The sequence below is a fragment of the Mytilus edulis genome, chromosome 10 (genome assembly GCF_963676685.1).
Source record: "Mytilus edulis chromosome 10, xbMytEdul2.2, whole genome shotgun sequence".
Lineage (NCBI taxonomy): Eukaryota > Metazoa > Mollusca > Bivalvia > Mytilida > Mytilidae > Mytilus > Mytilus edulis.
In genome coordinates this window covers 21,342,676-21,486,854 of record NC_092353.1, presented here as the reverse complement: position 1 = coordinate 21,486,854, position 144,179 = coordinate 21,342,676, and the positions used below count along the sequence as shown (strand labels likewise).

Below are 144,179 nucleotides of genomic sequence, written 5' to 3'. Positions count from 1 at the left end.
TTGGTTCATACAATACCGATAAAGAAAAACAACAAAATGGGGCAAATCCCACAAATAACTAAATATAACCCCAACTACGTTGAGGGTGCCCCAATAAAATGTGAAATATACAATCAGGGTATTTTTCAATTGGTTTTTATAGTTCGTTCTAATGTTGTACTGTTATACCACTGTCACAGGTTAGGGGAGTGTTAGGATCCCGCGAACATGTTTTAGCTCCGCCACATTCTGTATGTTTGGGTCTGTCCCAAGTCAGGAGTCTGTAATTCAGCGGTTTTTGGGTTTTTTTTTTGTGGTACATATTAGTTTTTCGTTCATTTTTTGTACGTTGATTAGGCTGTTAATTTTTTTTCGTTTAAATTGTTGTACATTTGTCATTTCTCGGCTTTATAGCTGACTATGCGTAAGGCCGTACTGTGACCTATAGCTTTTAACTTCTGTGTCATTAAGTCTCTTGTGAAGAGTTGTCGTATTGGCAATCATACTATATCTTCTGTTTCATATATACGAATATACTGGAAACCAAGGCCAAGACAGGACAGCTATAAAATATGATTTTTAAACTATTTTTATTTAATAATTTAAAACCTTTCATGTATTTGTTTTTAAAAACAAATATTGTTTATATTGTATGCATGTGGGAATTTCATCGCTTGAAATGCTAAGACACATTGTGATATTGAGTAATGGATTTGATGAGGGGTTATCCGGATTTTATTGTGTTTTGGGGTAGTTGTCACGTATTTGTTTTACGGTGATTTCTTCGTGTATACAAAACATGACACAGTATATTTCAGTTGCACCGATTGTAAGCTTGATTTTTCTCCCTTTGCTTGCTCTTACTTGGCCTAGTTACAGAATGTCATGCTATAGAGAAGATAACCTGTTTATTCCGAAAGGAAAGATAAAATAAAATAACAAAATAAAGAATATATAAATAAATTCATGTCACTGAGTTTGCCGGTATCTATCTATAGTATTCTTCTATGGCTTTGATTGAATCATAATAATAATGATAATTGATTATACTGATAAGGTTATACTGCAATCGGCCTATATTTGGTATCAATCGAATGCAATTTACTTTTTCAAAAAGTGTAAATAAATAAGGAAACAATATCCAAAAAACATAAGCTAAAATTCCGAATTTTTTTTTTGATAAATAAACACTGGCTACTGTATTTCTTCTTATAGATATATACATCTAGGATTTGTTTTTATATGTATTACTGCACGATTAAGCGCACCAATACAGTATATTACTTTTAATTCGTTATCTTTACAACTAACACCTAGGCAACATAATGGTTATTTTGTAAAATAACACCGATAAGAACTTTAAGAATCAATTAATCATTTTTTGTCAGTTCATAAGCCCGTTGTTAAAACAGCTGAACAATAATGGCGGTTCTGCGAAATAAACAGAAGAAATCAAGGATCCGCAAAATCGACCTGTATTTTTTAAATTACAGTTCAAACATTTAACAAAGAATGCCTTTGTTGATAAGTGATAAGTGACACATTATATAAATAAATCCATTCTATTAGTTCTAGACATATGACTACATATATCTTTTACTTCCATTTAATGTACAATAAGTGCAGTTCTGCGAAATATACAAAATAAATAAATCACGCGCAAATACGACTTGGTTTTTTAAAATTATAAAACAAACATTAAATGATACTTTGTAGTGATATATTATATAATTAAATCGATTTTTATAGAACTAGGCAGATGAAGGTTAGGTTTGTGTACGTAAATGGTGGTATTTTTCCTTTCTTTTCAGAATACTACTTATACGCCTGTAAAATAGAGAAACCTTATCTAATGTATCATAGCTTAATTGATCATATGCACATAACCAAATTGATTCATCATAATGCCATGTGCTTTTGAACATACATTAAAAACACATCAAAATAGAGTTGTCTGACAAAAATGCTTTTTAAATTCATATAAAATCACAGATTAGAATGTTACTTATTAATTTGATTTTATATCAAAAGAGATATAAATTATACGATAATTTGACATACAAGAACAAACAACAAAAAACAGAAAATATATCTAGGGTCAGCCTACACACAGGTAGTCAAAATACTTTAAAATATCAAGGAATATTTCATTGTACTGATTTTTTGCATGATTTAATAATAAGAAGCATTGCAAAATTAAGTTCCACCAAAAGATTGCATCAGCTTTTTTCAAATTACCGAATTAGAAGCAAGTAATACGTTTGTATTACTACTTGACAAAACACTTTACTGATGTTGTCCCCCCAAAAAAATAGAGAGGCAAGTAGATAATATGGAAAATTATCATGGTGAAGTTATGCGATAGATTTTGTCAGTGAAGAATCCAAAAATATTGTAATGTTTCAAATTCGTCATGTTCTAGATATCAACTTAAGGTAGCACAATACAAAGATGTTTCATACCCAATCAGACATCTTTAAACTGATTTAATTCCACTCATCTTTCTTTAAATTGTATAAATGAGGTACCAACATGATGAAAAATGAGACATGGTTTTGGAGGTCAAGCTGTGTTGTACCAGAATCTATAAAATATTTTGGGATGCTATGAAGAACAAAGACGCTAAATTTATTCCAGTGTGGACATCACAATTTAGCAACTAATTACATAATCATTAATTATGTAATAATTATGTCATAATGAAATTATCCCAATTTGAAAGATTAATCTTTCTGGTACCTCATTTATAAAATATAAAGAAGGATTAAATGAATTACATCAGTTTAAAGTTGTCTGATTGGGAGTGAAAAAATCTGTGTATTGTGCTACCTTAAACGTTTACATTCTCTTATGTTGCTTAATATTTATTTATGCTATTAATAAAAACAAAATCACAATAAACTAGTATCTCAATAGTTTGTTATACAATTGAAAAGTGTTTCCTGTTAAAGTGATGTTTTCGTAATGTACTTTGTACGATCTTTCGTTTGATATTCTGAAACTGTTCGCTTTTTACACTTAATGACCTCATCCGCCTCCATTTTCAGGATCGGATGTATGATATATGTAGCATAGACTGGATGAGCTTTCAGACGCAATAAATTATTAAACGTGTTGTTTTCCATTTTTTTCATTTGATATGCGAAAACGTCATGTTCTAGAAAGTTTGATTTTTGCACTTCTACTAATTTTTGGAGGTCAGGAATTTAATATTTCAAATGTATACATCATGGCCTTTCATTTGATATACAACAACCTTATCTTAAGAAAAGTTATTTTTTGCACTCAATGACCCCACCCAACCAATTTTTCGGGGACGTCAATTTAAAATTTCAAATGTACGCTTGATGTTCTTTCATTTGATATGCGATAACCTTACCATCTCAGAAATTTGATTGTTTGCTCTAAATGACCCCATCCTTCCCCCATGGATGAAAAAGGGGTTTACAATTTTCATTTTTAAGTAGAGTTTATTAAGACCTACAATTTGATATATCAGATGACCCCATTTGACAAATTGCCAAAAATGATGCCATATCAACTACATAAATAGAAGTTATGAAACTTACAAAGTCACTCCAAAACATGAAAATTTCAAATTGTTTTTTTTTTGGTGTTTTTTTCCATGGAATGTTTTGGGTATTTGGACAAACATATACCTATGTTAACCTCTTCAATTTCTAAAACATTTTTACTGGTAAGCTGTTGTTGATTCCGAAATACATGCCTCCGCTCGCAAAATTCCAAACTGCATTATCTCTAAAACGACAATGGATATCTCAAATCTGTTAATTGATAAATGATCTACAGTTGAAGGAAAACATTAGAGAAAAAAAAATTGGGACAATTCCAAAATTCATCAAGGTCACAATGAATCATCAAATATATGATCCAATACTAAAATTAAGAACCGGAAATCGTAGAGTCATGGACTACAAATTCAACTCAGGACCACTTGACCTTTCAGATATCACAAGGTTAAGGTCATAGTATCAATGTTAAATTTCACCATGAACTGACATTGTCCTCAAATTGAAGGTCTTGAATTACTGATCATCTTTGCAGCTTATAGTAGGTTGATATGTGTTATCTTATAAAAGATATACACACAATACTATACTTTTAAGAATCATACCGTTGTAACTTTTGAACAGACGGTCGGACATTTTTGGCTTGTGTATAAAATGTAGAGCTCGTCGAGATAAACATTTTATACACTGTATGAATGCAGCAAAGTCTTATCGTTTTCCTGATATTTAAGTTTGAAATTGCAGCGTAATTTTATTTTGCACTCGGTGACCTTTGACCTTGGATGCATATTAATGGTCTCATAAATTACATATTACTGGTGAAGGTTCCAAGTCTCTATGATTTTTATCATTTTTAGAGGGCAATACCTCCTTATAAGGGTTAGTAACAAATTAATTGTTTATGTTTATAAACATTGCCATCTATTCTTGTACATGCTGTCATTTTCAATTAAATTCTATCTCTAATACTTTTTGAGAAAAATGCAAATAAAAGAAAATTCAGGGGATATAACTCTTAAAGCGGATGAGTAAATCCTATGCAGCCTCAGATGGTAATACATCATGATGAGATCTACCTTTTGTTCAAATAAGGTCATGATATCTTTACAAACAACAAGGGGGGCATGTTGAACAAAATCAATAAAAGGGAGATACCTTCTAAAGGGGACAAAGAAATCCTACAAAATTTCATCTGGTAAAACTTTATGATAAGGTCTATCGATGGTTAAAGTTTTGTATTGATAACTCCAATAGAAGCAATAGGAGGGCGTGCCAAAAAATGCTGGAGGGAAAAAAAAAACAAAAAAAAAGCAATAAAAACCATTAGAAAACCTATAAAATCTTTCCTCGCGTAGAAGAAAGACCTTAATTACAAAATGAATCAATCAAAGAGCCCTTTTGGCAAATTATACTTTATTCATGAACCGCCATTGGATATCAATATTCATGAAACTATTTGATTGTCATTTTGTTAATCTTAAATTGTTTTATAACAGACGTTGTTATTGTAGAAGCTATACATGCATTTATTAGTATACCCATGCTTTTTAAGCAGGTAGTATATACTATAGTGATGAGTCCGTCCGTTTTTCGGTGCGTTCAGTCTTTGTTTTTTCTTTACTAGGGGTAACAATGTGTATCTGAAACTCTCTGAGTCCCTTGTCCTAAATTATTCATTGAATCCTTCTTACAATTTTAAGCATATCATGCAATTACTCAACACGTATTTTTTTATAATTTTTTTCGGGTTTCTCTTACCAAAGCATTGACTCTGCCATTTCTTCATCTGTGGGTATTTATTTTGTATTCGCAAATATCACTAAACTGTTAAAAATAACTTATTGAAACTCTTTATCTTAACCCCGTAACGCTAATGTGCACCTTTCATTTTTCTAATCCAAATGGTTGTTTGAATTTCCCATCGCAAATCATAAAATTTGATACAATTCAATGATCTTCGTTCAATCGTAATGTTAAGACACATTATTTTATTGAGTAGTGTATTTGAAATGGGGGTGGGGGGGGGGGGATTAATTCGATTTTTTAGTATATTTAGTAGTTGTCACGAATTTGTTTTACTATGATTTTCCCGTGTATAGAAACATAACACAGTACATTTTGATTTCACCGCGTAAAAGCTTGATTTTTTTCCTTTTGCTGCTTTTACTTGGCCGAGTACCAGAATGGCATGCTACAGAGAAGGTAACCTGTCGAAAAACTGTGAAAAAAGTATATTACATCGGGTTTACAGTTTTTTATCGTGACATAACAAAGCTTAGTGCGTGTTTTGAATTTGATGTTAATGACTAGGTTATTTTATTCCGAAAGGAAAGACAAAAGAAAATAAAAAGTAAAGAATATATAAATGAACAGCAAATTATTCATGTCAATGAGTTCAGCGGTATCTGTCTACTTTTATGGTTTTGAGTGAATCATAATAATAATGATTATTATTATACTAATAAAATTAAATTGCAATCAACCTATATTTGGTATTAAACGGCTGCAATTTACTTTTAAAAAAAGTGTAAGTAAATAATGACACATTATCCAAAAAATAAACGCTGGCTTCTGCATTTCTTTTTATAGATATATTTTGTTTTTATTCATTACTGCACGATGAAGCGCACCAATAACGCTTGAAATTAAGTAAATAAAGATGACTGGCGCCACCTAGATTTTACATCCAAAATGATAGGTAGAAGTAAATTTATTTCTGCTGCCTTGGTAATTAGAAATCAAAATTGAAATAGTGATAAATGAGTGTCGGCAATTGGTGTAGAAATAGCGAGAAATGTAGAGAAAACTCTCCGTGACAAGCAACATTTACTCTCCCAAATTAAGCAAGGGTGTTCTTTATTCATACTATTTCGAAAATTCTGGAACCGTTGAGTACCCTTAAAAAATGTCATTTTTCTTTCAAAAAAAGCTGCGGCACCAGATTTGTTTTACAATTTCAATAACACTAAAAGGTGTGGATAATTCTGAAATCGGAATTTTTTCAATGGATCTTTTGATAGTGAAAACACTTCCTTCTAACCTAAAGAACATTACTTTTAATTACGTTATCTCGACAGCTAACACCTAGATAACATAATGATTATTTTGTCAAAGACCACCCATAAAAACTTTAAAAATAAAATTGTTTTTGTCAGTTAATAAGTACTTTGTTAAAAATAGCTGAACAATAAGGGCGGTTCTGTGAAACATACAGAAGAAATCAAGGATCCGGAAATGACACCTGTCTTTTTTTTAATTACAGTTTAAACATTTACCAAATAATGCCTTTGTTAATAAGTGATATATTATATGATTAAATCAATTCTATTAGTTTTTGACAGATGACTATTTATATCGTTTACTTTCATTTATTTAACAATGAGTGCAGTTCTGCGAAATATACATTTGAAATCAAGAATCCGCATATGCGACCTTGTTTTTTTAAATTACAATACAAACATTCATGAAATAATACTTTTCAGTGATAGATTATATAATTAAATCGGTTTTTATAGTACTAGGCAGATGAGGGTTAGAGGTTTGTGTATGTAATTAGTGGTATTTGCCTATTCTTCTAATTCGCCTGTAAAATAGAGAAACCGTATTTAATGTACCGTAGCTTTATTGATCATAAAAAGTCAAAATACTTTTAAATATCAAGGAATATGTCAATGTACTGATTTTTTGAAGGATTGAAAGATTTTAATCATTTCGAAATAAAGAAATTTCACCAAAAGATTTCATCAGTTTTTTTTTAAATTACCGAATTAGAAGCAAACAATACGTTTGTATCACTACTTGACAGACACACTACATTGTTATTGTCCAAAATAGTAGAGTAGCAAGTAGATAAAATGGAAAATTATCATAGTGAAGTTATGCGATAGATTTTGTCAGTGGAGAATCCCAAAATATTGTTATGTTTTAAATTTGTCATGTTCTAAATATCAACATAAACGTTTACATTCTTCTCCAATATTGCTTAATATTTATTTAATCTACCAGTAAAACACAATTACAACAAATTAACTCCCTTACTAAATGTACCAATCAAAAAACCCTTATTGGTGTATTCGACCTGATTCGTAAACCGCCATTAAATTTTGATACATACATGATTTCTAATAAATACAACCCTTCAAAAACTGTTTGATTCTAATTTTGTTAATCTTAAATTGTCTAATAACATACGGTGTTTGTTAATGAAGAAGCCACACATGCATTTATAATTATACCCCTGCTTTTTCAAGCAGGTATTCAATACTATAGTGATGATCCGTCCGTTTTTCCAAGCGTTCGTTCTTTGTTTCTGCTTTAATTGGGGCACCAATGAGTATCTGAAACTCTCTGAGCTCCTTGTTCTAATTCATTGAATCCTTCTCACTATCTTAAGCATATAATGCAACTACTCAACTCGTATTGTTTTTTGTTTTTGTTTTATAATTGTTGATGATTTCTCTCACCAAAGCATTGACTCTGCTATTTCATTATCTGTGGGTATTTATTCTGTATTCGCAAATAACTCTAAACTATTAATATAACTTATTGAAACCCTTTATCTTTGTTTTACTATGACTTTCTCGTGTATAAAGAAAATAACATAGTACATTTCAATTTCACCGATTGTAAGGTTGATTTTTCTCCATTTTTTGCTTGCTCTCAAATGGCTTGTACCAGAATGTCATGCTACAGAGAAGGTAACCTGTCGAAAAACTGTGAAAACAGTATATCACATCGGGTCTACAGTTTCTTATCGCGACAAAACAAAGCTTAGTGCGTGTTTTGAATTTTATGTTAATAACTAGGTTATTTTATTCCGAAAAGAAAGAGAAAAGAAAACAAAAGATAAAGACATTTAGAAAACATATATAAACAGCAAATTATTTAAGTCACTGAGTTCGATGATATCTGTGTATTTCTATGGCTTTGATTGAGTCATAATAGAGGTCGTTCATTTAAAAACGTATCAACCGTATCGTATACGTTGACGTATCAGCATCTGCAGATTTATCAAAAAATATTATGTGATTTCGAGCTTAAGAACACTTAAAAGCTTTACGTTCGAAACAATCAAACTTTCACTTTCAAAATTTGCAATAGTGGTGTTTTGTAAAAATAATAATAAGGGGGGTTATCAACTACTTTTGTATGCCCTTAAAAGGGAGTCAATGTAGGGCAGGTACACGAATATCGTACACATTCCTTTAATAATCTAGTTAAAAAATATTTCAAGATCTCACATGAATAAACACACACAGAAAATCAAATGTACTACTTATATATACATGTAAGGAACTTTGAATATTGTTCATTTGCGATGTTATCATAAGAGGTAATCAAAACACGAGTTGTCTTCAGATGTCATATAAATACATGTACTTTAAATAAAACAGTACTGAGTACCCTCTATTTGTCCAACAACAATTTTGGTTCTATGTGAGCACAAGTTAGCACACAAATAAACGATTTTACCGTATTCATTCCTATTATGCCTGTCAGCTGTTCCAACTATCCGGAATATCTTTAAAAGTCGGATTACATGTTCCTAAAAAACTCGATATTTCCTAATTGTTATGTTCATTTTTGCATTAGAAATTAATCAGTTGCTCATTTGCATTATTGGAAGTACATAAAATTAAAGCTCGAGATCACATACTGTTTTTTGATAAATCTGCAGTTGCGGATACGCAACGTAAACGATACGGTCGATACGTCTTAAAATGACCGACCTCTAGTAATAATTATAATTAATCATACTAATAACGTTATATTGCAATTAGCCTATAATTGGTATTAAATAAACTCATCATAGATACCAGGACTAAATTTTGTATACACGCAAGACGCGCGTTTCGTCTACAAAAGACTCATCAATGACGCTCGAATCCAAAAAAGTTAAAAAGGCCAAATAAAGTACGAAGTTGAAGAGCATTAAGGACCAAAATTCCTAAAAGTTATGCCAAATACAGCTAAGGTAATCTATGCCTGAGGTTGAAAAGCCTTAGTTTTTCAAAAATTCAAGATTTTAAACGGCTGCAATTTACTTTTATAAAAAGTGTAGTAATTGATGACACAATAACCCAAAAAACTAAATAACATTTCCGAAAACAATAATAAACAAACGCTGCCTTCTGTACATATATACACCAAGGAACTTTTGTATTGTTTTATGACTGGACGATGAAGCGCACCAAACCAGTATATTACTTTTAATTGCGTTGTCTTTACAACTAACACCTAGGCAACATAATGATTATTTTGTCAAATAACACCGATGAGAACTTTAAAAATAAAATAATATTGTTTTTGTCAGTTTATAAGTACTTTGTTAGAAATAGCTGAACAATAAGGGCGGTTCTGCGAAACATACAGAAGAAATCAAGGATCCGCAAATGACACCTGTCTTTTTTAAATTACAGTTTAAACATTTACCAAAAATGCCTTTGTTAATAAGTGGTACATTATATGATAAAATTGATTCTATTAGTTCTAGACAGATGACTATCTATGTCGTTTACTTCCATTTATTTAACGATGAGTGCAGTTCTGCGAAATATACATTTGAAATCAAGAACCCGCATATGCGACCTTGTTTTGTTTTAATTACAATACAAACATTCATGAAATAATACTTTTTAGTGATAGATTATATAATTAAATCGGTTTCTATAGTACTAGGCAGATGAAGGTTAGAGGTTTGTGTATGTAATTAGTGGTATTTTCCTATTCTTCTAATTCGCCTGTAAAATAGAGAAACCGTATCTAATGTGCCGTAGCTTAATTGATCATAGGTCAAAATACTTTGAAATATCAAGGAATATGTCATTGTACTGATTTTTTGAAGGATTGCAAGATTTTAATCATTTCGGAATAAAGTAATTTCACCAAAAGATTTCATCAGTTTTTTTTAAATTACCGAATTAGAAGCAAATAATACGTTTGTATCACTACTTGACAGACACACTACATTGTTATTGTCCAAAAACAGTAGAGCAGCAAGTAGATAATATGGAAAATTATCATAGTGAAGTTATGCAATAGATTTTGTCAGTGGAGAATCCCAAAATATTGTTATGTTTTAAATTTGTCATGTTCTACATATCAACATAAACGTTTACATTCTTCTCCAATATTGCTTAACATTTATTTAATCTACCAGTAAAACACAATCCCAACAAATTAACTCCCTTACTAAATGTACCAATCAAAAAACCCTTGTTGGTCTATTCGACCTGATTCGTAAACCGCCATTAAATTTCAATACATACATGATTTCAAATAAATACAACCTTTCAAAAACTGGTTGATTCTAATTTTGTTAATTTTAAATTGTCTAATAACCTACGGTGTTTGTTAATGAAGAAGCCATACATGCATTTATAATTATACCCCTGCTTTTTCAAGCAGGTATTCAATACTATAGTGATGATCCGTCCGTTTTGCCGTGCGTTCAATCTTTGTTTCTGCTTTAATTGGGGCACCAATGAGTATCTGAAATTCTCTGAGCTCCTTGTCCTAATTCATTGAATCCTTCTCACTATCTTAAGCATATAATGCAATTATTCAAATCGTATTGTTTTTGGTTTTTGTTTTATAATTGTTGATGATTTCTCTCACCAAAGCATTGACTCTGCTATTTCTTTATCTGTGGGTATTTATTTTGTATTCGCAAATAACTCTTATTATTAATATAACTTATTGAAACCCTTTATCTTTGTTTTACTATGACTTTCTCGTGTATAAAGAAAATAACACAGTACATTTCAATTTCACCGATTGTAAGGTTGATTTTTCTCCATTTTTTGCTTGCTCTCAAATGGCTTGTACCAGAATGTCATGCTACAGAGAAGGTAACCTGTTGAAAAACTGTGAAAACAGAATATCACATCGGGTCTACAGTTTCTTATCCCGACAAAACAAAGCTTAGTGCGTGTTTTGAATTTTATGTTAATTACTAGGTTATTTTATTCCGAAAAGAAAGAGAAAAGAAAACAAAAAATAAAGACATTTAGAAAATATAATTAAACAGCAAATTATTCAATTGATTGAGTCATAATAGAGGTCGGTCATTTAAAAACGTATCAACCGTATCGTATACGTTGACATACCCGCATCTGCAGATTTATAAACAAAATAGTATGTGATCTCGAGCTTAAGAACACTTTTCGTTCGAAACAATCAAACATTCACTTTCAAAATTTGCAATAGTGGTGTTTTGTAAAAATAATAATAAGGGGGGTTATCAACTACTTTTGTATGCCCTTAAAAGGGAGTCAATGTAGGGCAGGTACACGAATATCGTACACATTCCTTTAATAATCTAGTTAAAAAATATTTCAAGATCTCACATGAATAAACACACACAGAAAATCAAATGTACTACTTATATATACATGTAAGGAACTTTGAATATTGTTCATTTGCGATGTTATCATAAGAGGTAATAAAAACACGAGTCGTCTTCAGATGTCATATAAATACATGTACTTTAAATAAAACAGTACTGAGTACTCCTCTATTTGTCAAACAACAATGTTGGTTCTATGTGAGCACAAGTTAGCACACAAATAAACGATTTTACCGTATTCACTTCTATTATGCCTGTCAGCTGTTCCAACTATCCGGAATATCTTTAAAAGTCGGATTACATGTTCCTCAAAAAACTCGATATTTCTTAATTGTTATATTCATTTTTGCATTAGAAATTAATCAGTTGCTCATTTGCTTTATTGAAAGTACATACAATTAAAGCTCGAGATCACATACTGTTTTTTGATAAATCTGCAGATGCGGATACACAACGTAAACGATACGGTCGATACGTCTTAAAATGACCGACCTCTAGTTATAATGATAATTAATCATACTTATAACGTTATATTGCAATTAGCCTATAATTGGTATTAAACGGCTGCAATTTACTTTTATAATAAGTGTAGTAAATAATGACATAATAACCAAAAAAACTAAATAACATTTTCGAAAACAATGATAAATAAACGCTGCCTTCTGTATATATATACATCAAGGAACTTTTGTATTGTTTTATGTCAGGACGATAAAGCGCACCAATACAGTATATTGCTTTTAATTTCGTTGTCTTTACAACTAACACCTAGGCAACATAATGGTTATTTTGTCAAATAACACCGATAAGAACTTTAAAAATAGAATTATCATTTTGTGTCAGTTCATAAGTACTTTGTTAGAAATAGCTAAACAATAATGGCGGTTCTGCGAAACATTCAAAAGAAATCAAGGATCCGCAAAACCACCTGTATTTCTTAAATTACAGTTAAAACATTTACCAAATAATGCCTTTGTTGATAATTGATACATTATATGATTAAATCCATTCTATTAGTTCTAGACAGATCTTTTACTTCCATTTATTTAACAATAAGGGCAGTTCTGCGAAATATACATAAGAAATCAAGAACCCGCATATGCGACCTGTTTTTTTAAATTACAATACAAACATTCATGAAATAGTACTTTTCAGTTATATAATCATATCATTATATAATCAAATCGGTTTTTATAGTACTAGGCGAATGAAGGTGAGAAGGTTGTGTACGTAAATGGTGGTATTTTCGCTTTCTTTTCAGAATATTACTAAAACGCCTGTAAAATAAAGAAACCTTATCTAATGTATCATAGCTTAATTGATCTTATGCACATAACCAAATTGATTTATTACAACGGCATGGGCTTTTGAACATACATTAAAAACACATAAAAATGGGGATGTCTGACAAACCTGCTTTTTAAATTCACATGATATCATAGATTATAATGTTACTTATTCATTGGATTTGTATATCGAAAGATATATGAATAATACGATAATTTGACATACAGAACAACAACAAAAAACAGAAATATATCTAGGGTCAGCCTACAGACAGGTAGTCAAAATACTCTGAAATATCAAGGAATATTTCATTGTACTGATTTTTTTCTTGATTTAATGATTTTAATCATTGCGAAATTAAGAGATTCCACCAAAATATTTCATCAGCTTCTTTCAAATAACCGAATTAGAAGCAAGTAATACGTTTGTATCAAAAACACTACACTGATAGTGTCCCATTTAAATAGAGCATATCGAAAATTATCATGATTTAGTTATGCGATAAATATTATAAGTGAAGAATCCCAAAATATTGTTAGATTTCACATTCGTCATGTTCTCGATATCAACTAAAACGATAACATTCTCCAATGTTGCTTAATATTTATTTAAGCTATCAGTAAATTCACAATAACAACAAATTAACTAACTTACAAAATGTACCAAACAAAAAGCCCTTTTTGGCAAATTAGACTTTATTCGTGAACCTCAATTGAATATCAATACATACATGTAATGAATTCGAATAAATACAACCCTTCAAAAACTGTTTGATTGTCATTTTGTTAATCTTGAATTGTCTGATAACATACGTTATTGGTTATTGTAGAAGCCATACATGTATTTATTATTATACCCCTGCTTTTTCAAGTGTAGTGATGAGTCCGTCCGTTTTTCCATGCGTTCAGTCTATGTTACTTTCGGTACCAATGTGTATCTGAAACCCTCTGAGCTCCTTGTCCTAATTCATTGAAACCTTTTCACAATTTAAGACACATTTTTATATTGAGTAATGGATTTGAAATGGGAGGGGGGTAACTAGAATTTTATTGTATTTTTAGAAGTTGTCACGTATTTGTTTTACGATTATTTTCTCGTGTATATAAAACAAAATACAGTACATTTCAATTTCACCGATTGTAAGCTTGATTGTTCTCCTTTTGCTTGCTCTTACTTGGCCTAGTACCAGAATGGCATGCTTCAGAGAAGGTAACCTGTCGAAAAACTGTGAAAACAGAATATCACATCGGATTTAAAGTTTCTTATCGCGACAAAACAAAGCTTAGTGCGTGTTTTGAATTTTATGTTAATAACTAGGTTATTTTATTCCGAAAAGAAAGAGAAAAGAAAAGAAAAGAAAAAGATAAAGACAGCAAATTATTCATGTCACTGAGTTCGGCGGTATCTGTCTACTTCTATGGTTTGATTGAATCATAATAATAAAGATAATTAATTATACGTATACAATTATAGTGCAATCAAACAACGGTATATTGCTGGGTCTTTCAAGTGCTTCACGAAATCTCTTTCTAAATTATTACCATCTATTTTATCTGCAATCAAAGACGGGCTTCAAAGTTATTGTAAAACTCCCTATTCTAGAGGTGGCGTCAATCAGATGTGGATACTTAAAAAATCCAAAGATCTTTTAAAGTACATACAATCTAACTCTCTTTCATCTTCTCTATTCTTTACACAAGTAATTCACAGAACTAAAAAACAACTTGAAGGAGTTGGTATCGCTTTGTTTCATAAAAAAAAATGAGCAACGTAGATACAAGTATCTTGTCTTAGGAAGGAAGGAATCCTACTTTGTAAACAAAAAATTCTCTGAAACTGACATTATCAAGATGCTTGATTTATTTTTATTGGCAACCTATTTGTTACATTCGGAGGACGTGTTTTTCAACAGACTGTCGGCATTCCAATGGGAACCAATTGTGCCACTCTTCTTGTCGACTTGTTTCTTTAGTATTATAAGGTTTACTTCAAACAGGAAATTCTTAGAAAGAAAGATAAGAAGTTAGCAATATCCTTTAACTCTACTTTCCGCTATATAGATGACGTTCTTTCACTAAATAATTTAAAACTTTATGACTATGTTGAACGCATCTATTCCATCGAACTAGAGATAAAGGATACAACAGATACAGTTACGTCGGCCTCATACCTTGACTTACATCTAGAAATGGACAATGAGGGTTGGTTGAAAACAAAACTTTACGACAAAAGAGATGAGTTCACATTTCCAATTGTGGTTTTCTAAGTAGCAACATTCCAGTAGCACCTGCATTCGGGGTATATATCTCCCAACTGATACCATATTCCCATGCTTGCATTTCCTATCATGATTTTCTTGATAGAGGGTTGCTGCTCGAAAGGAACTATTAAACCAAGAGTTCCAAATGATGAAGTTGGAATCATACCTTTTTTTTACGGACGCTATCACGAGTAAGTTGACCGTTATGGAATAACCGTTTCACAAATGATATCAGATATGTTCCTTACAAATGTACGTCGTAACTACAATCCCCTTCTCTTTCATGATTGTGACCTACCGAATAAGACTATTTACCGGATTTGTTATAACATGAGCAACACGACAGGTGCCACATGTGGAGCAAGATCTGCTTAATCTTCCGGAGCACCTGAGATCACCCCTAGTTTTTGGTGGGGTTTGTGTTGCTGATTCTTTAACTTTCCATGTTGTGTCATGTATTCTATTCTTTCTTTTTTAGCCAGGCGTAATCAGTTTATTTTCGATTTATGAGTTTGACTGTCCCTCTGGTATCTTTCGTCCCTCTTTTACTACACTTTTTGTGAAAGTAAATTGCAGCCGTTTAATACGATATATAGGCTGATTCTAATTTAACTCTATTAGTATAATTGATTATCATTATTATTATGACTCTATCAAAGCCATAGAAGTAGACACATTTGTAGATACCGCCGAACTCAGTGACCTGAATCATTTCCTGTTCATTTATATATTCTTCATTTTTTATTTTCTTTCCTCTTTTCTTTTGGAAGAAAATTAACCTAGTATTTAACATCAATATTAAAACACGCACTAAGCTTTGTTTTGTCGCGATAAGAAACTGTAGACCCGATGTGATTACAATTTACTTTTACAAATAGTGTAGCAAATAATAACACATTATCGAAAAAATAAGTTATATATAAATATACTAAATAAATAAATGATTTGGAAAATACATTGAAGGTATAAAAAGTCATGAGAATTCCGAATGCAATTAGGTTATATCCGGGCACTCTGGTTCTAAACCTTGGTTCCGTCTGGGTTTTCTGGTTCTGAACCTTGGTTCTTTGGTTCGAAACCATGGTAACTGGTTCAACATCCGGGTTGTTTGGTTAAGGCAACCCAACTTCTTGGTTCCATCTGGGTTCTATTCTAGATCATTCTAATGTTCCCGTTGAATATAACAGAAGATAACCGCAAGTCTCCGAATAAAAAGGTAAAATAGGTCAAAGACGCTAAAATTATTTTATAACATTAAACATTTTAGAATCAACGGTAAAGGAAGCTATAAGGTATTTATCTTCTCATTTTTAAAATTATTTTGTTAAGGAAACTAGATAAAAATAAAGCATCGTATAGATTTTTAAAACAAACCGAAGTATACAGTACATCGAACATCCTTTTACTTTAATTGATCAGTCGTTTTTTTGTGTTTTTTTTTCCTTTACTCATCCCTTATTTACGTAAATATGTCTAGACAGTGGCGGAGCCAGAACTTTTCCTAAAGAAGGCCCGCTCCAGTCATGCTTCAATGATTCCCTATATAATCAACCAAAATTTCCCCACGAAAGGGGCAAGGCAGCCCCCCCCCCCCCCTGGATCCGCCTTTGCTAGAAGTTTTAAAACCACCCAATTAGGACATGTTGTTTATATGGCTAACGATATGTGCAACTAGCCACTTGACCAGTTGACGACTTGCATATATATTTGATTGCGCACATTTATTATCAAGTTCGACTGAATTTTATTTAATGGCTTTTTAATAATGTCAGATTTGAAAGAAATACATGTGAAGTATATGTAACAAATCTTTTTGTTCAAAACAGAATGTTAAAAAGCATATAAAGGAAAGTGATGATCAATAAGTTGGTAAGCTTTAATTAGCTGGAAAAAAGGTTATAAAATATAATAAAATGTATAATTATGTACAATAAACTGGTCAAATTTGATACTCATTCAGTCACTGCGAAGGGCATGCATATAATCATTCGGCCAAAAATAAAGAAATCAAAATTAAGATTAATTATTTTTATAATAAAATTATGTGTACATGTGTTAATGACAGTGCTAGTGGGATGTGTATCACCAGCACAATAGTCAGAAATTTTGTGTTGGCGCCGTGATTTAGGGGCATAAAGAGTTACACTAGTCCATCTGTCCCGAACGTCCCATAAAAGCGGGTTCCGCTCTCCTAACTTTAGTTTGCCTCAACCAAATACTACAAAACTTATACACACTATATAAAAGAAGCTGGTGCATGAGTGCCAATGAGAACTCTCCACAAGAGACTAAATGACACAGAAATTAACAATTATACAATGTAGCCTAGGTCACCACACGGTCTTCAACAATGAGCAAGGTTCATACCGCAAAGTCAGCTATTAAAGGCCCCGACATGACACTGTAAAACAATTCAAACGAGAAAACAAACGGTCTAATTTATGCAAAAAAAATAAACGAAAAACAAAATAGGCACGTGCATATAAAATAAGGCGGGGTTAAACATGTTAGCGGGATCCCAACCCTCCCCCTTATGTGGCATGAGTGCCAATGAGAACTCTCCACAAAAGACCAGATGACACAAACACTAACAACTATAGTTCATATACAGCTTTCAACAATGAGCAAAGTCAATACCGCATATACATGTAGTCAGCAATAAAAGGCACTGAAATGACATTGTAAAACAATATTCAAACGAGAAAAAAAACGAACAAATTTATGTACAAAAAATGAACGAAAAACAAGTATGTAACAAATAAAAAACGACATTCATTGAATTACAGGCTCCTGACTTACCAGGCACATACATACCGAATAGGGCGGGGTTGAACATGTAAGCGGGATACCCACCTCAACACAAAATCAAATTTTAAATTTTTAAGTGTCACTTTTACCGTTCAAGAGTTATCATGTCCCTTTAAAAACATAAGAAGTGCTGACTCTTTCGTTTCCCTTCTATTAAATAAGTCTGACTCAATCAAATGTTAGGAACCTTATACGCGATTCACATTACCCCATAGCACAGATCTATTAAGTTCGATATTGGGTCCCGATGGCGTCACTGTTCATGAGTTTTTAGATGTAAAAAGTTGTGGTACGAGTACCAATGATACAAATGTCAACCCGGAGCCTTGAGTTAGGAAAACTGCTAAATCTATTGTTTCCGTTCTTTAACTTTAATTTGTCTCCACCAAATGTTTTGAAACTTATTCACAATGCTTATGATCACAAAACGGTTAAAATTACGCGAATCCTGCATCCATATGTGAAAGTTTACTCTTTTTTTTCACAAGCAGGGGCATCTGTGGTTAATAGACATATTCTACAAAAAGTCATTTATTTCAGTAATCAGCTTATTTACTTCCATTAGATTCTTCTTTAAATAGACTTAACTTGCACATTTTTTTTCAGGACCTTGGTGCAGTTTGGTAACAGACAGTGATATTTCAAGTTAAATGTGACCAACTTAACAAAGTGTTTCACTAGATTGAGCTCTCTGTCTAAGTGTACTTTATAGGTTCTTAGCATTGAGTTCAGTTTATTGATATGCGTATACCTTCTGTGTGAATTTTATGATGTAAAAGCAGACTATCCATACCTAAATGTCCATGAAATGAAATCTAAGGTAAAATGATTGAAACATTTTTCATTATCTATCACAACTGGCAGCACACGATGCTACTGAATCAGTAAATTTTCTTACTTGATATTCACGGAAATTAAAGGATTTCGTTTCATCTGAACCAAACATTCTTAAAAATTGAGGATGGAAATGTGGAATGTGTAAAAGAGACAGTAACCATGTCAAAAGAGCAGAAAGCAGTCAAAGGCCTCTAATAGGTCCTCATAGCTGACTATGCGGTATGTGCTTTGCTCATTTTTGAAGGCCATACGGTGACCTATAGTTATCAATGTCTGTGTCATTTTGGTCTTTTGTGGATACATGTTGTAGTTGTCTCATTGGCAATCATACCACATCTTCTTTTTTATATCTTCAACAAAGCGAGAAAATCCCTCGCCCAGAGGCGGGCTTCAGATGGCCCTTAACAAAATGTGTACCAGTTCAAACTCCAAATCATAAAATAAACTTACAATTAAAAACATACAAGACTAACAAAAACCAGAGACTCCTGACTTGACGTCAAGGTAATCATACCAAGAGACACATCCAATATGCAAAGGTCAAGAGTCAAAAAGTCATAGTCTGGTAAAAAAAAACCACACAAAGCGGATTTTGAGAAAAGGGTCATCGTGGTACACAAAACTAACATTATATCTATATATCTAATATATCTAAGAAGATGTGGTACGAGTGCCAATCATACAGTTAATTCTCCATTTAATTCAAACAAAAAATACAAGTTTTACCTTAAGGGCAAAGGTCAAGCTCACATGCAGTTTCTCGTGCCAATAGACTCATCATCTTATGACAATACATCTACATGCCACATATTCAGAAGCAAGGTCAATTGAAAATTATATTTTGAGGTGAAGGAAATATACCGAGGAACACACTGCAACATGATGACACACCCAACGTGCATACATGTAGGTCAGGAGTCAAAAAGTCAAAGTCTGATAAAATGTTCCATGTAAAAAAATACACACAACAGTCTTGCACGAAAGCTCATCATGGTACACGTAACAATGTCTTATGTCATGATGCACTACACATGCAAAATATAGAAAACCTAGGGCTGAGACAGAAACACTACAATTGCCTACAGCAAAGAATATATACTCTCGCAACAATGCAAAGTTAAACCCGTCTTTCACTAAAGTTTGAGCAGGATTCTTTGCAACGATTATCTTACCACATATAATTGAGAATCGAGTCGTGCAGTTATGTAAATAAATTAAAACGGCAAGATTAGACATTATAACACTAAAAACTAGGGTTTACCATTAATTTTTAACCCAACCATATGATATAGTACTATGGTAAACTTATGGAAACACATGATACAGTCATGAAATTGAATTTTTGAAATAGTACAACCAGAACAATACAAGACAGAGTTGTAAACAAAACATATCGAATTTTTAATCCCAATGCACAAATTAGGAACCGTAGTTTTCATTCAATTTATTTATCTAAAATGTACGCTTGGGTTAAACAATGGAAATTAACACTGTATATTTATATAAACGATCAATCTTGTAACATAAGTAAATAAATAAAAGCTGGCTACTGCATTTCTTTTTATAGATATATACATCAAGGAATTTTGTTTTTATTTATTACTGCACAATGAATCGCACAAATAAAGGTTAAAAGGAAGTAAATAAAGATGACTGGCGCTACCTAGACATTACATCCAAGATAATAGGTAGAAGTAAATTTCTTTTTTGCTGCCTTGGTAATTAGAAATCAAATTGAAATAGTGATAAATGGGTGTTTGCAATTGGTGTAGAAATAGCGAGAAATTTAAAGAAACAGTGACGAGCAATATTTACTGTGCCAAATTTAACAAGGAGTGTTCTTCATTCATACTTTTAAAAAAATTCCCGAACCGTTGAGTACGCTTAAAAAATTCCACTTTTCTATCAAAAAATCTGCGGCACCATATGTGTTGTACCAATTTAATTAAACTCAAAGAGGGTTTGTGATCGTAAATGGTGGTGTTTTTCTTTTCTTTCCAAAATACTGCTTATACGCTTGTTAAATAAAGAAACCTTTTTTAATGTATCCTAGCTTAATTGATCATATGAACATGATGCAATTGATTCATCACAACGCCATGGACTTTTGAACATACTTTTAAAACTCATAAAAATGGGGTTGTCTGACAAAATTGTTTTTTAAATTCACATAAAATCATGAATTATAACGTTACTTATTCATTGGATTTGTACATCTATAGAGGTGTGAATTTACGACAATTTGACTTACAGGAAAGAAAATATATATATATATATATCTTGGGGTTAGCCTACGCATAGGTAGTATAAATACTTTGTATTATCAATGAGCATTTCATTGTACCGGTTTTTTTTATGATTTAATGCAGTGGGTCATTGCGAAATTAAGTTATTCTACTAAAAGATTTCATCAGCTGTTTCCAAATAACCAAAGTATTAGCTAATAGAACGTGTTTATCAATACTTGACAAAAGAACTACACTGATATTTTCAAAAAAAGAAATTAGAGCAAGTGTAGATTATATCGAAATTTATTATAAGCTATACCGTCATTTAAATGCTAAAAAAAAGAATCGGTTGATGGTTGGTTGCTCAGCTCCCAGCAGCAAATTTTGCATGAACATTTAGTGGGAGAATATCAAAAATATATACAAGAGGTTTGCCCTACAATTGTGCTGGAAATTGATTTGCTACTTAGAAAATGATGTTATATTAGATACGGATAAAAATGAAGTCTTGCAACAGATCCCCTACGTGCCTCTCAAAGAGTTTTTTAATGTATTAAACGTACAAACAGTGTGATGTCTAGACCAGTCAGTTCAATCTACGTGATTGACTCGCAACTAGAAATTGACAATGAGGGTCGGTTGTATACAACACTTTACGACAAATTGCATGATTCCAGCTTCCAAATTCGGAACTTCAATTTCTATGTAGCAGCATTCAAGCAGCGCCTGCATACGGAATATATGTCTCCCAATTGATACGATATTTCCGGGCTTGTATTTCCTATCAAGATTTTCTTGATAGAGGGTTTCTGCTCCCAATGTAGCTATAAAACAAATAGTTCCTAATGGTGAAGTTGAAATCATCCTTTTTTAAATTGTACGGACACCATAACAAATTGAATTACCATAACGGAATATCCGTTTCACAGATGATCTTGGATATGTTCATCATTGATATGGTCATTTTTTATTCGGGCGTCACTGCTGAGACGTTAGTAGACGAAACGCCTATCTGTCGCAAATACTAAATTTAAATCCTGGTATCGATAATGAGTTTATTTCTTTTTGAGGTAACTACAATCGTGTTCCTTTCCACGAATGTGAACTACCAAATACGTATGGTGGACGACATCACCTTCAATAGGGGGGATAGGAGGGGTCCTAATCCCGAAATCCCAGGCTTAAAAACAAAAATCCCGATGTCCTGAATTTAAATAAATTTAAAACCCGACATCCCGAAATCCGAAAAAAAATTCCGGAACCCGAAAGGGTAAATCCCGAAATCCCGAGAAAAGAAACACCCGATAACGGAGTCCCGCTAAAGGTCATATCCCCCCTCTTCAATCTAATTTCATCTGCTTTTTGGCACATTATAATGTAGTAAAACTTTCTGATTTTTTGTTCGATAAAAATACAAATAACTGTTATATGCAGGGATATATGTCATCTTTGTGACTTTACTATTTAAGATAAATCTCGTTATATACACTATTGTTTTTATAGATAAGGGCGAATACTAACGTTGTTTCCTGTCAAAACTTGGAACACGCTGCATTTGTGTGCACCTGTTATAAGTCACGAACCTGATGATCAGTGGTTGTCGTTTGTTGATGTTGTTCATAATTAATGTTTCTCGTTTATGGTTTTTATATATAGATAATACCGTTGGTTTTCCTTTTTGAATGGTCTTACACTAGTCATTATCACGTGACCGGAAATCACAATCCAAACATGTTTTCAAATCTCGATTCAGTCATTGGTGACTTGTTATCTTAAATCGAGATCTGCAATACTCTTCAACTTCGTACTATATTTGATTATTTTATTTTTTTAATTCGAGCATCACATATGAGGTTTTAATTGGACAAAACATGCATCTTGTGTACAAAATAATAAGCATTGTAGCTTTAGTGTTTTCTCTGCAGTTTATAATTAAACAGTGATGTTACATCATTTAATAGTTTGTGTGTTTTGATTAAAAGCATCATGGTAACACCATGGCTATATAATGGAGACAACATACCACCTCAATTGTACCAGTTCGGCCTATCAGACCGACTTTCCATGCTGAATTTTTCGCGTACTAACTTTAAATGCATAACAAGTTCCCTTGAGAAATAATGCTATACCCTGACATAATATGTTGACTCCGAGCCAGTTAATTAAGGTATTTCCTTTCACTATAAGTAAGGACCTTACAGTATTTCTACTTCTGATTATTTGGTCTTTCTCACCTTTCCGTTGAAAAACACACAAAAAATTGTTCTGATTATTAGGTCTTTCCAATTTTTCTTGGAAAGACCTTAAGCTTTTCTTCTGATTATTATTATTTTTAGGTCTTTCCATTTTTCCGTTGAGAGACCTATTGCTTTTCTTCTAATTATTATAAATTCTTTCCACTTGTCCGTGGAAAGACCTTGTTACTTTTGTTCTGATTATTTATTTATTCATCGGTCTATCTTTTTTAACTTAGCTGTTTGCTGGGAACAGTATCTTTAACGGTAAATGAATCTCGTAGGCTTTTCAGTATACAAATGATGAATTCTTGAACTACACGAGACTTTAAGAGATTAATGGAGTTTGGAAGTGTCTGCCTGTAAACTCTCGACACTGCTAATAAATCAACCCCATAATTCCACACGTTAAACAAATACAATGAATTGGTAAGTTCTATCGTAAAGTAGATATATTCTGTCATATGAAATGACCGATATGAGAGTGATTTATTAGATGATCAGTGTTTTATTATGTTTGTGAAATTCTCGTTCACTGGAAAGATATGGACAAAATAGTTTTACAGAATTGTTAGTTGTGACATTTCGTAACACGTGAACTTTATTTGAAAGGGCATGGAGACATTTAATGAGAGTTTTCCCCCTTTTATATCTAATATTAGTCGTATGGTAATATAACTCATTAACATTATCTGGTAGAGTTCTGGAGTATTTTGATTTGAGACCCTTGTTTCATGACTTTGAAATTGGAGTCCAGATCAAAGTTTGATTTGATGTTCTAGATATTGACCTTTGATTTAACTTTTAATTTATTCATAAACAAATTCTGACAATTTGTGCATTAAGATGCAAGTCATATGAACTTGACGAAATCAACTGAAAATGACCTTTTTTAAACCGAAAGTAGCCATTTCTGTACTTATTTAATGTAAAAATACATAGAACCATACATATTTTTGGAATCAGTGACTAGCAAACTTTAAAATTAGACCAAAATTGACATTATTTGAACCGGAAGTAATATCTTACCTCCCGTATTTTAAACAAAAATGTGTAGACACCATTTATATTGTTAATTTCAACGTTGGATAAACTAATATTTGGCACTAAAAATTGCATTTCTAACCGAGTTGTATTATTCTTAACATCAAAATATATCGTTTCGGGTGGAAAGACCTTCAATTGTTCTCATTTTTGTTCTTCAGCATAAACGTTTTTCTTTCGCTGTTTTCTTATTTCTCAAGATATCACTTAGTTATTTGCATTGGTTAATGATATCGAACAGTTAATACGTTTTTAAAACTGACACTGCGTAACAAAAAACGTTTCAAAAGAGGGACGAAAGATACCAAAGGGACAGTCAAACTCATAAATCTAAAACAAACTGACAACGCCATGGCTCAAAATGAAAAAGACAAACAGAAAAACAATAGTACACATGACACAACATAGAAAACTAAAGAATAAACAACACGAACCCCACCAAAAACTAGGGGTGATCTCAGGTGCTCCGGAAGGGTAAGCAGATCCTGCTCCACATGTGGCACCCGTCGTGTTGCTTATGTGATTACAAACCCGGTAAATAGTCTAATTCGGTAGGTCATATTCATGAAAGGGAAGGGAATTGTAGTTACGACGTAAGGAACATATCCGATATCATTTGTGAAACGGTTATTCCATAACTGTAAACCAACTCGTGATGGCGTCCGTAAAATTTACGAAGGGATGATTTCAACTTCACCATTTGGAACTCTTGCTCAATATAAGAGTTACCTCCCCAAACACTGTTCTTTCTTATTCATCGCAATCGCATAAGAAACCGACAAATTTATTTTACCAAATTGCTTCCCATATCCTCAGGATGAATATTTTGACCGAGGCTATGCATTTGATATAAGTCATAAGCATATCTAACTAGTAAACCATAAGTGATAGAGATATAGGGTCTTTTAATTTGAGATCCTTGTTCCAAAAAATGTAAATAAGTTGAAGGTCAAAGGTCAAGATCATATTTCAAATTTTGATTTTTTTGCTTTTTGGCTAGTTATCATTTTTTTTTTAGTGTAAAACATATCGACAAAGTATTTTTACAGAAATGTTAGTTACGAAATGTCTAAGTACGTTAATCTTATTTGAAAGGGTACGGATTAATTCAATGGATGTTTTCTCCCCGAATAAGATTTATGTGATAAACACATTTATCAAATATGATTAAGACCTAGGGTCTTTTAATTTGAGATCCTTAATTTTTTACATTAAAATGAGCTCAAGGTCATTTTCAAATTTAACGTTCTAGATTTTGACCTTTGCTTTTACCTCATATGTATACATCATAAATTCATGGGACTTTTTGCATACGGTTGCAGGCCATTTGACCTTTGTATTTTTTGTATTGAAACCATATACATATATATTAGTAATCAGCGTATAATCAGCTGTCATTTGTCGCTAGAACTAACATTTAAAACCGAATTTTAATGTTGTCATTCATAAATAAATCCTTACTGGTGGAAAGATCTTCAATTTTATCTGAACAATTTGTTTTTAATAATTAGGTATTTTCACTTTTCCGCAGAAAGACTTATTGCTTTTCTTCTGATTATAAGGTATATCCACTTTTCTTGGAAGACCTTTTGGTTTTGTTCTGATTATTAGGTTTTTCCACATTTCTTGGAAAGACCTTTTGCTTTTGTTCTTAGTATTTATGTCTTTCCACTTTTCGTGGGAAGACATTTTGCTTTTGTTCTGATTTTTTTCTTCTGTCAGATGCTTTTTTGTATAACAACATATCAAAAGTATTTTTGGCCAGTGATGTCGTAGAGTGATGGGGATTTCAAAACTCACCCTGTGCAGCCGAACACTTATTCTTATATGATTTATCTCTCCGCGTCTTCTATTTCTTGAAATCTTTATTTCTCTAAAGCCGTATAAGATTCCAACAAACTGTTTTCAAAAAATTGATCTTCTACTTTAAAGAATGTTTTGGTTCAACTGGTGTGATCGGATGTCATCTTATGGGAGTGTTTTTTTATCTTGACCTTTGATAAAAAAAAATTACTGGTTATTCTGCATTTGGTTGTAGACGTTTCACCATTTATCAGGTCAACCGGATATTATCGTATTTTAATTGGAAGTAGCCTATTTCAGACTTATCATATAAAAAAACTCCTAGAATTCCTACTTTTTTATATGATAGTTTGAAGTAACAAATTACATGAACCAGTAGTGACATTTTCCATCACCTAATCTTAAATTTTATTCTGTATTATCGAGGTGGAAAGACCTTCCAGTGTTTTCTGTACAATTTGTTTTTAAATTATTATTATTATTATTATTATTATTATTATTATTATTATTATTATTATTATTATTATTATTATTATTATTATTATTATTATTATTATTATTTCTTAAACGACATTTCTCCCAAAAAGTACTCGACATGTTAAAATGATATAAGTTTCAAGTATCTGTTGACCAAAAGCTAGCTTTTGTTTAGGGCACCACCCCTTGTTATCATGCAAACACCTTAACTTAATAAGTAGAAAAAAACGAAGGGTGGAATTAGTTTAGGACCAAAACCTGGTTATTCGTCACATTTTGCTCAAAAAGATTCAAGGACTCATTGGTAGGGTTATGCCCCATTAAAATAAATCGATGTCGGTTGGCTACACAAATCAGAAACCGTAAGTTGTAGCCGCCTAGGATAGCTACCAATGCTCATCAATTCATGTGACCATGAAAATAATCTAAGGACAAATTTCAAGGTCATGTCGACTAAGGCGTGTAAAAGACGGCTGATAAAACGTAATAGATGAAATGTGTGTCTTGTCAAGATTTACATTTGTTATGTGGGTCGAAAATTATTGGACCAACTATTTTGTACCTAGGGACCAACACTGTTTATATGGGTCCGAAATGATGATTTTTGCTTATAACTCAAAAGATGTTAGAAATAGAAAGAAACTTAACAATGCAAAAGCGTTCAGCATAATATGATCTACAAAGTAAGGACAAGGTCAGAGGTCAAGATCGCTAGTAACGACACCAAAAACCTTAGCAACCACTATATTTGGATTTAAAAGGCTATGAACAATATAAATATGTATGTTTTTTTATACTGGAAATGACATTTTTGTACCTAGCATTGACATGTAAGTCCTTAGCAAGCACTTATTTTTCTAACATTAAAGACTATAATTAGTACATATGACATTTGTAATACTTGAAGCAATCTTTTTATCCTTAGGAATATTTTTGTCCTAAGCAACCATTTGTGATGAACATGAAAGTCCTAAGCAAACATATATTTTTTTAACTAAAAGGCTATCAATAAAAAGAAAAAGGAAAGACCTTTCAAATGTTTGTGACTCTTGGTTGGTTGTTTAATGTCTGGTGGTATATATTTTGATACCTGTTCAGAACGAGACGTATAGCTAATCATTACAATAGGTAGGTCCTGTAATAATGAGCGTTTAGAAGGGGGATCTTGATTGCCTCCAAAATTTCAGGTAAAGTAGAAAGGGACAGACGTTTTGTCATACAACTTGCCACTTGTGTTCCTTCGAAAGAGTTGTTTCAAGGCTATATTACGTGCAGATAGCTTTGCACTTTCTTAACACGAGGAATTTGATTTAAGGGGATAATCAATCATTACAATAATTAGGTTCATTATTAGAGGCACTTTGGGGTTATTTAGACTGCCTCTTATAATCGAGAAATATTGAATAGCGCCGATTTTTGTCTTGCAACAAGTAAATTAAGGATCCCTCAATGAGTTGATTCCAGATAAAAAAAAAAGTGTTTCAAAAGATGCGGATTTTGGTTAATGATTTGGAATATCTCTTTACAAAGATATTTTTGTAATTTGTCACAATTCTATACCTACTAAAGATTCATCAAATATGGCGATATTTGCTGTTTATTCATCTAATTGAAAATTAATCATCTGTGAATTGGAATTAATAATCTTGATACCTTACCAAGCAGATTGTCATGATCAATTAAAGGGGTTCATGAATTCGATTTCAATCATAATATGACCGAAATCATCCAAAACACATCATTTATAGATATGACGCACTTACTAGTAATTACTTCCGGTCGGATGAAGATTAAGAGTAAACATATAGATATTCTTCAGTCACCGTTTTGGGTTTGAACGCAGATAAGCTCTGTTTACTGTATTGTTGCATTCCAACTTTTTACTCTCACCTTTATTACCCAGGACTGATAGTTGTCCTACCTAAAGTGGTTATTGTACTCCGGCCTTCTTTGCAAAAAAAAAAACATAAGTCGCCACACTAACAATCAATCAATCAACTAATGAATATTTTAGAAGTTAACTCGATAGAACGTGTTGTTCGTAACTGGATGTCTTTGTTCGTATTTGGACTTATTGAAAGTAAAATAACAAACATATCGAACTCCAAGAACATTCAAAACGGAAAGTTTTTTTATCAAATGACAAATTTAAAAGCTCATATATATCAAACGAATGGAAATCAACTGTCGTATTTCCGACTTTGTGTAGACATTTCGTTGTGTAGTTATTTATCACAGGCATAAAATAACTAACTCTCAACAACTATTGTAAAACAAGTTTATATACGATAAATAACCAAATATAAGACTATTTCATATTAATAAAAATAACTGTTTACGAACAATATTTGAGGACAATTATTAAAAAAAATAACTTACTGTAATAATAGAAAATGGTTTTAGCAGAACAATATGGTTTAGGTTGGTTAGTCAGGTTTCTTGTATTGTACTAATATATTTGTTCATTCGCCAGAATTTGATTAAATATGTTTTCATTATGGGTTTCTGAAACTGAAAATAAATTCATATCTAAATATATACGTAAAATATGATATATAATATGAAGGTACATAGTAAACACATTAAAATCATTTATATTTAATCATCTTTTTTTCACAGAACTTTTTACTCATTTACCAATTGTTATTTATTGCAGTGTTAATAAAATAACTAAATTCAAACAATTATTTCAAAACAAATTTATTAAAATATAAAACAAAAATATGTAATACTGTTTTGTGTTTAATAAAAATAACTATTTGAGGTCAACGGTCAATTAAATTAATTTACATAACTTTAATAAACTGAAATCGTTTTCACAGTACATTATCATCTAAACTGATCCTTAACCTATTTGAGACAGTTTTTGTTACGAATCTACTAATTTATAGAAAATAGATATAAGGTATAACTCAAAAACGCAGTATAAAAATACAATTATACAGCTTAATTTGAATAATCAATTAAGCAAGCATAATTTGCACCATATTTGAAATAAAAGTTATATCGTTAATTCATCCTTACGTGAACTTGTTTATGTTGTAATTTTCATTTGCTGTTATTACTTAAACGTATTGTTCCCCTGCTTCTGGTATAATCTTAGATAAAATTTCACAAAACCAATTAAAAAAATATGCGTTACATCTTTTCAAGAATAAAGCTATCTTAAAAACTCTTATTTTTGGATGTGATGCAACTTTCTATTTCAATTATTTAAACAAAATTCTAAAGTATTATCAATAAGCAAGCTTTTATCATTTATCATTGAAAATGGAACCCAGTTTGTGATTGAAACGTGATCTTCATAAAATACCATAAAACATGACTGACCGGTCAAAAACTCAACAAAATGAATGCAATTTCCTCAAATAGTATCAGAGAGATTGTATTCTATATGTAAACAAAACGCACTCCTCTTTTATCAGATAACCTCATTCATATTTGGAGGATGACAGAATCATCCCAAAGATGTTATTCATTTCTATATAAAGTCATCAGATCTGACAAAGATGTTCACAGATTTAACAGGTAATTAGCAATCAATAAATGTATAAATAGTTACACTACAAAAAAGTATTATTACACATAGAATATCACTCATTACAAAAGACAAAATTAAAGTTTGATAAAAATATTTCAAGACCACTGTAGCTATATATAGGAATGGATGGTTCATTTCTTGATTAGTAAACAACTAAAATGTCAGTACACATTGAATCTCGCTAATCAAATTCACATTTTCATAGTTTAAGGACATTAGTTTACCTTCTTTACAGTAACAGAAATATTGACAAAACTACCAATTTGAAAATAAGAAGGTTCGATATGATTGCAAATGAGACAACTCTCTATCGAAGATCAAATGACATAATATTAATCACTATAGATCAGCGTTTGTTTATTTAGAAAATAAAATCAAGAATAAAATCATACATCCAATTCTGATTCTCATATATATGTGAAAAGTAACTAACATATGCATTACTTTACCTTTGTTTTGTTATCTTAACTAGATGAGTTGTTCTATTTTCAGCTTTTTATGAAGAAACTATAAAATTTAACTCTACTCTTGAAATTATTATCAAATTAAAACAAGCACGTTCGAGTAGAATCTATGTAAAACCTTCAAATTTAACATTATTCGATTTAAATCTAAGAAAAATTTCATACTCAGTAAGCTAAGTTAAGATAATGAATAGGTGAAAATATAAAGTATAATTTGATAAATTAATATCGTACAGTTTTGATAATAAGAAGCGGTGATTTTTGCGTTAGGAAGTTAAGTTAATGGTTACATCCTTATAACATCTGTCTCAAAGTAGGCAAACTTAATACGTATTAGATAAGTGAAAGAGTAAATACTGAGAAAGTTTTGATTAACAAGCATTCAGTATGTGCTTTGGTAAATATGAAAAAGAAAATTGTTAGTAAATAAGAAAAACATAATCATAGTATCATATAAACAAACATGTACGCAGCACGTAACATATACTTAAAGGTACAGGTCTATATTCATATAAATCATTATTCGATTACCATATGCAAAAATCTTATTCTGCACACAGCTTATTTCATGTTACATGTTGAGATTCAATTTCTGTAGCTTTAAAACTTGTAAATTATTTCTTATCGATTTATTTAACAATAATTCAAAGAACATTGTAACAAACATCTATTCATAAAGTTACTATAAAAAACATATAAATAAAACAAACAACAGATGGACTGAAATGTCTGTACTTTTACCATGGTTTAACATTTATTTTGACAGGCTTTGGTAGAACTTTTCTGTTTGGGAAACTGCTCTCTCCATTACCGAATGCACTATTTTGATTGAAATAGATATCAGCTTGTTCATCTGTGTAGTACTCCATTGGTGAAACTGGTCTCCTTAAGATAAATCCATCAAATGTAAGTTTTGGTGCATAACAGGGTGCTAATTAAACCAGTTAACGATATATATAGAATAAAGGACTTTTTGTTTTTGATACTGACTTTATCACGGTAATATATTAGGTGAGCCCGATATCATGATTCTGCTTGGAACATGTCTTTAACAATTACGAGTATAATTGTATCATACCGGTAAGTCAAATTTCTTTATTTTTCATAAATCATAGAATGATGGGATATGAATCAGCAGATTTATCATGGTCAGACATTGTTTTAGAAGTTCAACATTTTAATTATAAGTGGGTGGATAACATTCCATTTATCTTGTCATTATACGCTCAGTGGTCATCCTTATCACATAGATTTCAAATCATTTTAGAAAAGCACTGTGTAAGCAGAATGTTATTTACAGGCATATGTAAATTTCATTTTGTTTTATTATTTGATTTTGTCATTGATAAGGGACTTTCCATTTTGAATTTTCCTCGGATTTAATTTTTTTGTGATTTTACTTTTTATATTCCATCAAATAAATAAATCTATAGTATATATGACAAAATATCAAGTCAAGGTTAGATGAATAAAATTACAAAGATTCAAAGCGTAATTGTATGTAATGACATATATGTTTTGTTTCATCAATATTTTTTGGTTTAAGTAAACTATTAGTGGTTTTCATAACTTCTTCATGGCACAGATCTTGTGAGTTAAGATTAACTTTATTAAATAGTTGTTTTCTATAAAAAGAAAAAAAGTGTGTGCAATAAATAAGGAAATGATTGATTATGCGGATGAAGAGTTGTCAATAATCACCGACCGAGTCAAACGTAAAGTTTCGAACACTGTTTGCGATTTTGATTTGACTTGAATTTAATATTTGCAACTTGACGTATTAGACCAATTACTCCGTGCTTGTACTTGACATATACATGTGAACTTTTTAAACATTGTGACTTGGAGGCAAAGTTGTTTCATTGGAACGAACACATACCACATTTTTTATTTCTATTTGTCATCATCATTGTCGTTCATGATTTTTTCCTATACCCTTGGTGTGCTGTTATTCTGATTATAATAACCACACATATTTGTTTCTGCTCGACAATAACGAAGACAATAATTTATGTATTACGTTATGTCACTTCTATAATAACTTCGTTTTATATTATGCTTACTTTTTCTTTCCACACCATTTGATAACTAAGATGAAAATAATCAGAATAAGAAGAACGCTGATTACTACTCCTATAATCCAGAGTTTGAATGAATCAGAATCTGTAGTATCGGAACTAACATTACATTGGGAGCTGCTTTCAACATAACATGCCCCGTTCAGTACACACACATCAGACTATAGAAAAGAAAGGTCAAATTAACAGGGTTACATTCCATGAAGAATAAACATTAAATCCATTAATGTATTTAGTCATTAATATACGATACATCAGCTTTAGAAATTCAATAGTCAAAACGTATACACAATTTCAGGAACGTTGTGTTTATTCGTGATCTGCTGTTATTTTTGGATGCATTTCCCGAGTCATTTATTACAATCCAAGTAATTCAAGACCATCTTTATTTTCGATTTGGAGACATGCTATTGGTTCACAAAATGGTAACCTTTTCATTGGAGGGGGTTGACATTTAATACAAAAGAGCTTGGTAGTGAAGCATTATCAGAGATTTTTATTAATTGCTTATCTTCATACTTATTTGAATGTCATCCTTTTGTAGATTCGGATAAGACAAAAGTAATTTTTCAACCCTTTTCAATATTCTGTAATTGTATCGAGGCATCAACAATAGTTTTTTCAATTGTGACCTACCGAATAAGACTATCTACCGGGTTTGTAATAACATGAACAACACGACAGGTTCCACATGTAGAGCAGGATCTGCTTACCCTTTCTGTACACCTGTAATCACACCCCTCCCCCAGTTTTCTTTTTTGATTAGGTTCGTGTTGCTAAGCCTTTATTATTCTATGTTGTTTTTGTGTACTACTTTCTGTGTGTTTGTCTTTTTCTTTTGTAGCCGTTGCGTTATCAGTTAATTTTTTATATATACGTTTGAATGTCCCTCTGGTGTCTTTTGTTCCTCTTTTCTCACGATCTGTGTCCCTTCAATCTATTTTTATTATCAATCTCTTATTCATTTTGCCTCGATATAAAGTTTGTATAATGCTTTACTGGGAGATATCAACAACCCTGCACACAACCATGGAAAATAAGAATATTTTTTTTTATTGAATAATCTAATAGAAATATGTTCGCAAGCAAACACAGACATTGTATTAACGATATCTTCCTGAAGATAATTGATGCATGCAAATATTTTACCTACCCGTAACTGACAAAACACATATGTATCCGTTGTGGTACAAGTGTTACAAGAAGAATCAAACATTACAACTGGAACAGAATCACTGAACTCAACGCCGTTGTTAGTGACTGAAACAAGATAGACATTGATGCCGCTTGTACTTGTTGTCGACCTTTTTCGGCGTCGTCGATTGGCTGTCGTAGAACATCTTATTTCCCCCATGTTTTCCATTATGGCAGTTGTAAAAATATATGAACCAGTGGACGTTATCTTATTATCTATGATCTAAAAATTATAATAAATGAAAAAAATTATCATGTATGTATTGCTTTCCTATTTCTCTTTTTCTATATTAAAGCTTTACGTTTAAAAGCTCGATAATATTTGCTTCGGGATAAATCTTTTAAATATCGATACCTCTAGTTACCTCGTATGAATTTCATCCATCAATTTATTCAGAAGGCATGTTATTTACCGGATTTGTAATCACATAAGCAACACGACGGATGCCACATGTGGAGCAGGATCTGCTTACCCTTCCGGAGCACCTGAGATCACCCCTAGTTTTTGGTGGGGTTCGTGTTGTTTATTCTTTAGTTTTCTATGTTGTGTCATGTGTACTATTGTTTTTCTGTTTGTCTTTTTCATTTTTAGCCATGGCGTTGTCAGTTTGATTTAGATTTATGAGTTTGACTGTCCCTTTGGTATCTTTCGTCCCTCTTTTATTATTGCAAATAAGACGGAAAGTCATATATGAAGGAGGATCTGTCTACACTTCCCAAGCGCTTGTTCTATCCAGCATTTAGTAGAGTTCATGTTTGGCAGTATTAAATGTGTCTATGATGAATGTCTAACTGCTATTCATCTGTAAGTCTTTCTTTGCAATGACAGTGTAAAATTGGTTTACTGGAAATATATTTTAAAAAACGCCGAACAGATTAACCCTAGGTCTACTTCTTTATATCGTATGTTTTGGAAAGGTCAATGTTTGTTAAATGTTTACCTCGGCATTTTCTATACGACATTTTATATCGTTTGATATATAGAAATTTTCTCCGAACACTGAAATATAGTTGCAGGCTCGAATTCCAGTGTCACACAATGAATCATTTGACATTTCTGTAGCAAGAACAGGCGGAGCAGTCATATTTACACGACAATCCTCACCAGTAAATCCAGCATAACAATTACAAAAACCTGTAACATGCACCAAATGAAACAATGCAGTCAGTTCTATTTCAAATTATAAAATTATAGCCGTGATCTTGCAAACGCATCTAAATATTGAGTATTCGTTAATCCTTTCAAAACACGCTGAACAGCTGTGATATCATTATGAAGTAATAACATTTTGAAAACAACAAATCTAACATAAATTAACAATTTGACGTACACTCATTTTTTATAGTTATTATGTCAAAAATCAAACTGTAGGCAAGACAACATCCCTAAGAGGGAGGACAGACAAAATCTCTATCTACTTTAATGTCTTCAATAATAAAACCATGCAGCATAATATTGTTTTTCCAACTTAGCCTTGTCCATCTAAATTATAATGACAAAGTTGGTGTGTCTGTATGACTTCTGCATCTTTTATCAGTTGTTAAGTAAGTAAGATAAGTTTAAAAATTTGTCCGAAGTAACAAAGTTAAATGTAACCTACTGGGCTCTCGGTTGATAAACATTTCTCAGTACTTGGAAAACGAGAATGATACTCGAAACATCATATACTAGTACAGTTTTTTATTGGTTGATATCTCAATATCAATTTTATACTTTTTTACGACATAGTATTTAGAAAGAATTTAACATATTTCTCTAAAACGTACCTTCTACACAGTCTCCATTTTTCACACCATTGTATTTACATTCAAATGGACAATCGTTTTCAGTGATCAGCTGGGCAATACTAGTTCCATTTGCACTCATTTCTGTATATAGGCTGTTGTTAGTACGGACTTCGTTAATACATTGAGTTTTAAACAATTCAAAGGAATCGGCCATATATTCATCTGTTCCAGCAATCTAAAATTTGGAACCATGTCTTTATGATAAATACTATTTTGAATATCGGAACTTTATTTTGAATTAGATATGGGAAATATTAACCTATTTAGATTCTCCCAGCATAAATATTCCACTTGATTCTTTCCTAAATAATCAGTACTTTACAGAACATAATATCAAAACGAACTTAGAATACAGGCTAGTACATATTCTTGAATTGGCAATCAGCTTCAATGCATGTACTTTTTATACGGCCATTTTTAGAGGGGTGTGATATCATTGTTACTACTGTTGAGTTATTTACAAAGTTTTACGGTATACACCATGGATTGATTGGAAGGTAGGATGTGTCAAGTTTCAGCTGATCGCAGGCATGGTTTCGCTATATATTGTTAGAAATATGTATAGCTGTGGACGTTTTTTCATCCCAGGCATTGATTACCTCACCCATATTTGACACAACTATTTAATTTTGGGTCCTCAATGCTGTTCATCCTTTTACTAGTTTGGCTTTCTAACTATTTTGACCTGAGCGTCACTGATGAGTCTTATATAGACAAAACGCGAGTCTGGTGTATCAAATAATAAGCCTGTTACCTTTGATAACTGTTTCTCTGCCAAAAAACCTAGTTAATCTCCGTTTTGAGTTAAAACTATTCGCTAAATTGTTTTCTTTTGATTTGTTAATTTACAATGGATTTGGCCATTGGTAATCTAATTTTGTTTCTTATCTAGATCTAAAAATAATTTATTTTTGAGTTTGAATGTCCCTCGGTATTTTTCGCCCCTCTTATGTAGCCTTTGTATATAAGGGCAATATAGGATATATCGACCCAAAGAAGTTTATTGACTTTGGACTTCGTCCTCAGTCGTAGAATTTGTATGGTCGTCATTAAAACGTATCAACGGCCTTGGTTTGAAGTATCCTACTACTTAACGACAGGAAACAGTGCTAACTGATGAGACATTGGTGCCGTTAATGTTATTACCCTTATATTCACAATACAATTGGAAATTGCAGATGAAGCATTGACATTAGATATTGATGAACAAGCATCAAATAGAATAGATTCGCTGAAGTAACTGTTACAGGCATCATCAGCGGCTGATTCATTCCAACCATTCTTCCACCCTGGGTCCTGAAAAAAGTTAAACATGCTTGTATATGCTTTCAACCACACCGGTTGTTACTTGTTTTCCTGTTAAGTATCTAACTTGATAAGGGCGTTAAAAGAAATGACATTTAAGTCTTAAAATAAATGAGGTCAAGCATTATCGGGAATATACGTATCGGTTAAATGATCAACCGGAACATTGTTTTTGAATGAAATTAATTTTGATGCATGCTTGTACAAGAATGAGGTTATTGTATATCTGTCATATCTTTTAAAAATTATGGATTAACAATGCTCTCCAAATCGTTTTTGATTTGGCTTTCCGACTGTTTTGATTAATACCAGCCTCAAGGATGAGTTTAATGCAGACGAAACGTGCGACCTTTGTACTAAATTATAAACCTTGTATCTTGAGTGACTTTTTTACTCATGATCTATATATTTGTACTCACTACTACTGGTTCTTTAATATATGCTACAATGTCTGGTGAAACATCAATTGTGACATCATCGTCATCGTCCGCGGAGCGTTTGCTTCGAATGGAGCATGGTTCCCTTCCCCAATTTAACGGGGGGCAGGTCGGCATAGTTTCTTTCCAGGAACAATCTACATTTGGCGACAGTCCATCTTGGGTTGAGTTCATACATGAACAATACATAAAAGACTGACTCAGTTTTTCGGTTCTTTCTTTCTCCATAAATAAACTGTCATTTGCGGGAACACTGTAATCAAAACCCGTACTTTAAATGATAAAATCATATTGAGGATTACATTACCTGAGTTTAACGCAGATCGTTACGAAAAATCACTGTACGACTGGTTAAACTTTGTGATGCAAGAAGCTTGTTTCATATGCATATATTTATATATTTTCAAATTATACATGAGGCCTTACATACAAAACAAAACAAGATGGTTTCTACAAAGGTGCTTCTTTTAATGAAACAACTTCTCTTGGTATATGATTCGTTAGGAAGTAAGGAAAAATTACCAGATCAGTTTTCATCAGTCCATTTGCATGTTTGCCAAACAATTAACGAAAAACAAGTATGTAACACAGCAACAAACGTCAACCACTGAATTACAGGCTCATGACTTAGGACAGGTACATACAAAATGTGGCGGGGTTAAATATGTTACCAGGATCACCCCCTAACCTCGGATAGTAGTCTAACATTACAACATAAGAACCAGTTATAAAAGTCAGTTAAAAAAGGCTGCACCCATTAGATTAGAGTTCTTTTTGTGCATGAATTAGGCCGTTAGTTTTTTTCGTTTGAATTGTTTTACACTTGTCATTTCAGGGACTTCTGTAGCTGACTATGCGGTATGGGTTGTGCCCATTGTTGACATCATTACGATGACCTATAGTTGTTGATTTTTGTGTTATGTGTTCTCTTGTGAAGAGTTGTCTCATTGACAATCATACCACGTCTCCTTTTTATATCTATTTAAGGAATAACTGTAACATTTTTTTTTCTATGAAGAAATAACATAAAAAATGTGGTGCACACTGAATAACGCGCGTAGCGTATTTCGAATAGACTGACACAATATTACAGTTATTTCTTATAATTTAATTCTAAATTCCATTTTAAACCGGCGTCAATCATTAAAAAACGTTCATGACGTCATGGTCACATGACAAAATTGTGTCCATGTTATGATAAACAACACGACGTCAGCCAATCAGAAGACGCGTTAAATCCCTAATTAAATTATATAAGGATAAACGTTGATTATACAGCAATCAATCGTGAAGATAATAATGAGGATACACTACAATTCAGTGTTTCATCCCTTCTGAAGGAAACTTGAATGAGACAGAAACCCAACAGTAAAAAAGATTTTGATGATAGACTAATAATTACAGGGTCTAAACAATTACAAAAGAAACAAAAAAGAGAGGTAAACATTAGGTCAGTGTTTTCAATGATGTTTGAGATATATACAATTCACTCATTAATTTCTAGGGCAACACAATTTTAACCTTTCTCACAAAGATTAATATATGTAACAATGAAGGTGTTTACAATTAAACAGTGGTTCTATATAAAAAAAAAAAAAGAGGATGTGCTATGATTGCCAATGAGACAACTCTCTACAAGAGACCAAATAACACAGAAATTAACAACTATAGGTCACCGTACGGCCTTCGCCTATGAGCAAAGCCCATAACGCATAGTCAGCTATAAAAGGCCCCATAATGACAATGTAAAACAATTCAAACAAGAAAACTTACAGACTAACTAATGTTAAAATTGAACAAAAAACAAATATGAAACACATAAACAAACGACAACCACTGAAAAACTGTCTCCTGGCCTGGGCCATACACACACATACAGAATGTGGCGGGGTTAAACATGTTAGCAGGATCCCAACCCTCCCATTACCTTGAACAGTGATATTACAGTACAACATAGGAACGAACTATAAAAATCAGTTGAAAAAGGTTCAACTCATCAGATGGACAAAAATACTAGTGGACGTTGACGGGTACTTGTACATCCCAACAACAAAAAGACACTAGGTACACTGAGAGTACTCGCAGTTAACTGATAGCTATTTCAAAGCCTCTCACAACTTATAAAAAAATCATACATCGAAGACTAAATCATCAATCGGTACACATCCAACTTCCAATGGATTTCGTGTAAATATGTCATAAACAGTCAGAGAAAAACACGACCTTGTGTAATGCCATGTTACAGGTATCGACAGATTTTAGATCCATAAATGTGTATATAACATACAACTAATATAAAGTTTGCCTCTAATTAACTGATAACAAAATTAATATTTATACCAATAAAACAATCATCAATAATCTTATTACAATGTTGAATTGGTAACTATTTAGAATAAGTCTATTTAACGGATAGACAAGTTTACTAGGATCGTTTCTGAATTTTTGGGCACGTTATCGTTATACCGTTAGATATAAGTTTTCTACAACTAAACTTCGAAACCAAATCTTTATATTTATGGAAAAATTTAGTAAAAGTTTTAAGTAATTCATGGTAACGAAATCCCTGGCTTAATAATTTACCAGCTTTATTACATAGATTACGTTCGTTAAAATAAAAAAAGTCACAACAGACCCGGGCATAGCAAACGAACTGTGAAATATAAACACTGTAAGATGTTGAAAAAGGAACATCACTATCTCAAAATTGAAATTTAATAATAGGGTAAGAAAAATCGTCCCTTTTGTCGTAAATTTTAGTGTGGAGTTTCCCGTTTCCGACCAAAATTATTAAAAGCTAGGAAAGGACAGTTATTACCATTTCAATTTGATGTATTTAAAGTAAGTTCCTTTGGTAAATTTCAGGAGTATATTGAGAAAATTCTTGATTATTTAACGAAAAAGTATCATCAAGATAGCAGTAAATGTTGTTTACCTTATCATATAATGCAACTTCATAACAGTACAAAAACAAGTCTGTTATTAAAGGGGCGCGATTAGTGCCCATAGGAATACCTACAAGCTGTTGATGAACTTTGTTGCCAAAACGTACATAAATATCATTAAGGAGAAAATCAACAGCCTCAATCTTCTCATCACACCTCCAGTAAGTGTACCTAGCATAGTTCACTTTCTCATTAGAGAAGAAGGCTTTTAATGAGTTGCAGTAAATACATTTGCATTCGGATTTACTAAACGACAATGTAATTAAATAGGGAAAATGTTTGTTTGATAAGATAGTGTGGAATTGTAGTGTAAAAAGTAGAAAAATCAAAACTGTAAACAGAATCAAAAGGGCCATCAAAAGCACATAATTTATCTTAAACATTCAAAAAAAAATTTACCATCCAAAAATAGTTAATTCCACTATGCTTTTTCCATTTGCAATATTGTCTGCATTCTGTAGAACTAATAATACTTGAATGTACTAAGGGTACTAAAATGATATGGACATAAACATCAAGTTTTTAAGGTATTCTTCGGTTGATGTATAAAAATTTAAGATCTGTTTTTTTTTTTTTTTTTGGAAATATTAATGTCATTGGGCCTTCATTCCAGGGTGTTTATTGTACTTATTGTATATTTTCTTAAGAATATATTTGAATATATACCGCCAAGTCCTTGCGAAAGTCGTTGCATTATCATACACTACTCCATCGCGTCCAGTGAAATCATCTTCATAATCTCTATTCCACGTTCCGCATAAACCTTCTGTTTGATATCTATCGGTTCGAGACATAGTAATATATGCATTTATTCGTCTGTTTAAGGAGATCCATACATACACACGAGATCCCGTTGGAAGAGCGATCTGCAAATTAACACATCAAACAAGTGAAAATATGAGTACTGTAAGACTGTTGATCATAGTTGCCAGTTATATAATAAAAGAACAAGGTAAAAGCATCACACGAAACATACACAATTGTGATATCGCACGTACAAATTAGGATTAATTATTAAATGAATATCTGGTATGCGTTTCGAGAAATACTCTTTAAAACCATCTACGTATATTTTACCTCATATCCACCCCAGCGACTGTATACTTCTAAATATTCGTTTCCGATTCCACAGTTTAACCTACGAATGATCCACTTGGTAGGTTTGCCACATCCATAGATAATAAAAACGTCAGATGCAGCGCGCACCGCTATAGCGCAATGCTCTGTCCAAGTATGATCTTTTTCATATCTTCGTTGGATAGTATGAACCTTAAAAATAAGCATATTAAATATCTCCAATTCTTACCTGTCACGCATATACCTTGTATAACATTTCAAAAAAGTAAATAATAATGTGGCTTTATTATATAAATATCTTAATACAGGAATGACTGTACCATTGTAGATAATATTGCTGTTATCATATCTGATGGGATATGCAATTTATTCTTTTTCAAATCTATGTGTCAATCAATATGTTCATACTTTTTCTAACTTGATAGATGGCAATAAGGATTATACCTTTTTGATTGGCGGACAATAATCGTAAGGCGTTTTTCTTAAGTGATGTTTTGTATCAACTAATACGCAACAACCCTGGCTGTACGCTCTCAGGAAAACATAAACAACAATCCTTAGAAAATTTCAAAACAACACCAATAAAAAGTTTGGGTTGATGCGTTCTGGCATACTAATATTTTTTGTAAAATATAATTGTACAATATTTTGTAGCTTGAAAGTCTATTAAAGGTAGTACATTTATTAATCTTGTTAATTGAACAACTCATTTCAACGACGAACATTGTAAACATGTACATATAATATGCATTTAACCTGATAGTGATTACACTATTTCACAAATGAAATACTGGCATTTCGGTTTTTAATGAATTTGTGCTTAATGTGTCAGAACTATATGAGGGAAACCAACGATCAATTGTTTGCTTCGCGTTTTTCATCATTTGATTATCAACTGTTTGAAGAAAAACATGAACATTTTGTTGCCCTGTGTATTTGTTCAAAGTTATGTCCTTCGATATCAAAACTGTTGATCGTATGCAGTCGGCAATCAAATTAATTTTTAAAATGAACTATAATAACTCTCGTTTGCCTACTGGTTCCAATTTTACTTTGGGTCTAACTCCATGGATTATTCCAGTGTACATAAGGATATGCCCGTACCAAGTCTGGTTTATGTAAGTTGTTCTATTCGTTTGATGTATGAGCTTTTGATTGTGCCATTTAATAAAAAAAACAATCCGTTTTGAATTGTCCAAAGAGTTTTTTGAAGAAGTTTTGTTATTTACTTTTTTTCATACTTTTCAAAATAATCATATATATGGAACCATCATTGTGTGTTTGCCAATTTGTAGTAAACCCCTTCCGATAATGGGGTGTCTGTTCGGCTGTTTATGTGTACAAATACTCAGCCACGTCCGGTCAGAATAGGGACATTTAATTTCACGCTCTCTATTCAATTTGATGTGTATTGAAGAATGAATTTCATGCTCTCTTTTTCCAATTGTAGTTTAAATTTACTCTTTCTTAATCCCGGACGCCATCTAGTACAGGACCGGTCCAGAGTATTTATTGGGAATTTATCTCGTCCTGAACATGCATAAGATATTTGACATTGGTCGTTTCACAACCAAAAGTCAATAACTTCAACTGCTTACCCAACCGGAGCACCTGAGATCCCCCAAGTTTTAGGTTAGGTTCGTGTTGATCAGACTATAGATTTCTACGTTGTGTTCTATGTACTATTGATTGTTTGTTGGGAATTGTCATAGTATTGTCAGTTTATTTTCGACTTATATGTTGAATGTTCCTCTTGTATCTTCCCCCCATTGGAATTTCAAACTTCTGCATAACACCAGAACGATTGTCTCAATATACCCCTCATTCATCTTCGTTTGCCGAAATGATGTAGGTCTATACTGATTGAAAAGTATAAGTTTTTGTTTTAATTCAATTCTCTGTAATATGCAACTTGTACTTGCTGTTTACTGGTATGAACAATTTTTATGTACAGGCAATTACAACCTATTTACAGATCAAGACAACTTTAGTGTCAAACAAAAGTTCATCAAATAAAACTATTTGTTTTTAAAGTTTACAGTACGCAACGCCTTTGTGATTTAAAATAAATAAATTTAAAGTCAATTACCAAATAGTTATCAAAGTTACCAGGATTATAATTTAGTACGCCAGACGCGCGTTTCGTCTAAAAACATGCATTGAGTATGACATAGAATCTGAAAATGTAAAAATTTATTATTAAAAATCCAAATAAATTTCAAATTATCAAACGAATAACGAGTTAAATGAATAAAATAGAATAATAAATCTTTATGATATTTTTGAATATATTGTCGTGTATTATAATTACCTCTATTGGTTTAGTTTTGTGTCTGTAAAGGACAAATTCTCCCTGGTCATGAAAATCATACGATCTAAAAAAAAAAAAAAACACACATAGTTTTTATAGAAGTTATTACATAGTTATCAAAGGTACCAGGATTATAATTTAGTACGCCAGACGCGCGTTTCGTCTACATAAGACTCATCAGTGACGCTCATATCAAAACATTTATAATGCCAAACAAGTACAAAGTTGAAGAGCATTGAGGATCCAAAATTTCAAAAAGTTGTGCCAAATACGGCTGAGGTAATCTATGCCTGGGGTAAGACTATCCTTAGTTTTTACAATTTTTGTCCTATGAGGTTTTAGTATCATAGTGATCACTTGTTTATATACCACAGAAAATATGTGCGTTAACACAATTACAAGTGTTGTGTTTTGTGACAATTTTCAAGTAATACTTACAAGTCAACGAAAACAGGAATACTGTTTGGTGTCAACAGGAATGCCGACTGTTTAAAAACAAACCCAACAAACGTTTCAAATACGATATCAATAATGACCGGGTTTCTTAAAGATGAAAGACTGAGGCACTTTCTGTTTAAATCAGAATGGGTTTTCCCGCAAAGTAAACCTTTTCTTTTCATTGCATCAGCCATTATGAATTTTAATAGATTGGTAATTGTTGTAAAATTTCTCCTCAGGGATTGTCGTTGTAGTATATATAGTTTCTCAGTAAATTTTCCTTCATCAAGTAGCGACTTGAAAAGTTAAAGCCGGTTTTGACACACATTTATTAAGTGGATATTTAATTTAGTGGCATTTCATCTAGGAACAACAATCTATTATTATTATAGGTCATATAAAAACTTACTGCCAATCAAATGTAGAAAACCAAGGATCTGTACCAGTAAAACACCATCCATACCACCACCAGTAATCATCTGTTACATTGTCGTTCACTACATGTACCTGCGAAAGAAATTTGTGTTAAGAGTTGCCTTTTATTTTGTAGTATTATCATTCAAATAATCTTACGAAAAAGTATATAACGATTAAAGAGGAATAACGATTATCAGGTTGTCTGCATATTGATATTTTACAATCTCAATATGCAGATAACCTGATAATCGATTTATCGGGCTAATTTGCGTTTTTGAAGTGTTTTGTTTTTGCACTAGCAATTCGGAAGATGACTTGATAAGTTCAGGTCAAACTTATAAACGTCGGTTCAAACATTATGACGTCGCTGATATGTCCGGGTCAAAGTTATTAAGGCTGGTTCAACCTATTTGACGTCACAAAGCCGTGATATTCAAGAGCTGAGGTGAGTGATATAGACAGTGGGACGGCCGATAATCACAGATTATAAACGTTTATATGCATGTTCTGTTAAGGTTAATTCAGAATACAACAATAACTCAAATTCACACTATTTCGGTTAAAATTGCATATAAATAGTTTAAAAGAACAAGATCAAGAAATTGAACAAGGAGCTCTCAAGAGCCCGAATCGCTCAACCGTAATTTGATGCTTCAATCTGTCATCAATATTTATTTTTTTTTTTGCTTTTCAATATAGATATTTCGAAGTGGCTTAAAATTACCGTTTAAATATTGGACTTGTCAAATTTTCTTTAAAAGCAAAAAAAATGCATTTTACTGCTACGTTCAATTTAAACGATAGTGGCTAGGTTTTTTGACATACAAGGAAATAAAATCCATCAATTATATAAGTTACTTAGTACTCTGAAACTCATTCAGCCTAAGTTTGGCTGATATGGATTCAGCAGTTTCAAAGAAGAAGAGATTTTTTTTTAAAGTAAGCAAACTAGATGAACAAATTTTAAAAAATTGTCTTTAAACGGATTTAACTCATTATAGGTTCAATTGAGAGTAAAAAATTCATACAAAATAATATTTGTAGATCTTTCTTTACTGAACAGTTTTGCTGTTTCTAGTTTATCTTTATCTGTAATGGTATTTAAGATAATAACAGAAATCTGCCAAATTTCCTTAAAAATATCAATTCAGGGACAATACCCTTAAAATCCGATACCCGATTTGCCTGAATATTTCAGTGCAGGTAAACTTTACCTAACGAATACTAAAACCTCTTGCGTCATTTGCCACAAATGCTTTCGTTCTTGAGATATTAGTCAAAAACTGCATTTTACCCTATGTACTCAAACTTTACAAAAGGACAACTATAGTTAACGCATTAAATGATTGTAAAGTGTACATGTTCGTCTGGCAGAGTTCATCTATTCTTGGCATATTTTGAATGGTTTTCGGATCAATGTTAAGTTTTACTGGTTAATAGGTCAACTATATTAAAAGCATATTTAGTGTATGGATGATTGTAAGGTGTACATGTATTTCCAGTTTGGTTTGTCTGACCTTGATCCGATTTTCATGTATCATGTTTATAAGTTTATGTGATAGTTGTAGTAAAGCTATATATTTAGGACTATCAACATAATATCAGTGGTTAGTAAAGAAGGCGAGACATATCAGCGTCTGCACACTTGTTACCAAATATAGGATATAAATGTTTATATAAAATTTGTTATCAACAAAACACAGCAAATATAGACAACATGTACTCATGAAATTTATCTTTTTTTATACTTGGATTATCTAAACATAATAGCTTGCTCTTCACTTGATCATCTTATTGTGTGTATCTGCTATAGTGAACCCGCAAATAGGAAATCGTTCCCACTTGGGGATAACGCTATCGGCTGATTTATCTCCCAATTATTTGTAAATTATTGATGTCTCTTTAATTGATAACAGTGATTCCAAAATAATTTCCAATTTGTAATGTCATAACAGAAAGTAAACCTAGTATTGCTGGGTTGACTTATAAAGATGTCTGTCTGTCAGAAATGTTATTGATTTAGAAATTTTAGAGAACTGTTCAACACAAAGTTTTTACTTGAATAATATGACAGGTTTACGTGAACATAGTCAAGAGACATTAACTCAGAAGCACAACTAGATCATTGCGAGGTTAATAACTTCCCTATAAAACTATAAAAATAACAAATATGAGAGGTCAAGATGCCTATATTTCTAAATTAAAGTTAACCCTTAAGGTCTGGTCTAATTTGTATGTATGTTGTTTTAACAGGAAAAATTCAAATCTAGTAATTTTTTCTTATTAAATATATTCAAAACAATTTTAATCTTGCATTGAAAGAAAGAACCTGTTTTGTTTCTAGTTATTTGTAACGGTAAAATTGTTAAATATTTCGAGCATGGCTTTAGATGTATAAGCATTACTGTTGTAAAGTGATGTCTATTATCAAGGACAAAACATATCTACATTTGTTAAAAACTATCATTTTAAAATAAGATGATTACAACTACTGAGAAAAATAATGATCAAAATGATAATATAGGAAACAATTGACCCAAACCGTAACCTCTGGTAGTTGATAATAAAACCGTAACATGTCATTATCTGCCTCTGATTTTTGTTTTGTATTATATCTACTAATACTGATAACAATAAAAGTAATGACACAAACCGTGACTTCCGGGAGTTGATAGTTGGACCATATCGGGTCATCGTCAGCTTCTAATACTCTTAATTTAACTTTTGCTTGGTACTCCTGATCCGATGCAGAATTTTCAGGGAGGTTAATATCTAAAGTTTGCCACGCCCACTGTTGCCATCCATCAAGTTCCAATCCACACATTGACGGTTTTGTCATTTCGGTGACAGAATTATTACAGTACATTGGAGCTCCAGCTGTAAATTGTTCATTAAAGTCAAATAAATCTAATTTGACTTTACATGAGTATGACGTATCGTTATATCTACAAGCTATAGGAACGGTTGTCCATACATATAATGTTGCTGATTCTCCACTTGATATTGACAGGTAATTCGGCCACATCTATTTAAAAGCATTTCACATATAAATCAAGCAATATGTTCAAATACAGAGTGAAGTAAACAAAATAAAAAACGATAAGATTTTCATTTGTAATATAGATTTAAAAACTGTTACTAAATTCCATTGTCCAATTCAGTATTTCGACGAAAAAGGTCATAGGAAAGCAGAAAATTATAAAATTACCACTGAAGTTTCAAACATGTATTTCCTACGATTGTTATGTTCTCTGATGCACAAAATGTTTGATGTAATCAGTACTGATATAAGATTGTTTTGTTAACTTGCTACTTAAAGATGTACACCTCTAAGGAGGCAAAAATGTCTAGTATTAAACTATTTTTCTCAACCTGATTTTTTGGGTTTATATGACTGTAAAAAAAATGGCGAAGAAAAAAACCATATAGGGGTGCACTTCTTTTTTCTTTTCTTTTTTTTTTTTTTGCTTCGGCCCAATAAAAGTACCCAATTTTGATGATTTTCTATCAATTTCTACCTTTTTGGGGCGCTATTATCGTGAAAAAAAATCCCTAATCCATTTTTCAAAATTTTGGCTAAAAGACTGACTTGATTGGTAGTAAAATTTCAAAAATTGATATTTTAAAAATTACTCATTGTAAATACACAATTTTATCACACAGTTAATTAGTTTGATTATAACATTTTTGAAATTCACTGATATTTCCACTGTATCATATGTTTAGAAAATAATTCCAGAACGTGATTTCAACGAGTCTGAAATGTCAGAAGAATACATCCTGAAATATAATATGGACTTGGTTGCTGAAATACGAAAGAAAGGATCACTACAAATAAAGGCAACAGTAGTTTACCGATGTTCAAATCTCGCATAATCAATGTGAAAACCCAAAATCAAGGTAAAAACCAAACAATTTGGGAGATTCTAATGAACTCCAAGAGAAGCGAGATAGCATGCGTCGACAAGGTAAGTGAATGAATTAATATTCCATCTTCAGAATATAGATATTAGACGACTACATACGGGTACAAATGTATCTAAACATTTAAGACGGCGAAAAACTTAATGCTTGAGTTAAGATATTGACAAATTGTATCGGTCAACATATTCGTGATCGTGATCATAAAACGTATGGTGTATCGATTTTAGTCGTTCTTTCTCATAATTCTATTACAGCAGATTAAATGAAAGGAAACCCTTGTTTGGTAGAGATGTCAACGAGGCAGAGGGTTACAAATGGGAAGTTTGCAACTGAAAAGTTTAAAATGGAAAACATATCGTATGTTATAGATTTTAGTTTTTAATCGTCTATCTATGTCATCAATATCGATTAAAAGATCAAGATGTACTATAAGGTTAACAGGAGGATTATAAAAAGTAAAATTCACTGAAGTTTTGTCAGAACAGAGTCTGTGTATATCTATATGTTGTTGTAAAATAGTGATAAGCTAAGTTGACAGGAAACGGTCATCAGATACCGTTAAGCTCATCTAAATAATAATAAAATACGCAAGTACACGTTTAAAACAACAGTGTTAATTCAAGAGTTTCAGGTTAGAATTTAAACAGAATATCCGTTGGGTAAAACTGCGTATATATTCCATTAATTAAAAACGGACGTAATACAGTTATAATTTTTTACCCTAAATTTGGGAAATCAGAAATTATCATTAATCTATCAAATTCACTTGAAATTAGTTTCTCAGATATCAGTATTCAAATTTTTTTTTTGTCTAATATAACAAAGAGCATTAAAAAAAACCGCAAATACTGCCTAGTAAATAGGATAAGGGGTTGATCAAAAAGACGTCTGCCTCAATATAAATGTTACTTTGATGTGAATGCGTATGATGCTATAACATCACAGCTAATCTTTTTCTACTGATTTTAATCATTAAATAATAAAACTGAAAATACTTTTAATTGGTTTAAGTCTTTCACTGTTTTTACACTATCTGAGACCAGATAACTGCCAGTAAATGGCAAGAACCTAGGATTTCATCTATTTGTCACATTTGTAAGAAAAATTCAACGATCTACTACAGAATTTTATATAGTAGAAATAACAAAAATAAGAATATATGAAATGATTGACAATGACCTGCTATAAACCAGTGACGTAGATGTTATATCTTCTGGAAGATAAAGATCAATATTTTTATTTGTTTTTTTTAATTACAAAAATGAAAAATTCTCTGATATTCTGTTTTTTTGTATATACATTGTATTGTATTCGAAAAAGATATCACATACATTTTTCTTTGTCTTTTGTGTTTTCTATGCTGTTAGTTGTTCTTCACCAACTTATATATTTGTTCTCCCCGTACTATCTTTTTTTCATAAATTGATATTTGTACTTACATCTAAGCCAGCGTAGTAGTTCCAGCTCTCCATAAAAGCCTTGTTTGACGATAAATGAAATCTAATTCCACATTTGATCTATAAATATTTTTAATCAAGATGACAGGTTAAATCAATATACTAATTCTTCTTAATTCATTTTACAATAATGGATTTGAAACCTTTGAAAATAATAAGAAACTTCTTCCAATTAAGCAACCTTAAATTGACATATAAAACCAAATTCCGCCCCTTCAATACTTCGTCAGTAAACAAGTATAAAACAAATCCGCAAAAAATTTATATTAATAATCTCAGATAGTAACACATGCATCGATTATACTATTTACTAAATTGTTTGAATGAAATTATTTGTGGTAACTCAAACGGTTTACGTAGTTCTTAAAAAATGTAACTAAACCAATCAGAATTGCAGCTATTAAAGTATGTTCAAAGATGATTTTGCTAGGAATTTTGTGTTTTATTACATTTAAATGGGAATAATTAGCTTCATAAACTAAATAATTCAGTTGACCTTAAAGGCAATTAAGGTAATTACAAAAAAATGACAAACTTTCAAACGTTCATAATATTAAAGGTACAAATAAAACGTATGCCAACAATAAATGTCACTTCAAGTTTACATCCCCGTGTATAGTATTCGGGAATTTTTTTCATAGCGTCTACAAGTTCCTGACGATTATGTTTTAAAATTATTAAGTAGATGGTTTGTTATCTATAGATCAAGTTTAGGAGATAATACAAGTGGCAAATAAACCTAAATAAATTTTTACAAAACAAAGGCTACACGACTATTTCACTGTTTATGAATCGGGTTACTTTGAATAAATATAAGAAGTTCCTTTTCCTTTATTAGATATTTATCGATAAAAAATCGAGAATTAATGACTGTTGGAATGAATAAAGGCAACATTAGTATACCGTTGTTCGAAACTCATAAATCGATAGAGAGAAAAAACAAGTCCGGGTTACAATCTAAAACTGAGGGAAACGCATCAAATATAAGAGGTGAACAACGACACAACAGAAACACAAAATTAAAATGTAACACACACAGAAACGAACTATAATATAACAATGGACATTTTCCTGACTTGGTACAGGACATTCTAAGAAAAAATTGGTTTGTTGAACCTGCTTTTATGGCATGCCACACCTCCCGCTTTTATGGCAATGTTAAATATAACATGTAAATGACAACATTACATGACAGGACTACAATATAAACAAATGGGAGAACATATAGAGCAGAGAAACACACGAATAATAGGTAACAAAAGTTACCAAATTTAAAATCTAACACGCCAGACGTGCGCCTCGTCTACACAAGACTTACCAGTGACGCTCAGATGAAAAAAGTTCGAAAGCCAAAACAAGTACATAGTTGAAGAGCACTTAGTACAAAAAGTTCCAAAAAGCCGTGCTTAATACGTCCTTATTATTTAGTATAATTCATACTTTTGCAAACAGTAAATTTTATAAAATGATTGTATAATAGATATACATGATAACACCGAACTACAGAATAAAAACGGATATATTACATAAAACAACCTAATCCAGCACATACCAATACACAGCTGGGTTAGCAAAGGCCTCAACGCACAAAGTGACGTCATATTTAATTGTAAAAAAACACACAAAGTGAAGTCACATTTCAATTTCTAAAAAAATGAAAAATTTCTGAAACACTCGAATATTAATTTCATGAAAAGTTAGAACTCACATTGATTCCTATTTTTTTCTCTCTATGCATCCAATCGGTACTCTTTAATCTGCCCTCGGTTTCAATCTTGTCGTATGCAATATCTGTCTTTGTAAGAAATTCTTCATTGTCAATGTACCATTGGATATCGTACGTCATTGAATTTAAGAGAGAATCATAACTGTTATAGTAGTAGTACCCAGAATAGACATAGCATTCAAACATCAACTGGTGATCTTCTGAGTTCAAGTCGTACGTTGGAATTGTAGGACTTGCATACAGCCAGTAAATGTAGTCTGTTATATTCAAATCAACTGTTGAAATTCAAATAAAACCAACCATTTACGTCGTTTACAATAAGTCGAAAATAAAATGTGAATAAACGTAGTTTGTATCTTAAGATAATTCTATCCTTACGAGTGGACAGATTGTTATTGTTTTGTGATTTTAAGATATTTAACCAACATCTATGCCACAGTCTTGTTTGTACCTTTTATTATCAGTAGTTTGAACAACAAAATTATGTATGTTATCTTAAGTCTTGTGCTATATTGTAACTTAACACCAACGATTTCATAGAACGAAAACAAAAGGAAAACAAATAATACTGAATCGCTATGTTCTTAACTTTTACTATGATCTCTTTTTTTTTTTTAGATTATAAAAATCTTTCATGTTTTCCAAGTAATTTGAGTTCATTTGAGTAGAAAGAGAATAAATAACTTCAAGATCCTACGTTATAGTCTTTGCCTAGGAAAAAAGCGAGTCGCATGTAATCAAGGTTTCTACCCTTTGAATAAATTGCAGCTGAGAAGCATCATCTCGTTCGAAAAACCATCGATAATCTATAATTCTGTAGGTTTGGTTCATTTTTTAATTACTTGTATTTGATTACTTTCACAACTGTTTATACTAACTATTTATATTTGTTTTTTGTTTTAACAAATAGGTGCTTCGGTGTATAATTGATCTAAATAGTCGAGCTATATCAATACCCGGTCGACACCAACATGAATCCAGCACGTGGCAGGTGACTCCAGGATTGATTAGGGTTATTTGTTGTCCAACCCGGGGTTGGAGCTTCTCCCAAGACACTAAGGCTTTTTCCACAAATAAAAACTAACAACCACAAAATTGCGAAATAGGACTGAACTTAGGTTAAACGCGAATCAATCAATCGATCAAAGTATTTATTTATCATATTTATATTGTTGCACCGCTATTTTTCTGTGTATCTATACAATAAATGAATGAAAATATAAATACCATAAATATTTTCGGTAGAAGTCATCAGGGATGTGTCTGTTGAAGACGCTTCCTGCCAATAAAAACTTTGTGTTGTCTTTATATCTGATATTTCGGTTTCTAAACTGGTACTTGTTCCCTGTATTATTGACTGATGATCAGATACTTCTGAGGGCTCGAAACTGGCATCGGAAGTTATAGTTTCAAACAAAGAATTTGCTTCACTGTTTGTTGAGGGATCCGTAGTATATAAATGTACAGTTGTACTCATTCTATCCAAAGGCTCCGGTGAACTAAAAGCAATGACCGAAGGTGATGGATTTACAGTAGTGTCCATTGTACTCAAGCTAACCACAGCCGATGACTTCCTATCATCAGAGTAAGATATCATAAAAGTCGATTGAAAATTATTCTCTGAATTTGATATTTTTGTAGTGTCTATTGGATTCAAATTAAACGATGACGACAATGTCTTAAATGTCGTCTCCATGTTCTCCCAATTCTCATAATAAGAAGACGAACTGAGTGTTGTATCAAAACCAATAACCATTCTCGAAGACGACGAAACTAAAACCGTGTCCAGTTCATTTGCGATGTCCGAAGTGGAATACAAATCATGGGTCAAATATGAAGACGACGAAATTGTAGTCATATCATATTCATTCCGATAAATCCCTTCCGAGGATATAACCGTATCTACTGATTCCAAAGTCCCGGACAAATGTACAATTGTCTCCATTCTATTCCAGTTTTCCATACTAGATGTCAAACTCTCCGTAAGGTCACCCATACTCATGTAAAAGTCTTCGGAGGAAGAACTTATATCCATGTGTACTTTATTCCAATTCTCAGATTTTGATAGACTATTTGTATTGTCTGCAGTTGAATCGAATAACGTGGAGGCTGGATCAATAGACATTTCAATCTTACTCAAATTATCTGATAATGTGACATCGTATGAGGATGATGATATATGACCTTCGGTTGGTGTCATACTGGAATATATGTCTTTTTCTGTTTCTATACAAATGATAAATTGTTTAATTATAATATCTGTTGACTGAACAGTATAATTCTTAAATTGCATAACATATATTCATATATAATACAACAATCACAAAGACTAATTCAATCGTGGCTGTGTATTCATTTCTTAAGCTCCATCTATTGACGACACGAGATAAAGAAATATTACATCATTCTTGAAGTAGTAGTTTACTGGTTTTATTTTCAAAATATTTTAGCTAAATGAAGCACAAATTGTTTTCGATACTATTCTAACAAAATCAAACAAAACAATTACAAAAAGAAACAAGAATGTGTCCATAGTACACGGATGCCCCACTCGCACTATCATTTTCTATGTTCATTGGACCGAAATTGGGGTCAAAACTTTAATTTGGAATTATAATTAGAAAGATCATATCATAGGGAACATGTGTACTAAGTTTCAAGTTGATGTAACTTTAACTTCATCAAAAACTACCTTGACCAAAAACTTTAACCTGAACTTCGCGCTATCATTTTCTATGTTCAGTTGACCATGAAATTGGGGTCAAAACTATAATTTGGCATTAAAATTAGAAAGTTCATATCATTGGGAACATGTGTACTAAGTTTCAAGTTGATTGGACTTCAACTTCTTCAAAAACTACCTTGACCAAAAACTTTAACCTGAAGCGAACGGGCGGACGCACAGACGGACGAACGGACGAACGGACGCACAGACGAACGGAGGCACAGACCAGAAAACATAATGCCCCTCTACTATCGTAGGTGGGGCATAAAAATGCTAAAGAAAAAGAAAATTGAGAATGGAAATTGGGAATATGTCAATGGGTCTTCAATGCAGCAAGGATATCTCGTACCCGGATGTTAGCCTCAGCTTTTTAAAAATGTGTACTAGGTAAGTGAAAATACGTCATACTAAACTCTAAAATATGTTTTTTTAGAGTTGCCTCGCTTTAATAAACTCCAATTCATTATCGGAGACATAGCTTTTTTGTTCGGTGATGATATCGATAAAAAGGTTGAGAAAATCGGAAAACAATATCTAACCTCACTCATTAAAGCTCGCAATGAGTTGTTGCATGTTAATGTCTAAATTATTTGAATGTAAACAAAAATTATATTGTGTCAAGTTTATATGAATATGCATGGTTTTTTTTAGTCTATGTATATATGTGTAATATTTTTATAAAATGTTCAGGATATCGCAACGTACTTTTACGGTTTCTTTTATTCACTTCTATAATTTTCTATTACCAAATGTTGGATTTTAAAAGAAATAGTTTTACGAATATATTGACATTTTTCATAGTGATGTTCTTATTTATGTACACTGTATTTATTGCATTTAAAGTTTGTATGACGCAAACACTGATAACCGGTTGGTGTGTGCCCCCGATGTAAAGGGGTAGTTTCTCAATAAGTATATATATATATGCAGGACTCTAAAGTGCGATGGTACTCTAAAGTGCGATGGACACCCTACAGTGCAATGGTCTACGCTAAAGTACGATGGTGTCTAACGCTAAAGTGCGATGGTTGTTCTTTTGCTAATGCACGAGGGTATATCATGATGAAGTGCAGTGGACCAATATATATAGTATAGGTAAAGGGGATTGAAACGTTCAAGTGCATGAATTTTCACACACACAGTTAATCACTTATGTGAACCCCCCTTTTACAGTCTTCACATAAGTTACAAATATCTTTATATATGTTACCGACATTAATTTCCATTAAAATCGACATTATTTTAATGGGACCCCCAAGTAGACTGCAACGTAAACAATGCTTTTAATGTATCTGGTCGTTTCCAATAGAAGCAGGATACAGGAAACAGGATATCTATACTATTTTGTATCTATATAGAAATTTGGTCAAATGACTCTGCAGGACACAAGTTCGTCTTTTAACACTCGAAAATAAATATTCGTTTTAACCGACTCAGCCTGGTTAGGTTTGAAATTAAGTCGTGCACATTTAGGTTTAAAAGATACAAATTAAGTATTCTTAAGTTAATGTATCTTCCGGCATGCACATTAATTTTTGGTTTGTATAAACGACTGTTAACGTCATAATCAAACTACTTTTTTACGTCTATACTTTCGCGGACCATCGGACTTTAGCGTATTTTATCATATACTTGTATCAAATAATACTTAAATTTTACAGTTCAATAACATTTAAAAATATTAAAAGGCTATGAAAGGATTACAAGGTTTATTAACAAGATTCCTACAAATTTCCTCAGCGGGCTGATAAAGGCACCTTTATTAACTGCTTCCGGAATGTTATCGCATGCCTTTCCGTTATTGTCCGTGGGGTTTATCACATGCAACTTCGGGTATTTCCGTTTTTCCGGAAAGTTGTTTGTAAACATGGCAGACGACACGGACACTGCTGCTTTTGTTCAATCGTTGAAAAACGATAATACAGTTAGAAAAACTGCTAGTGACATGAGACTTTTCAACAAATGGTTGAGATGCAATAACGAAATGAGGTAAGCGGAAGAAATTCCTGTTACGGAACTGGATAAATGTTTGGCTCGTTTCTTCATGACAGTTAAAAAAGACGACGAGTCAAACTATGAACCTCAATCTGTCAGGTCAATGCAGAGCAGCATTTCAAGATATCTAACAGAGAAATGTGCAATAATTATAATGGTTGACAAAGAATTTCACCACTCTAGAGATGTGATGTCTGCTAAACTGAAACAGCTTAAATCCATGGGAAAGGGAGCCAAAAAAAGAAAAGCAGACCCCTTCACAGCTGAAGAAGTTAATTTACTGTACGAAAAAGAGCTGCTTGGTGCAGTTAACAATTCTTTGCATAATTATTATTTTTATTATTGATATTTTAAGTAGCTTTGTCTTGTTATTTGACTCTTTGTGACGTCACAATTTTCTCTAAAAAATTAACACATTGATATGATCATGATGTATTAAAAAAATGATTTGACAATAACTTGAATTATCTTCACCTGATTTTGTACAGTCGTAAGAATGTATATTATTTTAACCTCATTGTATACACAAGTCTAAATCAAATATTTTTTACTCAAACAAATTCCTTAAATTTTTTTGCAGGAAATCCTCAATCTCTAGTAAGAACAGTATGGACGAATAACACTCTACATTTTGGTTTGCGCTCCCGGGAAGAGCACACAACTTTGAGGTGGGGAAACATTCAAATGAAGGCAACTACTGATGGTCAGCAGTATCTAGAACATAATGAAAGGATAACCAAAACAAGAAATGGTGCTAACTTGGATACACTTTCAAGCAAAGATGTTTGCTGACACAGGTAATGTTTCAGGCAAAGTTTTATAGGGGGACAAGATTCAAAATCATTATTTCATATTTCAATTGAATTACAGAAAAAGTCAATTAAAAAGCGCAAAACATAGTATACATGTAGTGTAAATATGTATTAAACAAGATATCAAGCAAGATATTGCCATCACAAAATAACAGCCAGATATTACAAGTGTAGCTATATATATATTATATTGTAAACATGTGTATAATAATGACATTTTAGCAACCCACATTGAACAGGTTTATCTTCTTTCAGGTAATCCTAGATGTCCTATACAGACATATAAACAGTTCCTTAGAAGAAGACCAGAAGATATGGTTGCAGATGATTGTCCCTTTTATTTGGGGTTTTCCAGGCAAATTAAGACGGTGTCTGGTTTTCAAGACAAGCTTTAGGAAAGAACACTTTAAATTCTTTTGTTAAAAAAATGTGTGAAGATGGTGGTATTCAGGGTAGAAAAACTAATCATAGTGTCAGAAAAACTACTATCACTGCCTTGGTACACGAGGACATACCAGATACACCCATAATGCAGCTGAGTGGACATAAAAATGTTCAATCCATAAACTCCTATAGCTCCTCATCAATTGAACAACAGAAGGAAATGTCTCATATTTTGAGTAAAATTGGTACAGGGAAAATAACTTCGGATAAAAACCCAAGGCCTTTGGATGATAACAACAATGATATACCATCAGATGATGATGCAGAACTTTTGTCTGCTTCCCAAGAAGCCGAGCTTTCTTTTGTACTGAAAGACATTTCAAATTTCGAATCTAATTCTAAACCAGTTTCAGCAACAACAACTACAGGAATAAATGAAATGCCAGAAATAGTGCATGAAAATCACAAAGGAAAAGCAATGCATATGTTCGCAGGGGCAACTATTACAGGAAATGTGACAATTAATTTTTCCAACTAAGAACATTAATATCATGAATATACAAGTCATGTAATTGTTTTCATACATTTATGTCACCCTGATGCTTGTTATATCGTTTAATAACAACAATAAAAGTTCAGAAATTTGTATTTGGTTAATTATAAATTATCAAAGAAAAACTAAATTTTAATGGTTTTTGTCTGTATTTCTTCTGTTGAAGTATATGATAAAAAGATAATTACATGTCATTTTTCATATCATACCCTTTATCGGCCCTCGGTCATGATATCATCCCTCGAACCTGCGGCTCTTGGGCTGATATCATGACCTAGGGCCGATAAAGGATATGATATGAAAAATGCCATGTAATAATCTATACTAAAGATCGCACTTCAGCGTAAACCATCGCATATTAGCGTGACCATCGTACTTTAGCGTCCCCATCGCACTTTAGAGTCCTACATATATACATAATATAATTACATTTGCAACAACGCAATGCATATCAAAGGTAAATTTTGAATTAACTTGTTGCCGTATGATTCCACAAATGACGTTAAACGTCAAAGAAAAATCGACAATTCATTGGTCAATTGAAATATACATACAATCAGTCAGTAATAGAGATTTTCATACAGGGGACAAAATGTGAACATGATAGTTATGAGCTGAAGTACACACTGTTTTTTTATATATGGGATCAACATTTTATATTTTCATATTTATAACAAAATCGACCAAATATCTTCTTTTAGTTGTGTAATTTTAAATAAATATTGATTGAATGTATGTCAAATTATATATCAATACAAACCTAGACAGAATCTTCCACACATTCCTGTCTGCCTAAGATACATAATGGTTTTAGTTCCACATTTCATTGTGGGTATGGTCCAGGTGTAGGCACATTCGGACCAATGATCTACTTCACATGCTCTGAGGTATGCCAAACTTGTTTTACCAGTCTGTTCAATTGTTTCTGTAAATAGAACAAATATTCAACTTTATTTCAATTTCATACACTAGATGAAATAGCATCCAAAATGACTTCGAAAATAATAATTTCAACATCTAATCTAGTTTTACGCATCAGAAAATGATGCACGTTTGGAAAATTAATTTCTTGGAAATCGTGCTGCAAACTTTATATTTGAATAACAAATAGTATCCGATTGTCAAGAGTTCATTGAAATGAAACGGAAACGGAAAACCAGCTCAGAAGCACATTTACAACAGTACATGTAGAAAAGAAATCAACATAGATCAATAACATAGATCAATAACATAAACAAATATAGTACAAATCAAGAGATGATATTTTCAACAATGACCAGGAAAAATCAAAGTGACATTGTTTATCCGATAAATCTTACCATTTATCCAAATCGGATTATACGATCCACACTGACCAGGCGATACCGGACTTGTTGATAAGTTATAACCGCCTTCAAAATAATACCACCCTCCTGACCAAAAGTCATCACAATTGTATGAATAGTTGTAGTAGTCTTGATGTCTAGTAAAGTCATAGTCTATTATGCTGTAGTTTGTACAGGGATCATTTGTGTATTCTGAAGAAAATAAAAACACATAAGGATATGCTTGTATTACCATTCTATGCATCCACATGTTAATAAAACCATACCAAAGTTAGTTTTATCAAGTTTTTTTACTTCTGTTAAACACGTATTCATCAAAATCTAATAGGATAATTTATACATAGGTCAAATTGATCAGGTAGCGTATCATAGGTAAACAAATACCAAATAATAGCATGGCCAATAAAAGTCCTGATTGATCGAATGGAAGCTATGACTGTTGCTTATATTCATCAAATACAAGTTTACAATTTTAACGTTTGGTGCACAGGGGTTTTATTTCTGACTAAGGGTCTCAAACATGTATATGTTTTATATAAGAGGGACGAAAGATACCAAAGGGACAGTCAAACTCATAGATCTAAAACAAACTGACAACGCCATGGCTAAAAATGAAAAGGACAAACAAACAGCAGCACACACGACACAACATAGAAAACTAAAGAATAAACAACACGAACCCCACCAAAAAACTAGGGGTGATCTCAGGTGCTCCGGAAGGGTAAGCAGATCCTGCTCCACATGTGGCACCCGTCATATTATAATATAGATACGCGACATTCAAATATCTCTCCAACTTTGAAATCAAAAGGTTCAAATAACGTACATACGCAAAGTATTGTTCACATTTCTTATATTTCAACCAAAAATAGTATTGATATATTATTCTTTGTATGACTATACATATCTGTTAAATGTTGTGGATGCGTCTAGTTTGCTGTTTTTTGTGTCTAGGTGCTTGTCATCTTTCGTTTTCAGCGCCGCTGGCTAACAGCAATGTGAAAAGGGGAGCAGTTAGTCAGTCTCTTCCTGCCAGTACATAGCCTCACCACATCAAGTCCTATGTAGTACCTCCCCGTGGGAGAAGTTGGATACTGAGCAGCGAAAGGCCTCAGGCTGATCTACAAGGGCGACAGTCAGACGGGTCTCGTTAACCTAGGAAGGCAGCCTGTCTAGGAGAAGGAAAACTCTGACTTCAAATCACGGTTGGTGGTAACCGTAAGTCCTTTCCAAAAAAAAAACTCCAGCCAATGGACAAATAGTGGAGAGATCACAATCCCTGCGGAAGATTGCTGTCTAGCGACAACGGAAAAGGACGTAGGAGGGCAATGAGTGCGCTACCGGCCAGTAACCCGTATGGGGAAGACTGTAGTCCAGATGTCTTTACAAAACCACTTGGAACCTTTAGGTAGGATAATCCCCCGCTTAGAGGTTAAAACGGATTACAAAAACACGAAACGAAAATTTACGCACCTTGGATGGAAAAGAAAGAAGACCTTTACCTAGAAGGCCAAAACCGAAAGGAAGCTACACAACTGAGACTTCTGAACTCTAATCCCGCAACAAAGATAGAAAAATGGAATGTGAGATATATGTACATTCCAGGAAAAGCAAAAACCATCGCCAATTAAATGAAAGCATATGAAATAAGTATACTAGGAATAGCAGAAGCAAGATTGAATTATGCAGGACAATCAAAAATATCATCAGGAGAATTGATTTTATACTCTGGCAATTTGTAGGAGAACGCCAAACATTCTGAAGGAGTTGCAATTATGCTGTCAAAAGAAGCTCAGAAAACATAAATTGGATGGGAGCCACTAAGTGCCAGAATCATAATGGCAAAATTCAAGACCACACATACAAGGATATCATTTCAACATCATCCAATGCTATGCTCCTACAAATGGTGCAGAGGAAGACATCAAGGAAGGATTAAATCGAATTCTAAAAGAAACTACCAGGAAATGTAGCTCAAAAGAATCCACCATCTTAATGGAAGACCTTAATGCTAAGGTAGGAAGTGACAACAACGGTTATGAAAAAGTGATGGGAAAACATGGACTAGAAGAAATGAATGAAAATGGAGAGCTCTTTTGCAAACCACTGTGCAAACACAATCTTGTCATTGGTGGACCAGTCTTCCCACACAAGAAATGACATCTAGCAACACGGGTATCTCCAGACATGAACATTGAAAATCAAAAGGACCATGTCTGTATCTCCAAAAAGGAGACGTTTACTAGATGTCACAAGAATGGATAACGCCAGAAACACTGGTAAAAGTGGAAGAAAGGAAAAACATAAAAAAATGTCCTGAACAACAGCAAAAAAAGATCAGCAAAACAATCAGCCTCAAGAGAGTACACTATAGCTAACAAGGATGTCAGGAAAAGTGCAAGGAGAGATAAGATGACCTTTGTTGATAAACTAACGGCAGAAGCAGAAGAAGCAGCCAGATCAAACAACATCAAAGCTCTATATGACAACATAAAACTGCTAACCGGGAAATGCCAGAAAGAAAGTAGACCAGTAAAAAGCAAAGAAGGGAAAACACTCAACACGCATGGAGAACAAATGAAACGATAGGTTGAGCATTTCAAGAATATGTTTAACAAAGACCCAAAGCTCCAGGTCCTGACAACATACCTGTAGAGGCACTGAAGGCAGACATTGAAACATCAACTCAAATGCTATATGAACTGTTTGGAAAGATCTGGGAAGAAGAAGAGGTCCCTATAAAATTGAAAGAAGGATACATGGTAAAGCTTCCAAAGAAGGGCAATCTAAGCATTTGTGACAACTATAGAGGAATAATGCTACTATCAGTTCCAGGGAAAGTTTTGAATAGAGTCATGTTAAACCGACTCAAAAAATGCATTAGATGAAAAGCTTCGCGACAACAAGGCTGGATTCAGTCAAAACAAATCATATGCAGATCAAATAGCAACATAACGCATTATCCTGGGTAGATCACAAGAGTTCAATTCATCACTCTATTCTGTTTTTGTCGACTTTGAAAAATCTTTTGACAGCTTAGATAGAGATGTGTTGTTGTTGTTGATGAGGCACTATGGCATTCCTGAGAAAGTTATCACCATCATCAGAAACAGTTATACAGGAATGCAGAGCAAGATAATACATGAAGGTCAACTAACAGAGGCCTTCGATATAAGAACTGGGGTAAGACAATGTTGTCTCCTTTCGCCGATGTTATTCCTCCTGGCAGTTGATTGGATCATGAGGCAAGCCACTGAAGGCAGAAGAAACGCTATCCAATGGACCATTTTCACCTAGATTGATAACCTAGACTTTGCAGATGACATTGCCTTGCTGTCCTACAACTACCAACAAATTCAGGCCAAACTAGCACAGGTTGAAAAAAGAGCAGTAGAAACAGGCCTTTTAGTCAACCACAATAAGACCAAAGTATTAAAGCCAAACACAAGGTCCCTAGCAAGTCTGATAGTTAACACCAAATCTTTATAAGAAGTTGATTTCTTTACATACCCTGGAAGCTTAGTGGATAATCTTTGCGGCTCAGATAAAGATCTAAAAATAAGAATTGGTAAATCAATAACTGCATTTAATAGGATGGGATCAATTTGGAAAGCAAGAAACATCAATCTCAGGACCAAAATACGCCTTTTCAATTCCAATGTAAAAAATATTTTAATATGGAGCTGAGACTTGGAAAACAACAAAAAAACTGCTTTAAAAACTTTAAGTCTTCATCAACAGCTGTCTTAGGCGCATCCTCAATATAAGATGGCCTGAGAAGATATCAAACCAAGATATGTGGTAAAAGACCAACCAATCCCCAGTGGATGAAGAGCTGAAAAAGAGAAAGTGGCGATGGATAGGGCACACACTGAGAAGCCAAAGAACAACATTACAAGGCAAGCACTACAGTGGAACCCACAAAGAAAGAGTGGTAAATCAGACCAAGATACACTTGGAGAAAAAACGTTGCAGCCGGGATGAAGAAAGAAGGTAACAAGTGGTATGATCTGGAGAGGCTAACAAAAACAGGACAAGGTGGAGAGATATCGTTAGTTGCCTATTCTCCACCAAGGGGCAATAGGATTAAGCAAGTTAAACATGACTATACATTGTTGGATATAAAAACCATCCTATGATCAGTACCAATTGATGTCTTATATTCTGATATCAGTACAATCTTTTTTCCAAGGGGTTTTTAAGACAGTTTTCTCACATATTTCAAACATTTTAACTGATATAGCTTGGCTATAGTTAGGGTTTTGTATCCAAGCCCGATCAGTTGGTTTACATTCGAGTAATTTTTCAAATCTTTTGAAATTTTGATTATCTTATATATCAACTGTTGCTCATATCATTTTCATTTGTATTTACCATAATGTATATCAAACTGTATTTTACATCTATTTATAGTATTGTGTACATAAAATAAAAAATGAATAAGTCCGTTGTTTACAAGCCTTGTAAGGCTACTTAGTGTTTACAGTAGCATCTCACCCATACAATATCTGCCACAGTTCGACATGTAATATGCAGGTTTCAAATGAGCAACATTGTATCCGTCACATTGCATTACAGTAACATTCCAACTGTGTTGACATTCGGTTTCATTTCCTACAACACATGCTGTCAGTGTGGCCATTTCACCATAAGTTGTAGGATACAAACCTGACAAAAATCAAATATGCATATCAACATTGCTTAGTTGGTTATAATCATATGAGAACAAATGAATATTCTTTAAATTGCTCTTACAACGGTTGATAACATTATATTTGATATTAAATAAAATCAATTTATTCGATTCTTTTTAAATCATGATTGGTTGAACATTTCTTTGTCAGATAAAATTCAAATATATATCATCAACGAATATTATATATTCACCATTCAGCCATATAGGATTAGATGAACCACACTGTCCCGGCTTTGGAGAGTTCGTTGGAATGCTCTCGTTTCCACTGAATTTGTACCATCCTTCCATGTGGATCTCCCAGTCGTAACATTCTTCATATTCTCCACTTTGCAGTGTATAATTGACAGATCTCTCAAAATGACTTGTAATTATATTGTGCCAGCGACAAGGCTCATCCCACACATACGATGGAGTGGTAGAAACCTCAGAGGAGTTTCTCGATTCTACAAACAAAAGGAAACTTCTTCAATTGATATAAAACCCTGTATTGATTGATAAAGCGCCTATACATATCGAGATCAAGCTGACTTCTAAAACTAAACAAATGTTAAATTTTATATTTTTTTCTGTTTAGTACTCGACTTTTTTATTTTTATTTTTGAAAAAGTGAATATTTGTGTATATATTCCAAGATTACGGTTAATTCAATTGTTTGATCAGAGTAATGGACATACTTGATCTTTGCCAACATTGTGGTTTTGCATTTGTCAGAAGCATTGCAAAGTTCCTTTTTTAATTTACCTGTTTTCCAAATGTTTCCTAAAATGATAGTAAAGCGTCATTGAAACACCGACAGACACTTTAGTATACTGCTGTATATATACATTCAGTCAGTAAAAGAGATAATCGTAATGGCACAATTTTGTGAAAATTATATTGTAGTAAGGGGCTGTACACACTGTTTCCTACTGAAGGTTCGACTTTCTAAATTTTCGGTTTTATTTTAAAATCGTCAAAACATCTTTGTTTAGTTGTGTTATTTTATTCAAATGATGAATGAAATATTAAATTTAGCTTTAAAAGGTACCAGGCTTATAATTGAAATGATATAAAAAGGCCAACCTAGACAGTATCTGCCACACATTCCTTTCTGTCTTAGATACATAATGTTTTTATTTCCACATTTCATAGTTGGTATGCTCCAGCTGTAAGCACAATCGGACCAATCAGTTCCTTCGCATGCTCTTAGATATACCAAACCTGTGTCATCAGTCTGTTCAATAGTTTCTGTAAATAAGACAAATATTCAAGTAATTTGCAAATTGTTACATTACCTGTATTTCGCAAATCTAGAAGAATAGCTTCTAAAATAACTACAAAATTAATAATAGCAACATCTGCAATTTAGTTTTACGCATCAGATCATGATGCACGTTCTGTAAATTAATTTCTTTGAAATCGTCCTGAAACAAAATATTTGAAAATCAAATAGTATTCGAGTTTCAACAGACAATTTAAATGGATATAGAACAGAAAATCAGCTCAGAAACTTATTTACAACAGAAGAATAGAAATCGAAATAAAATAAATAATATAAACAAAAAAAGAACAAATCAAGAGATATTATTTTCAACAATTTCCCTAGAAAAAGCAAAGTGACATTGTTCATTTGATAAATCTTACCATTTATCCAAATCGGATTATACGATCCACACTGACCAGGCGATACCGGACTTGTTGATAAGTTATAACCGCCTTCAAAATAATACCACCCTCCTGACCAATAGTTATCACAGTTGTACATGTATGAATAATCGTAGTAGTCTTGATGTCTAGTGAAGTCATAATCTATTATGCTGTAGTTTGAACAGGGGTCATTTGTGTATTCTGAAAAAAACCACAACATACGATAATGCTTGTATTACAATTATACTGCATTCATATGCAACTAAACCATACCAATGGTAAATTAATCAAGTCTTCTGTTAAAAATGAATTTATCAAATTCTATAAGGATATTTTACGCATAGGTGAAATTGAGATGATACAATAACATAGGTAAACAAATGGTAAACAATAACATGGCCGATAAAAGTCCCGATTCATAGAATGGAAGCTATGACTGTAAATAGATACTTTGTGTTCAAGCGTGCATGCACAATAAAAAGTGACTCAAACAGCGGTATACTACTGTTACTTATATTAACCAAATAAAAGTTAACAATTTTAACGTTTGGTGCAAAGGGATTTTATTTCTAACTAAGGATCTTAAACATGTATATATTTTAAAATAAAGATACGTTTCAATTCCTGTCATATCACTCGATTCGTTTATTTTCCTATTAAATATATAATTATATTGTTTGCTAGCCTTGTATAGCGCTGGAAAATTGGCATCTTTTTACATATGTTCCTTGTATTAGTGTATACAGTAACATGCTCACCCATACAATATCTGCCACAGTTCATCATGTAATATGCAGGTTTCAAATGAGCAACATTGTATCCATCACATTGCATTACAGTCACATTCCAACTGTGTTGACATTCGGTTTCATTTCCTACAACGCATGCTGTCAGTGTGGCCATTTCACCATAAGTTGTAGGATACAAACCTGACAAAAATCAAATTTGCATATCAACAATGCTTAGTTGGTTATAATTATATGAGAACAAATGAATATTCTTTAAATTGCTCTTACAACGGTTGATAACATTATATTTGATATTGATTAATATTAATTTATTCGATTTTTTTAAAATGATGATTGGTTAAACATTTCTTTGTCAGATAAAATTCAAATATATATCCTTAACAAAAATTATATATTCACCATCCAGCCATATAGGATTAGATGAACCACACTGTCCCGGCTTTGGAGAGTTCGTTGGAATGCTCTCGTTTCCACTGAATTTGTACCATCCTTCCATGTGGATCTCCCAGTCGTAACATTCTTCATATTCTCCACTTTGCAGTGTATAATTGACAGATCTCTCAAAATGACTTGTAATTATATTGTGCCAGCGACAAGGCTCATCCCACACATACGATGGAGTGGTAGAAACCTCAGAGGAGTTTCTCGATTCTACAAACAAAAGGAAACTTCTTCAATTGATATAAAACCCTGTATTGATTGATAAAGCGCCTATACATATCGAGATCAAGCTGACTTCTAAAACTAAACAAATGTTAAATTTTATATTTTTTTCTGTTTTGTACTCGACTTTTTTATTTTTATTTTTGAAAAAGTGAATATTTGTGTATATATTCCAAGATTACGGTTAATTCAATTGTTTGATCAGAGTAATGGACATACTTGATCTTTGCCAACATTGTGGTTTTGCATTTGTCAGAAGCATTGCAAAGTTCCTTTTTTAATTTACCTGTTTTCCAAATGTTTCCTAAAATGATAGTAAAGCGTCATTGAATCACCGACAGACACTTTAGTATACTGCTGTATATATACATTTAGTCAGTAAAAGAGATAATCGTAATGGCACAATTTTGTGAAAATTATATTGTAGTAAGGGGCTGTACACACTGTTTCCTACTGAAGGTTCGACTTTCTATATTTTCGGTTTTATTTTAAAATCGTCAAAATATCTTCGTTTAGTTGTGTTATTTTATTCAAATGATGAATGAAATATTAAATTTAGCTTTAAAAGGTACCAGGCTTATAATTGAAATGATATAAAAAGGCCAACCTAGACAGTATCTGCCACACATTCCTTTCTGTCTTAGATACATAATGTTTTTATTTCCACATTTCATAGTTGGTATGCTCCAGCTGTAAGCACAATCGGACCAATCAGTTCCTTCGCATGCTCTTAGATATACCAAACCTGTGTCATCAGTCTGTTCAATAGTTTCTGTAAATAAGACAAATATTCAAGTAATTTGCAAATTGTTACATTACCTGTATTTCGCAAATCTAGAAGAATAGCTTCTAAAATAACTACAAAATTAATAATAGCAACATCTGCAATTTAGTTTTACGCATCAGATCATGATGCACGTTCTGTAAATTAATTTCTTTGAAATCGTCCTGAAACAAAATATTTAAAAATTAAATAGTATTCGAGTTTCAACAGACAATTTAAATGGATATAGAACAGAAAATCAGCTCAGAAACTTATTTACAACAGAAGAATAGAAATCGAAATAAAATAAATAATATAAACAAAAAAAGAACAAATCAAGAGATATTATTTTCAACAATTTCCCTAGAAAAAGCAAAGTGACATTGTTCATTTGATAAATCTTACCATTTATCCAAATCGGATTATACGATCCACACTGACCAGGCGATACCGGACTTGTTGATAAGTTATAACCGCCTTCAAAATAATACCACCCTCCTGACCAATAGTTATCACAGTTGTACATGTATGAATAATCGTAGTAGTCTTGATGTCTAGTGAAGTCATAATCTATTATGCTGTAGTTTGAACAGGGGTCATTTGTGTATTCTGAAAAAAAAACACAACATACGATAATGCTTGTATTACAATTATACTGCATTCATATGCAACTAAACCATACCAATGGTAAATTAATCAAGTCTTCTGTTAAAAATGAATTTATCAAATTCTATAAGGATATTTTACGCATAGGTGAAATTGAGATGATACAATTACCTCATTGGTTGATATCTTTGGCGGAAGTACATGTGATACATCCTCATTCTTTCAATATCCAAGCTGTGGGAAGGTCGTGCTCCACGTGTTGTCGGCAAAGTAACTATATTCTTTAACTTTTACTTACATTTGCCTTGGTGGCAATATAGCCTTGGTGGCTTTAAGACCTTGGTGGTCATTTATATATGCCTTGGTGGCAAAAGACCTAGGTGGTCATTTATATATGCCTTGGTGGCAATAGACCTAGGTGGTCATTTTTATATGCCTTGGTGGCAATAGACCTAGGTGGTCATTTTTATGATTTTTTACATTTGCCTTGATGGCAACAATGAATTAATAATACTAGCCTTGGGGGCGTCAAGACCTTGGTGGTCATTTATATTCGCCTTGGCGGCTTCTTGATAGAACTAGATGGTAATGTTTGACCTTGGTGGCAAACTGATGTTTTGGGATTAAGACCTTAGATAGTTATTATCAACCCAGGTGGTCAGATATTTGTTATGCCGTGCGCCGGTTAAACGCAGGGCAAAGTGCTATCGCTATATAAAATATATGTGGAAGTGGGGGCTCTGGCCATTTTGGAAAATTGTAGTTGAAAGGAGAATAATAAATTGTTTATAGGGTAAATAGTTTCTTTTGTTACTTTTGACTGTGTTGTGGACTTTTTCATTTATTTTTTCCTCGTACATTCTGATAGAAATGCTATTTAAAGACTTTGTTAGAAAAGAATAGAATTATTGAGAAAGTGGAATAATTTAGTGTGACATGTCACTTGATATTCATGTTTTTTTTTTATCGGAGTGATGTGTATTGAATTATAAGGTGTCTTCGTCGAGGTCCGCGTTTAGCGGTCTGTTTGATTGTACATAGAATTGAATAGAATGTTTTTGTTTTCAGATGGTGTTACCTACAGCTTTGATAGGGTGACGAATGAAGGAGAAGTAATATGACATTGCACGATGATTCATGTCAATGAGTTTGAACAACCTTTTTAAAAGGAAAGGATTTTTTCTAATCAGAACATGGTGAGAACAAATTGCAATTGAAGTAATGTTTTGATTTCTGAAAATAGGAAAATAATGCATGGGGAAAATATTGATACTACACTAAATTATGTATGTCTGTGTTGAGAAAGGCAGAAGATACCAATATGGCACGGTACTAAAAAAAAAAAATCTGTGATGGAAGCAGCTTTATGTTCAAATGAACCTATTTAAAAGTAATGCTAATAATTTTTCCGTAATTTCATGATGTTTTCTATTGGATGTGTAATTAATTTCATTGATGTGTTGAAATATGTCACAAAAATCTTTTTGTCATGGGAGATTAAATAATGGTTGCAATATTTTTGTTTTGTTTTGTTTTATCTAAATTAATAAATAAATATAATGTTGAATGATTTTGTATACTAGTACAAATGTATACTTAAATTTAATGTATGGTTAAATTTTTTAATTTAAATTTCTTTGTCTACAGTTCGAGGGACACTGATTCCCTAGTGGTTTTCCACGTGGATTGTAGGCAAAGGGATTTTTCCTTTTCAAAGTGTGACTAATGCTGTCTTTAGTACAAATACACAATTTGTTATTGGTTAATATATTTTCAGTAGACATGTGAAGATTCGAGTGGAAATACAATTGTCAATGTTCCTGATTATGAAGTAAAGAGTGTGTTTGATCCAACAACAGTAAAGAAAGAGACAAGCCAGCATAGTTAACACTTGGAGGTTAAGTCCCTTTGCTTACAAGCTTTCCACATGCTGAAGATGTTATTAGAATAATGACAATGTTCATTTTGATATGAGTTCATTGCCTTAACTCAACTTTTAAAAGTCTGTATGTGGTCAAATTCATGAGAATTTATTGAATAATGAACGATTTATAAAGAACTGTTTACATGCATCTTTAAATGTTTAGAAGTGTTTTAAAGTAATTTTAAAAGGAATAATATTTAATAAAAGTGTTGAATTTGTTTTGAGTATTGGGAATACTATTCCTTAAGGGAAAGCCTTGCTAGTGGTATATTTTGAGATTGGCCTGCAAATATGCTGTATGGACTATAGAGTTTTCTATGCCCATAACTTAACATGAACTGGATGCAAGATTATATCAATCACTGAGGATATGTGTATTACCTCATTGGTTGATATCTTTGGCGGAAGTACATGTGATACATCCTCATTCTTTCAATATCCAAGTGGTGGTTGGTTTAAGGGCTATGTTTTGTCAGGCAATACATATTGCCTTTTTGGGTTGATGAGGTTCTTGATAATTTCCCCCCTCTCCCACCCATAAGTACCACAATGTGGATATGTTTTTATATTTATATTTCAATATTGGTTTTACATGTATGCATTTTGGGTTGATGAGCACGAGACAACATTAGAAAAACATGAGCATTACCATGGGATCATGTTGACAAAACAAACCTTCGCTTTATCGATTTTCAAGGGAAAGGTCAATTAGGGCAAGTGTGTTGGCATGTTTGTGTTTGCTTTTTCATTACAACGGTAAAAATATATTATATATCTCGGATGACAATAATGTTGATTATAATGCTTCATTTTATTAGCTCCAGAGTAGTTTTATAACTGAAAAACAACTGTGCACTATATCCAGTGAGCTCTTCTGCATTGCATTGTGCATGGTAGTCCACATTTTGGTTTCTGAAACGTTTAGATATTATCTTGTATTCGGTTCTTTCCTCTAGAGTTTTCTATGCCCATAACTTAACATGAACTGGATGCAAGATTATATCAATCACTGAGGATATGTGTATAACATAGGTAAACAAATGGTAAACAATAACATGGCCGATAAAAGTCCCGATTCATAGAATGGAAGCTATGACTGTAAATAGATACTTTGTGTTCAAGCGTGCATGCACAATAAAAAGTGACTCAAACAGCGGTATACTACTGTTACTTATATTAACCAAATAAAAGTTAACAATTTTAACGTTTGGTGCAAAGGGATTTTATTTCTAACTAAGGATCTTAAACATGTATATATTTTAAAATAAAGATACGTTTCAATTCCTGTCATATCACTCGATTCGTTAATTTTCCTATTAAATATATAATTATATTGTTTGCTAGCCTTGTATAGCGCTGGAAAATTGGCATCTTTTTACATATGTTCCTTGTATTAGTGTTTACAGTAACATGCTCACCCATACAATATCTGCCACAGTTCATCATGTAATATGCAGGTTTCAAATGAGCAACATTGTATCCATCACATTGCATTACAGTCACATTCCAACTGTGTTGACATTCGGTTTCATTTCCTACAACGCATGCTGTCAGTGTGGCCATTTCACCATAAGTTGTAGGATACAAACCTGACAAAAATCAAATTTGCATATCAACAATGCTTAGTTGGTTATAATTATATGAGAACAAATGAATATTCTTTAAATTGCTCTTACAACGGTTGATAACATTATATTTGATATTGATTAATATCAATTTATTCGATTTTTTTAAAATGATGATTGGTTAAACATTTCTTTGTCAGATAAAATTCAAATATATATCCTTAACAAAAATTATATATTCACCATCCAGCCATATAGGATTAGATGAACCACACTGTCCCGGCTTTGGAGAGTTCGTTGGAATGCTCTCGTTTCCACTGAATTTGTACCATCCTTCCATGTGGATCTCCCAGTCGTAACATTCTTCATATTCTCCACTTTGCAGTGTATAATTGACAGATCTCTCAAAATGACTTGTAATTATATTGTGCCAGCGACAAGGCTCATCCCACACATACGATGGAGTGGTAGAAACCTCAGAGGAGTTTCTCGATTCTACAAACAAAAGGAAACTTCTTCAATTGATATAAAAACCTGTATTGATTGATAAAGCGCCTATACATATCGAGATCAAGCTGACTTCTAAAACTAAACAAATGTTAAATTTTATATTTTTTTCTGTTTAGTACTCGACTTTTTTATTTTTATTTTTGAAAAAGTGAATATTTGTGTATATATTACAAGATTACGGTTAATTCAATTGTTTGATCAGAGTAATGGACATACTTGATCTTTGCCAACATTGTGGTTTTGCATTTGTCAGAAGCATTGCAAAGTTCCTTTTTTAATTTACCAGTTTTCCAAATGTTTCCTAAAATGATAGTAAAGCGTCATTGAAACACTGACAGACACTTTAGTATACCGCTGTATATATACATTCAGTCAGTAAAAGAGATAATCGTAATGGCACAATTTTGTGAAAATTATATTGTAGTAAGGGGCTGTACACACTGTTTCCTACTGAAGGTTCGACTTTCTAAATTTTCGGTTTTACTTTAAAATCGTCAAAACATCTTCGTTTAGTTGTGTTATTTTATTCAAATGATGAATGCAATATTAAATTTAGCTTTAAAAGGTACCAGGCTTATAATTGAAATGATATAAAAAGGCCAACCTAGACAGTATCTGCCACACATTCCTTTCTGTCTTAGATACATAATGTTTTTATTTCCACATTTCATAGTTGGTATGCTCCAGCTGTAAGCACAATCGGACCAATCAGTTCCTTCGCATGCTCTTAGATATACCAAACCTGTGTCATCAGTCTGTTCAATAGTTTCTGTAAATAAGACAAATATTCAAGTAATTTGCAAATTGTTACATTACCTGTATTTCACAAATATAGAAGAATAGCTTCTAAAATAACTACAAAATTAATAATAGCAACATCTGCAATTTAGTTTTACGCATCAGATCATGATGCACGTTCTGTAAATTAATTTCTTTGAAATCGTGCTGAAACAAAATATTTGAAAATCAAATAGTATTCGAGTTTCAACAGACAATTTAAATGGATATAGAACAGAAAATCAGCTCAGAAACTTATTTACAACAGAAGAATAGAAATCGAAATAAAATAAATAATATAAACAAAAAACATAACAAATCAAGAGATATTATTTTCAACAATTTCCCTAGAAAAAGCAAAGTGACATTGTTCATTTGATAAATCTTACCATTTATCCAAATCGGATTATACGATCCACACTGACCAGGCGATACCGGACTTGTTGATAAGTTATAATCGCCTTCAAAATAATACCACCCTCCTGACCAATAGTTATCACAGTTGTACATGTATGAATAATCGTAGTAGTCTTGATGTCTAGTGAAGTCATAATCTATTATGCTGTAGTTTGAACAGGGGTCATTTGTGTATTCTGAAAAAAAACCACAACATACGATAATGCTTGTATTACAATTATACTGCATTCGTATGCAACTAAACCATAACAATGGTAAATTAATCAAGTCTTCTGTTAAAAATGAATTTATCAAAATCTATAAGGATATTTTACGCATAGGTGAAATTGAGATGATACAATAACATAGGTAAACAAATGGCAAACAATAACATGGCCAATAAAAGTCCCGATTCATAGAATGGAAGCTATGACTGTAAATAGATACTTTGTGTTTAAGCGTGCATGCACAATAAAAAGTGACACAAACAGCGGTATACTACTGTTACTTATATTAACCAATAAAAGTTAACAATTTTAACGTTTGGTGCAAAGGGATTTTATTTCTAACTAAGGATCTTAAACATGTATATATTTTAAAATAAAAATACGTTTCAATTCCTGTCATATCACTCGATTCGTTAATTTTCCTATTAAATATATAATTATATTGTTTGCTAGCCTTGTATAGCGCTGGAAAATTGGCATCTTTTTACATATGTTCCTTGTATTAGTGTTTACAGTAACATGCTCACCCATACAATATCTGCCACAGTTCATCATGTAATATGCAGGTTTCAAATGAGCAACATTGTATCCATCACATTGCATTACAGTCACATTCCAACTGTGTTGACATTCGGTTTCATTTCCTACAACGCATGCTGTCAGTGTGGCCATTTCACCATAAGTTGTAGGATACAAACCTGACAAAAATCAAATTTGCATATCAACATTGCTTAGTTGGTTATAATTATATGAGAACAAATGAATATTCTTTAAATTGCTCTTACAACATTGATAACATTATATTTGATATTGATTAATATCAATTTATTCGATTTTTTTAAAATGATGATTGGTTAAACATTTCTTTGTCAGATAAAATTCAAATATATATCCTTAACAAAAATTATATATTCACCATCCAGCCATATAGGATTAGATGAACCACACTGTCCCGGCTTTGGAGAGTTCGTTGGAATGCTCTCGTTTCCACTGAATTTGTACCATCCTTCCATGTGGATCTCCCAGTCGTAACATTCTTCATATTCTCCACTTTGCAGTGTATAATTGACAGATCTCTCAAAATGACTTGTAATTATATTGTGCCAGCGACAAGGCTCATCCCACACATACGATGGAGTGGTAGAAACCTCAGAGGAGTTTCTCGATTCTACAAACAAAAGGAAACTTCTTCAATTGATATAAAACCCTGTATTGATTGATAAAGCGCCTATACATATCGAGATCAAGCTGACTTCTAAAACTAAACAAATGTTAAATTTTATATTTTTTTCTGTTTTGTACTCGACTTTTTTATTTTTATTTTTGAAAAAGTGAATATTTGTGTATATATTCCAAGATTACGGTTAATTCAATTGTTTGATCAGAGTAATGGACATACTTGATCTTTGCCAACATTGTGGTTTTGCATTTGTCAGAAGCATTGCAAAGTTCCTTTTTTAATTTACCTGTTTTCCAAATGTTTCCTAAAATCATAGTAATTGTCATTGAAACACCGACAGACACTTTAGTATACCGCTGTATATATACATTCAGTCAGTAAAAGAGATAATCGTAATGGCACAATTTTGTGAAAATTATATTGTAGTAAGGGGCTGTACACACTGTTTCCTACTGAAGGTTCGACTCTCTAAATTTTCGGTTTTATTTTAAAATCGTCTAACATCTTCGTTTAGTTGTGTTATTTTATTCAAATGATGAATGAAATATTAAATTTAGCTGTAAAAGGTACCAGGCTTATAATTGAAATGATGTAAAAAGGCCAACCTAGACAGTATCTGCCACACATTCCTTTCTGTCTTAGATACATAATGTTTTTATTTCCACATTTCATAGTTGGTATGCTCCAGCTGTAAGCACAATCGGACCAATCAGTTCCTTCGCATGCTCTTAGATATACCAAACCTGTGTCATCAGTCTGTTCAATAGTTTCTGTAAATAAGACAAATATTCAAGTAATTTGCAAATTGTTACATTACCTGTATTTCACAAATCTAGAAGAATAGCTTCTAAAATAACTACAAAATTAATAATAGCAACATCTGCAATTTAGTTTTACGCATCAGATCATGATGCACGTTCTGTAAATTAATTTCTTTGAAATCGTGCTGAAACAAAATATTTGAAAATCAAATAGTATTCGAGTTTCAACAGACAATTTAAATGGATATAGAACAGAAAATCAGCTCAGAAACTTATTTACTACAGAAGAATAGAAATCGAAATAAAATAAATAATATAAACAAAAAAATAACAAATCAAGAGATATTATTTTCAACAATTTCCCTAGAAAAAGCAAAGTGACATTGTTCATTTGATAAATCTTACCATTTATCCAAATCGGATTATACGATCCACACTGACCAGGCGATACCGGACTTGTTGATAAGTTATAACCGCCTTCAAAATAATACCACCCTCCTGACCAAAAGTTATCACAGTTGTACATGTATGAATAATCGTAGTAGTCTTGATGTCTAGTGAAGTCATAATCTATTATGCTGTAGTTTGAACAGGGGTCATTTGTGTATTCTGAAAAAACACACAACATACGATAATGCTTGTATTACAATTATACTGCATTCATATGCAACTAAACCATACCAATGGTAAATTAATCAAGTCTTCTGTTAAAAATGAATTTATCAAAATCTATAAGGATATTTTACGCATAGGTGAAATTGAGATGATACAATAACATAGGTAAACAAATGGTAAACAATAACATGGCCGATAAAAGTCCCAATTCATAGAATGGAAGCTATGACTGTAAATAGATACTTTGTGTTCAAGTGTGCATGCACAATAAAAAGTGACTCAAACAGCGGTATACTACTGTTACTTATATTAACCAAATAAAAGTTAACAATTTTAATGTTTGGTGCAAAGGGATTTTATTTCTAACTAAGGATCTTAAACATGTATATATTTTAAAATAAAGATACGTTTCAATTCCTGTCATATCACTCGATTCGTTAATTTTCCTATTAAATATATAATTATATTGTTTGCTAGCCTTGTATAGCGCTGGAAAATTGGCATCTTTTTACATATGTTCCTTGTATTAGTGTTTACAGTAACATGCTCACCCATACAATATCTGCCACAGTTCATCATGTAATATGCAGGTTTCAAATGAGCAACATTGTATCCATCACATTGCATTACAGGCACATTCCAACTGTGTTGACATTCGGTTTCATTTCCTACAACGCATGCTGTCAGTGTGGCCATTTCACCATAAGTTGTAGGATACAAACCTGACAAAAATCAAATTTGCATATCAACATTGCTTAGTTGGTTATAATTATATGAGAACAAATGAATATTCTTTAAATTGCTCTTACAACGGTTGATAACATTATATTTGATATTGATTAATATCAATTTATTCGATTTTTTTAAAATGATGATTGGTTAAACATTTCTTTGTCAGATAAAATTCAAATATATATCCTTAACAAAAATTATATATTCACCATCCAGCCATATAGGATTAGATGAACCACACTGTCCCGGCTTTGGAGAGTTCGTTGGAATTCTCTCGTTTCCACTGAATTTGTACCATCCTTCCATGTGGATCTCCCAGTCGTAACATTCTTCATATTCTCCACTTTGCAGTGTATAATTGACAGATCTCTCAAAATGACTTGTAATTATATTGTGCCAGCGACAAGGCTCATCCCACACATACGATGGAGTGGTAGAAACCTCAGAGGAGTTTCTCGATTCTACAAACAAAAGGAAACTTCTTCAATTGATATAAAACCCTGTATTGATTGATAAAGCGCCTATACATATCGAGATCAAGCTGACTTCTAAAACTAAACAAATGTTAAATTTTATATTTTTTTCTGTTTTGTACTCGACTTTTTTATTTTTATTTTTGAAAAAGTGAATATTTGTGTATATATTCCAAGATTACGGTTAATTCAATTGTTTGGTCAGAGTTATGGACATACTTGATCTTTGCCAACATTGTGGTTTTGCATTTGTCAGAAGCATTGCAAAGTTCCTTTTTTAATTTACCAGTTTTACAAATGTTTCCTAAAATGATAGTAATTGTCATTGAAACACCGACAGACACTTTAGTATACTGCTGTATATATACATTCAGTCAGTAAAAGAGATAATCGTAATGGAACAATTTGTGAAAATTGTGTTGTAGTAAGGGGCTGTACACACTGTTTCCTACTGAGGGTTCGACTTTCTAAATTTTCGGTTTTATTTTAAAATCGTCAAAACATCTTCTTTTAGTTGCGTTATTTTTTTCAAATGATGAATGAAATATAGATTCAGTTTTAAAAGGTACCAGGCTTATAATTGAAATTATATGAAAAGGCCAACCTAGACAGTATCTGCCACACATTCCTTTCTGTCTTAGATACATAATGTTTTTATTTCCACATTTCATAGTTGGTACGCTCCAGCTGTAAGCACAATCGGACCAATCATTTCCTTCACATGCTCTTAGATATACCAAACCTGTGTCATCAGTCTGTTCAATAGTTTCTGTAAATAAGACAAATATTCAAGTAATTTGCAAATTTTTACATTACCTGTATTTCACAAATCTAGAAGAATAGCTTCTAAAATAACTACAAAATTAATAATTGCAACATCTGAAATCTAGTTTTACGCATAAGATCATGATGCACGTTCTGAAAATTAATTTCTTTAAAATCATGATGAAACAAAATATTTGAAAATCAAATAGTATCCGAGTTTCAACAGACAATTAAAAAGGATATAAAACTGAAAATCAACTCAGAAAATTATTTACAGCATCAGAATAGAAATCGAAATAAAATAAATAATATAAACAAAAAAGAACAAATCAAGAGATATTATTTTCAACAATTTCCCTAAAAAAAGCAAAGTGACATTGTTCATTGGATTAATCTTACCATTTATCCAAATCGGATTATACGATCCACACTGACCAGGCGATACCGGACTTGTTGATAAGTTATAACCGCCTTCAAAATAATACCACCCTCCTGACCAATAGTTATCACAGTTGTACATGTATGAATAATCGTAGTAGTCTTGATGTCTAGTGAAGTCATAATCTATTATGCTGTAGTTTGAACAGGGGTCATTTGTGTATTCTGAAGAAAAACACAACATAAGACTATGCTTGTATTACTATTGTACTGCATTCATATGTAACTAAAACCATACCAATGTTAAATTAATCAAGTCTTCTGTTAAAAATGAATTAATCAAGATCTAAATGGATATTTTACATATAAGTGAAATCGAGATGATACAATAACATAGGTAAACAAATGGTAAACAATAACATGGCCAATAAAAGTCCCGATTTATAGAATGAATGCTATGACTGTAAATAGATACTTTGTGTCCAAGCGTGCATGCACAAAAAAAAGTAACTCAAACAGCGGTATACAACTCTTACTTATATTTGTCAAATAAAAGTTAACAATTTTAACGTTTGGTGCACAGGGATTTTATTTCTAACTAAGGATCTTAAACATGTATATAACTTAAAATAGATATACGTTTAATTTCCTGTCATAATACTCGATTCGTCAATTGTCCTAATAAATATATAATTATATTGTTTGCCCCTTGTTTAGAGCTGGAACATTTGCATTTTCTTACATATGTTCCTTGTATTAGTGTTTACAGTAACATGCTTACCCATACAATATCTGCCACAGTTCATCATGTAATATGCAGGTTTCAAATGAGCAACATTGTATCCGTCACATTGCATTACAGTAACATTCCAACTGTGTTGACATTCCGTATCATTTCCTACAACGCATGCTGTTAGTGTGGCCATTTCACCGTAAGTTGTAGGATACAAACCTGACAAAAATCAAATTTGCATATCATCATTGCTTAGTTGGTTATAATTATATGAGAACAAATAAATATTCTTTAAATTGCTCTTACAATGGTTGATAACATTATATTTGGTATTTATTAATATCATTTTTTTCGATTCTTTTTAAATCATGATTGGTTAAACATTTCTTTGCCAGATAAAATTCAAATATATATCATCAACGAATATCATATATTCACCATCCAGCCATATAGGATAAGATGAACCACACTGTCCCGGCTTTGGAGGGTTCGTTGGAATGCTCTCGTTTCCACTGAATTTGTACCATCCTTCCATGTGGATCTCCCAGTCGTAACATTCTTCATATTCTCCACTTTGTAATGTATAATTGACAGATCTCTCAAAATGACTTGTAATTATATTGTGCCAGCGACAAGGCTCGTCCCACACATACGATGGAGTGGTAGAAACCTCAGAGGAGTTTCTCGATTCTACAAACAATAGGAAACTTCTTCAATTGATATAAAACCCTGTATTGATTGATAAAGTGCGTTTACGTATCGAAATCAAGCTGACTTCTAAAACTAAACAAGTGTTAAATTTTAATTTTTTTTTCTTTTTTGAACTCGACTTTTTTTTTTATATTTAAAAAAAGTGAATATTTGTATATATATTCCAAGATTACGATTAATTCAATTGTTTGATCAGAGTAATGGACATAATTGATCTTTGCAAGCATTGTGGTTTTGCATTTGTCAGAAGAATTGCAAAGATCCTTTTTTAATTTCCCTTTTTTCCAATAGTTATCAAAGGTACCAGGATTATAATTTAGTACGCCAGACGCGCATTTCGGCTACATAAGACTCATCAGTGACGCTCATATCAAAATATTTGTCAAGCCAAACAAGAACAAAGTTCAAGAGCATTGAGGATCAAAAATTCCAAAAAGTTGTTCCAAATACGGCTAAGGTAATCTTTGCCTGGGATAAGAAAATACTTAGTTTTTTCAAAAAATTCAAAGTTTTGTAAACAGGAAATTTATAAAAATGAATGTTTCCTCAAATGATAGTAAAGCGTCATTGAAACACCGACAGACACTTTAGTATTCTGCTGTATATATACATGCAGACAGTTAAAGAGATAATCGTAATTGAACAATTTGTGAAAATTGTGTTGTAGTAAGGGTCTGTACACACTGTTTCCTACTGAAGGTTCGACTTCCTAATTTTTGGTTTTATTTTAAATCGTAAAAAAAGTCTTCTTTTAGTTGTGTTATTTTATTCAAATGATGAATGAAATATTGATTTAGTTTAAAAGGTACCAGGCTTATAATTGAAATGATATAAAAAGGCCAACCTAGACAGTATCTGCCACACATTCCTTTCTGTCTTAGATACATAATGTTTTTATTTCCACATTTCATAGTTGGTACGCTCCAGCTGTAAGCACAATCGGACCAATCAGTTCCTTCACATGCTCTTAGATATACCAAACCTGTGTCATCAGTCTGTTCAATAGTTTCTGTAAATAAGACAAATATTCAAGTTATTTGCAAATTTTTACATTACCTGTATTTCACAAATCTAGAAGAATAGCTTCTAAAATAACTACAAAATTAATAATAGCAACATCTGCAATTTAGTTTTACGCATCAGATCATGATGCACGTTCTGTAAATTAATTTCTTTGAAATCGTGCTGAAACAAAATATTTGAAAATCAAATAGTATTCGAGTTTCAACAGACAATTTAAATGGATATAGAACAGAAAATCAGCTCAGAAACTTATTTACAACAGAAGAATAGAAATCGAAATAAAATAAATAATATAAACAAAAAAAGAACAAATCAAGAGATATTATTTTCAACAATTTCCCTAGAAAAAGCAAAGTGACATTGTTCATTTGATAAATCTTACCATTTATCCAAATCGGATTATACGATCCACACTGACCAGGCGATACCGGACTTGTTGATAAGTTATAACCGCCTTCAAAATAATACCACCCTCCTGACCAATAGTTATCACAGTTGTACATGTATGAATAATCGTAGTAGTCTTGATGTCTAGTGAAGTCATAATCTATTATGCTGTAATTTGAACAGGGGTCATTTGTGTATTCTGAAAACAAACACAACATACGATAATGCTTGTATTACAATTATACTGCATTCATATGCAACTAAACCATACCAATGGTAAATTAATCAAGTCTTCTGTTAAAAATGAATTTATCAAAATCTATAAGGATATTTTACGCATAGGTGAAATTGAGATGATACAATAACATAGGTAAACAAATGGTAAACAATAACATGGCCGATAAAAGTCCCGATTCATAGAATGGAAGCTATGACTGTAAATAGATACTTTGTGTTCAAGCGTGCATGCACAATAAAAAGTGACTCAAACAGCGGTATACTTCTGTTACTTATATTAACCAAATAAAAGTTAACAATTTTAATTATTGGTGCAAAGGGATTTTATTTCTAACTAAGGATCTTAAACATGTATATATTTTAAAATAAAGATACGTTTCAATTCCTGTCATATCACTCAATTCGTTAATTTTCCTATTATATATATAATTATATTGTTTGCTAGCCTTGTATAGCGCTGGAAAATTGGCATCTTTTTACATATGTTCCTTGTATTAGTGTTTACAGTAACATGCTCACCCATACAATATCTGCCACAGTTCATCATGTAATATGCAGGTTTCAAATGAGCAACATTGTATCCATCACATTGCATTACAGTCACATTCCAACTGTGTTGACATTCGGTTTCATTTCCTACAACGCATGCTGTCAGTGTGGCCATTTCACCATAAGTTGTAGGATACAAACCTGACAAAAATCAAATTTGCATATCAACATTGCTTAGTTGGTTATAATTATATGAGAACAAATGAATATTCTTTAAATTGCTCTTACAACGGTTGATAACATTATATTTGATATTGATTAATATCAATTTATTCGATTTTTTTAAAATGATGATTGGTTAAACATTTCTTTGTCAGATAAAATTCAAATATATATCCTTAACAAAAATTATATATTCACCATCCAGCCATATAGGATTAGATGAACCACACTGTCCCGGCTTTGGAGAGTTCGTTGGGATGCTCTCGTTTCCACTGAATTTGTACCATCCTTCCATGTGGATCTCCCAGTCGTAACATTCTTCATATTCTCCACTTTGCAGTGTATAATTGACAGATCTCTCAAAATGACTTGTAATTATATTGTGCCAGCGACAAGGCTCATCCCACACATACGATGGAGTGGTAGAAACCTCAGAGGAGTTTCTCGATTCTACAATCAAAAGGAAACTTCTTCAATTGATATAAAACCCTGTATTGATTGATAAAGCGCCTATACATATCGAGATCAAGCTGACTTCTAAAACTAAACAAATGTTAAATTTTATATTTTTTTCTGTTTTGTACTCGACTTTTTTATTTTTATTTTTAAAAAGTGAATATTTGTGTATATATTCCAAGATTACGGTTAATTCAATTGTTTGATCAGAGTAATGGACATACTTGATCTTTGCCAACATTGTGGTTTTGCATGTGTCAGAAGCATTGCAAAGTTCCTTTTTTAATTTACCAGTTTTCCAAATGTTTCCTAAAATCATAGTAATTGTCATTGAAACACCGAGAGACACTTTAGTATACCGCTGTATATATACATTCAGTCAGTAAAAGAGATAATCGTAATGGCACAATTTTGTGAAAATTATATTGTAGTAAGGGGCTATACACACTGTTTCCTACTGAAGGTTCGACTTTCTAAATTTTCGGTTTTATTTTAAAATCGTCAAAACATCTTCTTTTAGTTGTGTTATTTTATTCAAATGATGAATGAAATATTAAATTTAGCTTTAAAAGGTACCAGGCTTATAATTGAAATGATATAAAAAGGCCAACCTAGACAGTATCTGCCACACATTCCTTTCTGTCTTAGATACATAATGTTTTTATTTCCACATTTCATAGTTGGTATGCTCCAGCTGTAAGCACAATCGGACCAATCAGTTCCTTCGCATGCTCTTAGATATACCAAACCTGTGTCATCAGTCTGTTCAATAGTTTCTGTAAATAAGACAAATACTCAAGTAATTTGCAAATTGTTACATTACCTGTATTTCACAAATCTAGAAGAATAGCTTCTAAAATAACTACAAAATTAATAATAGCAACATCTGCAATTTAGTTTTACGCATCAGATCATGATGCACGTTCTGTAAATTAATTTCTTTGAAATCGTGCTGAAACAAAATATTTGAAAATCAAATAGTATTCGAGTTTCAACAGACAATTTAAATGGATATAGAACAGAAAATCAGCTCAGAAACTTATTTACAACAGAAGAGTAGAAATCGAAATAAAATAAATAATATAAACAAAAAAAGAACAAATCAAGAGATATTATTTTCAACAATTTCCCTAGAAAAAGCAAAGTGACATTGTTCATTTGATAAATCTTACCATTTATCCAAATCGGATTATACGATCCACACTGACCAGGCGATACCGGACTTGTTGATAAGTTATAACCGCCTTCAAAATAATACCACCCTCCTGACCAATAGTTATCACAGTTGTACATGTATGAATAATCGTAGTAGTCTTGATGTCTAGTGAAGTCATAATCTATTATGCTGTAATTTGAACAGGGGTCATTTGTGTATTCTGAAAACAAACACAACATACGATAATGCTTGTATTACAATTATACTGCATTCATATGCAACTAAACCATACCAATGGTAAATTAATCAAGTCTTCTGTTAAAAATGAATTTATCAAAATCTATAAGGATATTTTACGCATAGGTGAAATTGAGATGATACAATAACATAGGTAAACAAATGGTAAACAATAACATGGCCGATAAAAGTACCACTTCATAGAATGGAAGCTATGACTGTAAATAGATACTTTGTGTTCAAGCGTGCATGCACAATAAAAAGTGACTCAAACAGCGGTATACTTCTGTTACTTATATTAACCAAATAAAAGTTAACAATTTTAATGTTTGGTGCAAAGGGATTTTATTTCTAACTAAGGATCTTAAACATGTATATATTTTAAAATAAAGATACGTTTCAATTCCTGTCATATCACTCAATTCGTTAATTTTCCTATTATATATATAATTATATTGTTTGCTAGCCTTGTATAGCGCTGAAAAATTGGCATCTTTTTACATATGTTCCTTGTATTAGTGTTTACAGTAACATGCTCACCCATACAATATCTGCCACAGTTCATCATGTAATATGCAGGTTTCAAATGAGCAACATTGTATCCATCACATTGCATTACAGTCACATTCCAACTGTGTTGACATTCGGTTTCATTTCCTACAACGCATGCTGTCAGTGTGGCCATTTCACCATAAGTTGTAGGATACAAACCTGACAAAAATCAAATTTGCATATCAACATTGCTTAGTTGGTCATAATTATATGAGAACAAATGAATATTCTTTAAATTGCTCTTACAACGGTTGATAACATTATATTTGATATTGATTAATATCAATTTATTCGATTTTTTTAAAATGATGATTGGTTAAACATTTCTTTGTCAGATAAAATTCAAATATATATCCTTAACAAAAATTATATATTCACCATCTAGCCATATAGGATTAGATGAACCACACTGTCCCGGCTTTGGAGAGTTCGTTGGAATGCTCTCGTTTCCACTAAATTTGTACCATCCTTCCATGTGGATCTCCCAGTCGTAACATTCTTCATATTCTCCACTTTGCAGTGTATAATTGACAGATCTCTCAAAATGACTTGTAATTATATTGTGCCAGCGACAAGGCTCATCCCACACATACGATGGAGTGGTAGAAACCTCAGAGGAGTTTCTCGATTCTACAATCAAAAGGAAACTTCTTCAATTGATATAAAACCCTGTATTGATTGATAAAGCGCCTATACATATCGAGATCAAGCTGACTTCTAAAACTAAACAAATGTTAAATTTTATATTTTTTTCTGTTTTGTACTCGACTTTTTTATTTTTATTTTTGAAAAAGTGAATATTTGTGTATATATTCCAAGATTACGGTTAATTCAATTGTTTGATCAGAGTAATGGACATACTTGATCTTTGCCAACATTGTGGTTTTGCATGTGTCAGAAGCATTGCAAAGTTCCTTTTTTAATTGACCAGTTTTCCAAATGTTTCCTAAAATGATAGTAATTGTCATTGAAACACCGACAGACACTTTAGTATACTGCTGTATATATACATTCAGTCAGTAAAAGAGATAATCGTAATGGCACAATTTTGTGAAAATTATATTGTAGTAAGGGGCTGTACACACTGTTTCCTACTGAAGGTTCGACTTTCTAAATTTTCGGTTTTATTTTAAAATCGTCAAAGCATCTTCGTTTAGTAGTGTTATTTTATTCAAATGATGAATGAAATATTAAATTTAGCTTTAAAAGGTACCAGGCTTATAATTGAAATGATATAAAAAGGCCAACCTAGACAGTATCTGCCACACATTCCTTTCTGTCTTAGATACATAATGTTTTTATTTCCACATTTCATAGTTGGTATGCTCCAGCTGTAAGCACAATCGGACCAATCAGTTCCTTCACATGCTCTTAGATATACAAAACCTGTGTCATCAGTCTGTTCAATAGTTTCTGTAAATAAGACAAATATTCAAGTAATTTGCAAATTGTTACATTACCTGTATTTCACAAATCTAGAAGAATAGCTTCTAAAATAACTACAAAATTAATAATAGCAACATCTGCAATTTAGTTTTACGCATCAGATCATGATGCACGTTCTGTAATTAATTTCTTTGAAATCGTGCTGAAACAAAATATTTGAAAATCAAATAGTATTCGAGTTTCAACAGACAATTTAAATGGATATAGAACAGAAAATCAGCTCAGAAACTTATTTACAACAGAAGAATAGAAATCGAAATAAAATAAATAATATAAACAAAAAAAGAACAAATCAAGAGATATTATTTTCAACAATTTCCCTAGATAAAGCAAAGTGACATTGTTCATTTGATAAATCTTACCATTTATCCAAATCGGATTATACGATCCACACTGACCAGGCGATACCGGACTTGTTGATAAGTTATAACCGCCTTCAAAATAATACCACCCTCCTGACCAATAGTTATCACAGTTGTACATGTATGAATAATCGTAGTAGTCTTGATGTCTAGTGAAGTCATAATCTATTATGCTGTAGTTTGAACAGGGGTCATTTGTGTATTCTGAAAAAAACACACAACATACGATAATGCTTGTATTACAATTATACTGCATTCATATGCAACTAAACAATACCAATGGTAAATTAATCAAGTCTTCAGTTAAAAATGAATTTATCAAAATCTATAAGGATATTTTACGCATAGGTGAAATTGAGATGATACAATAACATAGGTAAACAAATGGTAAACAATAATATGGCCGATAAAAGTCCCAATTCATAGAATGGAAGCTATGACTGTAAATAGATACTTTGTGTTCAAGCGTGCATGCACAATAAAAAGTGACTCAAACAGCGGTATACTACTGTTACTTATATTAACCAAATAAAAGTTAACAATTTTAATGTTTGGTGCAAAGGATTTTATTTCTAACTAAGGATCTTAAACATGTATATATTTTAAAATAAAGATACGTTTCAATTCCTGTCATATCACTCGATTCGTTAATTTTCCTATTAAATATATAATTATATTGTTTGCTAGCCTTGTATAGCGTTGGAAAATTGGCATCTTTTTACATATGTTCCTTGTATTAGTGTTTACAGTAACATGCTCACCCATACAATATCTGCCACAGTTCATCATGTAATATGCAGGTTTCAAATGAGCAACATTGTATCCATCACATTGCATTACAGTCACATTCCAACTGTGTTGACATTCGGTTTCATTTCCTACAACGCATGCTGTCAGTGTGGCCATTTCACCATAAGTAGAAGGATACAAACCTGACAAAAATCAAATTTGCATATCAACATTGCTTAGTTGGTTATAATTATATGAGAACAAATGAATATTCTTTAAATTGCTCTTACAACGGTTGATAACATTATATTTGATATTGATTAATATCAATTTATTCGATTTTTTTAAATGATGATTGGTTAACATTTCTTTGTCAGATAAAATTCAAATATATAGCTTTAACAAAAATTATATATTCACCATCCAGCCATATAGGATTAGATGAACCACACTGTCCCGGCTTTGGAGAGTTCGTTGGAATGCTCTCGTTTCCACTGAATTTGTACCATCCTTCCATGTGGATCTCCCAGTCGTAACATTCTTCATATTCTCCACTTTGCAGTGTATAATTGACAGATCTCTCAAAATGACTTGTAATTATATTGTGCCAGCGACAAGGCTCATCCCACACATACGATGGAGTGGTAGAAACCTCAGAGGAGTTTCTCGATTCTACAATCAAAAGGAAACTTCTTCAATTGATATAAAACCCTGTATTGATTGATAAAGCGCCTATACATGTCGAGATCAAGCTGACTTCTAAAACTAAACAAATGTTAAATTTTATATTTTTTTCTGTTTTGTACTCGACTTTTTTATTTTTATTTTTGAAAAAGTGAATATTTGTGTATATATTCCAAGATTACGGTTAATTCAATTGTTTGATCAGAGTAATGGACATACTTGATCTTTGCCAACATTGTGGTTTTGCATGTGTCAGAAGCATTGCAAAGTTCCTTTTTTAATTTACCAGTTTTCCAAATGTTTCCTAAAATCATAGTAATTGTCATTGAAACACCGACAGACACTTTAGTATACCGCTGTATATTTACATTCAGTCAGTAAAAGAGATAATCGTAATGGCACAATTTTGTGAAAATTATATTGTAGTAAGGGGCTGTACACACTGTTTCCTACTGAAGGTTCGACTTTCTAAATTTTCGGTTTTATTTTAAAATCGTCAAAACATCTTCGTGTAAATGTGTTATTTTATTCAAATGATGAATGAAACATTGATTTAGTTTTTAAAGGTACCAGGCTTATAATTGAAATGATATAAAAAGGCCAACCTAGACAGTATCTGCCACACATTCCTTTCTGTCTTAGATACATAATGTTTTTATTTCCACATTTCATAGTTGGTATGCTCCAGCTGTAAGCACAATCGGACCAATCAGTTCCTTCGCATGCTCTTAGATATACCAAACCTGATTCATCAGTCTGTTCAATAGTTTCTGTAAATAAGACAAATATTCAAGTGATTTGCAAATTTTTACATTACCTGTATTTCACAAATCTAGAAGAATAGCTTCTAAAATAACTACAAAATTAATAATTGCAACATCTGAAATCTAGTTTTACGCATCAAATCATGATGCACGTTCTGAAAATTAATTTCTTTGAAATCATGCTGAAACAAAATATTTGAAAATCAAATAGTATCCGAGTTTTAAAAGGCAATTAAAATGGATATAGAAAAGAAAATCAGCTCAGAAACTTATTTACAGCAGCAGAATAGAATTCGAAATAAAATAGATAATATAAACAAACAAGAACAAATCAAGAGATATTATTTTCAACAATTTCCCTGGAAAAAGCAAAGTGACATTGTTCATTTGATTTATCTTACCATTTATCCAAATCGGATTATACGATCCACACTGACCAGGCGATACCGGACTTGTTGATAAGTTATAACCGCCTTCAAAATAATACCACCCTCCTGACCAATAGTTATCACAGTTGTACATGTATGAATAATCGTAGTAGTCTTGATGTCTAGTGAAGTCATAATCTATTATGCTGTAGTTTGAACAGGGGTCATTTGTGTATTCTGAAGAAAAACACAACATAAGACTATGATCGTATTACAATTGTACAGCATACATATGTAACCAAAACCATACCAATGTTAAATTAATCAAGTCTTCTGTTAAAAATGAATTTATCAAAATCTAAAAGGATATTTAACACATAGGTGAAATTGAGATGATACAATAACATAGGTAAACAAATAGTAAACAATAGCATGGCCAATGAAAATCCGAATTGATAGAACGGAAGCTATGACTGTAAATAGATACTTTGTGTCCAAGCGTGCATGCACAATAAAAAGTAACTCAAACAGCGGTATACTATTGTTACTTATATTTATCAAATAAAAGTTAACAATTTTAACGTTTGGGGAACAGGGATTTTATTTCTAACTAAGGAACTTAAACATGTATATAACTTAAAATAGAGATACGTTTAATTTCCTGTCATAACACTCGATTCGTCAATTGTCCTAATAAATATATAATTATATTGTTTGCCCCCTTGTTTAGAGCTGGAACATTTGCATTTTCTTACATATGTTCCTTGTATTAGTGTTTACAGTAACATGCTCACCCATACAATATCTGCCACAGTTCATCATGTAATATGCAGGTTTCAAATGAGCAACATTGTATCCGTCACATTGCATTACAGTAACATTCCAACTGTGTTGACATTCGGTATCATTTCCTACAACGCATGCTGTAAGTGTGGCCATTTCACCATAAGTTGTAGGATACAAACCTGACAAAAATCAAATTTGCAATCAACATTGCTTAATTGGTTATAATTATATGAGAACAAATAAATATTCTTTAAATTGCTCTTACAATGGTTGATAACATTATATCTGGTATTTATTAATATCATTTTTTTCGATTCTTTTTAAATCATGATTGGTTAAACATTTCTTTGCCAGATAAAATTCAAATATATATCATCAACGAATATCATATATTCACCATCCAGCCATATAGGATAAGATGAACCACACTGTCCCGGCTTTGGAGGGTTCGTTGGAATGCTCTCGTTTCCACTGAATTTGTACCATCCTTCCATGTGGATCTCCCAGTCGTAGCATTCATCATATTCTCCACTTTGTAATGTATAATTGACAGATCTCTCAAAATGACTTGTAATTATATTGTGCCAGCGACAAGGCTCGTCCCACACATACGATGGAGTGGTAGAAACCTCAGAGGAGTTTCTCGATTCTACAAACAAAAGGAAACTTCTTCAATTGATATAAAACCCTGTATTGATTGATAAAGTGCCTATACGTATCGAAATCAAGCTGACTTCTAAAACTAAACAAATGTTAAATTTTAATTTTTTTTCTTTTTTGAACTCGACTTTTTTATTTTTATTTAAAAAAAGTGAATATTTGTATATATATATTCCAAGATTACGGTTAATTCAATTGTTTGATCAGAGTAATGGACATAATTGATCTTTGCAAGCATTGTGGTTTTGCATTTGTCAGAAGAATTGCAAAGATCCTTTTTTAATTTCCCTTTTTTCCAATAGTTATCAAAGGTACCAGGATTATAATTTAGTACGCCAGACGCGCGTTTCGTCTACATAAGACTCATCAGTGACGCTCATATCAAAATATTTGTAAAGCCAAACAAGAACAAAGTTCAAGAGCATTTAGGATCCAAAATTCCAAAAAAGTTGTTCCAAATACGGCTAATGTAATCTTTGCCTGGGATAAGAAAATACTTAGTTTTTCAAAAAATTCAAAGTTTTGTAAACAGGAAATTTATAAAAATGAATGTTTCCTCAAATGATAGTAAAGCGTCATTAAAACACCGACAGACACTTTAGTATTCTGCTGTATATATACATGCAGACAGTAAAAGAGATAATCGTAATGGAACAATTTGTGAAAATTATGTTGTAGTAAGGGTCTGTATGTAAAGCAAAATTATATCCGGGTGAAATTTGATCCGGAGGAGAAAATGTCACAGTAGTTGTTGTTATTTTTCTATCCGGAGGAAAATATTTCCCTGGGATATTTTTTCCTTTCCCGTGAAATTTTATCTGGGTAGTTAATTTATTGAATAGTTATTAGAAAAAACTTATCCTTCAAAATACTATGAAATAATAATAGTGTATTTGAAATAAAGCGAAATTGTTAAAAAAAATGTATTATAATGAGAAATAATTTCACAAATTATCCTTGAAAAAATTTCCTTAAATATTCAAGTCAATATCATCCTTTCAAAAAAGAAAATTATCATGAAACATAGGAAAGAAAACCAGAAGTAATTTCAAAGATCGCAATTGTGAAAATAATATCATGATTAAATAAGGTTAGTGAAATACCGATGATGTAAAAGTGAGTTGTTTTCAGATCTCAGTACAAATATACATTTAAAAGTAAGGTAGAAATATAGTTGCATTACTACTGTTAACAGTAATAGAAGAATTTGATTATGATGATATTTTTAACAGTTTTGTCTGGGGACAGAGATGTAGTTGTTGATTATATGGAAATCAGATAAATCATAGCATAATAATATATTGGAACAAAAGCATATTTAACAGCTGGATAGTTTTTACCTGTGAAATGTTACCTGTCTTATAAAATCAAGTTGTAAGTCATCTTTTTATATAAATGAATATATCAAAAATAAGACTGAAGGAAAAATTTCACTATAAAATAGATTCAGAAATATATTATATTAATATCTTTAAAATATAAATTGCTCATAATTACCTCCCTTTGATAAATTATGCAAATTTGGTCTACCTTTGTGAAGTATTTTATAATTATAGTCAGGTATATATTGATTGTGAGTAACTTACATAGTAGTTAATGGGACTCTATTTCACACGGTTCTGTGTACGGCAAATATAGACCGGTACAAAATATCTGCATAACACAGATAGATTTTCACTCCTCTGGAAAAAATGAACCTATGAAATACCATGCCTGGAAAAAAATTACCGGGACAAATTATCCTCAGGATAAAATCAAACAGAGGAAGAAATAAACCGTTACCGTTACACACTGTTTCCTACTGAAGGTTCGACTTCCTAATTTTTGGTTTTATTTTTAAATAGTAAAAAAACATCTTTTAGTTGTGTTATTTTATTCAAATGATGAATGAAATATTGATTTAATTTTAAAAGGTACCAGGCTTATAATTGAAATGATATAAAAAGGCCAACCTAGACAGTATCTGCCACACATTCCTTTCTGTCTTAGATACATAATGTTTTTATTTCCACATTTCATAGTTGGTATGCTCCAGCTGTAAGCACAATCGGACCAATCAGTTCCTTCGCATGCTCTTAGATATACCAAACCTGTGTCATCAGTCTGTTCAATAGTTTCTGTAAATAAGACAAATATTCAAGTAATTTGCAAATTGTTACATTACCTGTATTTCACAAATCTAGAAGAAAAGCTTCTAAAATAACTACAAAATTAATAATTGCAACATCTGAAATCTGGTTTTACGCATCAGATCATGATGCACGTTCTGAAAATTAATTTCTTTGAAATCGTGCTGAAACAAAATATTTGATAATCAAATAGTATCCGAGTTTCAACAGACAATCAAAATGGATATAGAACAGAAAATCAACTCAGAAACTTATTTACAGCAGCAGAATAGAAATCGAAATACAATAAATAATATAAACAAAAAATAACAAATCAAGAGATATTATTTTCAACAATTTCCCTAAAAAAAGCAAAGTGACATTGTTCGTTTGATAAATCTTACCATTTATCCAAATCGGATTATACGATCCACACTGACCAGGCGATACCGGACTTGTTGATAAGTTATAACCGCCTTCAAAATAATACCACCCTCCTGACCAATAGTTATCACAGTTGTACATGTATGAATAATCGTAGTAGTCTTGATGTCTAGTGAAGTCATAATCTATTATGCTGTAGTTTGAACAGGGGTCATTTGTGTATTCTGAAGAAAACACAACATAAGACTATGCTCGTATTACAATCATACTGCATTCATATGTAACTAAAACCATACCAATGTTAAATTAATCAAGTCTTCTGTTAAAAATGAATTTATCAAAATCTGGAAGGATATTTTACATATAAGTGAAATTGAGATGATACAATAGTATAGGTAAACAAATGGTAAACAATAACATGGCCAATAAAAGTCCTGATTTATAGAATGAATGCTATGACTGTAAATAGATACTTTGTGTCCAAGCGTGCATGCACAATAAAAAGTAACTCAAACAGCGGTATACTATTGTTACTTATATTTATCAAATAAAAGTTAACAATTTTAACGTTTGGGGAACAGGGATTTTATTTCTAACTAAGGATCTTAAACTTGTATATAACTTAAAATAGAGATACGTTTAATTTCCTGTCATAACACTCGATTCGTCAATTGTCCTAATAAATATATAATTATATTGTTTGCCCCCTTGTTTAGAGCTGGAACATTTGCATTTTCTTACATATGTTCCTTGTATTAGTGTTTACAGTAACATGCTCACCCATACAATATCTGCCACAGTTCATCATGTAATATGCAGGTTTCAAATGAGCAACATTGTATCCGTCACATTGCATTACAGTAACATTCCAACTGTGTTGACATTCGGTTTCATTTCCTACAACGCATGCTGTAAGTGTGGCCATTTCACCATAAGTTGTAGGATACAAACCTAACAAAAATCAAATTTGCATATCAACATTGCTTAGTTGGTTATAATTATATGAGAACAAATGAATATTCTTTAAATTGCTCTTACAACGGTTGATAACATTATATTTGGTATTGATTAATATCATTTTTTTCGATTCTTTTTGAATCATGATTGGTTGAACATTTCTTTGTCAGAAAAAAATCAAATATATATCATCAACGAATATTATATACTCACCATCCAGCCATATAGGATAAGATGAACCACACTGTCCCGGCTTTGGAGGGTTCGTTGGAATGCTCTCGTTTCCACTGAATTTGTACCATCCTTCAAAGTGGATCTCCCAGTCATAACATTCTTCATATTCTCCACTTTGCAGTGTATAATTGACAGATCTCTCAAAATGACTTGTAATTATATTGTGCCAGCGACAAGGCTCATCCCACACATACGATGGTGTGGTAGAAACCTCAGAGGAGTTTCTCGATTCTGCAAACAAAAAAGATAAACTTCTTCATTTGATTATAATGTTAGGTCGTCTATATGTATTGCAGATCTAGATTACACAGAAATCTGACAGTTTGTGAATTTTCATGTTTCTATCTATATTGTATTCGACTTTTATTTTAAAAATCTCATTGTCTATTGTAAATGATAGCCACAATCTATTACGACAGTCATTATAAATGTGCATATAACAGAATGCAACGAATATCAAAGTTTATTTCAGAATTAACTGATTTTCCAGATGTTTCCACAAATGACGAGGAAACGTCAATGAAACACCGATAACTCATTATATAATAATGAGATATAGGTGACACGGTAGTATCTCCTGGCCATAATGATAGCCTTTTTAGAATTTTCACCACTTTCTAACACTGCAAAAATTTCTACATTCACAGCTAACTGAAGTACTTTCATTTTACTATTCAGAAATGAATTTGAATATGTATCATGACCGTTTACTTTTTCTGCTATTTTAAAAAAAAAAAAGGCCACTAGTACTTTTAGATCTTTTATGGTGCAGTGAATACAACATTTAAAAAAATTCTCAAAAATTCATTTTCATCTGTATGTAAAATTATTTCATATTTTTCTACACCTGATTCATCCCTCAGTTTAGGAAAGTATGTTCAGTTGATACTGTATTTTTTGTCCAATCACTCTGTTTAGATACATTAACGTAATAGGGTACACAAAAGAGCAACCTAAATTCTGGAATGCAAATACTACCGTGCCACCTATACACACTTTCAGTCAGTAATACAGATATTCCTGATGGTACAATTTGGGGAAATTATAGTAATGAGCTAAAATACACACTGATTCTTATCTGTGGAATCGGCAATCTACATTTTCCGATTAAATTCAAAATCGACCAAATATTTTCTTTCAGATGTGTAATTTTAATTAAATGACCATTACACATTATGTCAATTAATATATAGAAATGCTAACCTAGACAGTATCTGCCGCACATTCCTTTCTGTCTAAGATACATAATGTTTTTAGTTCCACATTTCAATGTTGGTATGCTCCAGGTGTAAGAACATTCAGACCAATGACCTCCTTCACATGCTCTGAGATATACAAGATCGGTGTCATCTGTTTGCTCAATTGTTTCTGTTAATTTAAAAACAAATTATTCAATATTCAAAAAAATGTTACATTACCTTTCATTTGACACGTTTAGATTGAAAACCTTCCAAAAACTTCTTTGTTATTAATCCTTTCACGATATGAAAGCTAGTTTAGGCACCAAATGCACCTTTTGAGAACAATTTTTATTTCGGAATAGTGCAGGAAAATTCATTTATTTCAAATCAAATACCATCCATATTTCATCAAGAGACAATTAAAACGAACACAAAAAAGAAAACCAGTTCAATAACACAACCTCAACAATAGGTTAGAAAGGGAGAACGATGAATACTTTTAATAAAAAAAAACATTAAAGAGATCATATTTTGAACAATTTCCATAGAAACGGCAAAATGACGGATTGTTTTTGATAAATCTTACCATTAATCCAAATTGGATAATACGATCCACACTGACCGGACGATGCCGGACTTGTTGACAAGTTATAACCGCCTTCAAAATAATACCACCCTCCTGACCAAAAGTCATCACAGTTGTACATGTATGAATAATCGTAGTAGTCTTGATGTCTGGTGAAGTCATAATCTATTACGCTGTAGTTTGAACAGGGATCATTTGTGTATTCTGAAGAAGAAAAAAACCCAAATAAGACTTTATGCTTGTTTTACCATTATACTGCATCCACATGCTACCAAAATCATACAAATGTTAATTTAATGAAGTCTTTTGTCTTCTTCTAAAAATGAATTCACCAATATCTAAAAGGATATTTTACATATAGGTCAAATTAAGATGATACCATATCGTACGTAAACAAATGACAAAAAATTGCATGGCCAATAAAATTCCCGATTGTTCGAATGAAAGCTATGACAGTAAGTAGAAGCTTTGAATTCAAGCGTGCATGCACAATCAAAAGTAACTCAAGCAGCGGTACACTACTGTTGCTTTTATTTATCAAATAAAGTTAACATTTTTAACCTTTAGTGCACAGGGATTTTCTTTCTTGCTAAGGGTCTTAAACATGTATATATTTTAAAATGTAGAAACGTGACATTTACTGTCTTACACGATTGGTCTATTTCGCCGAATAACTTTCTCATTATTCAATTCTCTCTCACACTTTGAACTCATAAAGTTCAAATTACATATGAACGCAAAGTATTGTTTACATTTCATATATTTTCACCGAACAATAATATTGATGTATTATTCTTTTTTGATGACTAAACATCTTTAGATATAAATTTATCCTATTATCAGAACCCAGTGTTGGATAATGCACACACATCACTACGATATTTTTAGCAAGGTTGTTTTAAAAGCAGTTTTCTTACAAACTAACATTTCAACTGACATAACTTGGCTATGGTTCAAGGTCATTTCCCTACCCGACCAGTTCGTTTACATTCGAGCAAATTTTCAAAATCTTTTGAAATTTTTATTATCTTATATATCATGTATTACTCATGTCATTTCCGTTTGTATTTACCATAATGTATATTAAAATATATTTTACATCTATTAATAGTATTGTGTACATAAAATGGAATGAGGAAATTCGTTATCTGCTAGCCTTGTGAGGCGCTGGAAGATATACATTTGCTAACACATGTTCCTTGTATAATATTGTGTTCATAGTAACATGCTCACCCATACAATATCTGCCACAGTTTGTCATGTAATAGTAAGGTTTCAAATATGCAACATTATATTCATCACAATGCATTACAGTCACATTCCAACTGTGTTGACATTCGGTTTCATTTCCTACAACGCATGCTGTCAGTGTGGCCATTTCACCATAAGTTGTCGGATACAAACCTAATCAAAAACAACTTTGCATATAAACATTGCCCACTAGGTTGAATATCTAAATTAATGAATATATTAAAACTGTTGTTACAAAGGTTGATAACAATATATTTGGTATAGATTTATTAAATTCTTTTCAAATCATTAACATTAAACACTTCTTTGTCAGATAAAATTCACATATATATCATCTAAAGAATATTATATATTCACCATCCAGCCATATAGGAGAAGATGAACCACACTGTCCCTGCTTAGGAGGATTCGTTGGTATGCTCTCGTTTCCACTAAATTTATACCATGCTTCTATGTGGATATCCCAGTCGTAACAGTTATCATGTTCTCCACTTTGCAGTGTATAATTGACAGATCTCTCAAAATTACTTGTAATTATATTGTGCCAGTGACAAGGCTCATCCCACACATATGATGGGGTGGTAGAAACCTCAGAGGAGTTTCTCGATTCTACAAACAAAAAAGATAAAACCTCTTCATTTGATTTAACAGCCTGTTCAAAGTGATACAGAGCCTATACATATCGAGATCAAGCTGAAACCTAAAACTGAAAATTCTGAATTTTCATATTCCTTTCTGTTTTGAAATTGACTTTTTATGTTATTTCCACAAATCGATACTTGTTTATACATTACAATATCACTGTTAATCATATTGTTTGATCAGAGTAATGGGCCCACTTGATCATTGCTTTCATTGTGGTTTAGCATTTGTCAGAAGCATAGCAAAATTCCTGTTTGAATGAACATGTTTTTAAAATGTTTCCTCACATGATAGTCAACGTCATTGAAACACCGACAAACACATATTTTTAGTCCGTTATACAGATAATTATGATGTCAAAATTTGTAATCTTATTTTGTGGTTAGGAGCTGAAGTATACACTGCTTTTTAAATATGGATTCGACTTTCTACATTTTCAATTTGATTTCAAAATCGACAAAGTATTTTCTGTTAATTATGCAATTTTAATTTAATGATGATTGGACAAATGTCAAATAATATATAAATACCAACCTAGACAGAATCTGCCACACATTCCTTTCTGTCTAAGATACATAATGTTTTTAGTTCCACATTTCAATGTTGGTATACTCCAGGAATAAGCACATTCAGACCAATGACCTCCTTCACATGCTCTGAGATATACAAGATCGGTGTCATCTGTTTGTTCAATTGTTTCTGTTAATTTAAAAACAAATTATTCAATATTTAAAACATTGTTGCATTACCTTCATTTGACACGCATAGATTGAATAGCTTCCAAAACCAACTTTGCAATTTATCCTGAAATTGATATGAAATCTTGTTTTAGGCACCAAAAGCACGTTTTTTAAATAACTTTTATTTCGGAATAGTGCAGGAAAATTCATTTATTTCAAATCAAATACCATCCATATTTCATCGAGAGACAATTAAAACGAACACAAAAAAGAAAACCAGTTCAATAACACAACCTCAACAATAAGTTAGAAAGCAAAAACGATGAATACTTTTAATAAAAAAAAACATTAAAGAGATCATATTTTTGAACAATTTCCATAGAAACGGCACAATGACGGATTGTTTTTTATAGATCTTACCATTAATCCAAATTGGATAATACGATCCACACTGACCGGACGATGCCGGACTTGTTGACAAGTTATAACCGCCTTCAAAATAATACCACCCTCCTGACCAAAAGTCATCACAGTTGTACATGAATGAATAATCGTAGTAGTCTTGATGTCTGGTGAAGTCATAATCTATTACGCTGTAGTTTGAACAGGGATCATTTGTGTATTCTGAAGAAGAAGAAAACCCACATAAGACTATATTATGCTTGTTTTACCATTATACTGCATCCACATGCTACCAAAATCATACCAATGTTAGTTTAATCAAGTCTTTTGTCTTCTGCTAAAAATGAATTCACCAAAATCTAAAAGGATATTTTACACATAGGTCAAATTAAGATGATACCATATCGTACGTAAACAAATGACAAAAAATTGCATGGCCAATAAAATTCCCGATTGTTCGAATGAAAGATATGACAGTAAGTAGAAGCTTTGTATTCAAGCGTGCATGCACAATCAAAAGTAACTCAAGCAGCGGTACACTACTGTTGCTTTTATTTATCAAATAAAGTTAACATTTTTAACCTTTAGAGTACAGTGATTTTCTTTCTTACTAAAGGTCTTAAACATGTATATATTTTAAAATATAGAAACGTGACATTTACTGTCTTATTACACGATTGGTCTATTTCGCCGAATAACTTTCTTATTATTCAATTCTCTCTCACACTTTGAAATCATAAAGTTCAATTTACATATGAACGCAAAGTATTGTTTACATTTCATATATGTTCACCGAAAAATAATATTGATGTATTATTCTTTTTTGATGACTAAACATCTTTAGATATAAATTTATCCTATTATCAGAACCCATTGTTGTATAATGCACACATATCACTAGGATATTTTTAGCAAGGTTGTTTTAAAAGCAGTTTTCTTACAAACTAACATTTCAACTGACATAACTTGGCTGTGGTTCAAGATTTTTCTCTACCCGACCAGTTTGTTTACATTCGAGCAAATTTTCAAAATCTTTTGAAATTTTTATTATCTTATATATCATGTATTGCTCATGTCATTTCCGTTTGTATTTACCATAATGTATATTAAAATATATTTTACATCTATTACTAGTATTGTGTACATAAAATGGAATGAGGAAATTCGTTATCTGCTAGCCTTGTGAGGCGCTGGATAATTTACATTTGCTAACACATGTTCCTTGTATAATATAGTGTTCATAGTAACATGCTCACCCATACAATATCTGCCACAGTTCGTCATGTAATAGTAAGGTTTCAAATATGCAACATTGTATTCATCACAATGCATTACAGTCACATTCCAACTGTGTTGACATTCGGTTTCATTTCCTACAACGCATGCTGTCAGTGTGGCCATTTCACCATAAGTTGTCGGATACAAACCTAATCAAAAACAACTTTGCACATAAACATTACCCACTAGGTTGAATATCGAAATTAATGAATACACTTAAAACTGTTGTTACAAAGGTTGATAACAATATATTTGGTATAGATTCATTAAATTCTTTTTTAATCATTAACATTAAACATTTCTTTGTCAGATAACATTCACATATATATCATCTAAAGAATATTATATATTCACCATCCAGCCATATAGGAGAAGATGAACCACACTGTCCCTGCTTAGGAGGATTCGTTGGTATGCTCTCGTTTCCACTAAATTTATACCATGCTTCTATGTGGATATCCCAGTCGTAACAGTTATCATGTTCTCCACTTTGCAGTGTATAATTGACAGATCTCTCAAAATTACTTGTAATTATATTGTGCCAGTGACAAGGCTCATCCCACACATATGATGGGGTGGTAGAAACCTCAGAGGAGTTTCTCGATTCTACAAACAAAAATGATGAAACCTCTTCATTTGATTTAACAGCCTGTTCAAAGTGATACAGAGCCTATACATATCGAGATCAAGCTGAAACCTAAAACTGAAAATTCTGAATTTTCATATTGCTTTCTGTTTTGAAATTGACTTTTTATGTTATTTCCACAAATCGATACTTGTTTATACATTACAATATCACTGTTAATCCTATTGTTTGGTCAGAGTCCCCTTTATCATTGATTACATTGTGGTTTAGAATTTGTCAGAAGCATAGCAAAATTCCTGTTTGAATGAACATGTTTTTAAAATGTTTCCTCAAATGATAGTCAACGTCATTGAAACACCGACAAACACATATTTTCAGTCCGTTATACAGATAATTATGATGTCAAAATTGATAATCTTATTTTGTGGTTAGGAGCTGAAGTATACACTGCTTTTTAAATATCGATTCGACTTTCTACATTTTCAATTTGATTTCAAAATCGACAAAGTATTTTCTGTTAATTATGCAATTTTAATTTAATGATGATTGGACATATGTCAAATAATATATAAATACCAACCTAGACAGAATCTGCCACACATTCCTTTCTGTCTAAGATACATAATGTTTTTAGTTCCACATTTCAATGTTGGTATACTCCAGGAATAAGCACATTCAGACCAATGACCTCCTTCACATGCTCTGAGATATACAAGATCGGTGTCATCTGTTTGTTCAATTGTTTCTGTTAATTTAAAAACAAATTATTTAATATTTAAAACATTGTTGCATTACCTTCATTTGACACGCATAGATTGAATAGCTTCCAAAACCAACTTTGCAATTTATCCTGAAATTGATATGAAATCTTGTTTTAGGCACCAAAAGCACGTTTTTTAAATAACTTTTATTTCGGAATAGTGCAGGAAAATTCATTTATTTCAAATCAAATACCATCCATATTTCATCGAGAGACAATTAAAACGAACACAAAAAAGAAAACCAGTTCAATAACACAACCTCAACAATAAGTTAGAAAGTAAAAACGATGAATACTTTAATAAAAAAAACATTAAAGAGATCATATTTTTGAACAATTTCCATAGAAACGGCACAATGACGGATTGTTTTTTATAGATCTTACCATTAATCCAAATTGGATAATACGATCCACACTGACCGGACGATGCCGGACTTGTTGACAAGTTATAACCGCCTTCAAAATAATACCACCCTCCTGACCAAAAGTCATCACAGTTGTACATGTATGAATAATCGTAGTAGTCTTGATGTCTGGTGAAGTCATAATCTATTACGCTGTAGTTTGAACAGGGATCATTTGTGTATTCTGAAGAAGAAGAAAACCCACATAGGACTATATTATGCTTGTTTTACCATTATACTGCATCCACATGCTACCAAAATCATACCAATGTTAGTTTAATCAAGTCTTTTGTCTTCTGCTAAAAATGAATTCACCAAAATCTAAAAGGATATTTTACACATAGGTCAAATTAAGATGATACCATATCGTACGTAAACAAATGACAAAAAATTGCATGGCCAATAAAATTCCCGATTGTTCGAATGAAAGATATGACAGTAAGTAGAAGCTTTGTATTCAAGCGTGCATGCACAATCAAAAGTAACTCAAGCAGCGGTACACTACTGTTGCTTTTATTTATCAAATAAAGTTAACATTTTTAACCTTTAGAGTACAGTGATTTTCTTTCTTACTAAAGGTCTTAAACATGTATATATTTTAAAATATAGAAACGTGACATTTACTGTCTTATTACACGATTGGTCTATTTCGCCGAATAACTTTCTTATTATTCAATTCTCTCTCACACTTTCAAATCATAAAGTTCAATTTACATATGAACGCAAAGTATTGTTTACATTTCATATATGTTCACCGAAAAATAATATTGATGTATTATTCTTTTTTGATGACTAAACATCTTTAGATATAAATTTATCCTATTATCAGAACCCATTGTTGTATAATGCACACATATCACTAGGATATTTTTAGCAAGGTTGTTTTAAAAGCAGTTTTCTTACAAACTAACATTTCAACTGACATAACTTGGCTGTGGTTCAAGATTTTTCTCTACCCGACCAGTTTGTTTACATTCGAGCAAATTTTCAAAATCTTTTGAAATTTTTATTATCTTATATATCATGTATTGCTAATGTCATTTCCGTTTGTATTTACCATAATGTATATTAAAATATATTTTACATCTATTACTAGTATTGTGTACATAAAATGGAATGAGGAAATTCGTTATCTGCTAGCCTTGTGAGGCGCTGGATAATTTACATTTGCTAACACATGTTCCTTGTATAATATAGTGTTCATAGTAACATGCTCACCCATACAATATCTGCCACAGTTCGTCATGTAATAGTAAGGTTTCAAATATGCAACATTGTATTCATCACAATGCATTACAGTCACATTCCAACTGTGTTGACATTCGGTTTCATTTCCTACAACGCATGCTGTCAGTGTGGCCATTTCACCATAAGTTGTCGGATACAAACCTAATCAAAAACAACTTTGCACATAAACATTACCCACTAGGTTGAATATCGAAATTAATGAATACACTTAAAACTGTTGTTACAAAGGTTGATAACAATATATTTGGTATAGATTCATTAAATTCTTTTTTAATCATTAACATTAAACATTTCTTTGTCAGATAACATTCACATATATATCATCTAAAGAATATTATATATTCACCATCCAGCCATATAGGAGAAGATGAACCACACTGTCCCTGCTTAGGAGGATTCGTTGGTATGCTCTCGTTTCCACTAAATTTATACCATGCTTCTATGTGGATATCCCAGTCGTAACAGTTATCATGTTCTCCACTTTGCAGTGTATAATTGACAGATCTCTCAAAATTACTTGTAATTATATTGTGCCAGTGACAAGGCTCATCCCACACATATGATGGGGTGGTAGAAACCTCAGAGGAGTTTCTCGATTCTACAAACAAAAATGATGAAACCTCTTCATTTGATTTAACAGCCTGTTCAAAGTGATACAGAGCCTATACATATCGAGATCAAGCTGAAACCTAAAACTGAAAATTCTGAATTTTCATATTGCTTTCTGTTTTGAAATTGACTTTTTATGTTATTTCCACAAATCGATACTTGTTTATACATTACAATATCACTGCTAATCCTATTGTTTGGTCAGAGTAATGGGCCCACTTTATCATTGATTACATTGTGGTTTAGAATTTGTCAGAAGCATAGCAAAATTCCTGTTTGAATGAACATGTTTTTAAAATGTTTCCTCAAATGATAGTCAACGTCATTGAAACACCGACAAACACATATTTTCAGTCCGTTATACAGATAATTATGATGTCAAAATTGATAATCTTATTTTGTGGTTAGGAGCTGAAGTATACACTGCTTTTTAAATATCGATTCGACTTTCTACATTTTCAATTTGATTTCAAAATCGACAAAGTATTTTCTGTTAATTATGCAATTTTAATTTAATGATGATTGGACATATGTCAAATAATATATAAATACCAACCTAGACAATATCTGCCACACATTCCTTTCTGTCTAAGATACATAATGTTTTTAGTTCCACATTTCAATGTTGGTATACTCCAGGAATAAGCACATTCAGACCAATGACCTCCTTCACATGCTCTGAGATATACAAGATCGGTGTCATCTGTTTGTTCAATTGTTTCTGTTAATTTAAAAACAAATTATTTAATATTTAAAACATTGTTGCATTACCTTCATTTGACACGCATAGATTGAATAGCTTCCAAAACCAACTTTGCAATTTATCCTGAAATTGATATGAAATCTTGTTTTAGGCACCAAAAGCACGTTTTTTAAATAACTTTTATTTCGGAATAGTGCAGGAAAATTCATTTATTTCAAATCAAATACCATCCATATTTCATCGAGAGACAATTAAAACGAACACAAAAAAGAAAACCAGTTCAATAACACAACCTCAACAATAAGTTAGAAAGTAAAAACGATGAATACTTTAATAAAAAAAACATTAAAGAGATCATATTTTTGAACAATTTCCATAGAAACGGCACAATGACGGATTGTTTTTTATAGATCTTACCATTAATCCAAATTGGATAATACGATCCACACTGACCGGACGATGCCGGACTTGTTGACAAGTTATAACCGCCTTCAAAATAATACCACCCTCCTGACCAAAAGTCATCACAGTTGTACATGTATGAATAATCGTAGTAGTCTTGATGTCTGGTGAAGTCATAATCTATTACGCTGTAGTTTGAACAGGGATCATTTGTGTATTCTGAAGAAGAAGAAAACCCACATAAGACTATATTATGCTTGTTTTACCATTATACTGCATCCACATGCTACCAAAATCATACCAATGTTAGTTTAATCAAGTTTTTTGTCTTCTGCTAAAAATGAATTCACCAAAATCTAAAAGGATATTTTACACATAGGTCAAATTAAGATGATACCATATCGTACGTAAACAAATGACAAAAAATTGCATGGCCAATAAAATTCCCGATTGTTCGAATGAAAGATATGACAGTAAGTAGAAGCTTTGTATTCAAGCGTGCATGCACAATCAAAAGTAACTCAAGCAGCGGTACACTACTGTTGCTTTTATTTATCAAATAAAGTTAACATTTTTAACCTTTAGAGTACAGTGATTTTCTTTCTTACTAAAGGTCTTAAACATGTATATATTTTAAAATATAGAAACGTGACATTTACTGTCTTATTACACGATTGGTCTATTTCGCCGAATAACTTTCTTATTATTCAATTCTCTCTCACACTTTCAAATCATAAAGTTCAATTTACATATGAACGCAAAGTATTGTTTACATTTCATATATGTTCACCGAAAAATAATATTGATGTATTATTCTTTTTTGATGACTAAACATCTTTAGATATAAATTTATCCTATTATCAGAACCCATTGTTGTATAATGCACACATATCACTAGGATATTTTTAGCAAGGTTGTTTTAAAAGCAGTTTTCTTACAAACTAACATTTCAACTGACATAACTTGGCTGTGGTTCAAGATTTTTCTCTACCCGACCAGTTTGTTTACATTCGAGCAAATTTTCAAAATCTTTTGAAATTTTTATTATCTTATATATCATGTATTGCTCATGTCATTTCCGTTTGTATTTACCATAATGTATATTAAAATATATTTTACATCTATTACTAGTATTGTGTACATAAAATGGAATGAGGAAATTCGTTATCTGCTAGCCTTGTGAGGCGCTGGATAATTTACATTTGCTAACACATGTTCCTTGTATAATATAGTGTTCATAGTAACATGCTCACCCATACAATATCTGCCACAGTTCGTCATGTAATAGTAAGGTTTCAAATATGCAACATTGTATTCATCACAATGCATTACAGTCACATTCCAACTGTGTTGACATTCGGTTTCATTTCCTACAACGCATGCTGTCAGTGTGGCCATTTCACCATAAGTTGTCGGATACAAACCTAATCAAAAACAACTTTGCACATAAACATTACCCACTAGGTTGAATATCGAAATTAATGAATACACTTAAAACTGTTGTTACAAAGGTTGATAACAATATATTTGGTATAGATTCATTAAATTCTTTTTTAATCATTAACATTAAACATTTCTTTGTCAGATAACATTCACATATATATCATCTAAAGAATATTATATATTCACCATCCAGCCATATAGGAGAAGATGAACCACACTGTCCCTGCTTAGGAGGATTCGTTGGTATGCTCTCGTTTCCACTAAATTTATACCATGCTTCTATGTGGATATCCCAGTCGTAACAGTTATCATGTTCTCCACTTTGCAGTGTATAATTGACAGATCTCTCAAAATTACTTGTAATTATATTGTGCCAGTGACAAGGCTCATCCCACACATATGATGGGGTGGTAGAAACCTCAGAGGAGTTTCTCGATTCTACAAACAAAAATGATGAAACCTCTTCATTTGATTTAACAGCCTGTTCAAAGTGATACAGAGCCTATACATATCGAGATCAAGCTGAAACCTAAAACTGAAAATTCTGAATTTTCATATTGCTTTCTGTTTTGAAATTGACTTTTTATGTTATTTCCACAAATCGATACTTGTTTATACATTACAATATCACTGTTAATCCTATTGTTTGGTCAGAGTAATGGGCCCACTTTATCATTGATTACATTGTGGTTTAGAATTTGTCAGAAGCATAGCAAAATTCCTGTTTGAATGAACATGTTTTTAAAATGTTTCCTCAAATGATAGTCAACGTCATTGAAACACCGACAAACACATATTTTCAGTCCGTTATACAGATAATTATGATGTCAAAATTGATAATCTTATTTTGTGGTTAGGAGCTGAAGTATACACTGCTTTTTAAATATCGATTCGACTTTCTACATTTTCAATTTGATTTCAAAATCGACAAAGTATTTTCTGTTAATTATGCAATTTTAATTTAATGATGATTGGACATATGTCAAATAATATATAAATACCAACCTAGACAGAATCTGCCACACATTCCTTTCTGTCTAAGATACATAATGTTTTTAGTTCCACATTTCAATGTTGGTATACTCCAGGAATAAGCACATTCAGACCAATGACCTCCTTCACATGCTCTGAGATATACAAGATCGGTGTCATCTGTTTGTTCAATTGTTTCTGTTAATTTAAAAACAAATTATTTAATATTTAAAACATTGTTGCATTACCTTCATTTGACACGCATAGATTGAATAGCTTCCAAAACCAACTTTGCAATTTATCCTGAAATTGATATGAAATCTTGTTTTAGGCACCAAAAGCACGTTTTTTAAATAACTTTTATTTCGGAATAGTGCAGGAAAATTCATTTATTTCAAATCAAATACCATCCATATTTCATCGAGAGACAATTAAAACGAACACAAAAAAGAAAACCAGTTCAATAACACAACCTCAACAATAAGTTAGAAAGTAAAAACGATGAATACTTTAATAAAAAAAACATTAAAGAGATCATATTTTTGAACAATTTCCATAGAAACGGCACAATGACGGATTGTTTTTTATAGATCTTACCATTAATCCAAATTGGATAATACGATCCACACTGACCGGACGATGCCGGACTTGTTGACAAGTTATAACCGCCTTCAAAATAATACCACCCTCCTGACCAAAAGTCATCACAGTTGTACATGTATGAATAATCGTAGTAGTCTTGATGTCTGGTGAAGTCATAATCTATTACGCTGTAGTTTGAACAGGGATCATTTGTGTATTCTGAAGAAGAAGAAAACCCACATAAGACTATATTATGCTTGTTTTACCATTATACTGCATCCACATGCTACCAAAATCATACCAATGTTAGTTTAATCAAGTCTTTTGTCTTCTGCTAAAAATGAATTCACCAAAATCTAAAAGGATATTTTACACATAGGTCAAATTAAGATGATACCATATCGTACGTAAACAAATGACAAAAAATTGCATGGCCAATAAAATTCCCGATTGTTCGAATGAAAGATATGACAGTAAGTAGAAGCTTTGTATTCAAGCGTGCATGCACAATCAAAAGTAACTCAAGCAGCGGTACACTACTGTTGCTTTTATTTATCAAATAAAGTTAACATTTTTAACCTTTAGAGTACAGTGATTTTCTTTCTTACTAAAGGTCTTAAACATGTATATATTTTAAAATATAGAAACGTGACATTTACTGTCTTATTACACGATTGGTCTATTTCGCCGAATAACTTTCTTATTATTCAATTCTCTCTCACACTTTGAAATCATAAAGTTCAATTTACATATGAACGCAAAGTATTGTTTACATTTCATATATGTTCACCGAAAAATAATATTGATGTATTATTCTTTTTTGATGACTAAACATCTTTAGATATAAATTTATCCTATTATCAGAACCCATTGTTGTATAATGCACACATATCACTAGGATATTTTTAGCAAGGTTGTTTTAAAAGCAGTTTTCTTACAAACTAACATTTCAACTGACATAACTTGGCTGTGGTTCAAGATTTTTCTCTACCCGACCAGTTTGTTTACATTCGAGCAAATTTTCAAAATCTTTTGAAATTTTTATTATCTTATATATCATGTATTGCTCATGTCATTTCCGTTTGTATTTACCATAATGTATATTAAAATATATTTTACATCTATTACTAGTATTGTGTACATAAAATGGAATGAGGAAATTCGTTATCTGCTAGCCTTGTGAGGCGCTGGATAATTTACATTTGCTAACACATGTTCCTTGTATAATATAGTGTTCATAGTAACATGCTCACCCATACAATATCTGCCACAGTTCGTCATGTAATAGTAAGGTTTCAAATATGCAACATTGTATTCATCACAATGCATTACAGTCACATTCCAACTGTGTTGACATTCGGTTTCATTTCCTACAACGCATGCTGTCAGTGTGGCCATTTCACCATAAGTTGTCGGATACAAACCTAATCAAAAACAACTTTGCACATAAACATTACCCACTAGGTTGAATATCGAAATTAATGAATACACTTAAAACTGTTGTTACAAAGGTTGATAACAATATATTTGGTATAGATTCATTAAATTCTTTTTTAATCATTAACATTAAACATTTCTTTGTCAGATAACATTCACATATATATCATCTAAAGAATATTATATATTCACCATCCAGCCATATAGGAGAAGATGAACCACACTGTCCCTGCTTAGGAGGATTCGTTGGTATGCTCTCGTTTCCACTAAATTTATACCATGCTTCTATGTGGATATCCCAGTCGTAACAGTTATCATGTTCTCCACTTTGCAGTGTATAATTGACAGATCTCTCAAAATTACTTGTAATTATATTGTGCCAGTGACAAGGCTCATCCCACACATATGATGGGGTGGTAGAAACCTCAGAGGAGTTTCTCGATTCTACAAACAAAAATGATGAAACCTCTTCATTTGATTTAACAGCCTGTTCAAAGTGATACAGAGCCTATACATATCGAGATCAAGCTGAAACCTAAAACTGAAAATTCTGAATTTTCATATTGCTTTCTGTTTTGAAATTGACTTTTTATGTTATTTCCACAAATCGATACTTGTTTATACATTACAATATCACTGTTAATCCTATTGTTTGGTCAGAGTAATGGGCCCACTTTATCATTGATTACATTGTGGTTTAGAATTTGTCAGAAGCATAGCAAAATTCCTGTTTGAATGAACATGTTTTTAAAATGTTTCCTCAAATGATAGTCAACGTCATTGAAACACCGACAAACACATATTTTCAGTCCGTTATACAGATAATTATGATGTCAAAATTGATAATCTTATTTTGTGGTTAGGAGCTGAAGTATACACTGCTTTTTAAATATCGATTCGACTTTCTACATTTTCAATTTGATTTCAAAATCGACAAAGTATTTTCTGTTAATTATGCAATTTTAATTTAATGATGATTGGACATATGTCAAATAATATATAAATACCAACCTAGACAGAATCTGCCACACATTCCTTTCTGTCTAAGATACATAATGTTTTTAGTTCCACATTTCAATGTTGGTATACTCCAGGAATAAGCACATTCAGACCAATGACCTCCTTCACATGCTCTGAGATATACAAGATCGGTGTCATCTGTTTGTTCAATTGTTTCTGTTAATTTAAAAACAAATTATTTAATATTTAAAACATTGTTGCATTACCTTCATTTGACACGCATAGATTGAATAGCTTCCAAAACCAACTTTGCAATTTATCCTGAAATTGATATGAAATCTTGTTTTAGGCACCAAAAGCACGTTTTTTAAATAACTTTTATTTCGGAATAGTGCAGGAAAATTCATTTATTTCAAATCAAATACCATCCATATTTCATCGAGAGACAATTAAAACGAACACAAAAAAGAAAACCAGTTCAATAACACAACCTCAACAATAAGTTAGAAAGTAAAAACGATGAATACTTTAATAAAAAAAACATTAAAGAGATCATATTTTTGAACAATTTCCATAGAAACGGCACAATGACGGATTGTTTTTTATAGATCTTACCATTAATCCAAATTGGATAATACGATCCACACTGACCGGACGATGCCGGACTTGTTGACAAGTTATAACCGCCTTCAAAATAATACCACCCTCCTGACCAAAAGTCATCACAGTTGTACATGTATGAATAATCGTAGTAGTCTTGATGTCTGGTGAAGTCATAATCTATTACGCTGTAGTTTGAACAGGGATCATTTGTGTATTCTGAAGAAGAAGAAAACCCACATAAGACTATATTATGCTTGTTTTACCATTATACTGCATCCACATGCTACCAAAATCATACCAATGTTAGTTTAATCAAGTCTTTTGTCTTCTGCTAAAAATGAATTCACCAAAATCTAAAAGGATATTTTACACATAGGTCAAATTAAGATGATACCATATCGTACGTAAACAAATGACAAAAAATTGCATGGCCAATAAAATTCCCGATTGTTCGAATGAAAGATATGACAGTAAGTAGAAGCTTTGTATTCAAGCGTGCATGCACAATCAAAAGTAACTCAAGCAGCGGTACACTACTGTTGCTTTTATTTATCAAATAAAGTTAACATTTTTAACCTTTAGAGTACAGTGATTTTCTTTCTTACTAAAGGTCTTAAACATGTATATATTTTAAAATATAGAAACGTGACATTTACTGTCTTATTACACGATTGGTCTATTTCGCCGAATAACTTTCTTATTATTCAATTCTCTCTCACACTTTGAAATCATAAAGTTCAATTTACATATGAACGCAAAGTATTGTTTACATTTCATATATGTTCACCGAAAAATAATATTGATGTATTATTCTTTTTTGATGACTAAACATCTTTAGATATAAATTTATCCTATTATCAGAACCCATTGTTGTATAATGCACACATATCACTAGGATATTTTTAGCAAGGTTGTTTTAAAAGCAGTTTTCTTACAAACTAACATTTCAACTGACATAACTTGGCTGTGGTTCAAGATTTTTCTCTACCCGACCAGTTTGTTTACATTCGAGCAAATTTTCAAAATCTTTTGAAATTTTTATTATCTTATATATCATGTATTGCTCATGTCATTTCCGTTTGTATTTACCATAATGTATATTAAAATATATTTTACATCTATTACTAGTATTGTGTACATAAAATGGAATGAGGAAATTCGTTATCTGCTAGCCTTGTGAGGCGCTGGATAATTTACATTTGCTAACACATGTTCCTTGTATAATATAGTGTTCATAGTAACATGCTCACCCATACAATATCTGCCACAGTTCGTCATGTAATAGTAAGGTTTCAAATATGCAACATTGTATTCATCACAATGCATTACAGTCACATTCCAACTGTGTTGACATTCGGTTTCATTTCCTACAACGCATGCTGTCAGTGTGGCCATTTCACCATAAGTTGTCGGATACAAACCTAATCAAAAACAACTTTGCACATAAACATTACCCACTAGGTTGAATATCGAAATTAATGAATACACTTAAAACTGTTGTTACAAAGGTTGATAACAATATATTTGGTATAGATTCATTAAATTCTTTTTTAATCATTAACATTAAACATTTCTTTGTCAGATAACATTCACATATATATCATCTAAAGAATATTATATATTCACCATCCAGCCATATAGGAGAAGATGAACCACACTGTCCCTGCTTAGGAGGATTCGTTGGTATGCTCTCGTTTCCACTAAATTTATACCATGCTTCTATGTGGATATCCCAGTCGTAACAGTTATCATGTTCTCCACTTTGCAGTGTATAATTGACAGATCTCTCAAAATTACTTGTAATTATATTGTGCCAGTGACAAGGCTCATCCCACACATATGATGGGGTGGTAGAAACCTCAGAGGAGTTTCTCGATTCTACAAACAAAAATGATGAAACCTCTTCATTTGATTTAACAGCCTGTTCAAAGTGATACAGAGCCTATACATATCGAGATCAAGCTGAAACCTAAAACTGAAAATTCTGAATTTTCATATTGCTTTCTGTTTTGAAATTGACTTTTTATGTTATTTCCACAAATCGATACTTGTTTATACATTACAATATCACTGTTAATCCTATTGTTTGGTCAGAGTAATGGGCCCACTTTATCATTGATTACATTGTGGTTTAGAATTTGTCAGAAGCATAGCAAAATTCCTGTTTGAATGAACATGTTTTTAAAATGTTTCCTCAAATGATAGTCAACGTCATTGAAACACCGACAAACACATATTTTCAGTCCGTTATACAGATAATTATGATGTCAAAATTGATAATCTTATTTTGTGGTTAGGAGCTGAAGTATACACTGCTTTTTAAATATCGATTCGACTTTCTACATTTTCAATTTGATTTCAAAATCGACAAAGTATTTTCTGTTAATTATGCAATTTTAATTTAATGATGATTGGACATATGTCAAATAATATATAAATACCAACCTAGACAGAATCTGCCACACATTCCTTTCTGTCTAAGATACATAATGTTTTTAGTTCCACATTTCAATGTTGGTATACTCCAGGAATAAGCACATTCAGACCAATGACCTCCTTCACATGCTCTGAGATATACAAGATCGGTGTCATCTGTTTGTTCAATTGTTTCTGTTAATTTAAAAACAAATTATTCAATATTTAAAACATTGTTGCATTACCTTCATTTGACACGCATAGATTGAATAGCTTCCAAAACCAACTTTGCAATTTATCCTGAAATTGATATGAAATCTTGTTTTAGGCACCAAAAGCACGTTTTTTAAATAACTTTTATTTCGGAATAGTGCAGGAAAATTCATTTATTTCAAATCAAATACCATCCATATTTCATCGAGAGACAATTAAAACGAACACAAAAAAGAAAACCAGTTCAATAACACAACCTCAACAATAAGTTAGAAAGTAAAAACGATGAATACTTTAATAAAAAAAACATTAAAGAGATCATATTTTTGAACAATTTCCATAGAAACGGCACAATGACGGATTGTTTTTTATAGATCTTACCATTAATCCAAATTGGATAATACGATCCACACTGACCGGACGATGCCGGACTTGTTGACAAGTTATAACCGCCTTCAAAATAATACCACCCTCCTGACCAAAAGTCATCACAGTTGTACATGTATGAATAATCGTAGTAGTCTTGATGTCTGGTGAAGTCATAATCTATTACGCTGTAGTTTGAACAGGGATCATTTGTGTATTCTGAAGAAGAAGAAAACCCACATAAGACTATATTATGCTTGTTTTACCATTATACTGCATCCACATGCTACCAAAATCATACCAATGTTAGTTTAATCAAGTCTTTTGTCTTCTGCTAAAAATGAATTCACCAAAATCTAAAAGGATATTTTACACATAGGTCAAATTAAGATGATACCATATCGTACGTAAACAAATGACAAAAAATTGCATGGCCAATAAAATTCCCGATTGTTCGAATGAAAGATATGACAGTAAGTAGAAGCTTTGTATTCAAGCGTGCATGCACAATCAAAAGTAACTCAAGCAGCGGTACACTACTGTTGCTTTTATTTATCAAATAAAGTTAACATTTTTAACCTTTAGAGTACAGTGATTTTCTTTCTTACTAAAGGTCTTAAACATGTATATATTTTAAAATATAGAAACGTGACATTTACTGTCTTATTACACGATTGGTCTATTTCGCCGAATAACTTTCTTATTATTCAATTCTCTCTCACACTTTGAAATCATAAAGTTCAATTTACATATGAACGCAAAGTATTGTTTACATTTCATATATGTTCACCGAAAAATAATATTGATGTATTATTCTTTTTTGATGACTAAACATCTTTAGATATAAATTTATCCTATTATCAGAACCCATTGTTGTATAATGCACACATATCACTAGGATATTTTTAGCAAGGTTGTTTTAAAAGCAGTTTTCTTACAAACTAACATTTCAACTGACATAACTTGGCTGTGGTTCAAGATTTTTCTCTACCCGACCAGTTTGTTTACATTCGAGCAAATTTTCAAAATCTTTTGAAATTTTTATTATCTTATATATCATGTATTGCTCATGTCATTTCCGTTTGTATTTACCATAATGTATATTAAAATATATTTTACATCTATTACTAGTATTGTGTACATAAAATGGAATGAGGAAATTCGTTATCTGCTAGCCTTGTGAGGCGCTGGATAATTTACATTTGCTAACACATGTTCCTTGTATAATATAGTGTTCATAGTAACATGCTCACCCATACAATATCTGCCACAGTTCGTCATGTAATAGTAAGGTTTCAAATATGCAACATTGTATTCATCACAATGCATTACAGTCACATTCCAACTGTGTTGACATTCGGTTTCATTTCCTACAACGCATGCTGTCAGTGTGGCCATTTCACCATAAGTTGTCGGATACAAACCTAATCAAAAACAACTTTGCATATAAACATTACCCACTAGGTTGAATATCGAAATTAATGAATACACTTAAAACTGTTGTTACAAAGGTTGATAACAATATATTTGGTATAGATTCATTAAATTCTTTTTTAATCATTAACATTAAACATTTCTTTGTCAGATAACATTCACATATATATCATCTTAAGAATATTATATATTCACCATCCAGCCATATAGGAGAAGATGAACCACACTGTCCCTGCTTAGGAGGATTCGTTGGTATGCTCTCGTTTCCACTAAATTTATACCATGCTTCTATGTGGATATCCCAGTCGTAACAGTTATCATGTTCTCCACTTTGCAGTGTATAATTGACAGATCTCTCAAAATTACTTGTAATTATATTGTGCCAGTGACAAGGCTCATCCCACACATATGATGGGGTGGTAGAAACCTCAGAGGAGTTTCTCGATTCTACAAACAAAAATGATGAAACCTCTTCATTTGATTTAACAGCCTGTTCAAAGTGATACAGAGCCTATACATATCGAGATCAAGCTGAAACCTAAAACTGAACATTCTGAATTTTCATATTGCTTTCTGTTTTGAAATTGACTTTTTATGTTATTTCCACAAATCGATACTTGTTTATACATTACAATATCACTGTTAATCCTATTGTTTGGTCAGAGTAATTGGCCCACTTTATCATTGATTACATTGTGGTTTAGAATTTGTCAGAAGCATAGCAAAATTCCTGTTTGAATGAACATGTTTTTAAAATGTTTCCTCAAATGATAGTCAACGTCATTGAAACACCGACAAACACATATTTTCAGTCCGTTATACAGATAATTATGATGTCAAAATTTATAATCTTATTTTGTGGTTAGGAGCTGAAGTATACACTGCTTTTTAAATATGGATTCGACTTTCTTCATTTTCATTTTGATTTCAAAATCGACAAAGTATTTTCTGTTAATTATGCAATTTTAATTAATGATGATTGGACATATGTCAAATAATATATAAATACCAACCTAGACAGAATCTGCCACACATTCCTTTCTGTCTAAGATACATAATGTTTTTAGTTCCACATTTCAATGTTGGTATACTCCAGGAATAAGCACATTCAGACCAATGACCTCCTTCACATGCTCTGAGATATACAAAATCGGTGTCATCTGTTTGCTCAATTGTTTCTGTTAATTTAAAAACAAATTATTCAATATTTAAAAAATTGTTGCATTACCTTCATTTGACACGCATAGATTGAATAGCTTCCAAAAACAACTTTGCAATTAATCCTGAAATTGATATAAAATCTTGTTTTAGGCACCAAAAGCACGTTTTTTAAATAACTTTTATTTCGGAATAGTGCAGGAAAATTTTATTTCAAATCAAATACCATCCATATTTCATCAAGAGACAATTAAAACGAACACAAAAAAGAAAACCAGTTCAATAACACAACCTCAACAATAAGTTAGAAAGCAAAAACGATGAATACTTTTTTAATTAAAAAAAAACATTAAAGAGATCATATTTTGAACAATTTCAAATGACGGATTGTTTTTGATAGATCTTACCATTAATCCAAATTGGATAATACGATCCACACTGACCGGATGATGCCGGACTTGTTGACAAGTTATAACCGCCTTCAAAATAATACCACCCTCCTGACCAAAATTCATCACAGCTGTACATGTATGAATAATCGTAGTAGTCTTGATGTCTGGTGAAGTCATAGTCTATTATGCTGTAGTTAGAACAGGGGTCATTTGTGTATTCTGAAATAACGCACGAGACTATATGCATGTATTACCCTTGTATTGCATTCCGATGTGACTACAACCTAAGTGATTAAAACATGATATTTTTTATTGATCTTATCTAGACTATTAAACGAGAGGACCTCATTGTGTGTGTCGCTTCTCTTCCTTCCACAATAAATTTATCGTCATGCCTTTGTGTCCTATAAATACCAAGTATAGTTGCAACCATTCTCTCTCTCTCTCTCTCTCTCTCTCTCTCTCTCTCTCTCTCTCTCTCTCTCTCTCTCTCTCAGGACAAAAGGGGACGAAAGATACCGAAGGGACAGTCAAACTCATAAATCGAAAATTAAAAAATTATGCAAAATGGAACCAATGATAATAGTTACCCATACAGTATCTTCCACAGCCGGTGTTGATATAATATTGAGGCGGGCCATAGTATGCAACATTATATCCCCCACAATGCATTACAGACACATTCCAACTGTATTCACAGTCTGTATCATTTCCGACCATACAAGCTGTTACTGTTAATATTTCAGCAAAGCTCGTTGGATAATGTCCTGTTAAATTAAAGAAAATCTTAGCAGAAATTAAAATAAAAATTGCGGTTTTTATCCAACGCAATCATAAGTTTGAACGTTGTTTTCAATTTAGACTTGCTTATATTTTTTTCGTTTGGACTTGTATTATATTTTCCCTCCAGTTTATATAATCCGTTCATCCTATTTTGACTCTTTTAAATTCAAAATTTTAACTTAAATTGAGATAAATTAGATGGCCTTCCAAATACTTTTCTATCAATCATCACTGAAGATGCATTAATCCGTATATGGTGTAAAACAAATTAAGCACCTCATGTTGTGGTTTACTATCTTTGTCACAAGTTTATTGTTTTCTACTTGGTATTAAATTAGTTAAGAGATCCATTTTGTTACACCTCAGTTGTTCGACCTGTTAGTCAAAAGCGACCCCTCTACATCGTTATTTGTTACATGCACACGTATAAAAATTGCTGTTTTTATCCAACGAATTCATAGGTTTGAACATTGTTTTCAATTAAGACTTGTTTATATTTTCGTTTATATAATCCGTTCATTCTATTTTGACTCTTTTAAATTCAAGTGTCTATCCTAAATTGAGGTAAATCTAATAGCCTTTCAAATACTTTTCGATCTCTAACATCCCTGAAGAGACATTTTTTGTCGAATTTCGGATATGGTGTAAAAAAAAATTAGCACCTCATGTTGTGGTTGCACAACGTTTTGGAATTTTGAATCCTCAATGCTCTTCAACTTTGTACTTGTTTGGCTTTATAAATATTTTGATATGAGCGTCACTGGTGAGTCTTATGTAGACGAAACGCGCGTCTGGCGTACTAAATTATAATTCTGGTACCTTTGATAACTATTTATCATCTTTGCCACAAATTTATTGTTTTCTACTTGGTATTAAATTAGTTAAGAGATCCATTTTGTTACACCTTGTGATCAATTTATTTTGCAATCGTCAATGGCAGTCAACAGGGTTTAAGAACGTCAGTTGTTCGACCTGTTAAATGCGTTTTGTTAAAATATTTTGTTATCACTCTTTTGGTTTTTTGAAAAATGTTGTTTGTGATGTATTTAGACTCCTCTACAACGAAAATTGTTATACGATGATGACTGATGTACCCATATTTTGACTATTTTATTTATTGTGTCTGTTTATTTAACGCATCAATGTAAATATAACGGAATTTGATGAGAATGTCATTAAAGTGAGAGGGTTAGCGCTATAGAACCAGGTTTAATCGACCATTTTCTACATTTGAAAATGCCTGTTCCAAGTCAGAATATGACAGTTCTTGTCCATTCGTTTTTTATACGTTTTGTTATTTGATGTTGCCATGTGATTATGGACTTTCAGAATTGATTTTCCTCTTCTAAGTTCAGTATTTTTGTGATTTTACTTTTTACATGCACACGTATAAAAATTGCGGTTTTAATCCAATGCAATCAGAGGTTTGAAAGGTGTTTTCAAATAAACTCATCATAGATACCAGGACTAAATTTAGACTTGTTTATATATATAATATATATAATATATATAAATGTAATAGAGTATAAAATTAAATTAATAAACTGTTTCAAATTTTAAATATTTAAACAAATTTCTGTGGATATTGAATAATTTATCATGCAAGGGATTTATACTAAAGAAACACGTTACCATCAAACCATATAGGCGTAGCTGAACCACATTGTCTTTGTTTTGGAGGTTTTGTCAATACATTCTCATTTCCACTGAATCTGTACCATCCTTCTGTGTAGATACCATACATATCGTCACAGTACTCTTGTTCTCCATTTTGCAATGTATAGTTCACAGTTCTATCAAATTTACTTTCAATAACATTGTGGACGAAACAAGGCTCGTCCCACAACGGCGGTGTGGGTGGCTGTGTTGATGTCCAAGCATTGGTAAGTATGACTATTATAATAAAATAAAATAGATATTACTCAAAGTAGGTTTTGAATCAATCTTAATTAAAAAAAAAAGGATTTCGACATGTGGGTTTTTTTCATGCTATTTGAGTAATTTATATTTTAACATATACCAGTATTTCGGTATTGTTTATGTTTTTGACTAGGTCCATTTTAAAATTATAGAGATAAGAATGATACAAATTATGTGTGTCGGGAAGACAGGAATGGCCCCACTCGCAAAGAAAAAAGTCCAAAGTTCGAAATTTCAGTATAAGTTAGAGGAGTGAAACCATACGTAAAGTCGATCTCTGACACATCATAGTTGGCTCACATTCAGAAAATCAGGTCAATATGTAGAGGTTTATAGAATAGTCCGTATAACTGTTCGTCGCGGACTGACGACTAATGTTAACATTTTATGGCTTCGACCTATGTCGGTGGGGCCGAAAAAAAGATGTGGTCTAAATTCCAATAAGACAACCATCCATCAGAGATCCAAGGATGAGGATGTAAATAGTTTTATAGCACTGTGCAGATTCATCAACAATGACCAATATCCATACCTTATAAAAAGCTATGATGTCTACGTAAAATTATGAAAGAATTCAAAAGCGAAAACAATTTAAAAAGTAAAATCACAAAAATACTGAAATAATGCATGTTAAAATAAACATTCGAATAAGAAATTATGTTTGGCCCGCAAAGACATCTTGTGGTGATAATCATGTTAATTTAGTTGTTTGTGAGCATTTGTCCACATTAACCTCAAACCGTGTGAGGGCTGTATAGCTAGTCAAGGTCGTTAAAACGTCCATCATTATTACCTTAACCTTATGAATAAGTGTGTTTAATGTTAAATATTCGCTTCTTTTATGGCAACTTATGAATATCAAAGCTTTGTAGCTACAAGTTAAAAATTAAAAACCAAAATAGATTTTTAGAAAATCACGAGTGTCAAGAACGAATAATCATCAACCTTGATTTTTTTTTGTAATAAAAAGTATGTATCAGTACCAACAGATTCCAGTTTAATTTGGGGAGAAGAATATAAAACTACAATATTTTTTGCTTTGGAAAGATCTTATTAAGTACCAAGTATTAAGCACCAGATTCCAGGGAAAACATATGAATTCAAAAATCATAAATACTCAAAGAGTTTAGTCAATAACAAAAACTATAACCATTAATTTTAAATATTAAAATATAGCTTTTAAAATAAATTATTTAAAAACATTGTATGTAGCAAGTAACCACAAAGATTCAATTTACACTATTATCATAAATCATTTTGGCAAATCTAAAAAAAAATTATATAATATATACGATAAGGGTGCAAATGTATCCGCGATGTCTCTCTAATGAATATTAAACATTTTATTATTCGTAGCCATTTATCAACGAACTAGTCCTATCGTGTCTATCATTTAGTTCCGATTTATATCTATATGAAAAAGAATACCCATGCCAGTTAGTGTACCCTTTGATGAAATGTGTATTGAGCATGTTGATTGTGGATGAACCAGTATAACAAAAGCTCCTTATTTGATTACCCATTTCGTGATGGGGTATCTTGTTTCTTTTAAATGCCCTATAAAATAAACGTTTATTTTATTATGGAAAACCATGTCCTGTTATTGGTGTTGAAATCATTTTAAATCAATGTATTTCAATATAGCTATTGTAACAAACTTTATCAGTGTTTTTATGAATTAAGATATTACCAATAATAGTAAGGATAGAATGACTAGCTTTGATTGTTCTACATTGTTTTGTATACATATTGTGTGTGTTGTTGAGAGCCGTTAGCTGACCCGCAGTTATTTACATCTTTATCTTTATAGATAGCTTTCTCATTGACAACCATACTTCGACCCTTTTCGACATGGGTCATTAAAATGGTGTTAAAAGGTTATTTCTAATTTTGCAGGTTTTTTGTGCAAATTACTTAAACATATACTGCACAGACATAGATTAAAAGGATTGGTAAATATACTGTAATATATCTTATCTTTCCAGAGATAACAGTTCATGCGCAAGACGAATCATCTCACCCATACTTTTGAAGGACAAGTTTTTTATTCAAAGTTTTTGTGATAAAATACGATGAAAGTTTATTGATGTGCATATATTCTAACTTGCAAATTCTGTCCTGTAAATTCATATAGAACGTGCATTTATCATAGCTTATATTGAGCAATAGACACAAATGCGAGGATACATATTGCGATTTCATGAAATGCTGAAGCAATAATGTTCTTAAAGTTAGACTGCAATCACTGTTCAAAAATTTTCCATGTTGCATCATTTTGTTGCAATAATAAGAACATCGCAAAAAATAACCAGTTTAAACTCTGATTTTACAGAAAACGAAGTGTTCATGCACATGCATTAATTGATAACTCAAACAAAGGTCATTTTTTCTGGTTGTGTAGCTTAATAGGAGATTCTCCGTATTACAAAATAATTTTAAGGTATGTACAAAACAAAAGAATCCTAGTCAAATGTGTTTTCTTGGCACCATATTATTTTCAGAGGGAACATATAATACTTTTTGATTTTATTTTTTAACTGAAGGTTTGAAAATGGTGGGCTTTAGATGAAATATTTTATTTCATTCAGAAAGCGCGACGAAAGAGCTAGTACTTATGTATTTTTTATCATAAGCGTAACCGATTTACAAAATATCAAGGAATTAGATAAACTTGTTTTCGTGACATCAAGGAGGCTTTGAAAATGAAGACCACTTTCGAATTCGTTGCATTTTCGTCAAATACTTCTGTTTTAGTGAACATCATTTGTGCGCTTAAGGGCATCATCACTTCCTTCCCATGTTGAGCAAGCGATTGATACTATTGAATTGCGAAATTTGTTCTGCAAATAATTTTTTATATCTAGTAATCGGCATTGCTGTCATTAGGGACTAGTGATTAAGTATATACACAACAACAATTATTTCTAGTTTACCCTACATAATGACGATCACGAAGACGCTTGATGAACTTAAATAGTGCAGGGATACAGACGATCCCCTCTATCTGGCAAATGTAATGATTTCGTCATTTCTGGAATCATGTCTTTCACCTGAAAAGATTCTCAATTTTGCACGCCTTTATGACGTCATTTACCAGATAGAAGGCGCGCATGTATTCCTTCTCTCATGATTGTCATTCTGAAGGGTAGTATAAAAATAATTTATGTTCCGTATTAAAGTACGAAATCTTGATTCCCGTACGACTGAGGGAGGGTGACCATCTTGTTAGATTTTAATTTCCCAAATATTTTGTACAGTATAATAATTGTTCATCCGCTGCTCAACATGTGTTGAAAGTGAAGATGCCTACATTTTTGTCACGTGGTGATGGAAGTCACATACAAGAAATTGGCAAATGTACCAACTATGCTGCAAAAGGTTGTGATGAATATGACAACCAGCATTTCTACCAAGGGGACATGGAGGGGTTGCTGTAATATGGAAAAACGAAATAGATAGTAAAGTTAGACCATTGGACGACGGTAAAGAGAGGATCCAATGTGTGGAAATAACAGGGAAAGATCAAAAACTACTCTTGGTATCAGTGTATTTACCTTCAACAGGAGGGCAAAGCAGTACAGATGAATATATGGATACCATTGACCAACTAAATGAGATCATTACTAAATACCAAGATACGCATGAAATTATAATTGGTGGAGACCTCAATGAAGATCTGGGAAATGAAGAAAGGCAAAACAAGCGGAAAAAGTATTTACAACAACTAATCGCAGACTATAGGCTAGGCTACGAGAATACTGGGAGGACCTTTATTAAGACAAATGGCCAAGAATGTTCCGAACTTGACTACTTCCTGCATAAGTCCAGACATATACAGGTTGCAGAGAAAGAGGTCCTGACGGATGTCATAAGAAATCACTCCGACCATTATCCTGTTAGATGTGAAGTTATAATAGGGATACCAAAAAGCGATACAAATCAAAACAACAAATTTCAGCAAATTCAACCAACTATAAAATGGGACAAAGTAGACCAAGATCTATATTTGGCAATTATAAACGGGCAGGTGGATATGATAGCAGAAAGCCCAGCTGAGACAGCAGAGGATGCCGATCTCCTAATCAGTAAGATTCACCAAATGCTAACAAAAGCAGCAACTGAGAGCTCATCCAAGAAATCTAAATATAAGGCAAAGCCAAAACTGAAAGTATGGACACCAATCATCAAAAGTAGCTTGAAGGAGATGAGAAAATGCTATGAGGTATGGAGTAGAAATGGGAAACCCACCAACCCAGCTGACAAGTCTTATCAAGACAGAGTTAACACTAGAAAGGAATTTAAAAAGCAGGTGAAAGTTGAGCAGGCCAGAGAGCGAGACAGAGAAAAACAAGAGATATTGGAGGCAAGAACAAGAGACAGTAAGCTGTACCACAAACTAGTAAAAGGAAACAGGAATAGAAACAGGGCTGGTACAATGGATCTACATGTAAATGACAATTCTTACTCTGGTGACCAAGTAATCGAATGCTTTACTGAACACTTTGGAAATCTAGCATCAGCAGAAAAATCATCCCAGCTGAAGGACCATCACTATCACGAACTGGTAGAATATGAAATCAAATTAATCAACGACATGGTAAAAAGTAAGGAAACACCCCCGGCAAACCAGAAAGAGCTTAAGAAGGCCATAAAGTCACTAAACAGAGGTAAATCTGCAGAGATATATGGCATCACTGTTGAGCACCTCATCTATGCAGGAGAAAAACTAGAACAACTACTTTTACGGCTCATCAATCTAGTATTTAAACATGGCTGTGTCCCAGACATACTTAAGAAAGGACTTCTTACACCTGTCTTCAAAAACAAGGGAGACCGATGTCATGCTGCCAACTACAGAGGTATTACAGTACTGCCAGTCGTTAATAATTATAAGATAATAGAGGCAATAATCAGAGACAGAATACAACCAAGAGTCCTTCAAGATCAAAATCCCACCCAACGAGGCTTCACAGCAAAATCATCGCCACTAAACGCAGCTCTGGTCGTGAAAGAAGTCTATCGAGAGAGTGTAGACAGCAACCAAGAATTTGAACTGGTTCTACTAGATGCAAAGTCTGCATTTGATGTAGTGGTACACAGTCACCTCATGCGACGACTCTTTCATTGTGGTATCGACGACACTCTCTGGAGGATAATACAGAGTATGCACTGGCAATCAACTAGTGCCATCAAATGGGAAGGAATGATTGCTGACGAGTTTCCAGTGAGTCAAGGTGTGCGCCAAGGAGGAATCCTCAGCACTGACTTATACAAGGTCTATGTTAACCCTCTACTGAATAGATTACAGCAATCAGGCCTTGGATGCAAAATTGGGAATGTCCTTTGCAATACTACAGCATGTGCAGACGACATTGCGTTATTGGGAAATAGACCACCTGATATGGAGGTACAAATAAATATATCTGCCGACTACGCAGGAATGGAAGGATATAAGCTCCAACCCCAGAAGAGTGTGGCAATACACATCCAACCTAAACCAGCCAAGAACAGTTGTGAACCAGAACAATACCAGCTAGGAAAAGATCCAATGCCAAACGTCACAAAATCAACACATCTTGGTATAATAAGAACACCATAAATGAGACAAAATATTGAGTCCAATGTTGAAGAAAATGTCAAGAAAGCAAGAAGAAGCGCCTATGCCTTGTTCGGAAGTGGATTCCATGGAGAAAACGGACTATATCCTGAAAGCTTAATTCATCTATATAAGACTTACATATCACCAGTACTACTCTACGGGATGGAGCTTTTGACACCAAAATCAGCACACTTGGAAACCTTAGAGAAGTTCCAGAAAAAGATGCTCAAACAAATTCTCTCAGTCCCCATGAGTACTCCTGATCCAGCAGTCTACATCATAACAGGCATCCTACCAGTCGAGGCACAAATCCATACCAAAATGATGACATTCTTCTGTAGCATATGTCAGCAAGCAGACAATAGTGTTGAAAAACAGCTTGGTAAAAGACAACTAACTGTAAAATCCTCAGGAAGCCACAGCTGGTATATTGAAGTACAGAGGGTCATATTCAAATACAACCTCGGCAGGGCCATGGATATGCTAAATAATCCAGATGTGACTAACACCATTGTCAACCAAATAAAAAGGCAAATTGCTAACCACTGGGTTAACGAAATATCAGTTATTGCCAACCTGTACCAAGGGCTAAAATACCTTCAAACAGACAACTTCATGGCAGGCAGAATCCACAACATACTGAAGATAAAAAGATACACCAACAAAGACCGTTTTAGAATTCCAATCAAACTAAAACTCCTCACTGGAACCTACTCACTGCAGCCCCTGAGATATAAAATCTACAAAGAAGGAAACCAGGAGATATGTAACGCCTGCAGTCAGGAAGTGGAAACTGTTGAACATCTTTTGGTCAAATGTAAAGCTTGGGATAACATCAGAAGGCCTGTAATTAAAGAGATAGAGAATATACTAACAAACAACAGCAAAATAGAGTGGGAGTCTCTAAGTGAAGGGACCAAAATACAGATATTGATGGACATAACCATGGTACAACGACAACTTCGTCAGTGAAGAAGTCTCGAAGATAGAACACCAAGCAAAACGTCTCATATTCCTTATACACAGCGCCAGATGTAAACTCCTACTTCAACCATAGCTGATTGGAAGATGACTTGGTCAGGATCTATGGTAGGGAGGGTTCTGGGTGTGTAGGTCAGCCAATTCCAAATAGGTCGAGCTCACTGTATAACATCATATAAATCTCAAACACTTCGGAGTTCCTGGGTGTATTTTGCCCATACGTGCAAAGAACATTATGCAGAATGCTGCAACAGATACGTAATATGTGTGTGCCGGTGCCAATATAGATGTGCGATAAAATCTTTTACCTTTTAAAGACAAGTTTTAGAACTATGTAAACAAACATATGACAATTGCCATTACATATACAGTGCGTGCCTAGATCGTAAACGTCGCAAAAAGTGCTAATATACCGATACGACGAAATTTTAAAAATCTTGTTTGTTTTTAGATTTTATGATGTGAAAAGACAATTTCTATGCGTTGAATAAATTTTTAGACAATATGAACGTTTTATTCAATTTTAAATTAATGAAAAGAAAAGAAAGTGTTTTTAGCTTCTTTTAGATCCTTAGTCCATATTACGAAAGACGAACTATTTTAGATTTTACTGCTGCAAATCTGTTATTCTTTTTACCAGTGCGAACGTGATAAAAGTAATTTATTTACAACATTTATCTTTTAAGAATGAACTATTTTACTACGTAAACATATATAATCCCCCTGTATATATGTCCGGTAACTAGCCTAACAATTTTAAACGCAACTAAGAATACATACAACAAGATACATGTGCAACTACAAAAGTGATCCTGTATATTTATTGGTGGAGGATAGCATTATTCAAAATATAGTGTACATATATTCCTACATTTATGGTGGTGGGTTTTGTTCTACATGCCTTAACGGTGTGGTTGTCCTACAAAGGATGTGAAGATTTGGAAGAAGAAGAAGAAGATTCGTCAAAAAACCGTTTCCCAGAATTGCCATACCTTTTTTGTAGGACATAACTCATAAGTGGGCTTTTAGAGATGACCAGGATAATGACGAACGAATTTACGAAAGCGTTACTTGACGAATCGTACGAGAAGTTAAGTAATTCGCATTGTCTGCATGAAGTTTACATCAGATATGTCCCGTCTTTGTAGCTAACCCCTCATGTTGAATTTAAAATTAATAATGAAATGTTTTCTACAGTAGAAAAAGGTACATTCGATATACAAAATAAAATTGAGAATGGAAATGGGGAATGTTTCAAAGAGACAACAACCGAGGCCACCAATGAGTATACAATGCAGCGAGAAACTCCAGCACCCGGAGGCGTACTTCATCTGGCTCCTAAACAAACTTCTATACTAGTTCAGTGATGATGGACGTCATACTAAAATCCAAAGTATTCACAAGAAACTAAAATTTCAAATCATACAAGAATATCAAAAGCCAAAGGCTCCTGACTTGGGACAGGCTCGAAACATGCGGTGGAGTTAAACATGTTTTTTGATATCTTAACCCTCCCTCTATACCTCTAGCCAATGTAGAAAAAACAAACACACAACAATACGCACAGTAAAACTCAGTTCAAAAGAAGTCCGAGTCCGATGTTAGAATAGGTTACAAAAGAAACTAAACAAAATGACCATGATTCATAAATTAACAAAGGACTACTAGCAGTTACTGACATGCCAGCTCCAGACCTCAATTAAACTGATTGAAGGATTATGACTTCATCATGTGAATATCAAGTGCAATCCCTCCTTTTAGGGGTTTGATATTATACCATCATAAAATATATTAGAGGAATACAACCCGTATCATGCCAACAACTGGTTTTAGAATAGATTGTGTTTATTTCGAATGCAAAGACCATATAAGTGAATCAACATTAAAGCCAAAACATGCAATCTTTAATGACCTAACAACAGTATCGTAACTATATTCCTTATTAATAAGTCTGTTTAAGGATTTGTTAGTTGAATGCCCACATTTTTGTGCTTTGTAAAGAATATTACCATAAAAAAAATACTTGAACGTATAAGATGTCTGCATGTTGAATTATATTTACGAATGATATCCTTGTACCGATGGTAAAATTTAGTAAATGTTTTGACTAGTTTGTGATATCGAAAACCCTGGTGTAATAATTTTTTCAGTAATACACAAATTTCTCTCGCTAAACTCTTATACGTTGTTACATAGACGAGCGAGTCTTACCAGTTGAGATATATAAATACCACAAGATGGTGACAAGGGAACGTCACCATCTAAAAATTGATAATTAACGATAGGAAATGAAAAATCATCTCTTGTATCATTAATTTTGGTATAGAGTTTCCCGTTAATGATATAGATATCGATATCGAGAAAAGGGCAGTGTACATTATTAGTATTAGCTTTATTTAAAGCTAGTTTAACAGGATAACTTCAGTATACATACTGAAGTCGTCATTATTGAAGTCTCTGTTTTAACAATGAGGTTAAAAAGGGATTATAATGAGTTACAGAGTTAATACAAGGATGATAGCATAGATATTGACGCTGTTTTGTATTGATATAATTGATGATTAATTTCAGAACTGTTTTATTTTTTTATGCCCCCAAGACCAGTCAAATTGGTATTGATGCAGAGAACATCTGCCCAAATTTTCAAAAAATGTGTAGCCAAAAGAGGGTTTTTTTTAAGGAAATTTTGTGATAAAAATTTGATACCTCAAATGACATTTTAAGGAATTTTGATATATTGATAATCATCTCTTCAGTCTATTCGGTGAATCTTTGATGCTTATTAAATTTTCTGATTGCAAATTTATACGAAATTAACAAGTTAACAGACCGAAAACATCAACAAACTTATGTATAAACGAGCAATTCATCCAACAGACCACGTCAGATGAGTTGCATACTGTTTAGGATCAAAATGTCTTAATACAAACAGAAAAACAATTATATGAATGTTGGACCAGTTCAACCCACTTACGTGTACAAATAGATCTAAAGTACGTTTCACCTTGCTGGGTATCACATTCGGGTAAAATCTTATCATATAAAAGAGGGACGAAAGATACCAGAGGGACAGTCAAACTCATAGAACGGAAATAAACTGACAACGCCATGGCTAAAAATGAAAAAGACAAACAGACAAATAATAAATCACAATACACAACATAGAAAACTAAAGACTAAGCAACACGAACCCCACCAAAAACTGAGAGTGATCTAAGTGCTCCGGAAGGGTTAGAATATATAATGAGAATGTAGTTTATACGTTTTTATATAAATATACTTACTGCAACTTATTTTCGTGACAAGTTTTCAACTTCTATGGTTTGTTCTCTACTCATGTGGAAACTTAGAAACATAGTTTAAATTTTTAATAGGTACAAAATAACCCATTTTGTCAGTGATTTCATATAACCTGCCGAAATCGTTTCTAAATTCTAAAAGTAATTTTAAAACAAGACGAATATGTTTATTATTTAAGAATTGAATGCTTCTTTTTGTAAATTTATTGAGGTGTAAAAGCGTTGACCGAAGTACATTTTGTATGAAGCGCGGAAGCGCTTCATTCTAAAAATGTACGCACGGTCAACGCCATTACAACCCTATAAAGTTACAAGAAGAAGCATTCAATACTTATAATTACATTTTTTAGCTATGATCATGAAAACACGAATTTTATATATTTTATTATTTAATTCACCTGTGCACTTTATTGTTGGAGCACGTGTTATCATTTGGATGACAGAAATATCCTATTTTCTCAAGTGAGCTGAGCAAAACGGAAAGGCAATATAATTACATTTCGATAATAAAAAAAAAGTTGACATCGTAACATCATCTGAATAATATTTATTATTGATCATTTCGTTTGCCTTCTTGGTATTTCGAAGACCGGTATTTTGAGGTCAATGAAACTTGAAATACTTAAACCATTGAAACGTATATTAACAATCGCAATACAAAAACATGTCAGAGGATGCCATGAGATTGTGCATACTGGATAGGATTTAAATTTATATCGTTGTAAAACGCTGAAGTTTTCTTCGTGTGCGTTTTAAATGTACCCTTGTGTTAATTAAATTCCTTTCGAATAAAACGTAATTTACTCTTCTGACTAATTTTGTTTACACCTAATAAAGTTTGGTTTTGTCATCCTCATGCAGAGTTAACGAATATGATAAATTAGAAAAAAATCATTATTTTTGTCTGATTCAAAATACATTTTTTTATTATTGTTTTTAACTTTTTTGTAAACTGATATATTTGTTTGTTTGCAACTTGATTGATTGATTGATTTATTGTTGGTTGCTAAAATTTCAGTGGCAAAATACTCATGCATGTTTAGGACGAGAACAAATTGACAATATATATGATGTTATACAGCTCGTAGGTCGGGTAAGTTTAGAGTGCCATTCCAAAACGAGGGTATATTGGATAGGCACAGAAATATATCCTTGCAAAAGACCACCTACGTATACGGACCCCTCACAGAATTATTATATTTTATCGGACCACAGATGAATTATCATGTTGTGATTGGTTAAATGCCGTCACGTGGTGACTCCCTATGAGACCGTATGGGGTTAGTAAGTTTCATATGGGGTTCATGACGCGTTAATGGCGACGTCATCTATTAATGTTGTTGTGTTTCATTGTTTATTTTTCAACAAAACGCCGCAGAAAAAGTCCAGCGTCCGATAAATTCGTTATACGGTTAACTGCTGACCCCCTACGGATCCATAGAGGGTGAATAAAATTCATAGGGGACTCGGCCTCCGGCCTCACCCCCTATGGATTTTACTAACCCTCTGTGATCCGTAACGGGTCAGTAGTGAACCATATAACTTATAATAGGGTTTTACAATCTCTCTACACGAGACATCGGATTCTGAAATTCGGGGTCAGTAGTGAACCATATAACTTATAATAGGGTTTTACAATCTCTCTACACGAGACATCGGATTCTGAAATTCGACAGAAGGTTTATAACGTGATTAAACATCACACACATAACTGAAGCCTCCTTTTAATCGTAGGTAGTACTAAAAGTTTAGAAAATAAAAGAAGCAGACAACTATATGTCATATCTTTAAAATATGATTTTATGAAAAATTTGTTAACAGAATCCTATTTTATATAAATAGTGCATTGAAAGGAACGTTATCCTGTTGGAATCACTGGCTCAAAATAACAGGACAATAAAGCAATTATTCTCCCAATCAAGACTGTCTTTTGTCAGTATAATCTATTTGCCAGTTTGTCATTTGTCTTGATTTTGCCACTTGCACTTTTACTCGCGAAAACGAAACAGATCCTAAAAATTTGTTTAAGTTTTTTTTTAATCTTCTTTTAAAGGATAAAAGTTATTGTGTTGATTGTATTTGACAACAGACATATAACGGTGTTTTATATGTCTATATTTGGTCTCTTGTTGAAAGTTTTCTCATTGGCAATCATACCACATCTTCTTTTTTATATTTACAATAGACATATTCTTTTTTGTGTGTAAGTATTACTGTATTGGCGAAAATTACACTTGCCCCTCGTTAATTTATATAAAATTAAATCGGGACACATAATAATTGCTTTTTGTGCTTTCAATTACATACACCAACAACGTGCTTTTCTAATGCTTAAGTCAATCACTGTGGATGTATACCAATATTGTTCAATGTGAAATAAAATTATATAGATATAAGAAATAAATTTCAACTCACAATAATTCTGAAGAATGATTTGAAAAAATAATCCAAAAAACATTCTGTTGTACAAAATATTTACATATTGAACTATCAAGTGAAAAGGATTTAAATGAGAAACATAAGAAATGTTTTATGTTTTAAATACCATGCGCTCCTATTTTAACAAAAGAATTTTGCAGATCATCAGTTTTTGCAAAGTTAAATATATATATTACGTCTATCGCTACATATATTTAGATTTTTATATACCAGCCTTCATGATTGTAATTATACTGTTAAATCATCAAGGAAAAGTTTTTAGCTCGAAAGCTTAATAAAGAGACATGTCAAATCGAACAAATTAAATTCGATTTAAGAAAATAAATAATTTTACCTGTCCTTGATATTTAAAGAGTAAAAAACTTAAAATTGGTTTCTGCAGCGAATATGTGAAAATTTAAAACGTTGAAAAAAACGAAATTCCCATAGATGTAGAAATAAGACAACTCTTAGAAATGAAATGTTAATAAATGTCTTTATTGTAAATTAAATGTCCTTTCAAGATAGGATAATCTGAAACACAACTTTAATGGAGGGTCAAAGGGAGGCGGGATAATTACAACAATAGAAATGTAACCCTAATAGTCATCTAGATGTCAACACCCCCCTATCCAAACAAATCATGATAGGTTAACTATGCGTTACAAAATCGTATTTTTAACACTTGGTTGACTTCCATTGGATGTAAAATTGTTTTTCCGTGAAAATATTCACGGTAGGTATAGTGTCCGTCTGAGATCATGTTTTATTTTTCTGAGGGAATCGGTCCCATTTTTTTCTGTGTAGATTAGTTTTTATCGAAGGATATTACATGCGATTGAATCAATTTACTGCAAATTTGCAAGTATAACGTTCATTCTTTATTGTTCACATAATTCTGAGGACTTGATACAAATAAGGATATGTGGAATGATTTCCAATGAGTAAACAATCCACTAAAGTTCAAACAAAAAGGATGCAAGCAACAACCATGTTTAAGCAACCTCGCGGCCTACAACATTTAGAAAACCAAATACCGTGTAGTCGTCTATAAAAGGCCCGACATACCGACATGAAAAAAATTAAAAAGTTAAATTAAAAAAACTAATGGCCTGTTTCAAATCAAAACAATATTCGATAACCAAATATGACAGATGTGAACTAACGGAAACCACTGAACTACAGGCTCTTGACTTGGGATAGGCACATGTTGAATGTGCCAGTGTTAAGGTAGCAAAATACAAAGATTTTTTATCCCCAATCAGAAATCTTTAAACTGATGTAATTCCACTCATCCTTCTGTAAATTTTACAAATGAGGTACCGAAAGAAAGTCGAAGGATTAATCTTCTTCAAAACGTAACTAATACAAAATAATTACGTACCATAAAAAATCCATCAGTACTAATCTAATATCCAATGGATTTAGTGTAAAGTCGTTATTAACCGTCTACAAAAATATAATCTTGTGACTGTATGTTTTGAGCGCAAATCTGTTGTATTTAACTTAAAATTCATTGTTTTACATTAATGTTCAAATTTTTTCGAGGGCAATATTTTAACCGTTCGAAGTTTTTTAAACACACAGTCAGATTTTGCTTTATTGAAATACTAATAAGAAGAAAGGCATTATTTGTCTTACAACAATTCCCTAATCTTGCAGTATACAGATATATTAGAAATCACTTGACACTTTGTAAAACGGTCTTTAGAATCGAATACAAGAGACTCATAATATTTTCAACTTCATTTCATGCAACCATCGTTTTTATAGACAATAATATCATATATAACAGGGTCGAACCCCGGAGTTTACAAAAAAGGGTAAGACAATTAAGGGACAGCAGTAAAAGATCAGAAAAATGCAGTATAAAAACAAATATTTCACAAAAAGAGAACAGTGGCCAGCCCACCTCCCACCAACCCCAAACCCCAACTATTCGTTAGATATCAGCGAATGCGATATTTCAGAGAACTTCCATTTCCTATCCTAATTCCCTAAGTATAAGTCTAATGCCTATAGAGAAGCTATTAGTCAAGGATGACAAGTAGTGTAGTTGAAATTTAAAAAAATTACGGAGCTGTAAGAAAATTAGTTCATCGTAATGTAATATCTTAGTACAGATAACGACAAATATGTTCCAATTGTCTTTACCACAATCCCGTCTTCGTTTTTTTCCGATGTTGAATGCTCTTTTTGTCTTTTGGTCGTTTTCAATTTTATTGCTATGGCGTTGTCAGTCGAGTTTGAATATACCTTTAGTAGTTTTTTGTCCCATTTATGGGCATTATGTTTTCTGGTCTGTTCGTCCGTTCGTTTACCCGTCCGTCTGTCCCGCTTCAGGTTACAGTTTTTGGTCAAGGTGGTTTTTGATGAAGTTGAAGTCCTATCAACTTGATACTTAGTACACATGTATGTTCCTTGTGATATATTCTTTCTTATTTTAATGCCAAATTAAAGTTTTGACCACAATTTAATGGTCAATTGAACATAGAAAATGATAGTGCGATTGATGCATCCGTGTTCTATGAACACATCTTTGTTTGTCTCTCTTTTTATCTTACAAATTCGGTTCCTTTCTAAAAAAAATGTTTCGTTTCATAACAAATTCACAAAAGAATAAAGCAATCATGGGGATTTTTTTAAACGATGGTATTTTAGATGTTATTATAAAAAAAAGTGCATTATTTCATTAGTAAGTATTTAGGGGCAAAAATTAGAGTCACCCTTTTGTACCTCAATCAGCTGCATTTATCTGTTTGTATTCGCGAATTCGGAAACAGAGAATTCGTCTCAATTATAATTTACTTATAATTATATATCTGATAGGATCATGCATTTGTATATAACTTTTAAAACTTATTAAGTCGTCACCAACATACTCAACAACAACAATAGTAATTTTAAGCACTTTAAGAACATGCACATACAAAACTGATCCAGTGTAACCTTATAAAGAAACGCTTGATAGATCATAACTCTAATTACAGTTATGTTTGAAAAGGTAATAGGGAAGAAGTGAAGACGGTGAAATATATGATTCTCAATTTAATCAATTCGTTCATTAAAAAAATTATCGCATAGTTATGTGTATTGTTGGTCACGATTTAATGAATAAATTGAAGGTCCTTTCAAAAAAAAATTGTTTTCTGGAAACCAAATAATTCAAACATTCAAAGCAGTCTTTGTTTTGTGTTTTTTATTTTTTTTACAATGAAATATGTTGAATTACATAATACGGTAATAGACAAAAAATATTAAAAAAAACAGTAACAGTTTGACAGATTGGTCAAGTGTAAGGGCAATCTTTCCTAGCACATGGTAACGAATGATAATAAAATATGTTAATTATACGATCGGGGATATACGAGTATACATACGGGAAACCAAAGACAAGAAAGAACATACATCGATAAAATATGATTTTTAACATATTTTATTCAATTGAAAGCATCTCATTAAATTTAACTTTAAACACAAATATTGCTAATGTTGTATGAATGTGTGATTTGTCTCCACATATGAGATTGAAATGAGGAGGGGGAGGAAAGGAGTGTAAAGGAAAGGACGGCGATGACAAAGATAACGATAACAAAGACGATGATGATAATGATAGTGATGAGTTGGAGAATATCGAATAGTATCAGATTATTACATGGCATTTTTCATATCGCATGTATTATCAGCCCTAGGTTCAATATCAGCCCAAGAGCCGCATGGCTCGAGGGCTGATATTGACCGAGGGCTGATAATACATGCGATATGAAAAATGACATGTTATGATCTTTTTATCATATGCTTCAACAGTAGAGAAAAATAACAGATTCATATATTGATCCTTTTACGTGGTTCCCGAAAAGAAGTTGAAAGAGTAAAAAGTTGACGGACGTCGGACCCAAAATTTGATACATTCAATATGAAATCTTTCTATCATATATGCCTTAACAGAGGAAAAAAACACATTTTAATATGAACGAATCGACAAACAAAATTTCAACAATATACATAGTGAACATTGTTTGGAAAAGTCAACTTTTTTAAAGTAACTTTCTAAATTATGTTTCAGAAAAACTTAAAAAATGCATTTATTTAATATATTTTTTTTTTTTTTTTTTTTAATTTAATTTAATTATTTTACACAATATACTTTCCAGTATTCAAATAATTGTTTTGTACACTACTTTGTAATGTTTTTCACTGAAAACGTAGCATTGAAGTGTATTTTCCGGAATTTGCCGAGTATCACCGGAATGCCATGTGATAACGTTACGGAAAGGCATGTGATAACAATCGAAGCATGTGATAAACTTTTCATATCAGCCCGCTACGCACCAATTCGAAAAATATGGAAAATACTTTAATTTAATGCTATTATCATACGGTAAAAATCATATGTTAGTTAGTCTAAGTATATGATAATGGCAAATATTACATACATATTAAGGCGTCAACATGTTAGTGTTATCTAGCATTAACTCTGACTATACTAGACCAACAGGTGAGCATGATTTCGTAATGTTAATTCCGTATGAAGACATATTGATTTTGTTATCAGTAAATTAAAAGCAAATATTATTGATATATACATAAATGCATATGCATATTCATGGCTCTACAATCTGTCGATACCTGTATTTTGGTCTTGCATAAGGTTATGTTTTTCTTTGCCTGTTTATGAATTCTTAACACTAAACTCATTAGATGTTGGATGTGAACTGATTGATAGTTTAGTCTTAGATACCTGGTTTGTATATTAGTTGTTATTGGCTTTGAATTATTTGTCAGTAACTTCGAGTAACCCCAGATCTGTACTTAGTGTCTTTCTGTCGTTGGGATTCAAAAGAACCTTTCCACATCCACTCTGTTTTTGTTATATGTTCTTGTATCCTTTTAATAGGTTAAGCCCTTTTCAACTGATTGTTATATTTTGTGCTTATGCTGTCCTATTACACCACTGTCTTATGTTAGGGGAGGGTTAGGCGCTCGCAAATACATGTATGTTTAACCCCATCATTTTCTGAATGTGCCTGTTCAAAGTCAGGAGCCTGTAATTCAGTGGTTTTCGTTTGTTAATGTATTTCGTTTTTTTATTTTTATTTTATTATATTGTACATAAATTATGCCGTTAGTTTTTTCGTCTGAATTGTGTTACATTTGTCATTTCGGGGTCTTTTATAGATGACTATGTGATATGGGCTTTGTTCATTGTTGAAGGCCTTACGGTGACTTATAGTTGTTAAATTCTGTGTCATTTGGTCTCTTCTGAAGAGTTGCAATCATACCACGTCTTTGTTATTATATATCATCCTATAAAAACACATTATTTTAACTCTTTGCTTTAACTTCTACTTTTTGTGTTACTAAGTAGAACAAATTTTCAAGACTCCGGTTTAACCTGGCCAATGATCGAGCCGATGACCTTCTTTAAGCCCGAGTACGCTAACACTTGGACTGGTTCCCGATCGCAATATTTAGTATGCTACACATATTCCAATTTCTCGAACGTAGTACCGGGAATAGTCCCCACCCTTCCGAGAAATTTTTTATTCTTTTGGCGTGATACATTTATTCGAACTAGGAAAAAGGTCTACAAAAATATGTAAAAGAATATTATGCACCTGAATATATACCAGACATAAGTAAATATTTAACCAGACAGGTTTTATTCAAAATTTCAAAAGTATTCGAATTAAGTATGTTTTGATTTTAATCCTTTACATATCAATACATACATGATTTTAAAACTAAAATAGTCCTTGAAACCGTTCAATTGTTAATCTTAACTTATCAGATAACATGTTTGTAATTGCAGTAGCCTGACATGTATTTATTATTATACCCCTGCTTTTTCATTACGGTGGTAATATTTTAATTTATTTGCAAATCACGGCGCCCAAAATGAGAAGAATAATTACAATATAATTTTCAAACATAATATACAGTAAATTAAAAATAGTTTAACAAAGTACACGATATGATTGATTTTGATTTAATTGATTAATATTAAATATCAAAGTAAATGAAGTAAGAAATTTGTAATAATACAAATATATAGTATGACCCATCGTCTGTTATTCTTGACCCATTATTGGACAGCACACCTCATATTATACTACTAATTAATTTAATGTAAAAGAAAATAACTTATAATGTAAATGCATATATGATTATACATATCATACATATCAAACTATCACTTTACATTTGGTGGTATATAGTGATGAGACTGCCTGTTTGTCTTTGCGTTCGTTTGTCCGCTCGTTTGATCATTCGTCTGTTCCACTTTTGTTTCTGTAACTGCTGACCTTTGTTCTTGCTTTATTTGGGTTACCCATGTTAATCTGCAACTTATCTTCTCACAATCTTAACTATATAATGCTATTAATTATGAACTCGTATTGGTTTTTTGGGGTTTATATTATCAGATTTTTTTAATTTTTTTTGGTTTCTCTTATCAAAGGATTGACTTTGTCATTTCTTTATCTGTGGGTAACCATTTTGTATCCGTAGCTGCCTCTTAACTATTTTAATAACTCTGCCGCAATCGTAACCGTGTACTTTCAGTTTTCTTGTCAATATGTTTTTGTGGTTCCCTTAGCAAATCACAGTGTGTGTGTGCGTTGAATTTTGCATTAGATATCATTTTTGTTCCAAAAAAGGAAAAAAAATAGTTGATAGTAAAGTAATAAAGTATATACACATGAACAGCAAACAATTTATGTCAGGTCGGCGGTATCCATCTACTTCTTGGGTTCTGGTTGAATCATAATGATAATGATCATCAATGATATAACTTATATTATACTAGTATTGCAAATTGCATGTATTTGGTAAAAAAAAAAATGCTGCAATCTACTTTTAAAAGATAAAGTCTAGAAAATTAGGTCACATTTTCCGAAAACCATTGGTAATAAATAAATGTTAGCTACTGTATTTTCATTTTAAAGATATATTCTTAAAAGAAATTTGTAATGTATTTATTACTGCATGATGAAGCGCGACAATGAAGTACATTACATTTAATGGCGATATCTATTTAACAAGCATCTAGGTAACATAATGATCCTTTTGTCAAAGACCCCCACTAAGAACTTTAAAAATTAAAATAAACATTACGTTCAGTTCATAAGTACGCTATTAAAAACAGCTTTACAATATTAAAGTGTAATTCTGCGAAATACACAAAAGACATATCTTGAGGACTCGCATATATCACGGGTGTCATTCGGTTTAAACGAGAGAAATGATCGTGACAGAATATCTAACGGCGGTCAAGTATCGCGAGACGATCTTGAAAGCTCTGGACATAATGGAGTAAAAACAAAGAATGTTCACAGATGTCAAGAATACATTACAAAAAGAGATGGGAATTTCAAGTCTACCACAGAAAACTTGTTGATAACGCACACTTTCTTTGGCACATAAACAAGCATGGAAAAAAAAGCTTTTTGATTGTGAAAACACTGTAAAAAGCAATCACAATATAAAGCTTAATAAAGAAGGCATGCATATGAAATTAAGTGAAGATTAAACTGAATGTTTAGTTGCGAATTTAGATATTTGAAAGAAAATATCTTCTATCTGACCATGTGAAATATCGTTTATGTAATTGTACATAGAAAATGTAACGAAAAATAAGCTAAATTGAACCCTTCTCATACAATAACATCACATTTTCAGAGTGCCAGTAGTGATCATACGCCTTTTTATTTTTTTAGATTTTGCTAAAATGTTTGTAAGTTTTAATGGTGGAATAACTGTTGGATTGAAAAAGCGACAAGTGAAAAGGATGCTATGTCATTGAAAAGAGAAACGTCGAAAAAAATAAATCTACACAACACAAAGAAGCAGATGGGTTATTTTTACTCAATTTTGAAACCAATTGATATTCTACAGGCGCGGATCCAGCCATTTTAAAAAGGGGGGGTTCCCAACGCAGAGTAAAGGGGGGGGTTCCAACTATATGTTCCCATTCAAACGCATTGATCGGCCCAAAATAAGGGGGTTCCAACTACCGGAACCCCCCCCCCCCCTGGATCCGCCACTGTTCTATCAGTAGATTCAAATGTTGAAATGGATATTGCTTAAAACCAACTATTACAAAAAAACAATTGTCGACACAGATTCAACACTCAGATCCTTTTACAACGTTCAGCCTATTGCCAATCTTTTATGTGTTAAACAAAAGATATCACCATCCTAATGCATTTTTGCCCGAGAACAAGGTGTGGTTGGCCTTTAGACACAGAAACTTTGCGACTTGACAACTTCTCGAACGGAGTGTTGAAAATTTGTCTAATAAACGTTCTAACGACATATGTAACAGCTGCAGAAAGAAATGTAACTGCATGTGGTGCCGTCCTTTTCATTTTTTGATTTCCACAAGCACAACCTTAGTCACACTCACCTACACGCTCGTCTACAAATAGAGAAAACACATAGTTTAATCGCACGTATCACAACAATCCCGTCCTCCTGTTCCCTAAATGTGACCTACCGAATTTTTGGTTCCACTAGCACAAACATAAGCAAACACATCTACATACACATCTATAAAGAGAAATATCATTTGGCTGACTCGCATGTATCACCACAATCCTGTCCTTAACCTCAAATATGACATACCAAATTAGTATTACCGCGGGGTTTGTACTTACATGAGCAACACGACGGGTGCTGCAAGTAAAGCAGTTATCCAGAGCGAATCAGTTAACCCCTGGGTTTTGGTGGGGCTCGTATTGCTCAGTCTTTAGTTTTTTATATCCTGTTTTGTTTACTGTTGTTTGTCTACTAGTCTTTTTTTTTCATGGCGTTGTATGTTTATTTTTCGACTAAAAAGTTTAATTGTTCCTTTTGTATCCTTCGTCACCCTTTGACTGAACTGCGTGCTTCTAGTACTGCTAGATAAAAAGTGTTCATTACCTTCTTTCAAATTTTTGTGAAGTTTTAATATTATCATTTTTAAGTTTTCATTTAAAGGTTGCAAAGTATAAATCAGTTGTAATTTAATTAATATATCGACCCGGTAAAACCGCACTAAATGTTGGTGTTTGTTTTTTTTAATTAATTTACATTAACCTCATTGGTTGATATCTTTGGTGGAAGTACATGTGATACATCCTCATTCGTTCAATATATAAGCTGTGGGCTGGTCGTGCTCCACGTGTTGACGGCAAAGTAATTATATTCTTTAACTTTTACTTACATTTGCCTTGGTGGCTTTAAGACCTTGGTGGTCATTTATATATGCCTGGGTGGCATTATACCTAGGTGGTCATTTATATATGCCTTGGTGGCAATAGACCTAGGTGGTCATTTATAATGCCTTGGTGGCAGTAGACCTAGGTGTTCATTTTTATAATTTTTTACATTTGCCTTGGTGGCAACATTAAATTAAAAATACTAGCCTTGGGGGCTTTAAGACCTTGATGGTCATTTATTTTCGCCTTGGTGGCTTCTTGATAGAATTAGATGGTAATGTTTGACCTTGGTGGCAAAATGTTTTCGGATTTAGACCTTGGGTAGTTATTCTCAACTCAGGTGGTCAAATATTTGTAATACCGTGCGCCGGTTAAACGCAGGGCAAAAGTGCTATCGCTATATAATATTGTATGTAAAAGTGGGGGCTCTGGCCATTTTGGAGACCTGTATATCAAAGGAGAATTATAAATTGATATAGGGTAAATAGTTTCTTTTGTAACTTTTTGTAAGTGTTGTGGATTTTTTATTTATTTTTATATCGTACATACTGATAGAAAATGCTCTTAAAAGACTTTGTTAGAAAAGAATAGAAAGATTGAGAAAGTGGAATAATTTAGTGTGAAATTACATGTCACTTGATGTATGGGTTGTTTACCGGAGTGATGTGTATTGAATTATAAGGTGTCTTCGTTGAGAGCCGCGTTCAGCGGTCTGTTTGATTGTATATAAAATTGAATAGAATGTTTTTGTTTTCAGATGGTGTTACCTACACTACAGCTTTGACAAGTTGACGAATGAAGGAGACGCAATATGACATTGCACGATAATTTAAGTCAATGAGTTCAATCAACCTTAAAGGAAAGCATTTCTCTGATCAGAATCTGGTGAGAACAAATTGCAAGTTTAAGCAATATTTTGATTTCAGAAAATAGGATATAAATAATGAAAAAAATAGAGATTAAATAATGATTGCAATATTTTTGTTTTGTTTCATTTAATTAATATAATAACTAATGTTGAATGATTTTGTATACTAGTACCAATGAATACTAAAATTTTATGTATGGTTATTTTTTTTAATTTAAATTTCTATGTCTACAGTTCAAGGGACACTGATTCCCTTGTGGTTTTCCACGTGGATTGTAGGCAAACGGATTTTTCCTTTTCAAAGTGTGACTAATGCTGTCTTAAGTACAAATAAACATGTTGTTATTGGTTAATATATTTTCAGCTGAGTTGTGAAGAATCAAGTGGAAATACAATTGTCAATGTTCCTGATTAGGAAGAAGATAGTGTGTTTGATTCATCAACAGTAAAGTAAGAGACAAGCCAGCATAGTTGACACTTGGAGGTGAAGTCCCTTTGCTTACAACAAGTTTTCCAAATGCTGAAGATGTTATTCAAATTAAAATCTGCATTTTGATATGAGTTCATTGCCTTAATGCGACTTTTAAAAGTTTGTATGTGGTCAAATTCATGAGCATTTATTGAATTATGAAAGTATTTATAAAGAACTGTATACGCGTATTTTGAAATGTTTAGTAGCGTTGTAAAGTTATTAAGGAATAATATTTAAAAAAAAGTGTTGAAAATATTTTTGTTTTGAGTATTGGGAATACTATTCCTTAAGGGAAAGCCTTGCTAGTGATGTAATTTGAGATTGGCCTGCAAATGTGCTGTAAGGACTATAGAGTTTTCTATGCCCATTACTTAACATGAACTGGATGCAAGATTATATCAATCACTGAGGATATGGGTATTACATATGTTTTCATAAGTGTATAAATTGATGTTATCACTGTTGAAATCAGTCGTGCGTCCATCATTCATTCAATTATTGATATACGATATAAATATATGCTAATCATCGCGATTGTAAGGTTAAAAGAAGAAGTTTATGTAGTAAATTTTATTTGATGTAACAATGATCATAATTTTATGTATACAAAAACAAAATTAAACTGGCTTGAACTAGCTTTTAGTAGCTGCGACGAGATTTTGTTCTTCGCTATTCAACAAATTTGCACCTACATAGGTCACAATATATTACTTATTTTACACGATGAACATATTTGTGTTGAACCTCTGCCTGTCAAAATATATAGACACACTTTATGTGTAAATTAGAATTAGCCTATCATGTCTCGTGTTCATGTGTTTTTAGATATTAATTATTTGTCTAAGTATGAATGTTCTCACTTTGTTACATGGTCAAAATAATTAATATTATGTTTGCGCCAAAAATACATGTTTATAAATTTTTAATATTTTGTATTTATTTTGACGAAACGCGCGTCTGGCGTATCCTGGTATCTTTGATAACTATTTAAGAGGTTCCTCAAACCACTTATAGCTCGTTTGAAATAAAAATACCTTATTGGTTTTGTGCTTCACTTGATATACCTTCACCAAGAACGCTCAAACCAAATATTTCGGAAGTCAAAAATGAA

General features: G+C 32.2%; 2 protein-coding genes across 2 annotated transcripts; both read right to left on the bottom strand.

Annotated features, from left to right (window-relative positions):
* Positions 1-31,456: 31,456 nt before the first annotated feature.
* Positions 31,457-64,393, bottom strand: LOC139490618 (uncharacterized). The gene is made up of 18 exons (XM_071277511.1): positions 64,228-64,393; positions 59,725-59,922; positions 59,166-59,330; positions 53,164-54,162; positions 51,919-52,211; positions 50,193-50,270; positions 47,483-47,854; positions 44,822-44,919; positions 43,975-44,038; positions 41,664-41,855; positions 41,253-41,452; positions 37,624-37,894; positions 37,046-37,195; positions 35,879-36,074; positions 35,053-35,246; positions 34,071-34,334; positions 32,903-33,078; positions 31,457-31,724 (listed from the first exon to the last, which is right to left on the bottom strand). The coding sequence occupies exons 1-18, from the start codon at positions 64,370-64,372 to the stop codon at positions 31,577-31,579; spliced, it is 4,203 nt and encodes a 1,400-aa protein (XP_071133612.1). The 5' UTR covers positions 64,373-64,393; the 3' UTR covers positions 31,457-31,576.
* Positions 64,394-64,570: 177 nt separating this feature from the next.
* LOC139492634 (uncharacterized) lies at positions 64,571-132,614 on the bottom strand. Its single transcript, XM_071280787.1, has 75 exons — positions 132,526-132,614; positions 119,944-120,204; positions 118,119-118,295; positions 117,544-117,747; positions 116,992-117,156; positions 116,174-116,425; positions 115,798-115,968; positions 114,560-114,763; positions 113,996-114,160; positions 113,177-113,428; positions 112,801-112,971; positions 111,563-111,766; positions 110,999-111,163; positions 110,180-110,431; positions 109,804-109,974; positions 108,566-108,769; positions 108,002-108,166; positions 107,183-107,434; positions 106,807-106,977; positions 105,569-105,772; positions 105,005-105,169; positions 104,186-104,437; positions 103,810-103,980; positions 102,572-102,775; positions 102,008-102,172; positions 101,196-101,447; positions 100,820-100,990; positions 99,582-99,785; positions 99,016-99,180; positions 98,197-98,448; positions 97,822-97,992; positions 96,589-96,792; positions 96,025-96,189; positions 94,801-95,052; positions 94,411-94,581; positions 93,651-93,854; positions 93,091-93,255; positions 90,876-91,127; positions 90,487-90,657; positions 89,726-89,929; positions 89,166-89,330; positions 88,297-88,548; positions 87,909-88,079; positions 87,148-87,351; positions 86,588-86,752; positions 85,718-85,969; positions 85,265-85,498; positions 84,567-84,770; positions 84,006-84,170; positions 83,137-83,388; positions 82,684-82,917; positions 81,986-82,189; positions 81,425-81,589; positions 80,308-80,559; positions 79,918-80,088; positions 79,158-79,361; positions 78,598-78,762; positions 77,730-77,981; positions 77,340-77,510; positions 76,579-76,782; positions 76,018-76,182; positions 75,149-75,400; positions 74,760-74,930; positions 73,999-74,202; positions 73,437-73,601; positions 72,566-72,817; positions 72,103-72,346; positions 69,912-69,991; positions 68,633-68,836; positions 68,072-68,236; positions 67,201-67,452; positions 66,811-66,981; positions 66,050-66,253; positions 65,489-65,653; positions 64,571-64,869 (listed from the first exon to the last, which is right to left on the bottom strand). Exons 1-75 carry the CDS (start codon positions 132,566-132,568, stop codon positions 64,571-64,573), a joined length of 14,892 nt encoding a protein of 4,963 aa, XP_071136888.1. The 5' UTR covers positions 132,569-132,614.
* Positions 132,615-144,179: the final 11,565 nt, after the last annotated feature.

What these genes read in the sequence shown, in the direction of transcription:
- LOC139492634 (XM_071280787.1), bottom strand. Translation starts at nt 132,568, where the DNA reads ATGTTTTTTGGATTATTTTTTCAAATCATTCTTCAGAATTATT. An exon ending in TTATCCAATTTGGATTAATG is followed by an intron (nt 111,164 to 111,562) that starts GTAAGATCTATA and finishes TTAAATTAACAG; the next exon opens with AAACAATTGAACAAACAGAT. An exon ending in TTATCCTATATGGCTGGATG is followed by an intron (nt 90,658 to 90,875) that starts GTGAATATATGA and finishes GATTTTTGTCAG; the next exon opens with GTTTGTATCCTACAACTTAT.
- LOC139490618 (XM_071277511.1), bottom strand. Translation starts at nt 64,372, where the DNA reads ATGGCCACACTGACAGCATGTGTTGTAGGAAATGAAACCGAATGTCAA. An exon ending in GTCGTATAGAAAATGCCGAG is followed by an intron (nt 34,335 to 35,052) that starts GTAAACATTTAA and finishes TATAATTTTTAG; the next exon opens with ATCATAGATAATAAGATAAC. An exon ending in AAATGGTGTGGAAAGAAAAA is followed by an intron (nt 31,725 to 32,902) that starts GTAAGCATAATA and finishes ATTTATCTTAAG; the next exon opens with GAGACCAGTTTCACCAATGG.